The sequence below is a fragment of the Cibotium barometz genome, chromosome 54 (assembly GCF_041138505.1).
Source record: "Cibotium barometz isolate CiBa-2024 chromosome 54, ASM4113850v1, whole genome shotgun sequence".
NCBI lineage: Eukaryota > Viridiplantae > Streptophyta > Polypodiopsida > Cyatheales > Cibotiaceae > Cibotium > Cibotium barometz.
Genome location: NC_141099.1, coordinates 4,646,254 through 4,790,432, shown reverse-complemented (window position 1 = coordinate 4,790,432; position 144,179 = coordinate 4,646,254). Strand labels below are relative to the sequence as shown.

The following is a 144,179-nucleotide window of genomic DNA, read 5'->3' as shown; positions in this document are numbered from 1 at the left end:
CTTCATTACAATACATTAAAGAACTTGAATAGTATTCAAAAGCCATTCAAATTAATGCTTCTCAAGCTTGAGAGGGGTTGAGAAGAGAAACATTTTGAGATTTAAGAAAAAGAAGACAATAATCCACACTTTACCTCCTAAATTACTTGATTCTTTGATCACATTAGAGGCCCCCAATCAATCAATTGGTTTGGTATGTTGATGAAGTCTCCAAGGACGATTGAAGAGAGAGAGAGAGAGAAGCTCCAATCTCTTCAATTTGTAGAGGATAATAGAAAATATCATTATTTCAGTATAATACTAGCATGGTGTAGTTCTCATAATTTTTTCCAAAGGGCTAAGGATCTATTTATAGGTGAGGGAGGCCTCTAACCAAGTCCAACTAGTTTCTAGAATTTTCCACGTTCAGTTTGGCTGAATTTGGACAAGATTTGGACCTAGTTTGGCTCCCTTTTGATTTGGTTTGATCTAGGAGAGAGGAGAGATAAAAAATATCACAATTTTTTTGAGTTTAAAACTCCACCACACATGTGAAATAGGTGTCTCCTTGAAGAGTCTCCTTCTCCTTACCAAGGTGTCAAAATTGAATCATCATACCCAAAATATCTCATTTTTTTAAGTAATACTTATAGTTTTTTTTACTAATAAACCTTGTCCTTAGTCAACTCTTCATCTTATGTGAGCATTTACTCATTTTTGGGGGGTTTTTCTTTTATAAATTGGATTTATCTCCTCCCCACACTTGGATTGATCCTATTGGCCCATAGGAACCTTAATTGGAGCATAATTCAAAAATTTCTGAAAATCTGGACCCTTAGGCAAAGGTCCTTTTTACTTATTTTCAATTAACTCCAAATGCACATTGGAAAGTTCTTTTTGAATTTCTGTTTGAGGGGAAACCATTTTAGACACTAGGAGGATTTTTATATCCAAAAATATCTCAATTTTAGATTACCTCTCTCTAGATATTTTCTCTCTGTAGGTCAAAACAGGGTAAAACAGAATCTTTATTTTATTTCAAAGAGGGAAATAATTACAAGATTAGAAGGGGAGGTTCTTACACCTGTACACCTCAAAAGCTGGAGGGAGGAATCTTACATTCTACCCCACTTAAAAAACACGAGATGTCCTCATCTCGTAGGTGGAGTATGATCTCTTTCATCTTCTTCTTCTTCTTCAATCACTTCCAGCGTTATTGCCTTGGAAGTGGATGGCCAATTTGGGAGCATCACTCTTTGACTTCCCCTATTCTGAGGAGGCGGAGGTCTTGCAATACTTTGGATTGAAACTGCGGGTTGGTTAGAGGGGCTATTTCTGGGATTTCTCTGATTTTGGGGCGGAAAGAAACCTTTTACTCTAGAAGGAAGGAGATGGAGTTTGGAATCTTGATCCCTGATATTCCCACCCTAAAAACCTTGTTGCAAAAGGAGTTGGGCAATCCATACTATTGCGATGTCCAAATCCTTGACACTTATAGCATTTCACTCCCTTGTTCAAGGGTGGAACTTCTGAAGTTGAATTCCAAGGGATTGAGTTCCAGGAAAAGGACATTTCTTCCATTTTGGAACTCCCCATATCGTGGGCTTGACCCTCATATCTCTTAGACGGTGGAAGGTTAGAATCACCTTCTGGAGCTAAAAACCTTTTGAAAGGTGATGGTGCTAGCTTCGGCGCGGGACCTTGACATCAAAGGCCTTGGCGAAATCCTTCGCCATCCGCACTGCATCGGCCATGGAAACTGGCTTGGCATTCTTTACTAGGATATTCAAAGGTTCCTTCAGTCCCCGAATGAACCTGGCCATCAGCTGTTCTTCATCCAGCGGTGGCGAGTATTTGAGGAGGAGAGAGAATGCTTGGTGATATACTTCAATAGTTCTGCTCCCTGGGTTAACTCTAAGAATTCGTTCATCTTTGTTTCCAAAAAGCTGGGAGGGCAGAATCTCTTCCTTAGGTAAATTTTGAGATCATTCTATGATGACTGAGTGTTTCGATCCACGCGGTTTGTCTTGCAGTGGTTTCTCCATGCTACTCTGGTTGTTTCTACTATCTTCAACCTTACAAGAGCCATTTTGCTCTTCTCATTGTACCCGGTGACATCGAAGTATTCTTTCATTGCTTCGATCCACTTCTCCACAGTCTCGCCCAAGTTTTCCCCTTCACCCTTGAAAGGTCCAAGCTCTGCAATCTATGAAGAGTTTTACGGACATCCAAGTCGAGCTCTTCCTCACCGAGTTGGGGGTTATCATTCCTACCACGAGACGACCTCGATCCATGATCCTATCAATACGAAAATTCTTGTTAAGTCCTTTTATTTACAATTCAAATCCGACTTTAGATCCAACTGATTCTAGGGTTCTTTAGATTGGTCAGCTCTCCACAGAATCATGGGATAAAGATCCCTTATATAGAACTCATTATCAGATAACAATTCATTCAGAACATATCATTCATATTCTTAATGCAATAATGGTCCATCAAACCAAAAATTCCATCTGAACATTCCTCCATGGAAGTTTCAATTATGCAGGTTTTTAATTTGTCATCCCTTAACTGGATCCACTAGGTCAAGTGTTAATAGTAGCAATCTGTCAGCACAATCCACTAATAATCTCGTAGTGATTTGCTGAAGTCCTTATCGTCATTCCAGTTACAAACATCATCACAGGGACTCGTCCCATTCATCCTCATTGTGGCTTTGTTCAACTGATCGCTTTTCAACCAAAATTCAGGAATCCTCTCAATCAGAATCCAAATCAACTCATCAATTCTCAACCAAAATCTTAAAATCATATCAACCACATTCGAATTCATCATTTGGATAGCATTTTTACTTGTAATTTCAAGGTCTTAGATTTACTCGTATATACTACCAGTAAAGAGCTGAAGTTATATCCTCGCTATATACGGGTAGTCATGATCCTTGGAATTATAAGGTAAATACCATCATGCCTAGGCCTCAATCAAGTTAGGGATTTCCATACAATTGCAGAACTTTCATCTGAAGACCCAATTTCCAATTTATGAATTTCAGTCTGAATATCAATTTGTATGAATTTCATCACACAATTCGAACCTTTTACTGATACTTCATAAATTTTTGACATTTTTGGCTTCTTAGTTGATTCACTTTAGTCAATTTGCTCTGATACCAGCTGAAAGATCCCTGCCCCCTCCATGCAACGGATTCGAGGGTGCTAGCAGCGGAAGTAGCACTCCGTGCACGGGCAGGATCCCTCACTCGTCGCGGTCTCACCCACGGATATCGGGACAAGAGACTAATCCCTCGGTTCTTCAAAATCCGAACCCGAAAAAACTTCCCTTGCCTAGAAAGCATGGGAGAGTCCACCAGGATATTTGTACTTTAACGTAGTCAGGGTCATTACTGACCAAACTGATCCAACTGAACCTATGAGTAACTTGGTGAGATCAAGGAAGAAACTTGCACTTGGATCATAGAAACCAACGCTTTTTTTCCCATCGAGAGGCACAGCCGTTGATTCTTTTTCCATAGAACAATTACTATCCCGGAATTACTTCATCTATCATACCATAACAGAATTGAGTCTCTTTTACGGATCCATCAGTCCAGCCTAGCCCCATCATGGGTTAGCCAACCGCCCAACCACTGTAGTGATGGGATCCAATTAAGAATTTGGTTAGGTTTTGTCCCGGGTACCAGGGAGGAAAAGAGTTCCCAGGCCCCCTAGCCGGATATTCATGCAAATTTAATGCCAGTCACACCACTTACACACCCAATATGAAATTGCTTTTTTCACAGATTCAGCTATCTTTAAAACAATCATTTAATGAAACCATAGTGTCACTGATCATAATCCTCCAAAATATCCAGTTGAATGCTAATTTCCAATCATTCCTTCATCGGTGTACCTATGGCATCATTGGCAACCAGAACGCTCACCACCTGTCCCTCAAGGGCCTTTTCGATAGTTCCTAGCTCATAGTACCCGACAATATATTCACTTATAAAAATCAAGATGAAATCTCCGTTGAATATCAGCAAGATCAACCAACAGATCCATATAAAAGAGCCATGGACTCATCCGGTCAATCAACCAGATCCATGCCCGGTTTCAGAAAACAGCTCTTACTCCTTGTTCCAATATCTTCCCCGACGCACGTGTGGGTATCTTCAGGGACCCAGAGCCCGAGCACCGTATGGTCAGCACCCTCTAGGATCCTTCACAGGTGACCTAGCGCTTCACTCATAGGCCGCTTCCTTGGTCCCTCATCCACCTCTCTCTCTCTCTCTCTCTCTCTCTCTCTCTCTCTCTCTCTCTCTCTCTCTCTCTCTCTCTCTCTCTGCATCTTTTAAAATTTGTACAAGCAAAGTACTTCTAGGTAGCAAATTACTCACACGATACAAGACTCTAAAAGACTTAAACTACTTAACAAGAATTGAAATGAAGAAAAACCAAGAAGTACATGGAGACAGATTTAGTACTCTAATTCATATTCATCTTCATCTTCATCTACCTTTCCCTCTTCCTCTTCACAGATATCATCGTAGTATTGTTGTCCTGCTTCCTCTAGGCACTCAGCTAGGAGTGAATCTTTCTGAGTCGGTTTATTAAGCTCCTCATCCATTTCCATTTGCCAAACCTTATAAAGATTATGGTATTCTTTCTCATTATAACCAAATACATCACATACAGATTTTCCCTTCTTGAGACATAATGGCCTCTCATTTAAAGTCTTTTTCTTTGCTTTAATATCCTCTCTTAGCTAGGACAATAGGATAGGAAATCCAAAGGGAATAAAATTTACCTAAACTATTTGTGTCATTGTGTCTCAAAGCCATTCAAGGGCTTTAGGTACGGTTCGTGTGGGTGGTGACCAAATCAAAGTCACTTTGCAAATTCATTTGTGTAGCCTAAGGAGTGAGCTGCTTTGAAATTGCATTAGAGGGCGGGGTTTCATCTTAGGTGCCATTGTGCTTATGCTAATGCTACCCTCCACTAATGGTCAGACATTTGCCCCATTCTTCTTTATAGATGGGGGCTGGGATGCATGTGGCTGAGACTCTTCAGTGTATTGCAGGCCCTCTTCCATCAATCATCACAAACTCTTGGATTTTCCTCTAGAGATAAGACATGATTTGACGCTTGTCCTTTCAGATATGAATATATATATATATATATTATATTAAAAAATTACGTTTTATTTTTTAAAAAATTTTAAATTATTTGTTTATATATTTAGGTAGTTAATCATTTTGTATTTGAGTGGAGGTTTCTTTGTGTTATTCTAGCATAGATTCATCCATAAAAGTGTAAGAACTATAACTGAAGTTAGAAACACATTTATAAAATGTGTATTGTGTGAGTAGGTAGTTGATTGCCATTTGACACGAATATGTGATTCCAACTTGTAGAATCATCCTTTATCACGCCAAATGGCATGCTTTTTTGATATCTATTTGGTGGGTTTGTGCCTCCAGCCTCCATTGGAGCCTAGTGTGCTTTGAATTGGATAAGAGAATGCTATGGACCATTAATTCAATAATAGACACGCATGCAGAGATAAGAATGTAGGTATTGGTATTAAAGAACTCTGGTTTATAATAAAGGCCTCCTTCTCATTCATGAATGTTTATTTGTTCTAGGTGCATTAAGAGATTGCTTGTAGCCCTAGGAACAGTCTGCCCTATCGAAGATTTATTTGACTCAGAAATCAAGAATATCTCATTACCATAGCAGAAAGATAGTTACTCCTGTGGGTGGAGGACTCTTTTTCATGTTGAATACATTCTTGATAGCTTGTACAACTTGAACCCTAGGTTGCACAAGATAAGAAAATCACTAGCAAATAAAAATTAATATTAAGTCAATGTTCGAAAAAATTTTGAAACACTGTCTTCTTGACTGTGCAAAACTATGATAATTTATTTATAGAGAGTTATAGGGTCATCACTATCATAGAGTGTTATAGGGTCATCATTGTGCAGAACTATGGTAGTTTATTTATAGAGCGTTATAGGGTCATCACTATTAAGGTGATCCTGAAATGTGCAGAAGAGAAAATTGAACACAACCAGCTAGCATTTCCAGATGAGGTAGAGGCTCTGCTCATGAACCAAACAACTCCCGGATCATTAGGAGAGAAAGAGGAGAACGAGGAGGAAAATCACAAGGAGGAGAAGCTTTTGAATAACAAGGAGGAGAAGTCAAAAGAGGAGAAAAAAGCGGATAAGCAGGAGGAGGAGAAACAAGAGAAGAAAGAGGAGAAGAAGGATAGAGATAATTATGTGAAAAAGCAGGAGGAGAAGCATGAGAAGATGGAGGAGGAGAAGGAAGAGGAGAAGTAGGAGGAGAAAGAAGAGGAGATGCAGGAGGGAAAGAAGGATGAGGAAAAGCAAGAGGAGAAGCTAGAGGACTCAGGGGAATGAGGAAAAGAAAGATGAGGAAAATGAAGTGGAGAAGCTGGAGAAGACAAGCAAGAGGAGGACAAGCAGGAGAGGGTGTAGGAGAAAGTTGCAAAAAACATTACACATCAAATTAAACCTAAGAAAATAGATGTAAGCCTACAGTAACAAATTGTAGCATTTGTGATATATCAATATCTATAATGTTCACAGTATCTCTAAATCTTTTGAAGGGTTGTAGAGATTTTAGAAACACTAATTGAAATTTTCTTCCACTTTCAGAGATTGATCATTCTTGACCTTAGAGTCACAACCGCTCGTTTTGGCTTGGCATTCTTCACTAGGATATTCAAAGGTTCGTTCAGTCCCCAAATGAACCTAGCCATCAGCTGTTCTTCATCCAGCGGTGGCAAGTATTTGAGGAGGAGAGCGAATGCTTGGTGATATACTTTAATAGTTCTCCTCCCGTGGGTTAACTCTAAGAATTCATTCATCTTTGTTTCCAAACAGCTGAGAGGGCATAATCTCTTCCTTAGATAAATTTTGAGATCATTCTATGACTGAGTGTTTCAATCCACGCGGTTTGTCTTGCAGTGGTTTCTCCATGCTACTCTGGTTGTTTCTACTATCTTCAGCCTTGCAAGAGCCATTTTGCTCTTCTCATTGTACCCGGTGACATCGAAGTATTCTTTCATTGCTTCGATCCACTTCTCCATAGTCTCGCCCAAGTTTTCCCCTTCACCCTTGAAAGGTCCAGGCTCTGCGATCTATGAAGAGTTTTATGGACATCCAAGTCGAGCTCTTCCTCATCGAGTTGGGGGTTATCATTCCTACCACGACGACCTCGATCCATGATTCTATCAATACGAAAATTCTGTGAAGTCCTTTTATTTACAATTCAAATCCGACTTTAGATCCAACTGATTCTGGGGTTCTTTAGATTGGTTAGCTCTCCACAGAATCATGGGATAAAGATCTTATATACAACTCATTATCAGATAATAATTCATTCAGAACATATCATTCATATTCTTAACATAATAATGGTCCATCAGATCAAAAATTCCATCTGAACATTCCTCCATGGAAGTCTCAGTTATGCAGGTTTTTAATTTGTCATCCCTTAACTGGATCCACAGGTCAAGTGTTAACAGTAGCAATCTGTCAGCACAATCCACTAATCTCATAGTGATTTGCTGAAGTCCTTATCGTCATTCCAGTTACGAACATCATCATAGAGACTCGTCCCATTCATCCTCATTGTGGATTTGTTCAACTGATCGCTTTTCAACCAAAATTCAGGAATCCTCTCAATCAGAATCCAAATCAACTCATCAATTCTCAACCAGAATCTTAAAATCATATCAACCACATTCGAATTCATCATCTAGATAGCATTTTTACTTATAATTTCAAGGTCTTAGATTTACTCATATATACTACCAGTAAAGAGCTGAAGTTATATCCTCGCTATATACGGGTAGTCACGATCCTTGGAATTATAAGGTAAATACCATCATGCCTAGGCCTCAAGCACGTTAGGGATTTCCATACAATTACGGAACTTTCATCTGAAGACCCAATTACCAATTTATGAATTTCAGTCTGAATATCAATTTGTATGAATTTCATCACACAATTCGAACCTTTTACTGATACTTCATAAATTTTTGACATTTTTGGCTTCTTAGTTGATTCACTTTAGTCAATTCGCTCTGATACTAGCTGAAAGATCCCTGCCCCCTCCGCACAATGGATTCGGGGGTGCTAGCAGTAGCAAAAGTAGCACTCCGTGCGTGGGGCACGATCTCTCACTCGGGGCCTCACCCACGGATATCCGGACAAGAGACTAATCCCTCGGTTCTTCAAAAGCCGAACCCAAAAAAACTTCCCTCGTCCAAAAAGCACAGGCGAGTCCACCAGGATATTTGTACTTTAATGTAGTCAGGGTCATTATTGACCAAACTGATCCGACCGAACCTGTGAGTCACTTGGTCAGATCAAGGAAGAAACTTGCACTTAGATCATAGAAACCAACGCTTTTTTTCCCATCGAGAGGCACAGCCGTTGATTCTTTTTCCATAGAACAATTACGATCCAGGAATTACTTCATCTATCATACTATAACAGAATTGAGTCTCATTTTACGGATCCATCAGTCCAGCCTAACCCCATCATGGGTTAGCCAACTGCCCAACCACTGTAGTGATGGGATCCAATGAGGAATTTGGCTAGGTTTTGTCCTGGGTACCAGGGAGGAAAAGAGTTCCCAGGCCCCCTAGTCGGATATTCATGGAAATTTAATGCCAGTCACACCACTTACACACCCAATATGAAATTGCCTTTTCACAGATTCAACTATCTTTAAAACAATCATTTAATGAAACCATAGTGTCACTGATCATAATCCTCCAAAATATCCAGTTGAATCCTAATTTCTAATCATTCCTTCATCAGTGTACCTATGGCATCATTGGCAACCAGAACGCTCACCACCTGTCCCTCAGGGGCGATAGTTCCTAGCTCATAGTACCCGACAATATATTCACTTATAAAAATCAAGATGGAATCTCCGTTGAAGATCAGCAAGATCAACCAACAAATCCATATAAAAGAGCCATGGACTCATCCGTTGAGAACCAACAAGGTCAATCAACCAGATCCATGCCCGGTTTCAAAAAACAACTCTTACTCCTTGTTCCAATATCTTCCCCGACGCACGTGTTGGTATCTTCAGTGACCCAGAGCCCGAGCACCGTATGGTCAGCACCCTCTAGGATCCTTCGCAGGTGACCTATTCACTCATCAGAGGCCACTTCCTTGGTCCCTTTTCCTTGGTCCCTCATCCACCTCTCTCTCTCTCTCTCTCTCTCTCTCTCTCTCTCTCTCTCTCTCTCTCTCTCTCTCTCTGCATCTTTTAAAATTTGTACAAGCAAATTACTTCTAGGTAGCAAATTACTCACACGATACAAGACTCTAAAAAACTTAAACTACTTAACAAGAATTGAAATGAAGAAAAACCAAGAAGTACATGGAGATAGATTTAGTACTCTAATTCATCTTCATCTTCATCTTCATCTACCTTTCCCTCTTCCTCTTCACAGATATCATCGTAGTGATGTCCTGCTTCCTCTAGGCACTCAGCTCTAGCAGTGAATCTTTCTGAGTCGGTTTATTAAGCTCCTCGTCCATTTCCATTTTCCAAATCTTATAAAGATTATGGTATTCTTTCTCATTATAACCAAATACATCACAGACAGATTTTCCCTTCTTGAGACATAACGCCCTCTCATTTAAAGTCTTTTTCTTTGCTTTAATATCCTCTCTTAGCTACTGAAGTTAGAAACACATTTATAAAATGTGTATTGTGTGAGTAGGTAGTTGATTGCCATTTGACACGAATATGTGATTCCAACTTGTAGAATCATCCTTTATCGCGCCAAATGGCATGCTTTTTTGATATCTATTTGGTGGGTTTGTGCCTCTAGCCTCCATTGGAGCCTAGTGTGCTTTGAATTGGACAAGAGAATGGTATGGACCATTAATTCAATAACAGGCACGCATGCAGAGATAAGAATGTAGGTATTGGTATTGAAGCACTCTGGTTTATAATAAAGGCCTCTCTCTCATTCATGAATGTTTATTTGTTCTAGGTGCATTAAGAGATTGCTTGTAGCCCTAGGAACAATCTGCCCTATCGAAGATTTATTTGACTCAGAAATCAAGAATATCTCAGTACCATAGCAGAAAGATAGTTACTCCTGTGGTAGGTGGAGGACTCTTTTTCACGTTGAATACATTCTTGATAGCTTGTATAACTTGAACCCTAGGTTGCAGAAGATAAGAAAATCACCAGCAAATAAAAATTAATATTAAGTCAATGTTCGAAAAAATTCTGAAACACTGTCTTCTTGACTGTGCAAAACTATGATAGTTTATTTATAGAGAGTTATAGGATCATCACTATCATAGAGTGTTATAGGGTCATCATTGTGCAGAACTATGGTAGTTTATTTATAGAGCCTTATAGGGTCATCACTATCAAGGTGATCCTGAAATGTGCAAAAGAGAAAATTGAACACAACCAGCTAGCATTTCCAGATGAGGTAGAGGCTCTGCTTAGGAACCAAACAACTCTCGGATCGTTAGGAGAGAAAGAGGAGAAAGAGGAGGAAAATCACAAGGAGGAGAAGCTTTTGAATAACGAGGAGGAGAAGTCAGAAGAGGAGAAAAAAGAGGATAAGCAGGAGGAGGAGAAACAAGAGAAGAAAGAGGAGAAGAAGGATAGAGATAATTATGTGAAAAAGCAGGAGGAGAAGCATGAGAAGATGGAGGAGGAGAAGGAAGAGGAGAAGCAGGAGGAGAAAGAAGAGGAGATGTAGGAGGGAAAGAAGGATGAGGAAAAGCAAGAGGAGAAGCTGGAGAAGCTGGAGGACTCAGGGGAATGAGGGAAAGAAAGATGAGAAGCTGGAGAAGACAAGCAAGAGGAGGACAAGCAGGAGAGGGTGTAGGAGAAAGTTGCAAAAAACATTACACATCAAATTAAACCTAAGAAAATAGATGTAAGCCTATAGTAACAAATTGTAGCATTTGTGATATATCAATATCTATAATGTTTTCAATATCTCTAAATCTTTTGAAGAGTTGTAGAGATCTTAGAAACACTAATTGAATTTTTTTTCCACTTTCGGAGATTGATCATTCTTGACCTTAGTGGTCTTTTAGTCAAAAGACAGTCTGAGTACGTTCAAGCCTAGCAGAGTCACAACCGCTCGTTCTGGCTTTTCATATGTTAGAGTGAGACCGAGATTAGGGTTCTTCCCTTAATGATGGATTGTTGGTTGCAGGTGAGATGTTGGGTTGAGAAGATAAGGTCTCCTAAATTTGGTCCTAAAACTCAGAGGTGATATCGCATGGAAAAACAAACTAATCACACATTTGTTGCCTTTATTGAGAACTCAGTTTGGCACTAGACCCATAGTCAAAGCGAGGGGGAATGCTGGAAAAACAGTCCCCCTGTGGTTACACTACAGATGTCATGACGGAGGCTTGCCTAGTGCTGGGGTATCAGATCTCTTGGGAACAATCTTGCTTCTTGTGTGAAGATGAAAGATGGGAGTTTTTATGTAAAATCTTGAATGAGGTGAAAAAAGAGTAGATAGGGGTATTCTGGGTCAGGTTGTATGACAGCTTTGGCACAATTAATATAAATACATATTATTGGTTAAAAAACGTGTTAATATAAATAAATATTATTGGTTTTAAAAAAAACGTATTAAAGACGAAGAGTGAGAGATTGATTCAATAAACTTAAGCTGCAGGTCAAGAAATGGAGCCACATTAACACAGGGGTTGCCTCCAGAGCCTTTGTCCTCAATCACTTCATCATCCCCTCCGTCGTCTACTTCCTGGCCTGCTGGAAGCCTTCAGAGACCCAAATGCAATCCCTAAACTCCATCTTGGGTAATTATCTGTGGGGAGGTTCCCTTGACAGAAGGAGGATCAGCAAAGTTGCTTTCAAGGTTTGTTGCTTAGTTAAAGAGCAAGGGGGTCTTGGCATTATTGACGTTGGGTTGCTGGCTGAAAAGCTCGCGGCTAAGTGGGTGCAAAGGGCCATATTTTCCAATGATGTGTGGGCTGACTTGATCAAAAGAGATGTTGGAAGATTTTGGCTCAAAGGCAAGAGATCATGGAAGGGGTTCTCGATTAATGAAGTTCTGTTTTCGAAGGCCGATCTCTCCCCTATAGGTAGCAAACTTTGCTGCAGGATGTGGGAGTCTTGGATGAAATATAAAAAAATCTTTTGTTTCCAAACTTACTCTAAGAGAGGGAGGTATGCCTATGCGGCCGACTCGGTTTGGTTTGGCCATCTTATAGCTCCGATCTCCGATGATCTGGTCCAGATCAGCCTCTCTTGTTTCAAAGCTGGGATTAAGGTGTGGGGCGACTTATGTGATGCTTCCGGAATGTTAACAAGGGATCAAATCAATAACAAATTCAGCCTTCCCCGGGGTGGCATTGAGCTGGTCATGCAGAGGTGTAATTCTCTCAGTGTTTTCATTCCCCCGGGGCCTATTTGTGACTGCAAAAACTTTTCTAAAGCCATCTTGTGGGGGTGGTCCAGAAACCTCGGCAAGTTGCCTAATGGTCATACAGGCAAACTTGTTCTCAAACTTAACAATAGATGGTCATTGGGTTGGAATAAACATCAATGGACCTTCCGCTTCAAGCTTATCTGGGCCTTCGCTCAAGAAAGGAAACATGCCCTCTTGGCCTGGCTGGTCATTCATAAAGCGACCTGGACCCTTGACAAGGCTATGAAAATCGGACATGGAAATGGTCTCTGTCCCCGCTGCAAAACCAAGTTGGAAACTGTCCCCCATCTGTTCTTTTCCTGCTCCGACACGAGTCAATTCTTAAGTGTTCTTAACAAAGCTTTTATGAAAATCAGGAACACCCCTCTCAGTTGGAAAGAAGTCCTCCTCGGAGAATGTCACTCTCTTGACCCCTTTACTTGGCATTCCGTCAGATTTATTTTCTTATGGCATGTTTGGAACCAACGTAATGAAGCTCTTTTTGCTACTAAAACTAATCAACACTTTTTTCTTTTTCTTGACAGCACTCTCAAGCTTGTACAGCAGCTGCAACCTAGAGGGTCTCCTATGGAGGTCGATCGGTGGCAGGACCTACCATGGAGGAAATGGAGACAATTTCACGCTTCCTCGCATTGCAAAAGAAAGGAAATCATGCTTCAAGGGCTGGCTCATGAATGCCAAAGAAGGCTGCAACATTCCGACTCCTACATCCAGGCGTCGGAAAGTCTATGAGGAGTGTCTTATTCCCTTCAGTGCTCAGTTTGCTGTTCATTAAGTAGTTTCAGCTCCCCTCAGTGAATAAAAGTCAGTCTATCTCAGTTTTCAGGTTTTTCATATTGTCAAGCTTCTTTTACCGGTTCATCAAACACTGGTTCAAGTTATGTTTTACTTGCTCAGCTCCGTTTCCAGCTGCAAGCAGTTATGAAGTTCTTCCCTTCACCTGTAAGGTCTAACAGTCCGAGGCGTCTACCCATGGACCTTCCTCATGGGAATCTGTAACCTTTCCTTTTTATAATATATTCAGCTGTTCTAACTAAAAAAAATAAATAAATAAATATTATTGGTTTTAAAAAAAACGTATTAAAGACGAAGAGTGAGAGATTGATTCAAAGTCCATCGATTACTTACTACTACAAGCCCTTACACCTCCCAGATGGGCTACCAGTGTCATTATTATAGATTAGGCTAGAGGTAGCCACTGGTGGGGACAGGATCAGTGGATCAGTTGCAGATTGCGGACCAGGTGCCTAACCCGGAACCCACCCCGCAGACGCGTGAGTTGGCTTTGATGAGGCCCACAGAGCATTGATTCGCGTCCCGGAAGTTAAGCCATAGTAGTCCGCCGGAACCCCACACGGTGAAGTTACGGGTCGTCGTGAGATGATCGCCGCATGCGAGCACCCCATCGAAGGTGTTGCAAATGCCGACGGGCAAGTTACCGGAGGCCTCGCCGTCGAACTTGTAACCACCACCCCGATTAAGGATTTGAGTTTGAGCGGTGATGATGGCCATCGGCAGAATCTCCTTCACCTGGCCGGAGACGCTGTAGGTGTGGATTGACTGACCACCTCCATTATACGCAGCTTCGACAGCTTTCTCGACGGCGATAGCGGCGGCCTCGATCTGATCGGGCGAGAGCTTGCCCTCCACCGCCGTGCGAAAGTCACTCGCCACTACCTTCGCACTCACAGCTACAGCCTGCGCCATTGATGCAGCTTCTTTTTTTTCTATGGAAGTCTAGTGTGAATTCCATGAGATTTTATAGCTGCTGTGCGGCGTGCAGGCGGCGTGGGCATTGGAAAAAATGACAAGATGCTCATCCATGCCCATCCACTGACATCCACTTCATATTCGATTCCAACATGCTTAGCCTTAGTGCGCCATGCCCATCCACTTCATATTCGATTCCAACATGCGAATGCCCATCCAGTGTCCACACGCTACATCCACTCACACCAACAACGATTGGAGTTGAAACCAAATAGAAAACCCATACGTATAGGACCCCACTAGTCCCCCAACCTCATAGTTGGAACCAGCTTCATAGGTACAACCTCTCCTTCTCTAGCAAGCCCAACCTTGACCTCGCTTTGACCCTACCCCTTTTGTGACATATCTCATAATTAGTGCTGACCAAGAGACAAAGTTTCGCACAAGACGTTGATCAAACACTTCACATACTTTGACAAGTGCACTGCATTTGGCATACATACTCACTACTATGAAAATGTTGTTTTCAAGGAACCCCCCTTTGATCATGAAGTCTAGTGCCTATGTGCGTCTCCACTCTCATTTTCCAATAAGCCCTATTTGGCAATCTCATCATGAATTTTTTGCCCCTTGTTAGTAACTTGTCTCATCATGAATTTTGTCACCCTTGTTAGTTGCTCCTATATTGCCACATGATTTCAAGGTGTAAGCAAGGATCATTGCATCTGAATATAGAGGCCCTCATGCTGATCCGTTCAAAACTGTCCAATGTTTGCTGACTTTTGCCATGTTCCACATACCCATGCAATTAGTGTATTCCAAGAGATGACAGGCCGACATGAAGCTCTTCAAGCACTTACTGTGCTTTTGCATAAGAGAACTGCACTTGGCATACATATCCACCAGAGCATTGCCAAACATAATATTATTTCCCACCCATTAATCCATATTCAGCAATCTTATCATGAAATTTCCCCCCCTTCTCAGTTGCTTTTATGCTAACACACGCTTTCAAGATGGAAATGAAGCTCACTGCATCTGGAAATAAGCCCTTACGCTGCATCGATTCAAAATAGTTCAATGCTCGCTCATCGACATATAGGACCCCACTAGTCACCCAACCCGTCCTTCGGATGGAAGAGGAATGGATACCATAGAGTAGGCCTTACATTGATAGGCTTTTATATAGAAAGTTATAATTATAATATTATATATACATATATAATTATATAATTATATAAATATATGTCCATATATACATACGTACATACTAAAACTTACTTAGATTCAACTCTAATTTATATTTTGGGAAAAACAATTAAAGCCATAAACATTAAACATTGTCCAACTCAAACTTTTAAACCCAAACCTCATGACCCATTATAAAAAGTCTATGTTGATGCATTTCTTAGAATAGCTTAAAATGATGACCACACTGAGTATATTCTTCAACTTTTGCATCCCATAACCCTCATTGCTCTTGATTGCTTAGGCTTTGGTTTATTAGTGCACCACATCACCAGGGCTTTAATCTATTAATGCCACTGACTTGGCATTAATGAACTAAAGCCATACCCTAAGGCTAGCTACCCCGTCTCTCTTGGGCTTTAATTTATTGATGCCCATTCCTCACCCTAAGGAGCTACCCCCTTATTTCTTTTACCCCTCTCCCACAAAATGTCAATCTATGCCCTTCTCTCTCCTCTTGCCTCTCTCCTTGCTCCCCCTCCCCCTCCCCCTCTCTCTGTCTCCCCTTGCCCTCTCTCCCCTATCACCTCGATCCCTAACCCTCCCACCTTTCCCTCAACCCTACACTCCCAACCCTATACCCTCCTCACTCTTGATCTCACTCCTGCGCTTTGTTTCCCCTTGCACTCCATCTTAATAAATGGTGGCCATATTTTGATGCACAATTTTTGGAAATAGAAGGCTTGAGAAGGGAAAACGCCCTTTGCAGCCTGCAAATTTCACACTAGCATTGAGCCTTCATACACCTCTTAAATTCCACCAAGTTGCAATCACCATTGGCCCCTCTTAGATAATTTATGTAGCCTTACCCCCCAAAAATTTAGCACATACCCTTTATTTTTATTCAGATTTGTAGTAAATATACGTACCTTTATCTAAGCTTTAGCCCTTTGATTTGATTAATTCAGATATCCCAACATGCATATATGTCTATTATATCTTAATCATGTAGTTACATACCTTTGAGATTTCTAGCAATTCTTTGAGCTACGATTTAATTAAGCATCCATTTAAATTGCCAATGTCACTTTCCCTTCTAGAAGATGGTGCTCTAGATTGCTTTCCCAATGTAGCAGGCTTCACATACTTTATCAACTTTTTGCAGGGATGGTATGCCCAAAACCATACCTTTTTATTTCAGTAGACACATGCTATTGAAATTCAAGTGACCATACCTTTTATGCCATAATTTTGAAGGAGGTAAGGAGGTTGACCTATCAGCTTGCATTGCTGACATTTTTGCTAATGATCCACTCAACTTGAAGAGTTTTCCATACTTCTAACCTTTTCCAAGATGACTTTGTAGCTATGTTGAGGATCTCTAATTAGGCAGTTCTGACCTTGAAATTCTACTTTGAAGCCCTTATCCACTATGGCTCCAACTGAGAGAAGATTCCTGGTGAGTGAAGGAACCAAGAGGACATACTTCCTTTCCCCTATGTTCAACTTAAGGGAAACTTCTCCTTTACCTTTGATAGAATTAGGAGTTTTGTTTGCAATATAAATCAAATCATCAGGAGTAGAATCCAACTTAGAAAAATATTCAATATGAGAAGTCATGTGGGAAATTGGCCCACCATCAATCCATCATGGTTCTTGCTTTTGCTGCCATGGTCTATATGATTGGACTCTTTGATCTCTTCAATAGAGAGAAAAGTGTTGGCATTTGTGAAGCTTTGAGAGCTTCCATCTCCAGCATAGCTAACTAATTTCCCCTTCAGATTAGCTTGATTTTTCTTGCAATCTTTCTCAAAATGTCCATATTTTTGACAATAATAACATTGAATAGAGTTATGGGAAGTTCTACCTCTGGAGAAATAGCCACCTCTACCATTAGAAGAATAAGTACCTTTATGAGTACCTTGATCATTGTTGTTGTTGTTGGCTTGATAGTTATTATGTCTTTCTCTTTCTCTTTGATTATTTAATCTTCCTTTGCCTCTGTGTGTGAAGAGAGCATTGTCATTGTTGCTTGCTAAAGTGCTACTACTACCATGGATGTCCTTCATGGTTGCTTTTCTTTGATCCTCGTCCCTAAAGGATTTGCTCCATTTTGTCTAGTTAGGGTTTTTCTCTCAGAATGATGAGGCCTTGAATAAGACCTTCATAGCCTTCCTTCAGCCCATGGATGATGATTGTAGCAAGCTTGTTGTTGGACATCTTGTCTCCAACATCTAGTAGTTTACTAATATATAGATCTTTCACCTGCTTGTTTTGATGAAGTATGTAGCAGTGTCATTGGGCTTCCTTGTCTCATTTGTGAGTTTATCTCTCAAGGCAATTTACCTCGAAGTGATTTTAGACTCATAGACCTTCTTCAAGTTGTCCCAAGCTTCTTTGGGAGAGTCAAAACTTCCCTCAAATGGATGAGGATGTCATCCTTCACACTCAATTCTATCATGTGGACAATAAACATGGCCTTCTCTCCATAGAATCCATCTCCCAAGAGTCTTGTAAGAATAATAGAGTGACTTCATCTTCAACTTCTAGGTTCCATGGTTTGTACTATTGAGTTTTTCAGCTCTCTCCAAATGTATGCTACTACTCAGGTTGGGTGCCATCGAGTCAGTAGAACAAATTGTTGATTTCGCCTTTGGGTTCCAATAATTGGAGTTGAATTCAACAGTCCAAAAGGTGATTTTGACTTAGTAAACCTGGACAACAAAGAGTAAACATGGCCAACAACAAAGAGTAAACCTGGCCAACAAAGATTAAACTTGGCCAAACAAGTAAACCCAGTCAAATTAGTAAACCTAGAAAAATGTTGAATGCTAACTCTAGAATGCGGAAGGTTGTGTGGCAATAGGCAGTGTGATTATCAATAGAGTAGCAAGTTACTAATATTAGTTGGTAGGTTGATGGCTGTGTCAGTATAGTAGGTCAACGGCTTGTCTGTATATAGAAGTCAACTCAAATGGTTGACTCTAATAGTTAATGTAGAAGGATAATTCCGTCAGCCGAGATTTAGGAAGCTATTATAGCTGATTTAGTAGCTACCTCTCTGATAACTAATAGCTAGCTCCGATAGCTATTTTAGATAGCAAGCTTCAATAGCTCTTTCAGATAGCAAATTTAGTCAACGGTTTCAGACAGCTGACTCATATATTCGAAAGATGATGTGGCATCAATAGGTCATCGAATGATGACATGGATTTAGAATGTCAAAAGATGATATGGCATCAACAAATCAAAAGATGACATGGCTTCAACATGTCAAAAGATGATGTGACATCAGCAAATCAGAAAATGACATGGGTTCAGCACATGTTGAAAGATAACGTGACATCAACAGATCAGAAGCTGATGCAAATTCTGTAGATCTGAGTCTACATACAAATGTGGCTGATGTTGAATATTTAACCCATGTGCACAATGCAAAATTCCATAATGTAGAAGACTCACTTAGCAGTAGTGCAATGCTGATGTGGAGCAATATGGTACATATCTGAGACAATGTGTGACTTAAGTTGATGCAAATATTGGTATTCTTAATCTCAAAGGCTAGGTGGAGCCTAATCAGACTACTCTATGCAATGGAGTAAATGAGGCTTTGATAGAAACCATGTGAAAATAGAGGATAGGAGGAAATGTGACACAATGACTAGCACGAATAATTGAATGAACAAGTTAAAACCGAATCAACACTGTTATATTACTGAATCAGATGAGATATGATAATGATACATTCTAACTCTAATTTGGAAGGGATAAACCCTAAAACTCTATCCTAATGCTTAGGAGCTCAATCAGCTCAGATATTATAATCAGTACAGTGATGTGAGTTTTAGGCTTCTTGTACACTTCTTGTTTCTTGTTCACTATCAAGCCCAGTTGAGTACAAAACTGGATTTTATAATGATCCAAGATGAGCAACTCATCACCGCATCGTGCTTTATCTTTGCCAATGTAATTATGTAGATGTGACCAAGATTATGTAGCTAAATCACAGTGGTTAGGTCTCCTAATGCATAATTATCTCTTGAGAAGATGGCGACATGTAATTCTTTCCCCAAATAGTTTACCAAACACGCGGCACATTTTCAAGGTTTTACAAACCTTAGATGATGTGAACTTGCATCTTTTAACACAAAGAAGCTGGATTTGATCAGCCAACAAGTGTGATGTGCTATTTTGCAAGACATGATTAGACAAATGTCCGACCCAGTTGTGAACCATAACTTAGCAGGAAGACAAGGGGCCAGATTGATGGATATGTGGGAGCTCAACATCTGAACTAGGAGGCTAACACTGCAAGGCTGAGGGTTAATGGCACACAAAAAGAAAGATGGAATTGTTGAGCACGGAACAATGGGAGGTGGCAAGGAGGAACAAAGGGTGACGATGAGGGGTGTGTGTACATAGGCTAAAGATAGGTACATAAGCGATTCAGGCTGTGTGAAAGGGCGGATGATGAAAAGGGTGTGATGGAGTGGTCCGAGGGAAGGCCGACTAATAGAAGGGGCTGTCGGATGGAAGAGGGGTGGTCAGAAGGTGCTTTTCAGAAGGTTGGATGGAAGGAAAGTTGTGTCCAATAGACGGAAAGAAATCAAGGGGAAGCCGTGGATGAGATGGGAGGAAGACTATGTCAGGTGAAACGGAACCAAAAGACCCTATTTTTTTCCTTTCCGGTTGAGCTATGGAGAAGGGGATCTACTAGGTGGTAAGTTTTGATCCTGGAGCCATTAACTAGGGGGAAGAAGCAAGCCATCCAAGGTGCGGAGTTGTACAATGCCATGAAGAAGAATCTGGTGAGAATGAGGAATAGGAGCGCACCCAAGATGGTGGCCAAGATAGTGTCCACCACTAGGGCTTGAGTGCACATCTTCCACCAGGTGAGGCGCCTCGTGTGAGGACTCACACACCTGCATAAAACACCATCATGATCCGCCTTGTGGATTTGGCTACTAGCGATGAGTTGAAAGGGTCGGCTCTTCATGAGAAGCCAACGTTTGTCCTTTGTCTTAGTGCTGATCAGAAGCTGTCCTATAGAGACCAAAACAAGGATATCCCTAAACAAGTTTGGGGTAGCATCAACTTTGAATAGGACACTAATAAGAAAGTCATCATCAATACTTATTGCAGGCTCCCTAGTGTTGATGCGAGAAAGGTGGTTTGCCATGATGTGCTGTTTGCCTGGTCGGATTAGGATCTCAAAATCAAAATCTTGGAAAAGAAGCAACCACCACTAGTAGACACGACCAACCACCTAAGGTTTATTGAGTAGATACTTGAGAGCATGGTGGTCTAAGATGATGAGCATAGTGGGAGCCCAAGAGATAGTGTTGAAACTTTTGGCAGGCATACATGATAGCCAAACCTTCCAGCTCAGTGGTGGTGTAATTTTGTTTAGCGGGTGTAAGGAGGAGCCTGGCATAATAGATTGGTCTATCCATCTTATATTTCTCATTGGGCTAAGTCATAACCGTGCCTACTATAGTGAGGCTTACTTCAGTATAGACAAGGAAGATGATTGTCCAATCAGGGGAGATTAAAATGGGGGCTTTTGTGAGGTGATTTTTGAGGTAGGAGAAGGTAGTCAAACCATTAGAAGATGGTTGATGGTTTTACTAAGATAATCAGTGGGTGGAAGGGCCACATTGGCATACATGTTAATGAAATGATGATGATAGCCTATGTGTCTGCAAGACGAAGACTTGGGTGCCTTTGGAGCTAATTGGAGGAGGAAGGTAGAGGATGGAAATGATTTTATCTGGATTGGGAGTCAAGCCCTTGGAAGAGATAATGTGTCCAAGGAGGGTGTCCTAGAACACTAAGAAATGACACTTGAAAGGGTTGAGGCAGATCCTAGCGGATCGCCATTAATTTTGGTGAAAAACTGAGCTAATTGAGAAAGGTGTTCGGAAAAGGCCTCTAGCTTGGACACAAAATGGGTGCCTGCTATGAAATTAGAAAAATCATCTGTAAAAGTTGTTAAGGAAACCCTACCCTAAATGTGTCATGGGAAGTTTCCTATCTGTCGAGCTTGAGCATGGCTCAAGTGCTCCACCATGGCCACTCGTCAACCATCGTCACCCGCACTTGTCGTATCGTCACACCAAGGCAGTTGCTCTAATCCAACAGGTGATGAAAGATCTCTCATGAAGATCGTGGGGGATCTCTGTGGAAGAAGATTGCGCTGGTTAGCATAATCACGAGAGAGAGAGAGAGAGAGAGAGAGAGAGAGAGAGAGAGAGAGAGAGAGAGAGAGGAAGCAAGAGGGAACAAGTGATTAGCACTCCCAAACCCTAACCAAAATCACACCACACATGCTAGATTAGAGTTGCAAGAGAGAGGGAGAGAGAGAACACTCCACTTATATTGCACAAATGGGAGAATGAGTTAAAAACAAGAGAAATTGACTTTTATAGTTCCAAGCCTTTTCCCACTAGTCCCCACCCGGGAGTAAGCACCCAAAACATAGTTACAAGGCTTTTCTCTATGGTATGGCCAACTGACCAAGATCCTCTTGTATGTCCTTTTTGAAGCTCAATACTTGGGAGCGTATTTAGGGTGTTTCCCTCATCAAATGACGGGATTTACAATATAGCATGGGCACCCATTACATAAGTGTGCGGACATAGTTGTCATAAGAATGTGTTAACCAGCAAAAGTATGGTGGAAACTAAAGATGTTGGTGATAAGCCATTGGAAGGTGGCAGCAGCGTTACATAGCCCAAAAGACATCTGATTGTAGACATAGGTCCATCATTGGGGTGACGAAAGCTGTTTTGGCATGGTCAACTGAGTGGATAGCAACATGATTATATCCGCGTTGAACCCATCCATGAAACTTTACAAGGCATTCCTCGCTACATCCTCTAAAACCCGATCCATGAAGGGAAGGGGGAATCCATCCTTGATGGTTGCTTTGTCGAGAGACCTGAAACCCACACAGACGCGGATCTTGTTAGTCTTCTTCTTGGGTGGGATGACCATGGGGGAAGGCCATGTGTAGAGTGTTCCACTAGGGCGATGATTTGGGCTTCCTCCATGTTTTCTAGCTCCACCTTGACAGCTTCTGCATACTTGGGGTTGAGCTTATAAGCCCGTCCTCAAATAGGTCGGGGGTGCCCTCTTTTGGAGGGGTATGGTGTGGACACCAATGTCCATTACAACACCTTCTAAGTCCTTGTATGTCCAGACAAAGGCATCCTTGTATGACTAAAAGAATGCGACAGGTTGCTCAAGGAGGTCATGGCGGTCCCACAACCAAGAGGCTAATGGGATTGTGTGGGGCTCGTCAAACATGCCAAGATTAAATTCTTGAACATGGTCCTGGCAAGACGAAAGGTTAAGTGGTTCGTGATTTAGCTACTTGTTGGGAGAGAAGAGTGAGGTTGTGGGCCGGTTGGTGGTAGATTGGGAATGTGCCGTAATGGTCTTCCATCCAAGACTTAGAACACTCCCCCATGGAAAAAGGTGGAGTGCCCTTAGACACCTTTGGTGGGTCTCCCTACTTGCTACTCTGGAGCCAGTAGGGGTAGTAGTTGGATTGGTGTTTGGGGGCTTGTTAGCCTTGTGGGAGAGAGATTTGACCATTTTGTGCCCTCTCTGGAAACCCTTGAGACTAGTTCTCCGTGGCCTACGGCTTCATAGTTCTGGATTTGGTTGGTACCTCTGTGATTTCCACCATCTATGATATCAAGCCTTTTGGGCTGTCTAAGCCAGTTGAGAAGTTCTGATTCATTGTTATGGGGAATAATTCCTTCATCATGGTTGAGCCAGGATGTCAGAGGAGAAGGAATTGAAAAAGCTGTGGGAGCTACTCGGATGCCTTGATCCAAGCCTTCTTCTAGTTTTAGCTCCTGTGGCCCCTGCTGATGAGGAATCCATAATTGGTCAGAACCCCAATTGTGGAGAACACCCTTACTCTAAAGCCAAGGACAACCAATGAGTAAGGAATAAGCACCTCTAACTTCAGGAAGTCAAATCACCACAAAGTCTAGACAGAACGGAATCCCTTGGATAAAATGACAATGACACCTTCTACCAGGCTAATGGGGGTCACCTCCCATTAGGTAGCCATCCGGTAGCCATCCAAACACAGAAGTTAGCTCCTTGAGACCTAAGGCATGGAGTGTGAATTTAGGCATAAGGTTCACCCCAGAGCTGCTGTCAGCTATTGCCCCATAAAGTTGAGTACCATGAATTTCCACAAAAAGGTGGGGGCTCTGGTAGTTAGTAAGGGAGGGATTGGCTTGGCTGATACTTGTGTAACCAGCGAAGCCTAAAGGAAGTGGAACCCACCATACCGTCCACCACCACTAGAAGTGGTTGCATATCATGGAGCTACTCTAGTAGGGCACTGAAACCTTAGCGGCAGGACACTGGGGCTAATCCAAATAAGATCAAAGAGGTTTAGTGACATTGTGTTTTTCTTGAGGAGATCCTCTACGGAGAAAGGCAGAAGCGGTGCTCTGGAAAGCAAAAGAGAGGGGTAGGTTGTTTGTTTGGTTGTGAAGGTCCTTGAATGCTTGTAAAGAAGGATTGATTGATGACTATTTGGGGAAGTGGGAGAGTGTTATCAGCATGCTCCTCCTCTTGTTGATTTGTAGTAGGCATAGCCTTCCTTTGTGATCTAGTGACCATGACGGGCGGATGGTGGATCCTCATGAATTTTTGTTGGTGTGATGGACACACTAAGGGTGGGAGAGGAAGGTGAGAAAGTGGATGGGGAATGTATGACAAAGATGAGGTGTGCAGTTGGAAGTGGAAATGTGAAGTCGGAGGAAGTGGATGCCCGTTGGTGGGGGAAATCCTGGGTATACTGATCTTTTGAGTTAGGGCAATGCTTGTAGTAGGGAAAATCACCTTCAAGAAGGGGGTAGCAGCTTTGGTAGTGACCATATTCCCCACATCTGTAGGTAGAGGATGGTTCGATTATTATTGGCAAGCTCTTGCATTCTATGGATTTTATTGATCCCAAATGAGGGATATTTTATTGATACCTCCTGCTAGGAAGCCAATGGAATATTTGCAGATATAAGATAGGTAACACATCAAGTGAATACTAGAGTAAAATCTGAGCAAGATGCTCGTTTACAAGAAGACCTTCGAAGGCACAGGGCATGCAAATATGAGGATAAACCTCATTGGAACAAAATGCACTGAATTAAGAGTACAAAAGAAAGACAATAGTACTGGAGCTTAGAAAATTTAAGAGAGTTGCAGGATATTAAGAGACCTGTCTATGTATTTGTAGATTTAGCTAATGGAGAAAGGCAACTCTCGTTGGATATAATTGACCTGAATATAAAAAAAAAAGAGATATTCTCTAATAACGGATTTGATTATATATGTTGGGCTAAAGTATGTAACTGTTGGATTTTTACTATAGATATGTAGAATTCTTTCTTTGTACATGTTGACAACCTTCTTGTCCATGTCTGTAGTTTAATCAAAACTCAATGTCATAAGGCTCACAACATGAAATTTTTATTGTGAATTCACTGCTCTCCTCACTACTTAGAAAGAAAGGTACTCCACAAGAGTAAATAAGGAGATGGTTTACTGCTCTCCTCACTACTTAGAAAGAAAGGTACTCCACAAGAGTAAATAAGGAGATGGTTCACATTTTGTGACTTCCTACAAGTAAACATAGTACTTTTACCATATCAATCAAAGTATGTGATTACTTTCTCAGTTTTGTTTTTTACAATTATTTTTTTTTCTCAAAAAGTTAGCGATCAACAACTTGTAAGAGATGTTATTCTCTCTCTCTCTCTCTCTCTCTCTCTCTCTCTCTCTCTCTCTCTCTCTCTCTCTGTGTCTGTCTCTCTCTTTGTGCATCTTTTAAAATTTGTACAAGCAAAGTACTTCTAGCTAGCAAATTACTCATAGGATACAAGACTCTAAAAGACTCATAGGATACAAGACTCTAAAAGACTTAAACTACTTACATGGAGATAGATTGAGTACTCTTCATCTTCATCTACCTTTCCCTCTTCCTCTTTAGAGGTATCATCGTAGTACTGTCCTGCTTCCCTCTTCCTCTTTAGAGGTATCATCGTAGTACGGTCCTGCTTCCTCTAGGCACTCAACTAGTAGTGAATCTATCTAAGTCACTTTATTAAGCTCCTTGTCCATTTCCATTTTCCAAACCTTATAAATATTATGGTCTTCTTTCTCATTATAACCAAATACGTCACATATAGATTTTCGCTTCTTGAGACATACCGCCCTCTCATTTAAATTCTTTTTCTTTGCTTTAATATCCTCCCTTAGCTGCATTCATACATTTACAAAGTTATTAGCCAATATAATAGGATAGGAAATCCAAAGGGAATAAAATTTACCTGAACTATTTGTGTCATTGTGTTTGAAAGCCATTCAAGGGATTTAGGTATAGTTCGTGTGGGTGGTGAACTGAATCAAAGCCACTTTGAAAATTTATTTGTACAGCCTAAGGAGTGAGCTAATGTGAAATTGTAATAGAGGAGGGCGGGGTTTCATCTTAGGTGCCATTGTGCTTGTGCTAATGCTACCCTCCACTAATGGTCAAACATTTGCCCCATTCTGCTTTATAGATGGGCTGGGATGCATGTGGCTGAAATTTTCAGTGTGCAATGCATGCCCTCTTTCATCAATCATCACAAATTCTTGGATTTCCCTCCAGAGAATAAGACATGATTTGATAGTTTTCCTTTCAAATAGGAATATATATATATATATATATATATAATATATTATTATATTCAAAAAAATTACATTTTAGTTTGTTTTTATTCTCAAATTGTTTGTTTATATTTTTAGGTATTTAATCATTTTGTATTTGAGTAGAGGTTTCTTTGTGTTATTCCAGCATAGAATCATCCATAAAAGTGTAAGAATTATAGCTGAAGCTAGAAACACATTTATAAAATGCGTATTGTGTGAGTAGATAATTGATAGCCATTTGACACGAATATGTGATTCCAACTTGTAGAATAATCCTTTATCATGCCAAATGGCATGCTTTTTTAATATATATCTATTTGGTGGGTTTGTGTCTCCAGCCTCCATTGGAGCTTGGTGTGCTTTGAATTGGACAAGAGAATGGTATGGACCATTAATTCAATACGAGGAACACATGAAGAGATAAGAATGTAGGTATTGGTATTGAAGAACTTTGGTTTATAATAAAGGCCTCCTTCTCATTCATGAATGTTTATTTGTTTTAGGTGCATTTAGAGATTGCTTGTAGCACTGGGAATAGTCTACACTATCAAAGATTTATTTGACTTAGAAATCAAGAATATCTCAGTACCATGGTAGAAAGACAGTTACTTCTGTGGTGGAGGACTCTTTTTCATGCTGAATACATTCTTGAGAGCTTGTACAACCTAAACCCTAGGTTGCAGAAGGTAAGAAAATCTCCAGCAAATAAAAATTATTGATTAAGTCAACGTTCGAAAAAAATTTGAAACATTGTCTTCTTGACTGTACAAAACTAGGATAGTTTATTTATAGAGCGTTATAGGGTCATCACTATCATAGAGTGTTATAGGGTCATTACTGCGTAGAACTATGATAGTTTATTTATGGAGCATTATAGGGTCATCACTATCATAGAGTGTTATAGGGTCATTACTGCGTAGAACTATGATAGTTTATTTATGGAGCGTTATAGGGTCATCACTATCAGGTTGATCCTGAAATGTGCAAAAGAGAAAATTTAACACAACCAGCCAGCATTTCCAGATGAGGTAGAGGCTCTGTTCAGGAACCAAATAGATCCCGTATCATTAAGAGATAGAAAGAGGAGAAAGAGGATGAGAAGCTAGAAGAGGAGAAACAAGAGGAGAAAGAGGAGAAGAAGGATGGAAATAATTATGTGGAAAAGCAGGAGGAGAAGCATAAGAATATGGAGGAGTAGTTCGAAGAGGGGAAGCAGGAGGAGAAAGAAGAGGAGATGCAGGAGGGAAATAAGGATGAGGAAAAGCAAGAGGAGAAGTTGGAGAAGATGGAGGAGGGGAATGAGGGAAAGAAAGATGACGAAAATGAAGAGAAGAAGCTAGAGAAGATGGAGGAGGACAAGCAGAAGAGGGTGTAGGAGAAAGCTGCAGAAAACATTACAGATTAAATTAAACCTAAGAAAATAGATGTAAGCCTACAGTAACAAATTGTAGCATTTGTGATATATCAATATCTGTAATGTTTCAATATCTCTAGATCTTTTGAAGAATTGTAAAGATTTTAGAAACACCAACCAAAAATTTTTCCCACTTTCAGAGATTGATCATCCTTGACCTTAATGGTCTTTTATTCAAAAGACAGTCAACTACGTTCAAGCCTAGCAGAGTCACAACTGCTCATTTTAGCTTTGCATATGTTAGGGAGAGACCAAGATTAAAAGATTTTGTGTCATTTTTGTTACAAACTTTCAAAGTTGCCATATGGTCTTCCATGGTTGTTCACAACATTAGACGTGTGGTTGCATTTATTTGTGCAGAGTCATGTGTTGATCAAAGTCAATTTTATTTTGTTTATGATCAACGAAATTGTTTGGAGCATCCTATAGAGAGCCATCTAGATAAACCAAATGTTAAACTTTACCTCAAGCCCCTACGATCATATATCCTTACCTATAGACTGAGCAAATACCTTGTTTTGATAGATGATACACCATCGAAAGCAATGTATAATCCTAACTTCACCTCTATCTCACCTTTAACATATGAGGGAGATCCTGATGATAATTATTTGAAAGAAAGGCTGAAGCCCTATTTGCAAGGCTTGGAATATTTTGATGGCTCAGTGCAAGACTATGTATGGAGGAATCCATTACATTGTGCCATAGTATGTACAGAAGAATCCAGTAATGAAATTGAATTTAATTAACGTATATTGTGCCATAGTATGTACAATAGAATCCATTAATGAAATTGAATTTAATTAATGTATATTGTGCCACAGTATGTATGAAAATGAATTTAATTGAGAGGATGTGAGCATTAAATACTTTCTTTCATTGATAATAGTAGGAGAGAGTACATTATGGTTTTCATACAAAAAAAAACCATTGTGGTTAACTACTAAGATATGAGAGACACTTTGTTCTGTTGTTCTTGACATAAAATTGTGCTCTCTCTTCTTAACAGTTCCTTTCCTCCATTATGAGAATAAAAATTGTGATGGCAGCTGATGTTCACATTCATCTATGAAATCCACTATGTGAGAAGGGTCAAGGCTTCATCATAAACCTCAATATCTACCATTGTTTCATGCTCCAAACTTGCAGCTTCTTGATCCATTAGAACTAGTTCTCCCTTATGTAACGAGACCTCTTTTACGAGAATGACATTATAAATGTATGTGTTGCTATTATGTACTTAACTGTCTCTAATACAATCTGGCAATGAATCTTGTCATGCAACCTTCTGTCCCAACTCTCATTAAGTAATTTAGCGAAGAATGCAAATCCTAAGTTTTTGCAAGAGATCATAATCTTTGCAATTCTAACTTGACTGTCTTTAAATAGCTCCACAAAAACAATTATTGGAACATGACAATTTTAACTACATGTGTTGCTATACTTGCTCAAAGTGATCATTGCACATCTCTATATAGCTTACTCTTAATAGCTTCCATAATTGAAGAATCAGGGCTGGGCCAATCTATGTAGTTCCAATCTGCTTGAAGTGACAAGTTCTCCAAATGTCCTATGCTGTGGTGCTTATTTAAGAGATAGTAAAAGTGATCGTAAAAGAAAAGACATGCCTTTGTAAGGCTTCTTGCACTCCTACCTTCATATTGCAATTGCCCAATGTGTGCATGTACCCCATTCATGATCCCAATGATGCACTCAATTGGTTGCCACTCTATACACATCTACAAACAGAGAACCTATAAAATAAGAAATAAGCAATACTATATTAATACTGTGAGGAATAATGCATTAATATAAGGACAAGAGGGTTACAATTTATTTTGTGTGCGGGTAAGGATGAATTATTATCTCTACTAAGCACAAGCTCCTTTTTGTATGTAGACATGTTGCACAAGAACCTATTTTATGGTTATTTTGCCACTCTCTACCTTGAAGTTTTTGATTATGCCCTTCCATGCTATCATGAAAATATTCTTCATGCTTGAATACTTTTGCTTTCTGGGTTGCATAAGTACCCAAGTTCCCTTGGCAATTTGAAGTTGAATCAATTGGTTCTGTGCATTGACTGTTATCAGTGACAAATATTGAATGCACAAATGATCTTGGTCTCCTTGGCCTTTGAAATGACTCCTCCATATTTTTATATGCAAAACTCAGGGAGTGTTACCATATTATAGTAGTGATGTGTGTGAACACACTTAGGACCGCCGGGGCACTTTTTCCCTCACTAGGAGGTTTTTTCCCCCGTGCATTGTATATACGCCCATTATCTTCTAGGGCTTGTTATCTTTCATTTTTGGCACTCATAATACACTACTGTGTTGTGCTCAAGCTTCCTCATCTTCTTGAAGTTGTGTGTGCATTCCTGCAACCCTAATTCCAACAATTGGTATCAGAGCAGGCTTCCTCCTCCCGGGCAGCATCACCGGCACCTGCCGCTTCATCTCCTCCGATTGCGACGAGGTTTCACGAGCGACTGCAGGTTAGTATATGCCGTGGGAAAGCCCGTTGGGCTTGGTCATTTCAGAATTTTGATCTGAGGTCATTTCGCCCTCCGTTTTTGCATTCCAAGTACTGCGCAGGCAAAATCATCCTACTGTGCAGATTTTCTGTCAAGATTAAAATCTGCAGGACAGGTGCCCATTCGTCTGTTTTGGGCTGTGCTACATAGCACAGGTCGATTTTATACAGGTTTACCTCTTACAGACAGCATTTACATCTAGTAGTACAGTCATTGGCCATGGCTGACAACAATGATGTATTCCGCATGTTGGCTGCTGAGGATAAGTTGGATGGCACCAACTATCCATTGTGGGCATATATGATGCGACATGTATTGGTAGCAAAGGGGTTATGGAACATTGTGCAGGGTATTGATGCACGTCCTATTGTGGCTGGGAATGCTGCAAACACATCAGAAACAGGTACTGTTGATGATGGTGCAGGCACAAGTGCTGTAGCAGCTGTTCGAGAACCACCACTTTCAGCAGAGCAGATTCGTTGGGATGGTAGAGATGCGCAGGCTCATGCCTTGATTGCGCTGTCTGTCAAACGTACCATTATCCCACATATTCGCTCCTGCAGGACTTCTAAGGATGCTTGGGATGTACTTGCCACATTGTATCAGGCAAGAAATGAGGCTCGTGTTGCTTATCTCCGAAAACAGTTGGAGAGTGAGCATATGAACGAAGGTGATTCTATGGATAGCTTTTTGACAAAGATCAAGGATTTCAAAGAGCAGCTCATTTCTGCAGATGAAATCCTGTCAGACAGTTCACTTGTGCAGACTGTTTTGAATGGTCTACCAGATTCTTATCAGGGTTTTGCTTCCACTCTTCGCTTGATGATGAAAGGCAATCCCAATGCCTTATCATTTGAGGAGTTAGTTTCTGTTTTGCTGCAAGAAGACCAGTCAAGGCAAAACAGGAATATTATGCGTGTCGCAGATCAAGCTTTCGTTGCTAGTCAGAGAAGCGGGAAAGGTAAAGCTGGCTTTTCTTCTAGTAAGCAGAAATCTGCAAATGCTGCGCAACCAAAGAAGGAAGACAAAGATGAGAAGAAGGGTGACAAACAGAAGACATTTTGCAAGTACTGTAAGGGAAATGATCATGTCATCAAAGCGTGTCCTAAGCTGGCTGCGAAAGAGGCTAAGAAGAAAGAGGCTGGTATGGCTGTTGCAGATGCCTCTCCTTCTAACAATGAATCTGCTAATGTTGTGCTAGATACAGAATGGGCATTCAATGCGCAGTGCAGTTATGACCCATCTTTGCATGACACATGTATGTCCGCAGTAGATTCAGATGTATGGTACTTTGACAGTGGTGCCACTAAGCATATCACCTCGCAGCGCAGTTTATTCACTTTCCTTGAGTCTGCTCCCACAGGGAATACTGTCACTTGTGCCAATAACTCCTCTTATCCCGTTAAAGGAGTTGGACAGATTGTGCTGAATGTTGCAAATGGCAACACCTTTACACTTTTTGATGCATTGTATGTGCCAGGGATCAAAAAGAATCTGCTGTCAGTCTCCGCATTTGCCAAAACAGGTTTGGTTGTAAAATTTGTGGATGACAGATGTACTGTTCATGATCTCTCTTGTGGTGACATCATTGTAGCATCTGGTTCACTATGTCGAGGGCTGTATAAGCTCAATATGGATGGCAAATGTGTAGAGGATTCAGCATGTGCTATTATGGATACGCAGGCTATTTCAGATGCAAAACTGTGGCATGCACGTTTTGGTCATCTGAATTTTGCAAGTTTGCTGCGCCTGCAGAAATCTGAAATGGTGTCTTCTTTGCCTAAGCTTGAGGCACCTGTCAAGCATGTTTGTGAGGGCTGCATATTGGGTAAAATGCAGCGTGCTTCCTTTCCCAAAGATGGATCAGTGAGAGCTGAACGCAGATTGAAGCTTGTTCACAGTGATGTTTGTGGTCCCATGCAAACTCCATCATTTGGAAACTACCTTTACTTCGTGACTTTCATTGATGATTTTACCAGGCATGCATGGGTATATCCTTTGAAGGTAAAGTCCGAAGTGTTTTTGTGCTTCAAACAGTTTTTGGTTATGGCTGAAAATGTGTCAGAAAGTAAGATGGGCACCCTCCGTTCAGATCGAGGGGGGGAGTATATGTCTTCAGAATTTAATGCATTTCTGGCTGAGCGTGGGATAAAACACCAATGTACAGTGCCGTATACACCACAGCAAAATGGTGTGGCTGAGAGAAAAAACAGGTCTCTCATGGAAATGGCAAGATGTATGGTTAAGAGTCAAAGTCTACCACATGGTTTTTGGCTTGAGGCTGTCATGTGTGCCACTTATGTACTAAACAGGTGTCCCACCAAAGCATTACAGGTTGTCACTCCATATGAGGCTTGGCATAGCCGCAAGCCATCTGTTGGCCATTTACGTGTTTTTGGTTGCCTGGCATATGCATTAGTGCCTGTGCAACATCGCAGAAAATTGGATGACAAAGCTGTCAAATGTATTTTTGTTGGATATAGTGCTGAGAGCAAAGGCTATCGTTTGTATCATCCACAGACAAAGCGCATTTTGGTTAGCCGTGATGTTGTATTTGTGGAAGATGCTGTTCAGCCCTTGGTTTCATGTACTAAGGAGACAGATATCAGCTCACGTGATGTCTATGATACATTGTTGCCTCTTTTCAGTGGTGCACAGTCAAGTGCAATACCTCATGAGGCAGTTTTTCAGCCTATGCAGGTTTTAAATGATGGCACAGATCAGCCTATATCTGATGCAGATGTGCATGATGCACTTGAGGATGAGAGACAAGAGATTGAGGGCTCTAGGAATATGCCTAGATGGCTGGTGCAGACTTTGCGTGACAGCAAGTTGGATGCCCCTTTGTCTAGTCGCACTCGTTCTGGCTCTCATGGTGCCTCTTATGCGTCAGATTGTTATGCATTGGCTGTTTCTAGTATGTGCGATGAAAGTGAGCCTGTTTCATTTGATGAGGCACAAAGTTCAGAAAATTGGATGGCTGCTATGCAAGCAGAATACGATGCTATTATGAAGAATGGTACATGGTCTTTATGTGACTTGCCCCCTGGCAAGAAGGCCATTGGCACTAAGTGGGTATACAAATTGAAGCGTAAGCCTGATGGCACAGTGGATCGCCATAAGGCTAGGCTTGTTGCAAAAGGTTATGCTCAAGAGAAGGGCATTGATTTTGATGAGACTTTTGCTCCCACATGTCGTATGACCACTGTTCGTAGCATCTGTGCATTAGCAGCTCATAATGGTTGGAATGTACATCAGCTGGACATAAAGACTGCGTTCTTAAATGGAGATTTGCATGAGGAGGTGTATGTATCGCAGCCTCGTGGTTTTGTTCAAAGAGGGCAGGAAAACAAAGTGTGCAGGTTAAAAAAGGCTTTATATGGTTTAAAGCAAGCTCCACGAGCTTGGTATGAAAAAATACATGCATATTTGACTGCACATGGGTTTCAGAATAGTCCAACAGAAAGCACTTTGTATGCTAAACGTGTGGATGGTGTACATCTAATCATTGCTCTCTATGTCGATGACATGCTGCTCACAGGACCAAATGAGAGTCATATTGCTGATTTTAAGGCTGATTTGAATGCCTCTTTTGAGATGTCAGATTTGGGGCATTTGCATCATTATTTGGGGATACAATTTAAGCAGTGTGATGGAGGTATTGCTTTGTGTCAAACAAAGTATATTGAAACATTGTTGCGGAGATTTGGCCTTGAAGACTGCAAGCCTATTGCTACTCCAATGGAGACAGGTTTGAAGTTGAGTCTTCATGATGCTGGAGATCACTTTGATGTCACACTCTATCAGACAGCTGTTGGTTGCCTCATTTATGTATGCATTACGAGGCCAGACATTCAGTTTGCAGTCTCACAGGTGAGCAGATTTATGCATAGCCCAGGCATTAAGCATTGGCAGGCAGTGAAGCGTATCTTTCGCTATTTGAGTGGTACTCGGCATCTTGGGTTGTTTTATCCCAAGGGGGGATCATTGCCGCCAGATTTACATGCTTTTTCAGATTCTGACTGGGCTGGTTGTTATGACACACGCGTGTCCACGAGTGGTTTTTGCTTCATGCTTGGAAGCTCATGCATATCATGGTTGAGCAAGAAGCAGCCTACTGTGGCCACTTCTAGTTGTGAAGCTGAGTACAGGGCAGCTTTCACAGCTACGGTTGAGTGTGTGTGGCTCAGACGCCTTATGGCTGATTTGGGTGTTGGGCAGCCATCTGCCACCACCATCTTCACTGACAGTCAGAGCGCATTGGCAGTTGCGCGGAACCCAGTGTTCCATGCTCGTACGAAGCACATTGAGGTGCACTACCATTATGTCAGGGAGAGACTCTCTGCAGGAGAGATCAGTTTGGCTTATGTGCCAACACAGGATAACCTTGCAGACCTTTTCACAAAGGCTCTGCCTCGTGAGAAGTTCGAAGCTTTTCGCAAAGCTTTGGGCTTACTCCCTTTTGTGGATTCGTCCACATAGCTAGACACTTCCCTATACATGAGTGCTAGCTCTTGTTCACCGCATCACTCCAGGGGGGATTTGTTACCATATTATAGTAGTGATGTGTGTGAACACACTTAGGACCGCCGGGGCACTTTTTCCCTCACTAGGAGGTTTTTTCCCCCGTGCATTGTATATACGCCCATTATCTTCTAGGGCTTGTTATCTTTCATTTTTGGCACTCATAATACACTACTGTGTTGTGCTCAAGCTTCCTCATCTTCTTGAAGTTGTGTGTGCATTCCTGCAACCCTAATTCCAACAGGGAGTTAGGTCAATATGATACAAAGCACTGAGTTGTAGCCATTACGGAGAAAAGGAAGTAGGAGAGATGAAAATAGAACATAACAGAAGAGAAAAGAAGACTCTCTATGCTGGAAGAGAACAGGGCAATGAAAAGAGCGGGAAGAAAAAGAAAAAAGATGAAAAGAGAATATTTAATTTTTGCCTCCACTCATTTAAAAGAAAAGTGCACTTGTTCAGGCCTCTTTATTGGCAACGTCAGTTATATTCTAGAGAAAGACATTTTTTTTCTTGAAAACGCATGTTTTCTTTATTTGAATATGCCTTTATGAATTTCTAATATGAATATTCATATTTTCCAACGTTACGTTGATTGCTTGGTGATTGGTTGTCTTCTATTTTCTCTCTCTTGTAAAAGGCCCGCAAAATGACCTCCAAAATGTCGTAATGTCCCTCCTCTCATGATTATGTGATAATCACAGTAGTGCCTGGATGTGTGTGATTCCGAACTGAAGGTCAATTCAATAGGTTATTAGTGTATCCTTTGTGTATAATTGCCTTTCACCTCATCCCAACCTTGTAAAGCATCCTGTTAATATAAATACAAAGCTTATTAATGTATTAAATACGAAGAGTGAGAGAGAGAGAGAGAGAGAGAGAGAGAGAGAGAGAGAGAGAGAGAGAGAGAGAGAGAGAGAGAGAGAGAGAGATTGATTCAAAGTCCATCGATTACTTACTACAAGCCCTTAAACCTCCCAGATGGTCTAGAAGTAGCTACTAGTGTCATTATTATAGATTAGGATAGAGGTAGGCACTGGTGGACAGGATCAGTTTGCTGCAGACTGCAGACCAGCTGCCTGACCTGAAACCCTTCCCCACAGAAGCTTGGGTCACGAGTGAAGCTGATGAGGCCCACAAAGCATTTATTTGCACCCAGGAAGCAAAGCCAGAGTGGTGTGTCGGAATCCCACACGACAAAGACTTCTATTTTGGGGAAATTTATTTTAATAAGAAAGGATATTTTTCCATCCAAAGATATCTAAAAACTGAGTTACCTCTCTCTAGAACATTTTCTCTCTCTAGGCCAAAATAGGTAGAAACAAGATCTTTTATTATTCTGAAAAGGGGATTGATTGCAGGGGAAGAAACTGGACATCTTGAGGGGCTGGGAAGGAATCTTACATTCTCTCCCACTTGAAAAACGCGAGATGTCCTCATCTCACAAACTGGGGGTAATCCCACAACAGTTCGGCTTCTTTCTCCCAGGTGGCATCTTCAAAAGGATAGAACTTCCATTTGACTAATAATTCTCTTAGAATTCTGTTCCTGAGAACCTTTTCTCGAACATCAAGGATTTCTTCAAGTTGGAGTTCCATCAGCCCTTGGGTTGAAGGAGTTAAGATTTCATCATTAAGCACATGATTCGGGCTCAGTACATACTTTTTAAGAAGGCTGACATGAAATACATTATGTACTTTGAGATGAGAAGGCAGAAGAAGTTCATAGGCTAAGTCACCTACTTTCTTTGTAATTAGATATGGCCCACAATATCTGGGGGATAATTTCTTGTACTTCTCAAGAGACAGAGAACTTCTTTTGGGGCGTACTCGAATGAAGACCATATCTGCTTCTTCGAACTTTCTGTGTGACCTCTTCTGTGTGACCTCTTCTTATCTGCATATTGCTTCTGTCTATCCTGGGCAGCTCCTAAATCTTTGCGGATTGACTGCATTTGCTGCTCCATGTCGTCAAGCACCTGTCTGGACATCTGGACCCTAATCAATGGGTCGGACCAAGTTAATGGTGTTAGGCAGTCTTGTCCATACAGAGCTTTGAAAGGGCTCATCCCGGTGCTTCGGTGATAAGAGGCATTGTAGGCAAACTCGACTAGGTGAAGATAGCTTAGCCACTTCTTGGGTTCCCTGCCAAAGCATGACCGAAGTATATCTTCGATTACTTGGTTCACCCTTTCTGTTTGACCATCGGTCTCAGGGTGGTAAGCTGTGCTGAGATCCAAGAAAGTTCCTACTGCTTCAAAAAATGCAGTCCAGAATCTTGACGTGAACTTGGGATCTCGATCACTTACTATTCTCCTGGGTAGGCCATGCAATCTGAAGATTTCCTTTAGGAACACTCTGGCCACATCCATTGCAGTGTAGGTTTCTTTTACTCGAATCAGATGGGCAACTTTGGTTAGTCTATCAACTACCACGAAGATGGAGTTGTAACCTGATTGCAGTCCAGTAATAAAATCCATATTGATACATTCCCACTTCATCTAGGGGATGTCTAATAGATGTAACTTCCCAGGCATTTTTACTCTCTATGCTTTGACTTTCTGACAAATCAAGCATTGACGTACATGATTAAGTACATCCTTTTTTAGTCCAGGCCAAAAGAGGCTTTTCTTTACAGACATGTAGGTTTTGATGAAACCTGGATGTCGTGCAATAAGGCTGTCATGGGCTTCATTCAGAATTTGATCCAAGTTAGTTCCCTCATCATTAGGAATGCATAGCCTGCTATAATAATACATAATTCCATCATCCAGGCTATACCCTTGAACTCGGTTCAACTCCTGAGGAGTTTTGCTTTCCTGCATAAGTAGGGTAGCAAAGAATCTATCCTACATGATCTTCTCTCTTGCTTCATTAATCTCAATGGATTTGACACCACTATGATTGCAAGCAAGGAGGCTTTTCTGCTGAGGGCATCTGCTACCACATTTTCTTTGCCTGGGCAGTACTTGATTTCAAAATCAAGTTCCTACAGGGTCTGCATCCACCTTCTTTAACGCATGTTGAGATTCTTCTGAGTGAAGATCCACTTTAAACTCTCATGATCTGTCTCATCAAAGTGAATCTTTGACCTAGTAGGCAATGTCTCCACAACTTCAGGGCATATACTACTGAAAGTAACTCTAGTGGATAGCATAATTTCTCTCATGCAATTTGAGTTTTCGGGATTCATAGGCCACTGCATGACCTTCTTGCATGAGTGCACCTCCCAGGGCAAAACCAATGGCATCAGTTACTACCTCAAAGGGTAGAGAGAAATCTAATTTCAGAATGGGATTGGTTACCAAGGCAGCTTAGCAAAAGCGCTCTGACACCTGGCAGACCATTGGAACGGGATATTCTTCTTAAGAAAATTAGTCAGGGGGGAAGCTATGAGAGCATACTTAGGTATAAAAATTCTATACCAACCAATTAATCCCAAGAATCCTCTGACTTCTTTCACTGTCTTTGGTTCAGGCCAATCTATGAGTGCTTGGACTTTTGCGGAATCTAGAGAAATTCTGTCTTTGGATACCAAGAAGCCCAAGTATTCAACATGGTCGGCATAGAGAAAGTGCATTTGTTCTTTTTTGCAAAGATTTGGTGCTTCCTTAGAATCTCAAGAACTTTTTGGACGTGAGCTTCATGGTCAGCTGCATTCCTTGAGTAAATCAGAATATCATAAAAGAAAACAAGAACAAAATCGTCCAAGTATTCTCTGAGAATGTATTCAAGAAGGAAATCTTCTACGCTGCATCTTGAAGACATAAAGGGCCATCCTCTTCCATCTCTTGTCCAGAGCCCATGTTTCACAAATAAATCTGATCAAACTTTGAAATGGAGCTTTGGGGGTACATAGTTCTGTACACTCTTGTGATTTTCTGATCTCCCCCTTAAAACAGTCACCTTTTGTAAAAATCTTCTCCTCCTTACCTGCTTTAAGATATGCATCGGTTTCCCTTTACGAGACTTATTTTCGCATGCCTTTACGGCTACGGAAGGACTTTTCCCCTGCATTTTAGCCGTCTTCTTGGTTCAGGCCATTCTATATCACCAAGATAAAATTGTAAGTATGTCAGCAACATTGTTGTTTCAAGAAAAACTTTGCAATGATATCAAGTATAGCCATTTGGAACTCATGAGATGCAATGAATAGAATAATAGGGTTCATTCTTGCCAAACAAATATGAATTTATGTGAACATTTTTGTAAGGCATAGACTACCATTCCTAAGGAGATTGAATAGTAAAGGCTAAATCATATTTGTAATTGACAATGATGAAATAAAACTATTCTATATATATAGCCATTGGGTGCACAGGAGACACAATAGAGAGAACAAGAGTGTTCCCTCGCGCCAATTGACTACTATGACTTCATTTGGCATATTCCTTATTTGTAAAAACCCCATTTCCAAAAAGCTTTTATTGTGAATGCTAGTTCGATGTGTAATGGACAACTTTGAAAGCCCTATAAAAGATATAATATAGACTAAACTTTTCTATTGGTGAAATAACCTTATGCTAAGAAGGTATTTTGATATATAGCCATTAGGCGTAAATAAGAACTGATATTGAAAGCAAGAGGTTACCTACGTGCTAATCGGCTATTAGTTTATAAGAGAAAATTTTTAAAGCGTGACTTTGACATTTAAAAGAAGGTTTCGTATACTCAATGACGATTGTTTTATATGTCATTAAAAAATTTAAAAAACAGTTCAAGGATGTTTGAGAAAGTTAAATCACCTCTATCTCAAGGCCACAACATTATGAAAGAACGAATATTGTAAATTTTCATGATTTCCATTTGACTCGAATGGAGAAATTAAAAAAAGAGATTTTTGACACACATAATAGGCATTACCTCAAATATCAAAACACTAGCACGCCAAACGGCTTTTCTCTTACCATTTTGTTTAAAAAGAGCTGCCCGGTGTTGAAATTACAAGCTTGATGATATCTAGAGCCCGGCATGATATGTGCTGGCATGGTAGATAGCAGTATGTGTGTGGCAATAAATGGCCGCATCCAGCTGGCCACAGTGTGTGGACATTAGACAGGGTTATTTGGTGTGTGAACACATCACATTTAGTGTGGTGTGTAGTTCTCTTCTATTATGCATTGTGTGAGGGTGGATATGGCTTCCCTCTTTGGTTAGGGTTACACTAATGGATTAAGGTTTACTCTCTTATGTGTGTGCTCTCTCTTTATCAGTCTTTTATCATGGTATTAGAGCCTGGTTCTCTCTATTAGGGTTTTGTGAGTGAGTAAAGAAGAGGGAAAAATTATGTTTTGGAGCTATCCATTGGAGCTTGGAGATTGGAGCAAAGGGAAGCTGGGAGAACACCCCTACTCAATAGATATGAAAGCTAAGGAACACGGGTAAGCAAAGCTAAACACCCTTGAGCAGATTGCAAGTGATTTGACACAAGAAAAGCAGGATTTGAGTTGCCCAAAGCAAGTGAAAATTCTAGTTTTTTGCAAGATTTAATGGAAAGCTTGAGAGCTTGATTGGAAGAGGAAAATGCATGTATTAGTTGATGGGCACATGTAGCATTGATGAATGGAATAGCAATGCATATGCAATCCCTTGCTTGATTTAGAGCAAATCTATGTGATATTAAAGAGGTCAAATTCTAGTTTTTGAGCAACACAAGAACATAGGATGTATGCAAGAAATTGGAGTCATTGGAGGGTCAACCTATACACATTGGTGTGATTAGGGCATAGCGCAAGGTCCCACATCTCATTCCATATGTTTGCCACACTAAACCATGTCATTGTGGAGTAATTAAACCATCAACAAAGGGGCCATAAATCAGCAGAAATCCATTGTGGAGAAGAAAAATTGAAGCAAGCCCAAATGGATGCATATCATGCATAATGAGCTTTAGCAATCTGACCCTACATATGTATGTATCTTTTGATAGAACCCACAAGCACTAATTTGAGTGCAATGATGCAAAAAAAGATGGGTTAAATAGGTTTAGTAGAGTTGTTAATTGAGATTAGTGAATGAAGTTTCACTAAATTAGCAATTACTCTCTCCTCTTTCAAAATTGGACTAATTCCTCTCATACATTGATACAAAGCCAATGAATGCCTAAGCCTAATATTCGGATGCATATCAAGTGAATTGGAAGTGGATTAGTGCTGGTAATTAACAATTTATGGGTTCTCAACCATAACAAAGAGCTATTTTTGGTATGTACTTGGCACTTTGTGAGCTCGAATGATGTTTATATGCTACATGGAGGATGTATGGATGTCAATGCATATCGTCCACACTTGATTTGATCATTTCCCAATGTTTTGAAAGATTGGAAGGTCCGAAAAAACCCATCAAGGTTTTTGAAAAGTGGAGGACTATTTTGGACACATTTCTCAAAATTTGTAAGCAGTGCCAGGTTATTTTCAGCATTTGTAAATAGTGTATTTGAGTCCAAGAAGTTATCGCCATAAAACTTGTGGGTTGTGTGGATAGCATTGGTCCCGAGGTTTATGTGTGTATGTGCATGTCTGAGTTGATTATTGGAAATCCTCAGTGAACATTGTGGTAAACAAAATGAGTGATAGTTATGATAAAATTGTTGGTGAGAAGCTTGACAGGCACAACTTTTGCATTTAGAAGTATCGTATGACAACTTTTCTCAAAGGAGGCAAAGGCCTATGGAACTTGGTGACAGGCGATGAGGCGGAGCCAAGGGTTCCCCAAATGAATACAACACCTTTCCAGCTTACATCACATCAAAATTGGATAGAGAGAGCCTTCAAAGCATTGCATTACTTCTTGATATGTGTTACAAACACCATTTTATGCCATATACATGACACACAAAATCCCAAGGATGCATGGGATACTTTGGTAAAGTTGTATGATACGACTATAGCACCAAAGAAGATGTAATTGAAGTAGAAGATTCATGGTGCAACTCGAAGCAATAGAAGATTCATGGTGCAACTCGAAGCAATAGAAGTGTAAATGATTATGTGTAAGAGATCAAAGAATGTGCTGATGCACTAGCATCTATTGGTGCTCCTATGGATGATGATGACTTGGTAGCCATTACATTGAATGGCTTGGGTAAAGAGTACAAGGCATTTGAAACCTCTATCAGGGTTAAAGGTGAGGACTCCCTAGAATTTGATGAGCTGATTTCATTGCTTATTGTGGAAGAGATGAAACTTGGAATAGGTGCCTCATCTAGCATAAATGAAAGTACAAGGGATCAAGAATTTTACACTTATTATGGTGCTAGAGGTAGGGGGAGATTCAGCCCAAGAGGACGTGCAGATGGCTGTGGTTGGCAGGATTGGTCACCCACAGTCTCAATAGAATTTTCAGCCATCATTCGGTGCTAGAGGTGGTCATGGTTATACCCCTCAAAGAGGTCATGGGTGGTAATGCTCATGGAAGAGGACGTTGGCAAGGCCAGTAATCATCTATGCAGCATGTGGATTGTCACAATTGTGGAAAGTTTGGTCACATGGCATATGATTGTTATCACAAACCGTATGATTTGGGAGGGGGTAGAGCACATGGTGGTAATTTTGCATCCAACATTCATGATGGTAGTGCAAATCCTTTGTTTGCAATAAATCATGTACTGGGTTCCATGATGACACATGGAGACAGTGATGAATTCAGGAGTATCAAATCACATGACTTGCCATGGTGAATGGTTTGAGCATATGAAACCAATGGATGAAAAAGGATATGCGGAGACAGGTGATGACACTTAGCATGCTATCACTTATGTTGGGACTGTGCCATTGGTGATGCATAATGGCAAGGTGAAATCTATGTCAGATGTTTTGTATGTGCCTTCTATTACAAAGAGTTTGACTTCTGTTGGTCAAATGGTTGAGCAAGGATTATAGGTACGCTTCAATGAGCATGGATGCTTCAGTTTAAAGACTTTAAGAATGGTTGTAGAGTTATTGCCAAGGGCAAGAAGGAAGGTAGGTTATTCAAATTGGATGCAGGTATTCCAGAGTTGAAATCGACTATGTTTTCAAAAATCCGTAATGTGGTACATGATATTGAGATGTGGCACAAATGTATTGGGCATGTGAACACACAAAAGTTGAAGAATATGCAATCAAGAGGCATAGTTGGTGGGCTACCCAAATTCAAATATGATGGGAGTATGCATGTATGTGATGCTTGCCCGTTTGGAAAGCAAGCAAGGTTGCCATTTCCTAGAGAAGGCAACATGAGTAGGAGGCCACTTGAGATTGTTCAGAATGATGTATGGGGGCCTGCACTAAAAGATTCCTACCCCCTCCGTGCAATGAATTCTAGGGTGCTAGCAGCGGAAGTAGCACTTCTTATGCAAGGAAGAACCTCTCGGGGCCTCGCCCATAGATATCTGGACAAGAGACTAATCCCTCGGTTCTTCCAAGCCGAACCCGAAAAAACTTCCCTCGCCTAGCAGACACAGGCAATTCCTCCACGATATTTTTATTCTAACATAGTCAAGAGCCTTAACTAACCAAACTGATCCGGCTGAACCCGTAAGTCACATGGTCAGATCAAGGAAGAGACTTGCACTTGGATCATAGAGACCAACGTTTTTTTCCTCATCAAGAGGCACATCCGTTGATTTTTTTCCATAGAACAAAGACTATCCGGGATTTACTTCATCTATCTCATAACATAAAAGAATTGAGTCTCATTTTAGGGATCCATCAGTCCAGCCTATTCCATGGGTTAGCCAACCGCCCAACCACTGTAGTGATAGGATCCATTTAGAAATTTGGTTATGTTTTACCTCGGGTACCAAGGAAAAGAGTTCCCAGGCCCCCTAGCCGGCGCTTCAAGCAAACTTCAAGATAGTCACACCACTTACACACCCAATATGAAATTGCCTGTTCCACAGATTCAGCTACCATAGTATCACTGATCATAATCCTCCAAAATATCCAGTTTGAATTCTTATTTCCAATCATTTCTTCACCGGTGTACCTATGGCATCATTGGCAACCAGAACGCTCACCACATGTTCACTCGGGGACCTTTCAAATAGCTCCTAGCTCATAGTACCCAGCAATATAATCACATAAGAAAATCCAGATGGACTCTCCATTGAAGATCAGCAAGATCAACCAACAGATCCATATAAAAGAGCCATGGACTCATCCGTTAAGGACCAGCAAGGCCAGTCAACCAAATCCATGCCCGAGTTTAGAAAACAACTCTAACTTCTTGTTCCAGTTTTCTTCCTCGACGCACGCGTGGGTATCTTCGGGGACCCAAAGCCCGAGCACCGTATGGTCAGCACCCTCTAGGCTCCTTCACAGGTCACCTAGCGCTTCACTCATAGGCCGGTTCCTTGGTCCCTCATCCACTGTACCAGAAGCTCACCATTTAAATCGAACCGAGGCTGGTCAAGACTCAATTTATGAATCTTCATTTTGAATATCAATTTAATTACAATCTTTTACTGGTACTTCATAAATTTTTGACATTTTTGGCTTCTCGGTTGTTCCACTTTAGCCAATTCGCTTTGATACCAGCTGAAAGATCCCTGCCCACTCTGCGCAATGAATTCCGGGGTGCTAGTAGCGAAAGTAGCACTTCTTGCGCAGGGATGAACCTCTCACTCGGGGCCTCGCCCACCCCACAGATATCCGGACAAGAGACTAATCCCTCGGTTCTCCCAAAATTGAACCCAGAAAAACTTCCCTCGCCCAACAGACATAGGCGATTCCTCCAAGATATTTTTATTCTAACGTAGTCAAGAGCCTTAACTAACCAAACTGATCTTACCAAACCTGTAAGTCACATGGTCAGATCAAGGAAGAGACTTGCACTTAGATCATAGAGGCCAACATTTTTTTCCTCATCAAGAGGCACAGCCATTGATTCTTTTCCATAGAACAAAGACTATCCGAGATTTACTTCATCTATCGTAACATAACAGAATTGAGTCTCATTTTAGGGATCCATTAGTCCAGCCTATCCTATCCAATCCCATGGGTTAGCCAACCGCCCAACCACTGTAGTGATGGGATCCATTTAAAAATTTGGTTATGTTTTGCCCCAAGTACGAGGGAGGAAAAGAGTTCTTAGGCCCCCTAGTCGGCCCTTCAAGCAAACTTCAAGATAGTCACAACACTTACACACCCAATATGAAATTGCCTGTTTCACAGATTCAGCTGTAAAACAATCTTTTAATGAAACCATAGTACCACTCATCATAATCCTCTAAAATATCCAGCTTGAATTCTAATTTCCAATCATTTCTTCATCGGTGTACCTCTGGCATCATTGGCAACCAGAACATTCACCACCTGTTCACTCAGGGCCTTTTCAATAGTTCCTAGCTCATAGTACCCGGCAATATAATCACATAAGAAAATCCAGATGGATTCTTCGTTGAAGATCAGCAAGATCAACCAACAGATCCATATAAAAGAGCCATGAACTTATCCGTTGAGAACCAGCAAGGCCAGTCAACAAGATCCATGCCCAAGTTCAAAAAAAACATCACTCCTTGTTCTAGTTTTCTTCCCCGACGCACGCGTGGGTATCTTCGATGACCTAAAGCCCGAGCACCATAAGGTCAACACCCTCTAGGCTCCTTCACAGGTCACCTAGTGCTTCACTCATAGGCCGCTTCCTTGGTCCCTCATCCACCGTACCGGAAGCTCACTATTTAAATCGACCGAGGCTGGTCAAGACCTCAGCCGGCCTTGTTACGCAAGATGTCCTCCATTGACTCTCCGTCAGCTATTGCAACTTTATCACTTAGGTCTCCACGACCTCATTCACAAGATGGTCAAAATGCTTCCCCAGCATTCTTGACATAAAACAGTCATTTAAAACAGGTTTCATAAATATAGTTTCTAACGAACTCTCATCTTTCCACACTGTTCCACATCATTTCTCGTTATTCCACATTCTTCTACATCAATTCACATTGCTTATTCCACATCCAGTCATATGTATTCCCATCGTCTTCATCCATTCTCATCCAATCACATCATATTACATCTGATCACATCTATCCTCATCACATCTCATCCATTCACATCTACCCATATCCACATCTATCCTCATCACATCTCATCCATTCACATCTACCCATATCCACATCACATCATATCACATCCATTCACATCTACCCCGGTTCACATCACATCTCATCACATCCGTTCACATCATACCTCATCCATTCACGTCTCATCACATCATATTCACATCCATTTACATCTCATCATATCATATTTACATCACATCACATCCATTCAGATATCATCACATCACATTCACATCACATTCACATCCATTCATATCTCATCGCATCCATTCAGATATCATCACATCACATTCACATCCATTCACATCTCATCGTATCCATTCACATCTCATCACATCCACTCACATTTCATCACATCCATTCCTATCTCATCACATCCACTCACATCTCATCACATCCATTCTTATCTCATCACACCCATTCACAACTCATCACACCCATTCACATCCATCACACCCATTCACATCCATCACATTCATTGCATCCACATCACATCACATACATTCCATCCACATCTATACTTATCACATCACATTCATTCCATCCATATCACATCACATTCATTCCATCCACATTATATCACGTCCACATCTTTCCGCATCACATCTCATTCATTCCATCCACATCTATCCATATCTCATCACATCCATTCACATCTCATCACATCCATTCATATCTCATCACACCCATTCACATATCATCACACCCATTCACATCCAACCATCACACCCATTCACATCCATCACATTCATTGCATCCACATCACATCACATACATTCCATCCACATCTATCCTTATCACATCACATTCATTCCATCCATATCACATCACATTCATTCCATCCACATTACATCACGTCCACATCTTTCCACATAACATCTCATTCATTCCATCCACATTACATCACATCTACATCTATCCATATCTCATCACATCCATTCACATCTCATCACAGTCATCCACATCCATCCATCCATTCACATTAACATATATCCACATCCATTCATTCATTCACATTCACATCGATCCACATCCATCCATTCATTCACATGCATATCTATCACATCGCATCTCATTCTCATCCATTTACATCACATCACATCACATCCTTTCACATATCATCACATCTCATTCACATCCACATCTATTTACATCACATCACATCTCATCCACATCTTATCACATTCACATCCACATCCATTTACATCACATCACATCTCATCACATTCACATCCACATCCATTTACATCACATCACATCCCATCCACATATCTTCACATCCACCTACACATCCATTTACATCACATCACATCTCATCACATTCACATCCACATCCATTTACATCTCATCACATCCACATCCACATCCACATCCATTTACATCACATAACATCTCATCCACATCTTATCACATTCACATCCACATCCATTTACATTACATCACATCTCATCACATTCACATCCACATCCATTTACATCACATCACATCTCATCCACATCTTTTTACATCCACTCACATCGCATTCACATCTTATTCACATCTCATTGACATTTAGTACCGTTTTCTACTTTTGATACCGATGGGACTTTTCTAAGTTTCTGTCAATTGCTTGGCCTAGTTTCTCGATGGATATTTTCATATTCTTTCTCAAATTTCTCAAGTGAAATATATTCAATATTCTTCTTTTTGAGTAAAAGATTCATGGGATTTACAAAAATCAATTCTACCCATATTTTCCAATAAAATTAATAATGCTCAAAATTCCACTTTTGATAAATACTCATAATTTGAATTATGCCAAAATTTCCTCTTTTACCATTTAATTTCTTGGATCTCAAATATTATGGGAATTCCTCTTTTTGTATAAAAATAAATTTACCAAAATTTACTCTTTTTTCATAATCAATTAATTATGCATAATTATAAAAAAAATATTTCTCATGAATATGATGAATGTAAGATTCCTCCTCAGCCTGAATAATGAATAAACTTTTACCTCAATCCCCTGTAATCATTTCCTATTTTTGAATATAAGAAAATATTTTTTTTTAATTTTTACCTAGAGAGAAGAAAAATTCTAGAGAGAGATAATTCAATATTGAGATATTTTTAGATATAAAAATTCTTCTAATATCTAAAATATATTTCCCTGAAATAGAAGTTCAAAATAAATTCTCCAAGGTGCATTAGGAATCAATTAAAAATGATATAAGGGACCTTAGCCTAAGGGTCTAGATTTTCAAAAATTTCTAGATTATGGTCCAATTAAGGTTCCTATGGGGGGCCAATAGGATTAATCCAAGTGTTGGGATGAGATAAATCCAAAGAATAAAATAAAATATCCAAAAATGAGTAAATGCTCATAGACGGTTTTTAATTCAAAAACATTGTGATATTTTTATCTCACCTCTCTCCTGGATCAAACTGGATCAAAAGGGGAGCTAAACTAGTCCAAATCTTGTCCAAATTCAGTCAAACTGAAGCTGGAAAACTCTAAAACCCTATTGGACTTAGTTAAGGCCTCCCTCACCTATAAATAGACCCTCATTCTTTTGTATTCTCATCTGTGAGCTATACCATGCTAGTATTACATTAAAATAATCATATTTTCTATTATCCCTTAAATTTCCTCTACTTTTGGGGAGCTTAGAGCTTCTCTCTTTCTTCAACAACTGTTGGAGATCTCTTCTCCACTTGCTAAACCAATTGATTGGTTGGGGGCTTCACTTCTAGAAAAAGAAGCAAGCTAATCCTTGAGGTAAGAATGAATTTTATGGTTTTTTGTTAATTTTCTAAAATGACTTCTCTTCTCAACCCCTCTCAAGTTTGAGAAGTTTTCTAATTAGTTGTTTTAAATTCAAATCAAGCTTTCCCTAAGAATCTTAATGTGTAATCAAGAAAAAGTTAATCTTTATGCTTATTTAGAATGCTTTCTTATGTATATCTCTCTCTAAAAAAGAATAGTCATTTCTATGACTAATTCTTTAGAAAAAGAATGCTTCTCTTTGATAATTTCTTATTCCAAAACCAAACTCTAGGCTTGTTAAGCTAGAGAATAAGAAAATGATATTTTTATGATTTTGTGTTAACAAAATAATGGTTATATTCATGGGAAATCAATTTTTAGTATTTATGCATAAATATTTAATTAAAAAGATAAGAGAAATTTTTGATAAATTTATTTTTATGCAAAAAGAGGAATTTTCATGATAATTTAGATCCAAGTAATTAAATGGTAAAAGATGAATTTTTGGCATATTTAAAATAATGAATATTTTTATTTAATTTAAAAAGAGTAATTTTATATAAATTTATTTTATGTATAAGAATTTTTAAATGATAAAAGAGAAATTCCCATGACATTTGGAATTCAATCATTTAAATACAAAAAGAGGAATTTTAAGCATGTTCAAAAATGGATATTTTTATTTAATTAAAAGAAGAATTTTTATGGTATTTTAAGTAGAGAAAGATTTAAATTAAATTTTGGTTTGACAAAAGAGGAATTTTCACCATAAATCCACCGAAAAAATTAGGGTTGCTAATAAAATTGATAGAAAGAATATTCTTAGATATTTTATGTGGATAAATCACCAAATTGATATTTACCCAAAATTAGATTAATGGAAGAAGAGTATTTTTATAAAAATCCGATATTCTCATATAGAACCATTTCTTAATCTATTATGGTTAGGAAGGAATGAAATTCATAAAGTTGGAATTTTCCTTAGAGTTAGAAGTTCAGTAGATTTCTATCTGAAGAAAATCCTTAGGAATCAAAGTCAGAAGTAAACTGAATAATTTTGGTTAGACCACGACTGTGAGAGGGGCGGCCAGTAAACTACTTGCCCATCTCTTGAATCTGAATTAAGCAAAAACCTCGTGACCAATTCCAATTCTTGACACAAAGAATAGACTACTGTTGAATTGGCATAGGTTTCCCTTAACCGAAATCATCAAGAATCTAGTTGGAAGCTCAGTCAAATGATGGGTAGATTACCCTTATGAGAGATCAATGATTCTCATTAAGCACATATGGATTCATGGAAAAGGGTTTTGTGGAACCAATCTCGAACTGGGAATTCTACTTACATAGAACCTTTGTTTTCTTTTAAAGGACTGTTTTACGCCTAAGAAGAGACTCGTTTTACAACAGCTGGTGGCGGGTAGTCATTGAGGGACGTCGCTCGTCGTAGCAAAGAGCCTACCGAGGTCTTGACCAGCCTTGATATAGTTAAAATGGTGGGCTTCCGGTTATGATGGGCAAGGACCGACGAAGCGGTCCTTGAGTGAAGTGCTAGGACACCTAAGTAGGATCTTAGAGGGTTTTGACCAGGTGATGCATGGTCTCGCGGTGCTAGGACACCCATGCGTACGTTGAGGAAGATACGGATGAACCGAAAGAATGACTTTTGTGAATGGAATTTTGATATTGGATCTCGTTGGTCAGTTGGTCTTCAACGGAGAGTCCAGATGATATATTTTGTAAAACAATGGAAAGATAGTTTAGGAAGAACCTTTCCAGACCCAAACTCTGATTCAGACTATTGACCAAGACCTAATTCCTTCGTCAAATTCAATCAATGACGATGTGCCCAGTTCAGGAAAATGTACTCAAATCTCCCACCGAATCTGAAACTAAGTTAAGACTTTTGATTTTGATTTGAGGATCAAGTTAACAGAATTCGAGGAATTCTATTTGGAATTCAGACCTGGATCTAGAAGTATTGGGATACGGATTTAAGATTATTCATGGTTTTCAAACAAAATCAAAACTGAAAACTTGCATAGAAACCCTGTTTTCTTAAAGGACTGTCTTACGCCAGAATGCTAGAGGGAGCATTTGGCATATATGTTTATCTAAGGGAAGTTCGGTTGCAACAGCTGGCAGGGAAACCTGCCCAGGTCTTGACCAGCCTGAGTATGGTGAAAAATGGTGTGCTTCCGGTACGATGGGCGAGGGCCGACAAAGCGGTCCCTTAGTGAAGTGCCAGGACACCTAAGGAGGATCTTGGAGGGTTCTGACCAGGCGATGCACGGGCTCGCGGTGCTTAGGACACCCATTCGAGAAAATTCAAAAAGGTGGAATCGTCCCCGCTTTTCGGGCATGGAAAATTTTCCCGGTTTTGGTTTTCGGAGTGACCACCAGCCTAGTCTCATGCCCAGACATTCGTGGGCGAGGCCCCAAGTGAGAAACCCTGCTCCGCGCATGAGGGGACTGCTTCCGCTGAGAGTCTGGTGCTCGGAGGGGGCAGAGGGATCCCACAATGGATGGATGTGATGTGAATAGAGGTGATGAGATGTGAGGTGAATAGATGTGATGAGATGTGATGTGAATCAGATAGATGTGAATGGATGGATGGATGTGATCTGAATAGAGGTGATGAGATGTGAGGTGAATAGATGTAACTAGATGTGATGAGAATCAAATAAGTGTGAATGAATGGATGGGTGGTTGTGATGTGAATAGAGGTGATGAGATGTGAGGTGAGTAGATGTGATAAGATGTGATGTGTAGCAAATAGATGTGAATTAATGGATGAGATGTGATGTCATGTGAATCAGGATGTAAATGAATGATATGGGATATGAGTGGATGATATGTGATGAAAATGGATGTAAATGTATAAGTGAAGAATGGATGTGAATTTATATGTGAAAGAATTTATGTGAATAAGTATGTGAAAGAATGGATATAGATGTGTATGTGAAAGAATGAATGTGATGGAAAGAGATGTGATGTGTCGTAAATATGTGGATGTGAATGTGATGGATATGAATGAATGTGAATGCGATGGATATGAATGAATGTGAATATGATGGATATGAATGAATGTGATGTGATGGGATCTGAATCGGGATAGATGTGAATGAATGAGATGTGAGGTAAAATAAATGAGATGTGATATGAGTGAATGTGATGTGGTCTGAATGGATGAGATGTGCATGAATGTGATGTGATGAGATGTGGATATGGGTAGATGCAAGTGGATGAGATCTAATGCGGATAAATGAGAAAAGATCTGATGAAATGGAAAATGATGTGATGAGAATGGGAATACACATGAAATAAATGGGAATTGATGTGGAACAATGTGGAAAGACGAGAGTCCATTATAGAAACTGTATTTATGACCTGTTTTTAAATGGCTATTTTATGTCAAGAATGCTGGGGAAGCATTTTGACCGTCTTGTGAATGAGGTTAGAGACCTAGTCTGATAAGTTGCAATAGCTGATAGAGAGTCAATGGAGGACCTCTCGCGTAGCAAGGTCGGCCGAGGTCTTGACCAGCCTCGTTTGATTAAAATGGTGAGCTTCCAGTACGGTGGATGAGGGACCAAGGAAGCGACCTATGAGTGAAGCGCTAGGTCACCTGCGAGGGATCCTAGAGGGTGCTAACCATACGATGCTTGGGCTCTGTGTTGCCGACGATACCCACACGTGCATTGAGGAAGATATTGGAACAAGGAGTAAGAGTTGTTTTCTGAATTTGGGCGTGGATCTGGTTGATTGACCTTGCTGGTGTCCTCAACGGATGAGTCCATGGCTCTTTTATATGGATCTGTTGGTTGACCTTGCTGATCTTCAACGGAGATTCCATTTTGATATGTGAATATATTGCCGGTTACTATGAGCTAGGAACTATCAAAAAGGTCCCCTGAGTGGACAGGTGGTGAGCATTCTGGTTGCCATTGATGCCATAGGTATACCGATGAAGGAATGATTGGAATTAAGGATTCAACCGAAGATTTTGAGGATTATGATCAGCAGACTAAAATTCATAAATTAGTAATTGAGTCTTCAAATGGAAGTACCACAATTGCATGGAATCCATGACTTGCTTGAGACCTAGATATGATGGTATTTACCTTATAGTTCTAAGGACCATGACTACCCATATATACCAAGGGTATAACTGCAGCTCTTTACTGGCAATATATACGAGTAAATCTAAGACTTGAAATTATGAGCATAAATGATGCTATCCAGATGATGAATTTGAATGTGGTTGATATGATTTTTAAATTCTGGTTGAGAACTGATGAGTTGATTTGGATTCTGATTGAAAAATGATTGATTCTTGAATTTTGGTTGAAATGTAATAAGCTGAGCAAAACCACAATGAGGATGAATGGGACGAGTCCCTGTGATGATGTTCATAACTAGAATGACACTAATGACTTCAGCAAATACTATGAGATTAGTGGATTGTGCTGACAGATTGCTGCTGTTAACACTTGACCCAGTGGATCAAGCTAAGGGATGTCAAATTAAAAATCTGTATAATTGAAAATTCCCATGGAGGTCTGTTCAGATAGAAATTTTGATCTAATGGACCATTATTGTGATAAGGATTTAAATGTTATGATCTGAGTGAATTGTTATCTGATGATGAGTTCTATATAAGAGATCTTATCCCAGGGTTCTGTTGGGTTCACCAAACTTTAAGGAACCCCAGAATCAGTTGGATCTTAAGGGAAAGAGTTCTCCTCTAATTTTGCGAGATGAGGACATCTCGCATTTTTTAAGTGGGGTAGGATGTAAGATTCCTCCCTCCGGCTTTTAAGGTGTGCAGGTGTAAGAACCTCCCCTTCTGATCTTATAAATATTCCCCTCTGAAATAAAAGAAAGATCCTGTTTTACCCTATTTTGGCCTAGAGAGAGAAAATGTCTAGAGGAAGGTAATTCAAAATTGAGATATTTTTGGATATAAAAATCCTCCTAGTGTCTAAAATGGTTTCCACTGAAACAGAAATTCAAAATTCCAATGTGCAATTGGAATTAATTGAAAATAGGTAAAAAGGACCTTAGCCTAAGGGTCCAGATTTTCAGAAATTTTTGAATTATGTTCCAATTAGGGTTCCTATATGGACCAATAAGTTTAATTCAAATGTAGGGAGGAGATAAATTGAAGAATAAAAGAAAATCTCCCAAAAATGAGTAAATTCTCACATAAGATGAAGAGTTGACTAAGAACAAGGTTTATTAGTTAAAAAAGAAGAGATATTTAGAGGAAATGATGCATTTTTGACACCTCGGTGTGGGGATCTCCCCTCATGAAGGAGGCACCTATTTCACATGTGTGGAGGAGTTTTAAACTCATAAATAATGAGATATTTTCATCTCTCCTCTCTTGTGTTTCAACTAGATCCAAAAAGTAAGCTAAACTGACCCAAAACAAAAATTGACAAAACTGATCTGGAAAATTCTAGAATCAATTTACTTGGTTAGAGGCTCATTTTTTCCTATAAATAGAAGCCTCCCCCCTTTATAAAAGGTTAATAGTGTTTATGCACTGCTACTCTACTCTCCTACCTAGAGCCAATTACATTGAATTCACTTGATAATTCAATTGTTTTTGACTAAATCCTCTCCAAAGAAATTGGTGGCCACTCTTGATCCAAACAAGAGTAGAACCCTCAATCCCTCAAGCCAAAGGATAGCTTACAAAACTTTATGTAAGCTAAAATTTCTACTTTTTAATTTCAAATCTATGGTTTTCTGATTTCCTTGTTTTTTTTATAGTTGATTAAAGTAAATCCTGATGTTATGCCTTGATGAAAAGGCTACCCACTTCTCTTCCTGAAGAATTCTGCCTTTCTTTATCCTAAAATGAGTAACAAATAAATTGATTAAACTTTTTTTATTGTCTACTCACTAAAAAGTGAAAATTGAGTAGATTAGAGTACTTTACTTCAAATTGGGGTTAATTTTAAATTGAAAATAGAATGTTAAAAATTGAGAAATGGTCAGCCATACAAAGGAGGTTATGGTAAAATTTTCTTAAATTTTGTGGAAAATAAAGTTTATTTTTATGTTATTCTAAAATAGTAATTCCCACCGTTTGTGCATTCTAAAAGAAATATTTTTATTTACTCCATGTATATATTCACCTATGAATTTGCATGGATATCATTGATATTAATTATTGAAATTATGTTCTATGCATAGAAAGATGCATATTAGAAATTTTTATTAAAAAAGTCTTATTTTCATTGAATTTAATTTCTATGTATAGAAAGATGCATAATGGAAATTTTTATTATAAAAGTATTGTTTTCATTAAAATTGATTTTATGCATAGAAAGATGCATGAAAAATTTATTTTTATTTCAAAAGTATTATTCTCATTAAAATTAATTTTATGCCTAGAAAGTTGTATAAAGGATTTACTTTTCTTTCAAAAGTGTTATTTTCATTAAAATTGATTTTATGCATAGAAAGATGCATAAAAGATTTATTTTTATTTTAACAGTATTGTTTTCAATAAAATTGATATTATGCATAGAAAGATGCATAAAAGATTTATTTTTATTTCAAAAGTGTTATTCTCATTAAAATTGATATTATGCATAGAAGATTTATTTTTATTTCAAAAGTTCTGTTTTCATTAAAACTGATTTTATGCATAGAAAAATGCATAAAAGATTTTTTTTTTCAAAAGTGTTATTCTCATTAAAATTGATTTTATGCATAGAAAGAGGCATAAAAGATATGTGGAAGAATGGATGTGGAGATGTATGTGGAAAAATGGATGTGGATGTGTATGTGGAAGAATGAATGCGGATGTGTATGTGGAAGAATGGATGTGGTTGTGTATGTGGAAGAATGGATGTGGATATGTACGTGAAAGGATGTGATATCGATGTGAGTGAATAAATGAAATGTGATGTGTTAAGTAGCGATAGTTGAAGTAAATTCCAGATAACCCTTGCTCTATGGAAAAGAATCAACGGTTGTGCCTCTTGAGATGAGGAAAAAAGCGTTGGTCTCTATGATCCAAGTGCAAGTCTCTTCCACTTGATCGGACCATGTGACCTATGGGTTTGGTCGGATCAGTTTCGTTAGTTAAGACCTTGACTGTGTTAGAATAGAATTTTCCTGATGGAATCGCCTATGTCTGCTGGGCGAGGGAAGTTTTAGTGAATTTGGTTTTGGAAGAACCGAGGGATTAGTATCTTGTCCGGATATTCGTGGGCGAGGCCTTGCATGGGAGACTCTGCCCTACGCAAGAAGTGCTACTTTCGCTGCTAGCACCCCAGAATTCATTGCATAGAGGGGGCAGGGATCTTTCAGATGGGACTTCTCTAAGTTTCTGCCAATTGCTTGGCCTAGTTAAAGGTACTTTTTCTCGATGGATTTTTCATATTCTTTCTCAAATTTCACAAGTGAAATATATTCAATATTCTTCTGTTTGAGTAAAAGATTCATGGGATTTACAAAAATCAATTCTACCCATTTTTCCCAATAAAATTAATAATGCTCAAAATTCCACTTTTGATAAATACTCATAATTTGAATTATGCCAAAAATTTCTCTTTTACCATTTAATTACTTGGATTTCAAATATCATGGGAATTCCTCTTTTTGTATAAAAATAAATTTACCAAATATTTCTCTTTTACCATTTAATTACTTGGATCTCAATATTGTATCATGGGAATTCCTCTTTTTGCATAAAAATAAATTTACCAAAAATTCATCTTTTACCATTTAATTACTTGGATCTCAAATATCATGGGAATTCCTCTTTTTGTATAAAAATAAATTTACCAAAATTTACTCTTTTCTCATAATCAATTAATTATGCATAATTACAAAAAAAATATATCTCATGAATATGATGAAAATCATTCTTTTTTCATAGGATGTCCAATCCTAGAATATGGTAGGAAGTCCTCTTTTAGCATTGTGCATAAAAATAAGATATGTATTATTTTCTAAAAATTTTGCCATAGCTTCGCTGCTATTACTGATAATTCTTAATTTTTTTTCTAAAGAATAAAAGCTTGTAATGAAAATATGATAGCAGTTCCTCTTTTATGCTTAAAATCAAAGTATGAATTTAAATCATAATTTTAACCATAAAATTAAACATAACTATGATTATTCCACTAGATTAAACTAATTCCAACATTTCTCTTTTCCCAAATTGTTAGGATAATCCATTTCTTATTTAGAATGAATTAGAGTAGTTTTCAACTACTCATAAACAATCTAAAAGAATTTAGATTGTTTATGAGTAGAATTTAGATGTCCAATCCTAGAATATGGTAGGAAGTCCTCTTTTAGCATTGTGCATAAAAATAAGATATGTATTATTTTCTAAAAATTTTGCCATAGCTTCGCTGCTATTACTGATAATTCTTATTTTTTTTCTAAAGAATAAAAGCTTGTAATGAAAATATGATAGCAGTTCCTCTTTTATGCTTAAAATCAAAGTATGAATTTAAATCATAATTTTGACCATAAAATTAAACATAACTATGATTATCCCACTAGATTAAACTAATTCCAACATTTCTCTTTTCCCAAATTGTTAGGATAATCCATTTCTTATTTAGAATGAATTAGAGTAGTTTTCAACTACTCATAAACAATCTAAAAGAATTTACCATTATTTTAATAATACAAAATCATGAAAATACCATTTTCTTAATCTCTAGCTTATCAAGCCTAGAGTTTAGCTTTGAATTAAGAGACTATCATTGAGAAGCATCCTTTTCCAAGGGATTTAGCCATAAAGATGGCTATTCTTTTAGAGAGAGAGATTTACTTAAAGAAATTATTACAATTTAAGCATAAAGGTTAACTTAATGCTAATTAAATATTAAAAACTTAGAAAAATCTTGATTTGAATTAAAACAATCGTTTTGAAAGCTTCTCAAGCTTGAGAGGGGTTGAGAAGAAGAAAGTTATTGAGAAAAATTAGAAAAAATCATAAAATTTGATTTTACCTCCAAGTTTGGCTTGATTCTCTAATTGCACAATGAAGCCTCCGACCAATCAATTGGTCCACCAAGAGGATAAGAGAAACTCCAAGAGTTGTTGTAGAGAGAGAGAGCTCCAAACTCCCAAGAGAGAGAAAAATTTAAGGGATAATAGAAAATATGATTATTTTAATATAATACTGGCATGGTATAGCTCCAATATTCAATTACAATTCAATTACAAATGACTGAGGGTCTATTTATAGGTGAGGGAGACCACTAACCAAGTGCAACTGGGTTCTAGAATTTTCCAGGTTCAGTTTGACTCAATTTGGATAAGATTTGGACTAGTTTGGCTCCCTTTTTTATTTGGTTTGATCTAGGAGAGAGGAGAGATAAAAATATCACAAATTTTTTGAATTAAAAACCCTTCCACGCATGTGAAAGAGGTGCCTACCTCAAGAGTCCCCCTTTCCTTACCAACGTGTCAAAAATGCATCATTATTCTAAAATATCTCATTTTTTAGTAATATCTCATAATTTTTAACTAATAAACCTTGTACTCAGTCAACTCTTCATCTTATGTGAGCATTTACTCATTTTTGGGTATTTTCTTTTATTCTTTTGGATTTATCTCATCCCAACACTTGGATTAATACAATTAGCCCATTGGAACCTTAATTGGACCATAATCCAAAAATTTCTGGAAATGTAGACCCTTAGGCTAAGGTCCCTTATACACATTTTCAATTAATTCCTAATGCACATTGGAAAGTTTATTTTGAACTTCTGTTTCAGGGGAATCCATTTTAGGCACCAGGAGGATTTCTATATCCAAAGATATCTCAATTTTAGATTATCTCTCTCTAGATATTTTCTCTCTCTAGGCCAAAATAGGATAAAACAAGATCTTTCTTCTATTTCAGAGAGGGAAATAATTACAAGAACAGAAGGGGAGGTTTTTACACCTTTACACCTCAAAAGCTAGAGGGAGGAATCTTAGATGGGAGGCCTCTCTCCCAATGTAGTGAGCTTCATTTTGCATCTTGAAACCCTATGGTAGCTTAGGAGTAGTTGTCAAGTGAGAAAAATTCCATGATGAGCTTGCTAAGCACGACTTGTTGGGAAATGGTATTGTGCTTTGGTAATTCTTTGGTGGATATGTATGCCAAATGTGGTGATATTGCAAAAGCACAATGAGCACTTAAGGAGCTTCTTGTCTGGAATGTTATCCCTTAGAATGCACTTATCGTATAGGATATATTGAACATGATGAAGGTGCGCAACATTGAACTATTTTGCATAGATGCAACGTGAGGGATTATTTCTAGGTGCAATGACACTCATTTCCATCTTGAAAGTGTGTGCTAGCATAAAAGGAGATGAGAAAGGGAAAAAATTATATGATGAGATTGCTAAATAGGGGTTGATGGGAAATAATATTCTATTTGGCAATGCTTTGGTGGATATGTCTAGTGCGGTGCTCTTGCAAAAGCATAGCAAGTGCTTGAGGAGGTTCATGTCTATTATCCCTTGGAATACACTAATTGCAAGGTATGTGGAACATTAAAAAATTTAGTAAGCATTGGATAGTTTTGAACGGATCAGTATGAGGGCCTCGATTCCAATGCAATTCCCTTTGCTTACACCTTGAAAGCCTATGGCGATATCATGGGAGAAACTCAAAAGGGTAACAAAATTCATGATGAGATAGCTAACAAGGGGCAAAAAATTCTTGATGAGATTGCCAAGTAGGGCTTATTGGAAAATGAGAGTGGAGATGGACATATGCACTAGACTACATGATTAAAAGGGGGTTCCTTGAAAACAATATTTTCATAGGGAACACATTAGTCAGTATGTATGCCAAATGCGATGCACTTGTCAAAGCACGTGAAGCGTTTGACCAGCGTCCTCTACAAGACTTTGTCTCTTGGTCAGCAGCACTAATTACAAGATATGTCACAAAAGGGGTAGGGTCAAGGCGAGGTCGCTTGCCTACAAAAGGAGAGGTTATACCTATGAACCCAGTTTATCTCAAAGCTTTGACTCTGACTCCAGTTGTGAGTATTACAATGTTCTTTAAAAACAATTTAATGTAAGAAATCTACCATACACTCCTTCACCTCTTGACTTGATAAGTATTGTGTATGCAGGGTTTTGTGATGTCATTAAGGCAAGATTTGATATGAGAGTCTCTCCTCTTGCTGAGTCTTAAGAATTCGATGACCAGCTTATAAAAGAATTGGCACTTGCATCTACAAAACATGGCATACCATGTATTCTTACTTCTTGACAACTCTTTTCAACCGAGACTTTCTTAGGTTCCCTTTTGTATCGATATTTATTGTTATCAAACATCAAGAGAGTTTACACTTTGAATTACAAGAATAAAGAACTTACATTTCCAATTACAATAATAAAGAAGTGGCTCCTTTATTTCATTAGCGTGCCAATAATTATTGAATAACTTATCACTCTCTGATTGCAAGGACCATTTGTTTTATAGCCACCATGCAAGTGGTTTAGACTATTTACGACTCTAGTAACCCTGCACCAATATAGTTTATAGGAGTCTGAACATCGTACAACAGTAAACATGCATATGCCAAGACTAAAAAAGCAACATTTAAAAAAAAACTTGTTTTAAAATAGCTTGATCTTTTCCAATTTGAAATGTACAGGAGGGCAAAAAATGCAAACTTTTCAAATTTTAGACTTACGGAAGGGATATATTTTTGACGAGAAAATTCATCGAAGGTATGCATAAAATAGGGCAAAAAGGGGTTACATGGGGGTATTTAATATGCCTTTGAACACATGTTTTACACATGGTTTTCACAAGGTGCACCCCTCGAGGGCACCTGACACCCCAGTAATAATGAAAGAAAGCACACCAAGCAACAGACAGAAAGAAGACGGCACCTGACAGTACCCCAAAAAGCAACACAACCGATAGAGACATGCACACCCAAACCAAGAATCACAACAGACACAAAGTACAGACAAACAACGAGGTGAGACCCAAGGTTATAAAGGTGCCCACCTACACAACGAGAACGGTACTATAGAGACAAACCTACTATGAATGCTAACTGGAGAGGAAAAAATTGTATGTTACCTTCATGCAGCCCGACCGCAGACCACAAGTAGCAGTATGTAACCTGACCAAACACTAGAGGAGACTCCGTATGCAGAGAGAACCATATAGAGGCCCAGAGAGCACGAGCATGAGCATGAGCACAATGTAGGTCGAGCGAACCATAGACACCCATGAGATGTGGGGCGATGCCTTGAAAAGAGGAGCCCACTACCCCTCCTTTATAGCCCACTCCCCCTCCATCCCAAGCATGCAACTAGCTATTACATCACCACTCCCCCTCCATCACCAGCATGTAACCCAGCTATTACATGCAACTAGCTTTCTGCAGCACAAGGACATAAAGAAGAGAACCACAGATGTTGTGCAGCAAACGACAAGCCGACCCCACAATTGATCCTGATCCGAGACCGCATGATCTAGTATGCAACCCTGCTCCCCTCATAACAAGAACATATAGAACAATGGAAGAAGATAGAGAAGATACAACAACGTGAGAGGAAGAAATCGCATATTACCTTTATACAACGTGATCGAAGACCACGAGCAGCAGTATGTAACCCAATCGAACACCAATACGCCCTATACGTATGTAAACTCGTTATCACATGGAAAGGATATTTATTCGAAGGAAAGATGTTACATGGAGTTAAAGGAATTTTCGATGGAAATTAAAACGAAAAAGGGAATTTGCGGTCCTATACGTGTTTCAACTCCAATCGTCATTTTGTGGAATGAATGTGGAATCGAATATGAAGTGGATGTGGGCACTGGATGGGCATGAATCGAATCTGGATGGGCAAGGATGGAATATGGAATCGAATATGAAGTGGATGGAGCGTGTGCGACATTGGATGGGCATGCGCAAGCACCACGCGCAACAGCTTTAAAACATCACACACTAGAGTTTCATAGAGAAAAAGAGCTGCATCAATGGCGAAGGCTGTGAGTCCGAAGGTAGTGGCGCGTGACTTTCGCACGGCGGGGGAGCAATGCTTAAATTTGAAGCCCGTTTTGGGCTTCAATGGCTGTGCAGGGCTTCAAATTCATGCAAGGCTTCAAATTGAAGCCCTCCTAAATCACCAAGGCTTCAAAAAAATATAGTATATAAATTATAATATATATACTATATAGTATATATATATAATACAGTGCAAATATATATCTTTACATATACTGTGTGTGTGTGTGTGAGAGAGAGAGAGAGAGAGAGAGAGAGAGAGAGAGATTTTACATATCTTTCTAGCATGTTTAGTGTAAGAGTACATGTATGCATCTGTTGTGTGTGTGTGTGTATGTGTGTGTGAGAGAGAGAGAGATTATGAATCCCAAAATTTTGTATAAGGTTGCAATTTGAAGCCCATTTGTGGACTCCAAAGCTTCATTTTTTTTTCCATGAAGCCTTACATTAGGCATCAAATTTAAGGCCTGCGGGGGAGGGCACAAGCGATCAGATCGAGAGGCCGCCGCAATCGTCGTCGAGAAAGCTGTCGAAGCTGTGTCTAATGGAGGTGGTCAGTCAATCCACATCTCCGGCCAGCTGGTGAAGGAGCTTCTGCCGAGCAAGTGCCTGCTGGCCATCACCGCTCATTAAACTCAAATCCTTAATTGGGGTGGTGGTTACAAGTTCGACGGCGAGGCCTCCGGTAGCTTCCTCGGTCGATGGGGTGCTCGCATGCGGCGATCATCTCACGACGACCCGTAACTTTGGGCACCACTATGGCTTTGCTTCCTGGACGCGTTCATCGCCGCCACCCGGGTCCGTAATCTGATCCGACTGCCCCGGACCCCACCAGTGGCTACCTCTATAATAATGACACTGCTGGCTATCTATAATGAATGATGATAGTAGACCTCTGGGAGGTGTAAGGGCTTTTAGTAAGCAATCGATGGACTTTGAATCGATCTCATCATCTCTCTCTCTCTCTCTCTCTCTCTCTTTCGTATTTAATACGTTAATAAGCTAAGCTTTGTATTGATATTAACACGATGCTCTACCAGGTGAAAGGCAATTGTACACAAAAGATGACACTTATAACGTGTTGAACTGACCTTGAGTTTCAGAATCACACACAGAATGATGTCACAGAATCATGAGAGGGAACTCCATCTGAGCAACGGAGGATTGGACTCTTACGATACCCAGTTTCGGGCCCAGACCTCAATATTTTCCTGACCTAGGAAGGGGCAGAGGATGAGGAAGAGGAGTATTAACCCCGTTAAGGCCTAGTCAAAGACCAAATATAGGTGGTCTTCCAGGAAAAACTCCACAATTGACCTAACAATCCAACTGAAGTTTTGAGGATGGCTGCTGAAATAGGAAAAAGACATCCCTTACAAAAAGACAATCACAAGATAGGAGCCACATCACATTGTTGCATCGATGCAAAGATTTATGGGTGATGGGACACCCAATGCAACACATAGAAACCTTTAAGGTGACGTGTGTGAAACATGTGGGTCCATGTGAATACAATCTTTTTTCCTAACATTAGATGGGGACAATCATTAATGGTATAGAGAATGCTGAAGCCTGAGGACAAAATCGATTTCACTTGGCTTAAAAAATGTGTTCATCCCAAGTTTTACATGACGTGCTTACAAATGGAGCCCAATGGCACAACAACTCAAAGTAGATGATACAAAGTCTCCATCATTCGCTATACCATCTCATGGCCTCAAGTCATCATGACTCTAGAGTTCGAGAAAAGCAAGAAGGCAACATGACCCCATCAAAACATGGCCATATTAGACAAGTTAAAGAAGTAAGAAAACTACTACGAGCAATACACATCTCTACCCATAAAGAGATCTGCTCTCGTGTTCAACATGTAGATGAAATCACACAAGAACTAAGTGCCCACATCTCTGACCCAGACAATCACATTACTGTGCTCATTGTGTGTAGGTAGGGAATCATGATACTACCATTTGTATGTTCCCTCAACCCCAACCACTAGCTTAATTCCTAAGTCAAGGCCACCTTTAGCTTTACTAGCACCACCAATTCATACCAATGTGGCTATTGGTCATCATGTATAGAGTAAAATATGTAAAAGTACTCAAGGGATACGTATAGGCTACCTGACATACCTATACCACCGCCACCTAAGTTAACACTAGTCAAGGAGTCTGTATGGACTGCTGCAAATAGGGATGCATTTACTCTTTCGAAAGTTTTATATGTGCCAGGCATTAAGAAGAACTTGCCTAAGTTAACACTAGTCAAGGAGTCTGTATAGGCTGCTGCAAATAGGGGTGCATTTACTCTTTCGAAAGTTTTGTATGTGCCAGGCATTAAGAAGAACTTGCCTGTCAGATTCAGCCTCCTTAACCTTGTCAGGCTTGACATATAAATTTGTGGATGGCAGATGTATAGTTTAGGATAGAAATGATGGTTATTCTATCATTGCCTCAGGTACCTTGTTTCATGGCCTATACAAGATGGATGTATTTGAGAAGTTGCAGCATGATGCTTGCATAGTCTCTATGACTCGTGCTATGAGTGATGCAAAATTATGGCATGCACGATTTGGCCATCTAAATTATGGGAGTTTGTTACGCCTTCAAAGGCAGGATATGGTGTCTGAGTTGCCAACTCTTGAGACCCCTACTAGACATGTATGTGAGGGGTGTATTCTTGGTATTAAAATGCATCGGGCATCATTTCCAAAGGATGGATCTATGAGAGCTGTTAAGAAATTACAACTTATACATATAGTGATGTATATGGTTCTATGAGGACACCATCTATTGGGGGATATCTCTACTTCATCACTTTTATTGATCATTACTCCAGATATAGCTAGGTGTATCCATTAAAGCAGAAGTCAGAGGTTTTTATGTGCTGGCGCTATAGTGTTCTCTATAGTGTGAACCCAACTAAATAAACTGGCGCTATAACTATGCCAGTCTCTAGAATGGCTGTCACATAGCCTGTCATCCCACTGGCTGCATATCACCCATGATCTCACCAACCATGCCAGTGGTGTAAGTGTGGGGCCTATCCCCCAGCAGGCGGGTCATCAGTGTCCACCGCCTCACTAGATGAGCTCGATATCTCAACACTCCCCCTCGAGCTCAACTCCATCTCATGTACACGAAGCGAAGCCCTGAATCTGCGGAGCTTCTCTGTACCCAATGCTTTGGTGAAGATGTCAGCGACCTGATCCTGTGTGAAGACATAAACAAGGTCAACGTCTCTTGCCAAAACCTTCTCTCTGACAAAATGGTAGTGTACCTCTATATGCTTCATGCGAGCATGAAAAACTGGGTTCTTGGCCAACTATATATTGCTAATGTTGTCACAGAAAATGGCAACTTGTCTATCCACTGATAGTCTACCCAAATCTGCAAGTAGCTTCCGTAACCAAGCTACCTCACATGCTGCCATAGCAGCACCTTTGGCCTCTATAAAAGTACTGGATAGAGCAACCGTAGGCTGCTTCTTGCTGCTCCAAGTTACAACAGCACTCCCTAAAGAAAACATGAAGCCACTAGTAGATCTTCTATCTTACTACCAGTTCAAACAGCATTTGTGTACCCTTGTATACATATCTCTGTCCCAGTTTCATAAAATAGTCCACAATGCAAAGTAGACCTCACATACCTCAGTATCTCACATACCTCAGTATGCATCTCAATGCATCCAAATGCGGCTTCTAAGAAACTTGCATAAACTGACTCACTAGCATTACGCTCATGAATGAGGCCATGATCTATGCATGGGAAAAGACTACCAAACCAAGTTTTAGTGTGAAATCTGAGAAAGAGGTCTGGTGGCTTGGTGCATTCGAGGTACCGAAGGAGACACATGAGGTATTGACATGGATGTTTGAAAGGACTCCTTGGATAACAGATGTAATCAAAAAGCAAATTGATGGTCAACTTTTAGATGTAGAAAACATAGGAAAGTTCAAGGTGGATTGGCATCTTGGGGGAGATTTGAAGACAATTAAATGCATGATGGGTTGTGATCAAGGCGCAACATCGAGATGACCTTATCCATACTGCAATGCTCAGACTGATATTCCTAGGCAAAAAAAGACAAATGGAAAAGGTATACAGAAGGTTGGTTCTGTTGGGAAGGATGCCTCCAAAGGTCCCAACAAAAAAGGGAAGAAGCAACAAGAAGATGCAGTAGATCCAACCCGAGTCAACTGATTGATGAAGATGAGGAACCACCAAATGCATGGGTGGAAGATGTCATGTCTCGTAATATGCTAACATGAATTCAAATTGGAGCCCCATCATTAATTTTCCACTAAAGAATATCCACTTTTGCACACTTCATGCATTCATGAGAATCTTTGATCGATTGCTTAAGTACCATATCGCTCACAATGCCTACACAAGAGAGGAAAGTTACAGCCCTTGGTAAATTAGAGCATCTTTTGAATTCTGTGGGCTGCCATGGCGGAAACGTGAAAATTGAAGTGAATAAGCAGGCCTCTGGTATGTCATATGAGGTTGCTCAAACGGTCTCCATGACTGGATCAAAGGCAAGGAGATGTTTGGAGAAGCAAGCAAACATAGAGAATTCAAAGAAGACTTGGGGACTCTGGAGAGACCTGTGTGCAATCACCACAAATGTAGATTGTCCAATGCCAGCTCTTGTAAATATGCGCAAACAGCTTTGGATAAATTTCAATAACATGGTTTGCATTATGAATCAAAGTAGCATAACTGCCCAAGAACGAGCATCATTCCAACAACATATCATAGAATTCACCAAAAGTGTGCTAGAGGTGCTTGGGGGAGATAGTAAAGTAACACGCTATATGGTAAGTTGTACAGTAAAAAAACAAACTGGTGTTTTAACCTTGACTTTTTCTAATTAAATTCTATTGTCATGTGTACAGCACATAGTTTATGTGTATGGTGCGTATTTCATGAACAAGTATGGATCGCTCGACATGTGGAGTACCCAAGGGATGAAGAAATCACATTATAAAGCAAGAGGGGTTTATTTCAAAAATACAAGACATGGAGGTGGAGCTTCTGTAGGAGGAACACATACAAACTATCTAGAAGAGATGTTCAATTGGTTTTATCGCACAACCTTTGGAAGGGTATTGGTTAGGGACCGGGCCCAACAATCTAAGCTTGCGCAAGAGGCACGCAAGGCTGCAAAAAGTCATGCTCGGCTTGAATGGTTGCAGACCAATGCTCCCCATAGGCATGGTGCTTGTGTGCACAAATGAGGAGACAAGGGAGGCATTGGGTTGTGCACGCACTAGCATAAATCTAGATGTAATAAGGCTAAGAAAATCAGTTTAGTTAGGTTTTCTTTTTTTCCCTTAAAAAAAACTATTAATAGTTTCTTCTCTCACTTCATTTTCATTTCACCTTTTTAGAGGGCTTGAGCTCAAGTCCTATGTAGACACCCACATAAGGACGCCAGCACATCACCACGTTAGCATAGTCATACATGGACATGGCACGCACCAAGAACATCGCACGTGTTACCATGCCTTCACAAAACACAGTGCAAGGCACCCAACCACCACATACTGGTGACACCACAGAAGAGAGTGACCCCTTGGATTCTAGGACATGCCCAATGGGATCACCAGAGTCCAACCCTCCTCCCACAGTAACACCAGAGCACACACATGCAGGCCCTTCTAGTGGGAGCAAGCGTATGAAGAAGACCCCACAATGCAGCCACCCCCCAGACATCAAGATAGAGAGGTCGATGATGAGCAGTTTGACTGGGTTGGTGAAAACATTGCTACATTGCGCAGCACCATAGGTGGCAAGACCCTACTACCAGGACAGGGTCCCCTACCTACCCGGGAGGAACTTGATACACAAGTACCACAGCAACAAGAGGAGGAGGATTCAGACTATGAGAGAGACCAAGAGGAGGTTCTTGCAAATTCAAAGATAAACCAAAGCTTGAATGTACAGTGTGTGGGAAACTCAGACACACAGAAAGCAACTGCTGGTCAAAGATTCAACCTCAACAAGTGATTGTGATGGAGGCCTCCTTTCCAAAGGAGGATATTGAAGTACCTTTTGAAGCTATGGAGTTTTCACCTACCCCTTGTATCTTGTTGTATTGTTTCTACCCACTGGCACTAATTATGTAGCCATGGTAGAATGATGTAAAGGCCAAGATGCCTAGTTCATGTGTAAGGCCAAGACGCCTAGTTGTATGTTAAGTCAAGATGCCTATGATGTGTACCTCACACCTAGATGTGTCCTAGATGGCACCAAGGGGAGGTGTTGAAAATGTGGTGCCTAGATGCAGGAGTATGGATCAAGAGGGGTGTGTGAATGCGTGCCTGTGGTGAAATCAAGAAGTTTCAAGAGACTAGGGTAAAAGTAATAATGGCCTTGAGCCGATCAAAACTATTTTGATGGATTGGCAGCCACACTATTTTGCAATCCTTCTTAAGAAGATTCATAAGGGTGTAGCTACCAGGGCATAATCTTTGATGAAAATCCTGTACCATCTTGTGATTCCCAAAAACCCACGAACTTCATGAATTAATTTAGGGGGTGGCCACTCCATTATATCTTTGACCTTAGTGGGATCTATTGAGATACCATCTTCGGAGATGATGAATCTAAGATTCTCAATTTGATGAGTAAAGAAGGTACATTTTATCAGGGTGTAGCTACTAGGGCATAATCTTTGATGAAAATCCTGTACCATCCTGTGATTCCCAAAAACCCACGAACTTCATGAATTAATTTAGGGGGTGGCCACTCCATTATATCTTTGACCTTGGTAGGATCTATTGAGATACCATCTTCGGAGATGATGAATCTAAGATTCTCAATTTGATGAGTAAAGAAGGTACATTTTATCTTCTTAGCATAGAGTTTATGTCTACGCAGCAATTGCAGAATCTTACGCACATGTTCCTCATGCTCTTCCATTGACTTGGAGTAGACTAAGATGTCATCAAAAAAGACAAGCACAAATTCATCCAAGTAAGGACGGAATAAATCTTGCATTAGGTGGTTGAAGGTTTCAGGAGCATTGGTTAACCCGAATCACATTATAGTAAACTCATAGTGGGGCCATAACAAGAATTGAAGGCTGTCTTGGGTATATCTACTTCCTTGACTCTGATCTGATAGTAACCAGACCTCAAATCTATTTTTGAGAAAACTTTGGCCCCATGAAGCCTATCAAAAGCTCGTCAATATGCGAGGGATAGGATACTTATTGTTGACAGTGACTTGATTTAGCCCTCGATAATCTATGGAGAGGCGAAGAGAGATGTCCTTAATAGGTGCTCCCTAAGGAGAGCTACTGGGGCGTACAAATCCTTGCTTAATGAGTTGGGAAAGTTTCTCCTTAAGCTCAATGGCTTCAGGGAGGGACATTTTATAGGGCATTTTTGAGATGGGTTGAGCTCCAGGGATCACCTCGATTTCATGATCGGCTTCTCAAGGAGGTGGTAGCCCTGTAAGCTCGTCCTCATCAAAGATGTCAGAGAATTCTTGGAGCCAAGAGGGTTCTGTCTCCTTACTAGGTTCAACAGCTTTGTTGAGCTTGACTAGGAAAACTTGATATCCCTTACGTGCTATGCTCCCTTGAGAAGACGTTTTGCCTTGACTACCCTAGATTTAGTTTTACATCTCTTCCCCTGAAATGGATACTACTTGGCCATGCTCATTTTCAAAAGTGATACTCCCCTGGCTACAATGAATACTAGTTTTTTTTGCAATTAGCCAATCCATCCCAAGGATTCCATCATAAATTCCTAATGGCAAGACTCTAAAGTGGCCATGAGTTTTCTCATTAGCCAGCTCAAAATCAAGGTTTCCTACAGAGTGGAAAGATACTACTTCTTTTCCACTAGCTAACTCTATGATCATTCTTCTAGCTGTTTTTGACCCAAGTTTAATTTTTTCAAACACCTAGGAGAAAGAAATAAATGGATACTACCACAATCAATCAAAAGCTAGAATGGCTTACCACGATGAGTGGCTGGGGTTTGGATTACACCAAATTGTTGATTTGGACCTTGATGTTCTACCGTTGCATATGGATGGTGGCGCACTCTTTTTCAGCCATTTCCATCGGTAATTATTCACTTATAGTATAGGCGGTTCTAGCAACTTCTCCTCTGCGGTCTTTGCCACATCCACCGCCTCTTGCACCTTGGTGGGTAGGGGTTCCACGGCCTTGATTTGCTCTGCCACCTTGGGGAAAAGATGTTGCTAACTTGGGACAGTTGGCCCTAAAGTATCCCAGCTCATTGCATTCAAAACACAGAGGGCCTTCTCTGGAAGAAGCAATACAAGAGCGAGGAACAAAAGAGTTCCTTTGCTTTCCTCAGTTGTAGTGAGGGAAATTTTGTTAGGGTTTTGTGTATAGGGATGATCTTTAGGCTTAGCTTTGTCGGTCCTTAATTCTTTCACAAGAGGCTTTTCTCATATATGAGAGCATCCTATAATGAACTTGGCTCATTGCTTCAAGATGGGCATCTAAGGGTTCATTTAAACCTTAGTAGAAACGAGCCACTTGCTAGGAAGTAGTTATAGCTGGGGCAGACTGATAAATTTGCAATAGTAGTCTTTGAGAGTTAAGCAGCAGCACTGCCTAAGACTAAAAAACTCGTTCATCTTTATGGATTCATGGGATGGGGGAAGATATCTTTCCTTCACGGCTTGCTTGATGTCTTCCCATGTTTGAGAATGCTTGGCGACTCCCTTGTTGGCACCATTGTTTCCACCAGAGTTTAGCATCTTCGGTGAGGCAGAACCGCGCAAGCATAGACTAATTTGTTGCTCTAGTACACCGGCAACAAAGACATACTCGTCCATCACTTCAATCCAGACTTCAGCATCCTTCTCAGCCTTTGAACCTTCTCCCTTAAAGGAGGGAGGTTGCATTTACTTGAGCCGGATCTTCTTTTTCTTGGATATTGGTGTATAGCGCATTAGAAAGTGGAGGTTGATTGTCATGGCCATCATTGTAAGATTAAGTTTTTAAGATTACAAGATTCATACTTTGCACAACGCTTAAGCTTTTGTTTTTTAAAGTAAAACATTGAAATCATTTTATTTCTCAAATATTTACAAGGACAAGTTTTATTACAAAGATTTGAGACTAGTATAATTAGTCTTATTCGTCTTCATAAAGGGAAATTCCTAAGCTCAACTATGACATAAGGGTAGAGCAGTCCACCTAGCTAAAATATGGGGATTCTGCTATAGTTTCTAAGACTCTAAAAACTGATGTAAGGGTGGTAGACTCTAGATTGGGCTAGGTCCCAACACGGCTACCCTATTGGTGGGGGTAAGACCTGCATCACTCGGTCATACACCCAGCGGTCCTGTAGTATGCAAATCTCATCTATAGTCACAGAGGTGTCGGGCCTAGGAGTACCCACAAACCAAAATAAACGGACCATCTTCAACTTTTCAATCCAACAAAACCGCTTTAGGTTGTTTGTAAGATTCCCAACTTGATCTGCTCGGATGAAGAAATTTCTCGGTCCATGACTCTAGAAATCTTTACCCCATCCTCTTTTGATACAAGATGAATGAGGGAGGGACATCTTCTCTAGTATCTGCACCATGGTGTCACAAAACTGGAAATTTGGGGAGAGACAAGCGGTCTAGAAGATGCACTCGAAAAGTAGAAATATCGAGTAGGCATCTTCTTCTTCCTACAATCATTCAAACATCAATTCAAAATTGTTCTTAGAAATTAGCATTGTGTTAGGTAAAACATACATTGCAAAACAGTCCTTAAATGGCAAGTCCTAAGAGCTAAGATCGGCTTTGATACCAATTGTAAGGTTCCTCCCTTCCAAAATAGGCAAAACACTTAAGATAGTCTACTATGGCTTAACTTGGAGGAAATTTCCTACACCTTGATCGTACAAAGATTCAAGGATACGATTTGTAGGTAAGACCTAGTCCTATCCCACAGAGGGAGAGCGTGGTCTTCTAAAAATTAAATCACCCATAGGGTAATTGATCATAATTTGGGCAACTACTAATCTTGATTCCTAGAGACAATGCGTTTTTCCTCATCCATGCAAGGCACAGCCGTCGTCGCCAGCCTAGTCTTCTGGAATAGAGTTGCCCCGAGAACCTATTTATCTAGCATAGGGCTTTCACTTAATCTGTTGGAAAGCTACTCGACTAATCGGTCCACCTGTCCATAGGATGGTTCCGTCGGGGCATTCCATCCTCCCACTTTCCACCCTCCTACTCACGCGTCACTATTTAACACAAATAAACATGTTCCTTAATTAATGCCCTTTCACAAGGTTTGTTAAAACGGCCTCTTTCCATAGTATAATAATGCTAAATACAAGATATATATGAAAAAGAAAGTTTACACACGAATCAATTCCATATGTCAAGCCAAACCAACTCTCTTATTCTTTTCCTTTATACTGCCAATTATCTGGAATTCGGCCTTCCAATCTCTATGAAAGATCCCTGCCCCCTCCACGCAACGGATTCGGGGGTGCTAGCAGTGGAAGTAGCACTCCGTGCGTGGGACAGGATCCCTCACTCGTCTCGCAGCCCCGCCCACGGATATCGGGACAAGAGACTATTCCCTCGGTTCTTCAAAAGTCGAACCCGAAAAAACTTCCCTCGCCCAGAAAGCATGGGCGAGTCCACCAGGATATTTGTACTTTAACGTAGTCAGGGTCATTACAGACCAAACTGATCTGACCGAACCTATGAGTCACTTGGTCAGATCAAGGAAGAAACTTACACTTGGATCATAGAAGCCAATGCTTTTTTCCCCATCGAGAGGCACAGCCGTTGATTCTTTTTCCATAGAACAATTACTATCCAGGATTTACTTCATCTATCGTACTATAATAGAATTGAGTCTCATTTTACGGATCCATCAGTCCAGCCTAACTCCATCATGGGTTAGCCAACAGCCCAACCACTATACTGATGGGATCCAATTAGGAATTTGGTTAGGTTTTGTCCCGGGTACCAGGGAAAAGAGTTTGTAGGTCCCCTAGCCGGATATTCATGCAAATTTAACGCCAGTCATACCACTTACACACCCAATATGAAATTGCCTTTTTCACATATTCAGCTATCTTTAAAACAATCATTTAATGAAACCATAGTGTCACTGATCATAATCCTCCAAAATATCTGGTTGAATCCTAATTTCCAATCATTCCTTCATCGGTGTACCTATAGCATCATTGACAACTAGAACGCTCACCACCTGTTCCTAAGGGGCCTTTCCGATAGTTCCTAGCTCATAGTACCTGAGAATATATCCATTTATAAAAAATCAAGATGGAATCTCCATTGAAGATCAGCAAGATCAACCAAAAGATCCATATAAAAGAGCCATGGATTCATCCGTTGTTGTTGAGGACCAACAAGGTCAATCAACCAGATCCATGCCCGGTTTCAGAAAACAACTCTTACTCCTTGTTCCAATATCTTCCCCGATGCACGTGTGGGTATCTTCAGCGATCCAGAGCCCGAGCACCGTATGGTCAGCACCCTCTAGGATCCTTCTCGCAGCTCACCTAGCGCTTCACTCATAGGCCGCTTCCTTGGTCCCTCATCCACCATACCAGAAGCTCACCATTTAAATCCAACTGAGGCTAGTCAAGACCTCGGCTGACCTTGCTATGCAAGACATCCTCCATTGACTCTCTGTCTGCTGTTGCAACTTTATCAGTTAGGTTACCACGACCTCATTCAAAAGACGGTCAAAAATCCTTCCCCAACATTTTTGACATAAAACAGTCATTTAAAAACATGTCATAAATACAGTTCCTATAATGAACTCTCGTCTTTCACATTGTTCTACATCCGTCCACATTACTTAATCCATATCCAATTCATAAAACAGTCATTTAAAAACATGTCATAAATACAGTTCCTATAATGAACTCTCGTCTTTCACATTGTTCCACATCCGTCCACATTACTTAATCCATATCCAATTCATATGTATACACATTCTCATCCAACATTTTTGACATAAAATAGTCATTTAAAAACATGTCATAAATACAGTTCCTATAATGAACTCTCGTCTTTCACATTGTTCCACATCCGTCCACATTACTTAATCCATATCCAATTCATATGTATACCCATTCTCATCCAATCACATCATTTTCCATCTCATCACATCTTTCCTCATTTATTCTCATCACATCTCATCCACTCGCATCAACCCATATTCACATCCCATCACACCTCATTCATTTCACATCTATCTCAATTTACATCACATCTCATCTCATTCATTTCACATCTATCTTAATTTACATCACATCTCATCTCATTTATTTCACATCTCATCTCATTCATTCTTATCCCCATTCACATCACATTTCATTCATTCACTCACATCAATATCACATCCTTTCACATACATATCCACATCCATTCTTCCACATACACAACCACATCCATTCTTCCACATACACATCCACATCCATTTTTCCACATACACATCCACATTCATTCTTCTACATACACATCCACATTCATTCTCATCCTATCGCATCCCGTTTACATCTTATCACATCCTATCACATCCCATACACATCTTATCGCATCCTATTTTCACCATATCTCATCCATTCACATGCTATTCCCATTTAATAGCTTTTTCTAGGTTGATCCCGAGAATGGGACTTCTTCTAAATTTCTGCCAATTACTTGGTCTAATTAAAGGTTCTTTTCTCGACGACTATTTCCATATTCATTCTCAATTTCTCAAATGAATTTTATTCAATATTCCGCTTTTGAATAAAATAATTCATGGGATTTACAGACATCAATTCTACCCATATTTTCACTTTTGATAATTAATCATAAATTGAATCATACTAAAAACTCCTCTTCTTCTCATTTAATTTCTTGGATCTCAATTACCATGGGAATTACTCTTTTTTCATTTAATTATTTGCATTCCAATGTCATGGGTATTCCTCTTTTATCATCAAATATTTCTCATAAAGTAATTTCATCTAAAATAAAATACCCATTAATTCAATATGCTAGGAATTTCTCTTTTTCCATCTAAATGATGGAATTCCAAATGTCATAGGAATTCCTCTTTTAACATTTAAATATTTCTCATAGATAATATAAATTTATCTAAATTCCATCTTTGAATTTAATTAAAATACTCATTAATTCCAATATGCTAGGAATTTCTCTTTTCCTATCTAAATGATGGAATTCCAAATGTCATAGGAATTCCTCTTTTAAAATTTAAATTTATCTATGCAAAAAGATAAATTTAACTAAAATTTTTCTTTAATTTTTAAATAAAAATATACATTATTTTAGCATCCCAAGTTTTCTCTTACTTCATTGGAATACATGGATTTCCATTGTCGTGGTGGGGATTACTCTTTTAACATAAAAATGGATTACTAGAAATTCCTCTTTTTCCTTATTAACTATTTATGCATAAACATAAAAATCAAATTTTCCATGATTATAATGAGAATTATTCAATTAATCTAGGATGATTAATCCTAGAATATGGTAGGAAGTCCTCTTTTCATATTATGAATGAAAATGATTTATGTGTATATTTTTCAGAAATTTTGCCATAGCTCCACTGCTATTACTGATAAATCTCAATAAATTTGAAAGAATAAAGTTTGGTATTATTCATGTGATTAGAATAACCACTGATTAGATCATTATCCAATTATGGATTGATTCTTAATTTTACCATAAATTAAATAGCATATAAGTATTAATAAAAAGCCATTATTTTGGCCTCCAATTAAACAAGCATAGAAATTACTTTTAGATTAGAGAAATGCTTCATGAGAAGCCTCATTCAAATTGAGAATAGGTCATAGGAATGGCCATTCTTTGGGGGAGAGAGAGAGAGAGAGAGAGAGAGAGAGAGAGAGAGAAATGCTTAAAAACCATTATAAATTAAGCATAAATGGAAATTTATGTGTTTCTTCATTACAATACATTAAAGAACTTCAATAGTATTCAAAAGCCATTCAAATTAATGCTTCTCAAGCTTGAGAGGGGTTGAGAAGAGAAACATTTGGAGATTTAAGAAAAAGAAGACAATAATCCACACTTTATCTCCTAAATTACTTGATTCTTTAATCACAGTAGAGGCCCCCAATCAATCAATTGGTTTGGTAAGTTGATGAAATTCCTACCACGATGACCTCGATCCATGATCCTATCAATACGAAAATTCTTGTTAAGTCCATTTATTTACAATTCAAATCCGACTTTAGATCCAACTGATTCTAGGGTTCTTTAGATTGGTCAGCTCTCCACAGAATCATGGGATAAAGATCCCTTATATAGAACTCATTATCAGATAACAATTCATTCAGAACATATCATTCATATTCTTAATACAATAATGGTCCATCAGACCAAAAATTCCATCTGAACATTCCTCCATGGAAGTTTCAGTTATGCAGGTTTTTAATTGGTCATCCCTTAACTGGATCCACTAGGTCAAGTGTTAACAGTAGCAATCTGTCACAGCACAATCCACTAATCTCGTAGTGATTTGCTGAAGTCCTTATCGTCATTCCAGTTACGAACATCATCATAGGGACTCGTCCCATTCATCCTCATTGTGGCTTTGTTCAAATGATCACTTTTCAACCAAAATTCAGGAATCCTCTCAATCAGAATCCAAATCAACTCATCAATTCTCAACCAGAATCTTAAAATCATATCAACCACATTCGAATTCATCATTTGGATAGCATTTTTACTTGTAATTTCAAGGTCTTAGATTTACTCGTATATACTGCCAGTAAAGAGCTGAAGTTATACCCTCGCTATATACGGGTAGTCACGATCCTTAGAATTATAAGGTAAATACTATCATGCCTAGGCCTCAAGCAGGTAAGGGATTTCCATACAATTGCGGAACTTTCATCTGGAGACCCAATTACCAATTTATGAATTTCAGTCTGAATATCAATTTGTATGAATTTCATCACACAATTCGAGCCTTTTACTGATACTTCATAAATTTTTGACATTTTTGGCTTCTTAGTTGATTCACTTTAGTCAGTTCGCTCTGATACCAGCGCTGAAAGATCCCTGCCCCCTCCACGCAACAGATTCGGGGGTGCTAGCAGCGGAAGTAGCACTCCGTGCATGGGGCAAGATACCTCACTCGTCTCGCGGCCTCGCCCACGGATATCAGGACAAGAGACGGATATCAGGACAAGAGTCAAAAGCCGAACCCGAAAAAATTTCCCTCGCCCAAAAAGCATGGGCGAGTCCACCAGGATATTTGTACTTTAACGTAGTCAGGGTCATTACTGACCAAACTGATCCGACCAAACCTGTGAGTCACTTGGTCAGCCTCAGGAATATTTGACACCCCTTTTTTCAAAGGGGATCAATGGCAAACATTGTTGCTCAAGAATCGAGGATCGTCGGATTTTGGTAATCCATGTGAAATCCAAGTGTGAACCCTGTGTGATCCCATCTTGTGATCCCTGTGTAAAGGGTGCCAAATGTCAAGATGGGATCACACAGGGTTCACACTTGGATTTCATAAGGATTACACATGGATCACAAAAATCCGCACAGGGATCACAAGATGGGATCATACAGGGTTCACACTTGGATTTCACAAGGATTACACATGGATCACAAAAATCCGACGGCCCACCCGATCCTCGATTCTTGAGCGACAATGTTCGCCATTGATCCCCTTTGAAAAAAGGGGTGTCAAATAGTCCAGCGAGGCTTGGTTAGATCAAGGAAGAAACTTGCACTTGGATCATAGAAACCAACGCTTTTTTTCCCATCGAGAGACATAGCCGTTGATTCTTTTTCCATAGAACAATTACTATCCGGGAATTACTTCATCTATCATACTATAACAGAATTGAGTCTCATTTTACGGATCCATCAGTCCACCCTAACCCCATCATGGGTTAGCCAACCGCCCAACCACTGTAGTGATGGGATCCAATTAAGAATTTGGTTAGGTTTTGTCCTGGGTACCAGGGAAAAGAGTTCCCAGGCCCCCTAGCCGGATATTCATGCAAATTTAATGCCAGTCACACCACTTACACACCCAATATGAAATTGTCTTTTTCACAGATTCAGCTATCTTTAAAACAATCATTTAATGAAACCATAGTGTCACTGATCATAATCCTCCAAAATATCTGGTTGAATCCTAATTTTCAATCATTCCTTCATCGGTGTACCTATGGCATCATTGGCAACCAAAACGCTCACCACCTGTCCCTCAGGGGCCTTTTCGATAGTTCCTAGCTCATAGTGCCCAACAATATATTCACTTATAAAAATCAAGATGGAATCTCCGTTGAAGATCAGCAAGATCAACCAACAGATCCATATAAAAGAGCCATGGACTCATCCGTTGTTGAGGACTAGCAAGGTCAATCAACCAAATCCATGCCCGGTTTCAGAAAACAACTCTTACTCCTTGTTTCAATATTCCTTCATCATGGTTGAGCCAGGATGTCAGAGGAGAAGGAATTGCAAAAGCTGTGGGAGCTACTATGGCACCCCAGATGCCTTAATCCAAGCCTTCTTCTAGTTTTAGCTCCTGTGGCCCCTGCTGTTGAGGAATCCATAATTGGTCAGAACCCCAATCCTGCAGAACACCCTTACTCTAAAGCCAAGGACAACCAATGAGTAAGGAATAAGCACCTCTAACTTCAGGAAGTCAAATAACCACAAAGTCTAGACAGAACGGAATCCCTTGGATAAAATGACAATGACACCTTCTACTAGGCTGATGGGGGTCACCTCCCATTGGGTAGCCTCCAAACACAGAAGTAAGCTCCTTGAGACCTAAGGCATGGAGTGTGAATTTAGGCATAAGGTTCACCCCAGAGCTGCTGTCAGCTATTGCCCTAGAAAGTTGAGTACCATGAATTTCCACAAAAGGTGGGGGCTTTGGTAGTTAGTAAGGGAGGGATTGGCTTGACTGATACTTGTGTAACCAGCAAAGCTTAACGGAAGTGGAACCCACCATACCGTCCACCACCACTAGAAGTGGTTGGCATATCATGGAGCTACTCGAGAAGGGCACTGAAACCTTGGCGGAAACTGGGGCTAATCCAAATAAGATCGAAGAGGTTTAGTGACATTGTGTTTTTCTTGAGGAGATCCTCTACGGAGAAAGGTAGAAGCGGTGCTCTGGAAAGCAAAAGAGAGGGGTAGGTTGTTTGTCTAACATAGAGGGTAGGTTGTGGAGGTCCTTGAATGCTTGTAAAGAAGGATTGATTGATGACTATTTGGGGAAGCGCGAGAGTGTTATCAGCATGCTCCTTCTCTTGTTGATTCGTAGTAGGCATAGCCTTCCTTTGTGACCTAGTGACCATGACGGGTGGATGGTGGATCCTCATGAATTTTTGTTGGTGTGACGGACACACTAAGGGTGGGAGAGGAAGGTGAGAAAGCGGATGGGGAATGTATGACAAAGATGAGGTGTGCGGTTGGAAGTGGAAATGTGAAGTCGGAGGAAGTGGATGCCCGTTGGTGGGGGAAATCCTGGGTATACTGATCTTTTGAGTTAGGGCAATGCTTGTAGGGAAAATCACCTTCAAGAAGGGGGTAGCAGCTTTGGTAGTGACCATATTACCCACATTTGTAGGTAGAGGATGGTTTGATTATTATGGGGTTGGGGAGGGTGAGGAGGATGGTTCATGGGGGTTGCTCCATGGTGGCTATGGTGTGCAGGAGGATTGGATATGAGTGGGGGAAGGTAGGTCACTTGAGGAGTGGGTTAGCAAGGAAGCAATGTAGCAAAAGGGGAAGGTGTGTGGAATAGCCAGGGTAGCTGTGGTATAATGAGCAAAGTTGGAGGCTATTGAGGTGTATTGAGAAGTTTGCTACTACCTAATGAAGCTAATTGAACCCCTTGAGGTAGTAGCAATCCCTTTCATCATGTATGCCTTTTTCACAAAAGTTGTAAAACCTCCTCTTTGGGCTTTCTCGAATGGTATGTCTAAGTGACTGAAATATAGCACACCACAGGTTCTTTTTTGCTTCTTACACTGAGTCTTCAGTTCTTTAATCTCCCTTTTGAGTTGGAGAAAGGTACTTTCCTCACTCGGAGGTTTCTACCTCACTTTGAGTTCCTCTAGCTCACTTCAGCTCTAGAGCCAGGGGGTCATCCAATTATGTCATTATTGGACTTACAGAACCCACAACATTCTCAAAGATTAGTCGTGCATTCTCAAGTTGGGAGGCTAGTTTGTGAAATTATAACAATGTGGTTGGTGTGGGCTTACTCTCTTGGATCTTCTATTGGGTTGACCTATGTAAGACATATGTCACCTGCTCACACATCATGAAGTCAGAAGGTGGGCCACCAGCGCTGTGTCTGTGTTATGAGCTCCAACACCCTCTTCCTTGGTAGTAGTTGTAGCTTTCCTAGCTCTTGGATAATGAGGTCCTCATAGCTACTAGGTTGGAAGGTGCAAAGGAAGGTGTCCTTCAGAGTGGTCTAGTCTGCAAAGTGGTCAGCTAGAAATTGATTGAATCACTTAGTCAACAACAGAGCCTTATAGAGTGGATAGAAAGAGGATCAAGAAGCCATCCTCCCGCTTAAGGCTACGGCTCTTGCTGCATGGAGATAAACCATCGGATGTGATCATCAATGTCCTCAATAGATGATTATTTGAATGTTGGGGTAGCTTGAGGTTGACTCAACCTAGCACTATGGAAAGGGGTCTTGCACTAGGAGGATTGATTAGACCAAGAGGGTTGGCTTATCCTGCAGCATTATTGCCTAGAGTGGGGCTACAAACCACTAGCTCCACCTACCACCACAAGACAATGTGCCACACAAGAAAGGAGAGCTAAAGAGGTGCAAAAATGGCCTGTAGTACGAGGCCCCCGTACACAACATTTTTGCACCCCTCTGGCCATCATGACTTTCCTACTCTTAACCCAATATGAGCCACCCCAAGCCCTTCACGATGTGAGTTTATCCAGAATTGACACATCTTACTAGAAAAACCATGTGGGCCAGAAGGGTGCAAAATGGCCATTGCACACGGCTCGGAGGGGCCTTTTTCGCACCCTTCTTGCTCTTTATTGAAACACGATTGAAAGCACATACACGCTTAAATCAAATAGACAATAGCAAGATACAATGCACATTGACAATTCCAAGACGTACACACGTGGGCCATTAGGGTGAAAAAATGGCCATTCACACGGCTCGGAGGGGCCTTTTTTGCACCCTTTTGGCCCTTTATTGAAACGTGATTGAAAGCACATACACGCTTAAATCAAATAGACAATAGCAAGATACAGTGCACATTGAAAATTCCAAGATGTACACATCGACAATTGGAAGATATGTTACACATCAAAAATTCATTAATATCAAAAATTGAGATACATCATTGAACATGAGGCACCCCAAACAACGAGCAAGAGTGAGCGAGCCAGAGGAAGACCGAGCAAGTGGGAAGGCTGGAGGCCATCATGACAATGCTATACAATGACAAAACAAATGCTCCTCTCTCTCTCTCTCTCTCTCTCTCTCTCACACACACACACACACACACACACACACACACACCCCATGTACACACACACAAGATTCAAGTCGTGTCCTTGCACATACTTAAGTATGTCTATTGCCTCTTCGAACACTCATACTACACACAATAGATAATTATGATGCGCTATGTTATTGATCTAATTGGAACACAATGACAAAAAAAATTCTACTTTCTCTCTCTCTCTCTCTCTCTCATACACACACACATAAGATCCAAGTCATGCCATTGTGCGTACTCAAGTATGTCTATTGTCACTTTGAACACTCATACACACAATAGATAATTATGATCCACTATGACATTGGTCTTTATGCTATACAATGATGAAACAAATGCTCCTCTCTCTCTATCTCTCTCGCTCTCTCTCTCTCTCTCTCTCTCTCTCACACACACACACGCACACATGCACACACACACACACACACACACATACATAAACACACACCCCATGTGCACACAAGATCCAAGCCGTAATACACACAATAGATAATTACAATGCACTCTGACATTGGTCTATTCACAAAAAAATTACAAAGGTTGTAATGAGGTTCAACTGGTGGCACATCTATATGTGAATTTGACAAAACTTTCATCATCCAAAAATAATCATCGTCAGTGATTCTCTCATGTGACCTTGTCATATCGACGATCCTAAGCCATCTCCAAAGCAATCGCCTCAGCATAATCTTGCAAGACACTTAACATGGACAAAGAACTTGCTCAACCAATAAAGACCTTGTAATGGCATTATAAAAATATAAACAAAATAGTCACAACTAAATAACAATCTCAGACATAATCGTACTCAATTTGCATCCGTCACATGTGCACACACACCACATATGGGTTCATGCATATAACATCACCAATCAAAGATCTAAAGATGTGAATCTCATCCAATATAGCATCAACAATTGTTTTGATTACATAACTAAAACATAGTGATTAGCAAAACCATAACAAAAGGTAGCAAGCCACAAACAAAATGTTATCTTAGACGCATGAAACCCAATGTCATAGTGCAATTGAAATATGGTGCAACAAAATGAAAAGGCGAGCTACTCACTAGTCGTATAGAGAGACCCTTGCCAAAACATCCACCTCATCTTCAGCAGTCTCTAATGTGCTTGCCCCAACACCTAGTTGCCTTTTCTTCTCAAGAAGCAGGGACTACATGTGATGCGATGAGGTCATCATCAATGTCAATGGCCACACATAATCGATTAGAGTTCATGCACACCCAAAGGAGGGGAGCAGTGCCACAACAACCCAACTCAAGCACTATCCCATCATAACAACGATAGAGGAGCTCCAAATAACATGCCACAAACGTGTGGCTCCTCTCCATGCCCCTCTCTCTCCAATCGCGTCCATTAGAGGCCCTATCCCTGCTATTAGAAGGTAGATGATGGTAGACAATGGTGTCCATAGGGCTCAGTCGCCCCGCAAAGCCTCAAACAGAGGCCAGCCAGAATCGAGGTAAATAAGAGGATCACAACCGCGTCTATGAGAACCAAGAAGAGCATAGAAGAGCTGAACACTGCAACAAACACCAAAAATAAAAAAAATTAGCGATTGGAATTTGGGACAAGTACAATTATCTAACCGAACATCATAGTTATTGATTTTCTCGTTTGTACCATAGACGAAGAGCCCATAAGGTCTATAGAACCATAAGGTGTCACTACAAGGGATCGGGCTCATACCCGCGCTCCTAGCCGCTAAAAATGACTTGTGAAAAAAAGTAGCGGGCCCGTGTATCAGCGCGTGTATCGTCGCGGCCACAGACATGCGTGTAAAAGCGCGTTGTCGTGAAGTGTGCGGTACAGCGAGGAAAGTACGAGACTTCTAGCTGTGAGAGTGAATGTCAAATCTAACAAGGAAACTCACACACAAAATTTCCCAAGGAGTATTGAACATCACTATTTCCAATGACAAATACATGTGTCGATTCACCTCAGTACATCCTTGAATTCATCCTGATGATTGCACAAAATTGCATACCAAGTGTTTGTTCCTTTACTCACTGACTTCTCTCTCGAAATCCTTTGAACCATTCACATGTAGGCATAACAAGGCCTTCCAATTTTTCCAATATACATGTGACCAGTTACATCCTTTACATCCAGTGCCATCAAAACCATTATTTCGAGATGCTCTTTATCACCTGAAAACCTGCCTTAATATTCTAACATCTCACAAGCAAAATAGCATAGCATTTGAACCACATAATCTTGTAATTTTTGAAAGTTCCCTATCTTGCATTCTAAGCCCGGCTAAATAGAATTTGAAATCCAAGCTTTAAGGTTCTCCAAAGTAATTAAAAAAAAAAACTTATACAAGACCTCATTCCAAAGCTTTTTGGAGGGAAACCTTTTAAAAAAAACATTCGCTTATCTCTTTTAAAGAAAAGAAACGAATTTCAGATTTCGCTTCTTTTTCTTTATTCGCCACCTCGTTGTAGGCGTGAGGACAATGTAACATGAAGCATGAAGGGTTTTCTGAGAATCGTATCTCCTTATCACTCTTCAATTCCTCTTTAGTTTGAGACCCAGGACATCATGTACAGTCGCCGCCGTCAAGAAATTGGGAGCACTGGTCATCTTTCCCTCTGGTTATGATTTCTGCAGACTGGTTTTCTTTCGCCCCCACGAACTGGTTATATCCCTCTGATTCCCGCAAGAGATGCGGCGTTCATCGCCTTTTGCAGCTTAATAGTCGGCCTTGCCCATTTCCAAAAGACTGCGCATGCCTTTTTTTTAATATCCAGAAAATTCTAATTAAAAGAAAATCACTCACTCTTCCACGTATGCTGCCCCTTATCCCTTTAATGTAATATTCTTAACCTTAACATTAAGGTAAGGTCCTCAATGCAAAGTAGTTCACCTAATTTAATTCCCCCACATTCAATAAACTCTTCGGCACTGTGATGTCCATTAAATCTCCATTGGCACTGTGATGTCCATTAAATCTCCATTGGCACTGTGATGTCCATTAAATCTCCATTTCTCTTGACGCCTTCATAGTTTATAAATCATCATATCGGCCCATGTGATTTATATAATCCCCAATTGTTCATTCAAGTATTTCTCCATGTCTTCATAAATGCATTCCTTTGTGCATTTGGTATGCCCTCATGCCATCATATATAACTGGATGCTTCTAACTTGCCCATGAGCTCTGAGTAACAGCAAAAACATCATCCTCCATACTCATATACAAAAACTCCTAGATCTGGCTCAGCCTCAGCTCGTCTTATTGAACCTCATTTACAATATGAACATATGTACATGGCATCATATAATGACTCGTCATGGCACTTAACCCCATGCATCTGGATGTGTATTTGATGGCCTCACATGCACGGTTTCACATCATAGACGTGCCATGGCACGACATCCACCCCCTCTAAACCTGCACATCCTCTGGTATGTGCCAAATCATCATCAAGGTCCACATATAACTGGATGTCGTCTTCATCTTCTGCAGTTCCAGGAAGATCATCCTCTTCCTCTTCAACCATATCCATACTACCACTGTCAAGCTTCTCATCCTGAATCTCTTGTGAATCAAAAGGATCACTATCATGCCTTCTTTTAAATATCTTGATTCTTTTGCCAGCCCACAAGATTCTTTACTTCTGTTCCATCAAGCTCACACAGAGTATACGTGGCATTTCCATGCACATGCTTGACAATGTAAGGGCCAAACCATCTTTTTGCAAATTTTCTTTGAACAGTGAATTGGTTGTCAAGGCTACTGTCATACATTAGAACCCAATCACCTTCTTCAATAGGTTTTGGCCGGAGTCTGTGTCTACTATCAAATCTTTCTTTATTTTTCAACCTTGCATCTTTCAAGCGAGCTTTAGCAAGCTCTATATCTCCAGGCCTCCTCTCCAACTGTCTTATTCGCAATGCAAGGAGGTCATCTCTGCTCAATCCTTCCACCCAGGGCAATACATTCCAAGTTAGAACTACTTCTTCAACTGGCATCACTGGCTTCTGACCATACATTAATTCTGCAGGCATGTATCCTGTCACTGAGCTATGAGTTGTACGGTCAGCCCACAAGGCATATGGTAATAGCTTTGGCCACTCTCGCATTCTTTCTCTGCATGCCTTAGCCAAAGCTTTAATGATTGGAGGATGTCCTCGCTCACTTTTCCCATTGCCCTCAGGATTGTAAGCACATGTTAGGGACAGTTTGATACCAATTCTTGAGAAGAATTCCCTTGCTTCTTCAACATCTAGCTCACCCCTATCAGCTGTTATTTTCCCAACACAACCATACCGGCAGATCACATCTTCCAAGAGAAATTTGCATACTGTTTCCGTACTCTTTGTTCTAAGAGCACGCCCTTCTACCTGATTTGTCAAATCTTCTCTTGCAAGTGCTATATACCGCATCTGCCAAATTCCCAAAGGCATTGTGACTAGATCCACTACCCATTTGTAGTGCATGGCAGGTGGGTAGGTTGGTTGCAAGCCATCACGATGCCGCACATTTGAGTACATTTGGCATACCATGCATGTTTCCACATATTGGGAAATATCCTTGTACATTCCTTTCCACCAATATTTTTCCTTTATTTTGGTAAAGGTGGCCCACACACTTCTATGTCCAGCCCAGAGACTCTCATGGAATTCTTTCACAAGCTTTCCTTGAGTCTCTTTATCACATATGACTCTCTGTGGCATAGCATTCCTCTGCTTAGGATGCTTCCAGAGGAAATAACCATATGCTTTTCTGCGGATCCTCTTAAATTCTGAGTCAGACCAATTTTCTTGCCTTGTCAGAGTACTCAAATATTGACCAATAAGCAACCAATCTCCTTCATATATTTCCTTAATAAAAGACTCAAGTGCATTTGATAGGCAAATATGATCCCCTTTTGCATATGCTGTAGTATAGAACTTTGTACCCACATCATCAATGTCACTAATCATCTCTTTCTCATCTTCATACCTGGCTCTTGATAGCATATCTGCAACAACTGGATTATCTTTTCCCGCAATATGCTCAAACTCAGGATTTAGTGACTTGATATAAGCAATCCACCTAAGCATAGCAATATCTGGAGTGGTACAACTTGCTATCATCCCAAGAAGTGGCAAGCAATCAGTTTCCACAAGTACAGATGCCCCAATAAGATATTCTTTTTCACATTTTAGAGCAGTGACTATCCCCCATAACTCTCTCTTGATCTGTGGATACTTCCGTTGGCGAAAGCTTAATACCTTTGCTCCAAATCTAATTACATACCTATGATCATTCTCATCATCTTGCCCTACTGCCCATCCTATCCCAGTAGGACTAGTATCAACTGTAACAATCACAGGTCTGCCACACTCATAATCTGCCTTTCTCAAAGTGGGTGATGATTGGAGCAAATATTTCAGCTTCTGCATAGCTTTAATATGTACTGCACTCCACAGAAATTTTTGATTTTTCCTCAAAAGTTGATAAAGAGGATCTGCTACATGTGCATAATGTGGGATCCAAATAACATAAAAAACACATGCTCCAAGAAATCTCCTCAGCTCTGTAACATTAATGCATGTTTCCTTCATTCTTTGTATTGCATCTATCTTGGCTGGACAAGGTCGGCGTCCACTAGTATTACAAAGATGTCCCACTATTAGCACTTCACCAACTCCAAACACTGATTTCAGCCCAGACAAAGTAAGATTCACTTCTTCAAGCCTGGATAGAATCATGTCACAATCCTTTATATGATTTGCCACAAACTTGCGGCACCCCTTTGAATCCAAATCCCCATCTTTGTCTTTCTCATCACAGCCCTTTATTGGCACATCATCCAAAAATGGCATAGTTTTTTGTGGTATGAAGTCTCGTAAGACTTTGTTCATTCCATTCATCATATGTGCCACTGAGTTAGTGGCTCCCTGTGGTAAGGTACACATCCTTACTAATCCCAAAGCAGTTCTCATTGTGGTCAAGTCCCTGCTTTGTATATCCAGCTGGAATTGATCATATCCCGAATACAGATCACCCATAGAGTATATAGCTTTCCCTGCAAATGCTTCTGCAAACTCATCCACAATTGGACGTGCTCCCACATTCCTGATTGTGACTTTGTTTACAGGTTGCATATCTTGAATAAAGCGCAACGTCCCATTTTTCTTTGGTACAGTAAACCATCTGTTGGAATATGGGGCACATGAAGGCTCCAAGATTCCCATCCTGATCTTTTCCTTTAGTAATTCCATCAACTTTGGCAAGAGAGCCTTTGGTACTGGAATTGGCCGCCGCAGGTTCCAGGGCACATGCGGAACAGTAAAGATCACCATTGGTGCTGTTACACTTGGATCAACACAGCCTATCTCATGCGGCTGAAAAGCAAAGGCTTTCCCATGTTTTACAAGCATCTCCTCAAAGCATTCCCTTTCGACTGGCAACAGAAAATCCTTCTCACCAATCTTCAGCTCTTTTAGAGTTTCTTGAGTAAATTTATGCCCAATTTTCTTCGGATCTCTAAGATTTGGTTGCATAGAAGCTTCATCTATCTTCTCCTTGCTTCCTGGTGGCAAGGGCAAGGCAACTGGTTTCACCTTCTTTGCAACCGTTTTGTACTTTGTATCAACATGAGCATCCATCTCGCAATTCATGTTTTTACATTCCACCCCCTCAAATTCCTGGATTATATCATACATCTCCACAGATAACACCTCTATCATTTCATTTCCACCCTGTAAGCATGCTCTTCCCATATCAAAAAGCACATCCATAGTATCTACAAATGACACCTCATCAAGCACCCCTGAAATAAACTCATTCTTCTCCAAAAGACCACACTGCTCAAAACTTTTTTGTTCATTTTGTATATGTTTTTGCATGCCACGCTTCAAATCCTTGCTTTTTACAAAAACCAGTGACCCATAGCTGGAGAATCCCTGAAAATTTGCTGAAAAGCTATTTACATTGATTGAGTCCTGCGAGAACTCATTTCCCCTTGTACCATTGGAATCCCGCTTTACAATGGCACCTGGCCAAAATCCCTCATCTCCCTGTAATTCATGAACTCTCTGTTTATCTTTGGGAGTGACTGTGCCCGAAGAGACTCACGATTCCTTTCATGATTAATGCAAGCTGTCAAAAACTGAACAGCTTTTTTGCCATCTTTACTCCTTATTCTTGCATATGCTGAACCATCATCCAAAACCTTTGTTTCCATCCTTACAGCTGTAATGTAGGGTTGCCCAAGGATAAGGGGATACGATGACATCTCCTGAACAAAGAAATTCTGATCATCCTTCACATCCCCTATAGTTACCCTTACATTTGGACATGCTGCATAAAGCTCTCCAGATGAGTTATTAGCTGCTTTAATCATCCACCCATGATCCACATCCATTGGCCACTTACATTTGTTGTAGAGATTTTTAGCCATAAGATTTATTTCAGACCCATGATCAATTAGAGCGACATATGGCTCTTCCAAATCACCTATCTTGACAAGGGTTTCAGTGGTTGCTCTTGCCCAATGGCTCCTGGAGTAATGACTCTTTGTAAGAACTTCTTTTTCATCATCCTCTTCCATAAAGCGCACTTGTCGTGCCCCATCAGCAGAGTGATTACATTCCACCACATTTTCTCTCTCTTCCTTTTTCTGTACCTGTACTCCATGAGTCTTGGAAGTGCTTGCCTCCCCTTGTGATGGAATAGATTCAATTATGGACTGCCTTTTTCTTCGTATAATATCAATTATCTCATCATGAAATTCTTTCTTTGCAATCCCCAAGACTTCCCCTAGTGTGAATTCCACCCTACTGTTTAGAATCCTTTCTTCAAGTACCTTTTTGAGATCTGTTGCAACTTCAATATCAGATTGAAGCTTGTAGAGCGGACTTTTCCCTTTACCCTTCTCCTTCATTTTTGCTGGCACTTCTTCCATTGAAACATCCTGTGGAGGTCTGCTATGCTGTGGAGGCATATGTGATGGCCCAGGATCCTTCTTTTCACTTCCACGTGTAACTCTTTTTGATGGCCCTCCTTCCTCATTTTCCCTTTTACGCTTCTCCTCTACCTGTGCCTCATTATTTTGGCATTTGGCAATATAGGCATGAATGGATAAAGAATCCACAGGCTCCTCCCAGCCAGTCTCAAGACGTATACAATCACCTGCCTCATGCAAAGCTTGCTTTGACACTTTCTTTGACGCAATTAATTCCATTGTTGATGGCCAAAAATCCTCATTCTCATAATCCTCATCATTCTCAAATCCCTGCTTTAGTTGACCAACCTTTAATCCATAGGTTGCTGCCTCAACCATAGAAATGGCATGACTAGCAGCCATATCCTCTACCAGCTTTTTCATCCCTCCTTTCCCAAAGTTTGTACTCAATGGAAGACCAGTCTCTGTAAGATGGATTTTCCCATCTTTGAAAAACACGAGTTGATTTTTAAGAGCTTCTTTATAGCTAGCACAATCCTTCTTTGCATGCTCTGGGTCATCACACCATATGCATCTATATGTAAACCCTTCTTTGCTTTGAGGCCTCTGCATAGAAGCCTGCCCCAATGGTAGACCTTTTTCTTCAATCCTGGACATCTTCAATTTTAAGTCACGCATACCCTTGATAAGCTCATCCATCGGCCCATCTATCTTTGGAATTGTAGCAGCTGGTTTGGATAGATTCTCAGGGGTGACAGCAGTTATGGGGGTTGCAGAGCCCATCACCATTTTATCCCTCCTCCGCTGCCGCTTTGCTAACATAGTGACTGCATCCTCAACATCATTCCAATCACTCTTTAATCCCTGCTCTGTATCCTTATCCTCAAGGAGGATTTCCAATTTCTCCTGGAGATCTTTCCCAGCTGCTTATAAGAAGAGCTCTGTTTTTTCTCTGTCCAAAGTTGCACGCTCTATCCTTGACAGCTGGGCATAGCGCTTCTCAAACTCTCTTAGCAATTCTGTGGCAGAAATTCCCATTTTAGGTTTTGTGACCCATTCCAAGAAAGTTCGTTTGGTCACTCGCTCAGAATCCTCCATGAAGTATTCATCCTTTAAAGCAAGCTTGAACTCCTCCCAATTTCTGCCACCATGTGCTGTCTGCAATCCTCTTATGCGCTCTCTTATTTCAGGAACACATACCAGCTCGAAACTTCGAACCATATCCTCCTCAGTCACCCTGTTTAGCTCCATCTCCTTTATATAATTGCGCAGGTACTTTGTAATGTCCTTCCCATCAAATTGATCCACCTTTTTCACAATTGATTGTAATGCCTTGGTCGTGGAAATTTGTCCCCTCTCAGCAGCTTGTTGCTGTTGCATGTACATGGTAAACATCTGAAACATCTGCATAACTCCGGGGTCAAAATGAACCCCCTGACCCTCAGAATTCTCAGCCATAGCTTCCCTGTATATTTCACCACACTCTCACCCCAGCAGTTTCACGTCGGGTTCACCAAAGATGTCGTGAAGTGTGCGGTACAGCCAGGAAAGTACGAGACTTCTAGCTGTGAGAGTGAATGTCAAATCTAACAAGGAAACTCGCACACAAAATTTCCCAAGGAGTATTGAACATCACTATTTCCAATGACAAATACATGTGTCGATTCACCTCAGTACATCCTTGAATTCATCCTGATGATTGCACAAAATTGCATACCAAGTGTTTGTTCCTTTACTCACTGACTTCTCTCTCGAAATCCTTTGAACCATTCACATGTAGGCATAACAAGGCCTTCCAATTTTTCCAATATACATGTGACCAGTTACATCCTTTACATCCAGTGCCATCAAAACCATTATTTCGAGATGCTCTTTATCACCTAAAAACCTGCCTTAATATTCTAACATCTCACAAGCAAAATAGCATAGCATTTGAACCACATAATCTTGTAATTTTTGAAAGTTCCCTATCTTGCATTCTAAGCCCGGCTAAATAGAATTTGAAATCCAAGCTTTAAGGTTCTCCAAAGTAATTAAAAAAAAAAACTTATACAAGACCTCATTCCAAAGCTTTTTGGAGGGAAACCTTTTAAAAAAAACATTCGCTTATCTCTTTTAAAGAAAAGAAACGAATTTCAGATTTCGCTTCTTTTTCTTTATTCGCCACCTCGTTGTAGGCGTGAGGACAATGTAACATGAAGCATGAAGGGTTTTCTGAGAATCGTATCTCCTTATCACTCTTCAATTCCTCTTTAGTTTGAGATCCAGGACATCATGTACAGTCGCCGCCGTCAAGAAATTGGGAGCACTGGTCATCTTTCCCTCTGGTTATGATTTCTGCAGACTGGTTTTCTTTCGCCCCCACGAACTGGTTATATCCCTCTGATTCCCGCAAGAGATGCGGCGTTCATCGCCTTTTGCAGCTTAATAGTCGGCCTTGCCCATTTCCAAAAGACTGCGCATGCCTTTTTTTTAATATCCAGAAAATTCTAATTAAAAGAAAATCACTCACTCTTCCACGTATGCTGCCCCTTATCCCTTTAATGTAATATTCTTAACCTTAACATTAAGGTAAGGTCCTCAATGCAAAGTAGTTCACCTAATTTAATTCCCCCACATTCAATAAACTCTTCGGCATTGTGATGTCCATTAAATCTCCATTGGCACTGTGATGTCCATTAAATCTCCATTGGCACTGTGATGTCCATTAAATCTCCATTTCTCTTGACGCCTTCATAGTTTATAAATCATCATATCGGCCCATGTGATTTATAGAATCCCCAATTGTTCATTCAAGTATTTCTCCATGTCTTCATAAATGCATTCCTTTGTGCATTGGTATGCCCTCATGCCATCATATATAACTGGATGCTTCTAACTTGCCCATGAGCTCTGAGTAACAGCAAAAACATCATCCTCCATACTCATATACAAAAACTCCTAGATCTGGCTCAGCCTCAGCTCGTCTTATTGAACCTCATTTACAATATGAACATATGTACATGGCATCATATAATGACTCGTCATGGCACTTAACCCCATGCATCTGGATGTGTATTTGATGGCCTCACATGCACGGTTTCACATCATAGACGTGCCATGGCACGACATCCACCCCCTCTAAACCTGCACATCCTCTGGTATGTGCCAAATCATCATCAAGGTCCACATATAACTGGATGTCGTCTTCATCTTCTGCAGTTCCAGGAAGATCATCCTCTTCCTCTTCAACCATATCCATACTACCACTGTCAAGCTTCTCATCCTGAATCTCTTGTGAATCAAAAGGATCACTATCATGCCTTCTTTTAAATATCTTGATTCTTTTGCCAGCCCACAAGATTCTTTACTTCTATTCCATCAAGCTCACACAGAGTATACGTGGCATTTCCATGCACATGCTTGACAATGTAAGGGCCAAACCATCTTTTTGCAAATTTTCTTTGAACAGTGAATTGGTTGTCAAGGCTACTGTCATACATTAGAACCCAATCACCTTCTTCAATAGGTTTTGGCCGGAGTCTGTGTCTACTATCAAATCTTTCTTTATTTTTCAACCTTGCATCTTTCAAGCGAGCTTTAGCAAGCTCTATATCTCCAGGCCTCCTCTCCAACTGTCTTATTCGCAATGCAAGGAGGTCATCTCTGCTCAATCCTTCCACCCAGGGCAATACATTCCAAGTTAGAACTACTTCTTCAACTGGCATCACTGGCTTCTGACCATACATTAATTCTGCAGGCATGTATCCTGTCACTGAGCTATGAGTTGTACGGTCAGCCCACAAGGCATATGGTAATAGCTTTGGCCACTCTCGCATTCTTTCTCTGCATGCCTTAGCCAAAGCTTTAATGATTGGAGGATGTCCTCGCTCACTTTTCCCATTGCCCTCAGGATTGTAAGCACATGTTAGGGACAGTTTGATACCAATTCTTGAGAAGAATTCCCTTGCTTCTTCAACATCTAGCTCACCCCTATCAGCTGTTATTTTCCCAACACAACCATACCGGCAGATCACATCTTCCAAGAGAAATTTGCATACTGTTTCCGTACTCTTTGTTCTAAGAGCACGCCCTTCTACCTGATTTGTCAAATCTTCTCTTGCAAGTGCTATATACCGCATCTGCCAAATTCCCAAAGGCATTGTGACTAGATCCACTACCCATTTGTAGTGCATGGCAGGTGGGTAGGTTGGTTGCAAGCCATCACGATGCCGCACATTTGAGTACATTTGGCATACCATGCATGTTTCCACATATTGGGAAATATCCTTGTACATTCCTTTCCACCAATATTTTTCCTTTATTTTGGTAAAGGTGGCCCACACACTTCTATGTCCAGCCCAGAGACTCTCATGGAATTCTTTCACAAGCTTTCCTTGAGTCTCTTTATCACATATGACTCTCTGTGGCATAGCATTCCTCTGCTTAGGATGCTTCCAGAGGAAATAACCATATGCTTTTCTGCGGATCCTCTTAAATTCTGAGTCAGACCAATTTTCTTGCCTTGTCAGAGTACTCAAATATTGACCAATAAGCAACCAATCTCCTTCATATATTTCCTTAATAAAAGACTCAAGTGCATTTGATAGGCAAATATGATCCCCTTTTGCATATGCTGTAGTATAGAACTTTGTACCCACATCATCAATGTCACTAATCATCTCTTTCTCATCTTCATACCTGGCTCTTGATAGCATATCTGCAACAACTGGATTATCTTTTCCCGCAATATGCTCAAACTCAGGATTTAGTGACTTGATATAAGCAATCCACCTAAGCATAGCAATATCTGGAGTGGTACAACTTGCTATCATCCCAAGAAGTGGCAAGCAATCAGTTTCCACAAGTACAGATGCCCCAATAAGGTATTCTTTTTCACATTTTAGAGCAGTGACTATCCCCCATAACTCTCTCTTGATCTGTGGATACTTCCGTTGGCGAAAGCTTAATACCTTTGCTCCAAATCTAATTACATACCTATGATCATTCTCATCATCTTGCCCTACTGCCCATCCTATCCCAGTAGGACTAGTATCAACTGTAACAATCACAGGTCTGCCACACTCATAATCTGCCTTTCTCAAAGTGGGTGATGATTGGAGCAAATATTTCAGCTTCTGCATAGCTTTAATATGTACTGCACTCCACAGAAATTTTTGATTTTTCCTCAAAAGTTGATAAAGAGGATCTGCTACATGTGCATAATGTGGGATCCAAATAACATAAAAAACACATGCTCCAAGAAATCTCCTCAGCTCTGTAACATTAATGCATGTTTCCTTCATTCTTTGTATTGCATCTATCTTGGCTGGACAAGGTCGGCGTCCACTAGTATTACAAAGATGTCCCACTATTAGCACTTCACCAACTCCAAACACTGATTTCAGCCCAGACAAAGTAAGATTCACTTCTTCAAGCCTGGATAGAATCATGTCACAATCCTTTATATGATTTGCCACAAACTTGCGGCACCCCTTTGAATCCAAATCCCCATCTTTGTCTTTCTCATCACAGCCCTTTATTGGCACATCATCCAAAAATGGCATAGTTTTTTGTGGTATGAAGTCTCGTAAGACTTTGTTCATTCCATTCATCATATGTGCCACTGAGTTAGTGGCTCCCTGTGGTAAGGTACACATCCTTACTAATCCCAAAGGAGTTCTCATTGTGGTCAAGTCCCTACTTTGTATATCCAGCTGGAATTGATCATATCCCGAATACAGATCACCCATAGAGTATATAGCTTTCCCTGCAAATGCTTCTGCAAACTCATCCACAATTGGACGTGCTCCCACATTCCTGATTGTGACTTTGTTTACAGGTTGCATATCTTGAATAAAGCGCAATGTCCCATTTTTCTTTGGTACAGTAAACCATCTGTTGGAATATGGGGCACATGAAGGCTCCAAGATTCCCATCCTGATCTTTTCCTTTAGTAATTCCATCAACTTTGGCAAGAGAGCCTTTGGTACTGGAATTGGCCGCCGCAGGTTCCAGGGCACATGCGGAACAGTAAAGATCACCATTGGTGCTGTTACACTTGGATCAACACAGCCTATCTCATGCGGCTGAAAAGCAAAGGCTTTCCCATGTTTTACAAGCATCTCCTCAAAGCATTCCCTTTCGACTGGCAACAGAAAATCCTTCTCACCAATCTTCAGCTCTTTTAGAGTTTCTTGAGTAAATTTATGCCCAATTTTCTTCGGATCTCTAAGATTTGGTTGCATAGAAGCTTCATCTATCTTCTCCTTGCTTCCTGGTGGCAAGGGCAAGGCAACTGGTTTCACCTTCTTTGCAACCGTTTTGTACTTTGTATCAACATGAGCATCCATCTCGCAATTCATGTTTTTACATTCCACCCCCTCAAATTCCTGGATTATATCATACATCTCCACAGATAACACCTCTATCATTTCATTTCCACCCTGTAAGCATGCTCTTCCCATATCAAAAAGCACATCCATAGTATCTACAAATGACACCTCATCAAGCACCCCTGAAATAAACTCATTCTTCTCCAAAAGACCACACTGCTCAAAACTTTTTTGTTCATTTTGTATATGTTTTTGCATGCCACGCTTCAAATCCTTGCTTTTTACAAAAACCAGTGACCCATAGCTGGAGAATCCCTGAAAATTTGCTGAAAAGCTATTTACATTGATTGAGTCCTGCGAGAACTCATTTCCCCTTGTACCATTGGAATCCCGCTTTACAATGGCACCTGGCCAAAATCCCTCATCTCCCTGTAATTCATGAACTCTCTGTTTATCTTTGGGAGTGACTGTGCCCGAAGAGACTCACGATTCCTTTCATGATTAATGCAAGCTGTCAAAAACTGAACAGCTTTTTTGCCATCTTTACTCCTTATTCTTGCATATGCTGAACCATCATCCAAAACCTTTGTTTCCATCCTTACAGCTGTAATGTAGGGTTGCCCAAGGATAAGGGGATACGATGACATCTCCTGAACAAAGAAATTCTGATCATCCTTCACATCCCCTATAGTTACCCTTACATTTGGACATGCTGCATAAAGCTCTCCAGATGAGTTATTAGCTGCTTTAATCATCCACCCATGATCCACATCCATTGGCCACTTACATTTGTTGTAGAGATTTTTAGCCATAAGATTTATTTCAGACCCATGATCAATTAGAGCGACATATGGCTCTTCCAAATCACCTATCTTGACAAGGGTTTCAGTGGTTGCTCTTGCCCAATGGCTCCTGGAGTAATGACTCTTTGTAAGAACTTCTTTTTCATCATCCTCTTCCATAAAGCGCACTTGTCGTGCCCCATCAGCAGAGTGATTACATTCCACCACATTTTCTCTCTCTTCCTTTTTCTGTACCTGTACTCCATGAGTCTTGGAAGTGCTTGCCTCCCCTTGTGATGGAATAGATTCAATTATGGACTGCCTTTTTCTTCGTATAATATCAATTATCTCATCATGAAATTCTTTCTTTGCAATCCCCAAGACTTCCCCTAGTGTGAATTCCACCCTACTGTTTAGAATCCTTTCTTCAAGTACCTTTTTGAGATCTGTTGCAACTTCAATATCAGATTGAAGCTTGTAGAGCGGACTTTTCCCTTTACCCTTCTCCTTCATTTTTGCTGGCACTTCTTCCATTGAAACATCCTGTGGAGGTCTGCTATGCTGTGGAGGCATATGTGATGGCCCAGGATCCTTCTTTTCACTTCCACGTGTAACTCTTTTTGATGGCCCTCCTTCCTCATTTTCCCTTTTACGCTTCTCCTCTACCTGTGCCTCATTATTTTGGCATTTGGAAATATAGGCATGAATGGATAAAGAATCCACAGGCTCCTCCCAGCCAGTCTCAAGACGTATACAATCACCTGCCTCATGCAAAGCTTGCTTTGACACTTTCTTTGACGCAATTAATTCCATTGTTGATGGCCAAAAATCCTCATTCTCATAATCCTCATCATTCTCAAATCCCTGCTTTAGTTGACCAACCTTTAATCCATAGGTTGCTGCCTCAACCATAGAAATGGCATGACTAGCAGCCATATCCTCTACCAGCTTTTTCATCCCTCCTTTCCCAAAGTTTGTACTCAATGGAAGACCAGTCTCTGTAAGATGGATTTTCCCATCTTTGAAAAACACGAGTTGATTTTTAAGAGCTTCTTTATAGCTAGCACAATCCTTCTTTGCATGCTCTGGGTCATCACACCATATGCATCTATATGTAAACCCTTCTTTGCTTTGAGGCCTTTGCATAGAAGCCTGCCCCAATGGTAGACCTTTTTCTTCAATCCTGGACATCTTCAATTTTAAGTCACGCATACCCTTGATAAGCTCATCCATCGGCCCATCTATCTTTGGAATTGTAGCAGCTGGTTTAGATAGATTCTCAGGGGTGACAGCAGTTATGGGGGTTGCAGAGCCCATCACCATTTTATCCCTCCTCCGCTGCCGCTTTGCTAACATAGTGACTGCATCCTCAACATCATTCCAATCACTCTTTAATCCCTGCTCTGTATCCTTATCCTCAAGGAGGATTTCCAATTTCTCCTGGAGATCTTTCCCAGCTGCTTATAAGAAGAGCTCTGTTTTTTCTCTGTCCAAAGTTGCACGCTCTATCCTTGACAGCTGGGCATAGCGCTTCTCAAACTCTCTTAGCAATTCTGTGGTGGCAGAAATTCCCATTTTAGGTTTTGTGACCCATTCCAAGAAAGTTCGTTTGGTCACTCGCTCAGAATCCTCCATGAAGTATTCATCCTTTAAAGCAAGCTTGAACTCCTCCCAATTTCTGCCACCATGTGCTGTCTGCAATCCTCTTATGCGCTCTCTTATTTCAGGAACACATACCAGCTCGAAACTTCGAACCATATCCTCCTCAGTCACCCTGTTTAGCTCCATCTCCTTTATATAATTGCGCAAGTACTTTGTAATGTCCTTCCCATCAAATTGATCCACCTTTTTCACAATTGATTGTAATGCCTTGGTCGTGGAAATTTGTCCCCTCTCAGCAGCTTGTTGCTGTTGCATGTACATGGTAAACATCTGAAACATCTGCATAACTCCGGGGTCAAAATGAACCCCCTGACCCTCAGAATTCTCAGCCATAGCTTCCCTGTATATTTCACCACACTCTCACCCCAGCAGTTTCACGTCGGGTTCACCAAAGATGTCGTGAAGTGTGCGGTACAGCCAGGAAAGTACGAGACTTCTAGCTGTGAGAGTGAATGTCAAATCTAACAAGGAAACTCACACACAAAATTTCCCAAGGAGTATTGAACATCACTATTTCCAATGACAAATACATGTGTCGATTCACCTCAGTACATCCTTGAATTCATCCTGATGATTGCACAAAATTGCATACCAAGTGTTTGTTCCTTTACTCACTGACTTCTCTCTCGAAATCCTTTGAACCATTCACATGTAGGCATAACAAGGCCTTCCAATTTTTCCAATATACATGTGACCAGTTACATCCTTTACATCCAGTGCCATCAAAACCATTATTTCGAGATGCTCTTTATCACCTAAAAACCTGCCTTAATATTCTAACATCTCACAAGCAAAATAGCATAGCATTTGAACCACATAATCTTGTAATTTTTGAAAGTTCCCTATCTTGCATTCTAAGCCCGGCTAAATAGAATTTGAAATCCAAGCTTTAAGGTTCTCCAAAGTAATTAAAAAAAAAAACTTATACAAGACCTCATTCCAAAGCTTTTTGGAGGGAAACCTTTTAAAAAAAACATTCGCTTATCTCTTTTAAAGAAAAGAAACGAATTTTAGATTTCGCTTCTTTTTCTTTATTCGCCACCTCGTTGTAGGCGTGAGGACAATGTAACATGAAGCATGAAGGGTTTTCTGAGAATCGTATCTCCTTATCACTCTTCAATTCCTCTTTAGTTTGAGACCCAGGACATCATGTACAGTCGCCGCCGTCAAGAAATTGGGAGCACTGGTCATCTTTCCCTCTGGTTATGATTTCTGCAGACTGGTTTTCTTTCGCCCCCACGAACTGGTTATATCCCTCTGATTCCCGCAAGAGATGCGGCGTTCATCGCCTTTTGCAGCTTAATAGTCGGCCTTGCCCATTTCCAAAAGACTGCGCATGCCTTTTTTTTAATATCCAGAAAATTCTAATTAAAAGAAAATCACTCACTCTTCCACGTATGCTGCCCCTTATCCCTTTAATGTAATATTCTTAACCTTAACATTAAGGTAAGGTCCTCAATGCAAAGTAGTTCACCTAATTTAATTCCCCCACATTCAACTTCGGCACTGTGATGTCCATTAAATCTCCATTGGCACTGTGATGTCCATTAAATCTCCATTGGCACTGTGATGTCCATTAAATCTCCATTTCTCTTGACGCCTTCATAGTTTATAAATCATCATATCGGCCCATGTGATTTATAGAATCCCCAATTGTTCATTCAAGTATTTCTCCATGTCTTCATAAATGCATTCCTTTGTGCATTGGTATGCCCTCATGCCATCATATATAACTGGATGCTTCTAACTTGCCCATGAGCTCTGAGTAACAGCAAAAACATCATCCTCCATACTCATATACAAAAACTCCTAGATCTGGCTCAGCCTCAGCTCGTCTTATTGAACCTCATTTACAATATGAACATATGTACATGGCATCATATAATGACTCGTCATGGCACTTAACCCCATGCATCTGGATGTGTATTTGATGGCCTCACATGCACGGTTTCACATCATAGACGTGCCATGGCACGACAGCGTGTATAGGACCTCCCAGACGCGCTTATACACGGGTGTATAGCCGCGTTCTGTTCAGTTCAGATGTACTCAGACGCGTTGATACATGCGTCTATACACGCGTTTCTTTAATTTAGATGCGCTTATACACGCGTAACTGTCAGTTTTAACGCGTTAATACACGCGTATTTTACAGATTATCTGCGTATATACACGCGATAATTACCAGTTCTGACGCGTTTATACACGCGAACAGAGAGCAAAAAAAAAATCCAGAGAGTGCTATTTGGTGCCTGAATACTGTTCCAGCATTCCAGCACCCAATAACACTCTCTGGATTTTCTTTTTTGTGCATTAGACCATCCACGAAGAACATATGCACGAGGGAGATTAAGACAAGAACGACATGAATGCATACATTGTCAATACACGATTCAAGACAGACATGAATGTAATACTATCGATTCACGATTCAATATTACTATCAAAATTTCATACATGTATACAAGGGAGTCCATATCTCGAAGTAGCCCATGGCTTCAGTTTACAAAAAAATATATACAACCACATCCTCAATATGGAATGTGATACTATAAGTCTGAGTACTACTCAGACCCAGATGATGACTCGGTGCTCCCTCCATGCTCAAATGAGCTCACATCGGTCGGAATGTCCGATGAGTAGTGCTCACGTCCACCCTCTGCAGTGTGGCGGCGGGTGGATCATCAGCAGCTTGTGCCTGTTCAAGTAATATATAGTATATAAGTATATATATATGTAATTCAATAAACCAAAATCATTCGTTTAGAATTTTCAAGTACCTGTCGACCGTATGGTCTCATGGCCATCTCAAACTGCGCGTCCGTAATACGTCCCTCGGCTCTGAAGATGGCCCACGTGTCACGTCTGCTATGCCGGCGAGCATACGCAGTATCGTGGGTTGTGGGCTTCCTCCCCGTAACCCGTCGCTGTATCATAATCAACACAATTTGTAAGATTAAAACAATCATAGAATCAATGAATTAAGTAAACAATCAAATAAAGTGGCAAGATACTTACGAACTCTGCCTCCCATGACTCGATGCCGCCAGATCCGAAATGCGAGATCCAATGGTCTCCATCTGGATCCGTCGTGCCTCCACATGCTGCCTGCTCTTCACGCCACCCTCTGCTCGTTTCTTTGCCTCCTTCCACTCACGTTTGTGCGCAGTGGGGCAGGTTTCTCGGCAAGATAGCCACCCGCCGCAGCTACATTTAGCCGGTCATCGTACGCGAGTTTTTTAAGGTGAGATCTTTTATTACTTAAGATCTGCCTTATTCGCGTCCTTCCCCATACATCCGAGAATGTAGCATGTGGGGGATTGGGCGACTATGTACAGCCTCTATCACCTCCCCAACTAATCGGCTATTTTGATCTTTAAATTTAAAAAAATAATTTCTATATGAGTTTGATACTACCCCACACATGTACTCCATTACCTCCCTCCCCCTCGCATCCATCACTATCCCGCCCCTATCCATCACATCATAGCAGATCACTCTCTCCACCTCTCTCATCTCCTCCTCTTTCGAACTGTCTCCTCTAACTCTTCTCCCTCTATCTCCTCTCTCACCGCGTGCCCTACTACCTCCCCCACCTCCCCCACCTCCCCCACCAAAGCACCTGCCGCATCCTCCACTCCCACTCTTCCTACTGCTGCGGGTGGAGTCACGACTGGGGGATTGTCTACGTGACGGTGGCTGTGAGCCCTGACGTGACGGTGGCTCTGAGGGAGCACGTGATGGTGGCTGTGAGGGTGTGCATGAGTGTGTCTGGGACGAGGTATGTCTCCTCGGTGGACATGGAAGAGGAGAAGCTGCATGCCGTCTCGTCGGACTCGTAGGAATAGACGGCACTGGAGTGCCCTGGTGGATACTCGCGGTAGGGGTATAGACACCAGGCAGGGAAGGAGGGGGATGGGCATACATATACTCTGTAAGCTCAACTGGACCAGGATGGCGCCCAAAATGATTCAGCATCTCCATCAGCCAATTGCTGTACGCAAATGGATCGGATGAAGAACTTGGAATATCCATAAAGAACCTGCAAAAATAATCCTCATGTACATCATGGGCTGTCTCTTGACTCACACAAATATCATCATTCAAGTCAGTTGTGTTGCCTGCAAACCATAGAAACAGGAAACGCAGTCTCGTGTATACACCCGTGCAGAAACGCGTGTATGCACCCGTCAAAAAATGCGTGTATACACCCGTCCAGAAACGCGTGTATATCCGCGTGAACAGACTTTGCAGACAGGATACACGTGCTTTTACACGCGTTTCTACACGCGACCTGCGCAAAAAAATTTTTCAAAGGGACCGACCTCCGACAAAGTGTCCTTATAAAAGGTCCACTGTCGCCCCTGTCAGAATCATTCACCCAATCGTGTGCACAGAAGCAAAAGGACAGAGACAAACCCAAAAAGCAAAGAGAAAATAGCATAAACAAATCTGAGGAAGGAGACAAGGCAAAGGACAAATTGACTCACCTCTGAAAAAGTGAGTCTTCTTTCTTGCTCGGTTTCCTCCCGTGTGTGCTCCTTCTCTGCTCCCTCCTTGCACTTAGGTTTCGTTTCTGTTGGAAGAGGCGAAAACGAAAGCAGTGTTGATATGTTAGTTCAAAATCTATATTTGGGGAAGGCGGGCTATTTTTAGTTTAAACAGACCGTCGCGTTTATAAACGCGTGTATGTTCGCGTGTATGGTAATTTAGCTACGTTTATACACGCGTTTTGCAGGAATTACCCGCGTTAATACACGCAATTTTTAGGAAATAGCCGCGTTAATACACGCAATTTTTAGGAAATAGCCACGTCAATACACGCGATTTTTATACTTTCATTAAAAACATATTATGATTTTGTGTTTTCTGGTTTGTACATAGGATGTCATCAACCTCTTCAAGCAGTTCTGGGGAAGATGAGACAATGCGTCATCGTAATCGCGATGTGTGGTTGGGACAACGGATCAAATGTATGTGTAATCGATATCAAGGATGCATTGTACGAGCACGTCGAATTACCTTGAATCACATCTCCATGTATGGAGAATGGAATCAAACAGGTTTAGAGGTGAGTAGATGTAAATTGATGGTATTCAAATGACTCATGGTATCCAAATTAAATTAATAGAGTTATAATATATAAATTCTAATTGAAGCAGGATGCAGTACCACACCCTAACATGGTACCCTACGCACGACGAGAGCACGCAAAGCATCGACGAGATGATGCTGGAGCTTCGGGATCTATTGTCAGAGATGAGTGGGAAAGGGATGACAATAGCCCTGCACCCCACGAAGTTGTGGAAGAGGAGGTGCTTGATGATATGGTGCGGAATCTTTTTAAGGATGATCCCAAAGGTATGGACGACGACGATATGGAACAAGAGCATCTTTACAAGGCTTCATCGACACCGGTGTTTGAAGGGTGCACATTCTCTGTTTTACGTGCTTCACTTGAACTACTCAATATACAAACAGTTTATGGATGGAGCAATGCAAGTCTTGACGCATTATTGAAGTAAGCATTCTAACTTACAAATTTGAATTAGTGGTTTAAGGTTTAGGATTTAAGACTAATTATAATTGATGATATTGGATGCAGGCTATTATCAAACATGCTTCCAAAGGGAAATAGACTACCCACCTCAAGAGACATAGCGAGGCGCTATGTGACATATCTTGGAGGATTGGATTATGATCGCATACATGCATGCGTCAATGATTGCATTCTCTTTCGTGGGACGCATAAGGAGGCTCGACATTATCCCACTTGTGGTGAAGCAAGGTATAGAACAGATATGAAGAGTTTTGATGTACCTCGTAAAGTCTTGTGACACTTTCCTATAATTCCTCGCATCAAACACATGTTCAAGTGCAAATCCATAGCAGAGCTCATGTCATGGCATTCCTCACATCGATCGGATGATGGCATGTGGAGAATTCCCGCAGACACTCCTGCTTGGAAGCATATTGAAGATGAGTGGCCCAGCTTTAAAACACAGCCCAAAAACTTGAGACTTGGCCTAGGTATGGATGGAGTGAATCCATTTGGTTTCAAAAGCACCGCATACAGCGTGTGGCCAGTTGTGTTGGTGAATTACAACCTTCCACCATCAATGGCGATCAAGAAGGGACATCTTATGTTATCCCTTCTAATTCCAGGGAAACATAAAGTCAAGCATATGGATGTTTATCTTGAACCATTGATTAATGAGTTGGAGGAACTATGGAGAGGTGTTGCGGTGGTGGACATTAGTAGGCCTCCCTCCTCTCGACACTTCGACTTAAAAGCAGTGTTGATGTGGACAATGCATGACTTTCCAGGATACATCGATTGTTCTGGTAAGAATTCTAATTACCTCCCTACTCTAATACTATTGGCTATATATATTAATTATACATATTGACTTTATTATTCTAACTTTTATTCATATTTTAACAGGTTTAAAAACATCGGGTAAACATGCATGTCCTGTTTGTGGCCCTTCGTTTTTAGTACATGAGTATGCTGACGGTTTATGTAAGACCATATTCGATAATCATCATCGATTTCTCCCCTCAGATCATCCTAAATATGTTGCTAGTAAGAGTAACATTCCTCCACAAATACTTCGTGCAAAAGATTGGAAGCGTATTTGGGAGTCTACAACTATTCTTCCTCCAGATGGCATGAACAGGTATAGTAATGTTTTTTCAATCTTGTTTTGTGTAGTCTCTAATTGGATTAAAGGTGATTTAGAGCAATCCCTTGTGTAGGTACTCCATTTGGCAAGGATGGATCTTATTGAAGATGAGATCGAACCCTAACCAATCCGTCACTGTACGTTCTAAATTGATGACATTTCTATCATCTCATATGCATGATTTATTTTTGAATATATTTCATTGTTGTAAATGCATGTAGTGGGATTATGTAATGATGTATACTGTAATGTACTATGAGATGGTTTAAAGAAAATAGTTTTTAATTTTGTAAAGGAATTCAATTTTTCTTCAGTTTTTCTTTACCATGCGTGTATTAATCCGTGTATAGTGGCGTGTATTAATCCGTGTATGGTAGTGTGTATTAATCCGTGTATAGTAGCGTTTATAGATGCGTGTATTACTGCATGTATATAAACGCGCGTTGATAAATGCAAATATACACGCGAACTTAAATGATAAAATACACGCGCCCGATTCTATTCAAATACAGGCGCGACCATACACGCGCTCGTAATTTATCGCGTGTATGAAACGCGTGTATGGCAGCATTGTCTTGTAGTGTGTGTGATGCATGACCACCATACGATGCCAAATATCCAAGCCACTCACCCTAACATGTCTCTCAATCCAACTAGTGGCCCTGTGGACAAAACAAATGAGGCATCACCATCCAACCGTCGACACTCTAGATGACCTATGAAACTCTACTAAGTCCAAGAAAACAATATCGGCCGCCCAACTTACCGGTCTCCATTGTGGACATACTCTCTACCCTTAGGACAAAATATCCTGAAGTGATCATGTACCTGAGTGTACATGGAGTTTTTTTGTCCATAAGCAAAGTCTCTACCTATGGCCACATAGTCCCCCACAATGGCCAGATGCACTAGATGCAACAAAGCTTTGTTTGTGTGCGCCAACAAAAATGAATGTGCATGTCCTCTTGGGGCGACACGAGTGCTGCTATCACACCCTATAACGAGAGAGAGAGAGAGAATGGAGAGAGAAGGGTGTAATATAGTAATGTGTGTAAGGGAAAGAGAGATATTACGGTCATGGTAAGAAGACAAAATAGAGAGAGAGAGAGGCATGGAAGAAGAGATCATGGATGCATGAAGAGAGAAAACTGATGTTTGAGTTGTGTGAATGATTGTGAAAGGAGCGGAGTTGGGCATACGGAGAGAGAGTGAGAGAGAGCATGGAGAGCGAGCATGGTGAGGATCATTACCTAATAAGGAGCCATCATCCTCATCATCAAGCAGGGAAGTCTCCTTTTCACTCATCTTTTGTCTTTTTGCTCTTTGATGATTACCCTCCCAAACATAAAACATATGATTGGACAAATGTTTCAAGCAAGGATGCAGGCTCAACTCATCTTCAAACTCCCTGTTCACATCTAGCCAAATGGGATCCCAAGTAGCCATAATCTTGGCAATCACCAAACTAACCTCACCCTAGTTAGCAAATGGAAACTATGAAAACCCCCTTCTTAGGCACATATCCCTCCTTACCAAATGCAATCTTTAACCCAGATAGATCATCCCTAAGTCCTCTCACCTTTGCATAAGGAAGCATGCGACACAATGGAATGGGTGACACTCAAAGCAACTGAGCACCTTAGTTTTTTTAAGAATATCCTCCCCCTCAACCACAGACATACCACTCTCATCATTCACATAAAAGCATTAAAAAGCCATTATTTTGGCCTCCAATTAGACAAGCATAAAAATTACTTCTATCACTCAAAGCTTCTTGTCGCAAAACATATGGGATGATCTAGAGTTGAGCTTCATACTCATCAACAATCTGGCCATCCTCACCATCTCAACCCAACCCATCATTACCCTCATGCACCTTAATAGTAGGCTCATCCCGTGGATCTTCCACCATCATCTCAAGTGTTGATCTCCCACCTCTTCTTTGTCTTTGGGAGCTAGTCCCAAGGCTTGATGTTGCACTAAAACAACATTAGAGACAAGCACGCAAGAAAAATGCCAAAGGTCACTTCACATTGTATAAGCATGTCATGAAAGTCATGCAAAAACATTGTTAAAGAGGTTTCCCCTCTTTCGGGGGGTTCGAGGCATTTTGCAAAACAAGAATCTCCATTGTAAAAACCACAAAAACAAATGTTCATCATACAATCCCCAAAACATTCTCTCTCTCACTCTGTCCCTCTCTCTATCTCTCTCTAACACTCTACATCTCTCTCTCACCTAGCATCCAATCTTTCTCTCTATCTCTCTCACACATGCTCTTTCTCTCCCTCTTTCTCAATATCTCTCTCCCTCTCAATATCTCTCTCCCTCTCACTCTCTCTGCCTGTTTGGCGAGAGAGAGAGAGAGAGAGATTGATCACACTATGTAAAGGGTTGAAATCAATTATATTAACATTTGAACCATGTATCAGAACCACACATATAAATTATAAGGAAATAAACAAGAGGGTGAGGAAGAGCATATATAGTTTTTTGTAGACAATGATTTTTGTTGCAAGCCTTGTGGGAAACCAGTCTATATTGAACACATTTGACCACATGAAAACAATATTCAATGACAAACATAGGCATTTGAATACATCTGTAGGCATGCAAATCTCTCTCTCTCTCCCTCTCTCTCTCTCTCTCTCTCTCTCTACCTACTCAAAACATCCCACATCGACGTGGGCTATTCGAGCAAGAAGAGAGAGAGAGAGAGAGAGAGAGAGAGGGAGAGAGGGAGAGAGAGAGATTGAGAGAGAGGGAGAGAGAAAGAGAGAGATTGAGAGGTTTTCTCTTTTACAGAGATCTTGGCACAACATCAATGGTACATGGGGATAAAATATACTAGGGATGCCATTCAGGGCTGCTTCAGGGCTGCTTTGACAGCCTTTGTGTACCGCAAGGTGCTCCGCCTTTAAAGTCAAGCCCAAAAACGCAACATTGGCGGGATGATCATCAATTACATGTATGTGGATGTGCAGAGAATTGGGGACTTTTCCTAGTATTTACATGATAGTTGGGTTTTGCCCTTGCAAATTGTATTGGATTCTGTATAGAAGTGTCGGGGTGGCCTTCATTGCAACTATAGCCCACGCGCGTCAATGCGGGATGTTTCGACCAGGCAGCAGAGAGAGAGAGGGACAGACAGAGAGATTGAGAGCTTTTCTCTTCTTGGGCTCTAAGTTTACAGAGAGCTTGGCACAGTGTGAGATCCCTGTCCTCTCTGCGCATCAAAATTTGGAGAGCTAGCAGCAGAAGTAGCAACCTTGTGTGTAGGGCAAAGCTTCCCACTCGGGGCCTCACCCACGAATGTCCGGACAAGAGACTAATCCCTCGATTCTTCCAAAACTGAGCCCGGAAAAAACTTCCCTCACCTAGAAAGCATAGGCGATTCCTCCAAGAAAATCTTCTAACGTAGTCAAGAGCCTTAACTATCCTTTGTATTCCGATCGAACCCGCACATCACATGGCCGGATCAAAGGAGGAACTTGCACTTGGTTCATAGAGACCAACACTTGGTTCATAGAGACCAACACTTTTTTCCCCATCAAAAAGAGGCACAGCCGTTGATTCTTTTCCATAGAACAAGGATTATCCTGTGACTTACTTCAACTATCATAGCTTGAACAGAATTGAATTTTATTATAGGAATCCATCATTCCAACTAACCCAATCCAATCCCATGGGTTAGCCAACCATCCAACCAATGTATTGATGGGATCCATTATAAAAATTTGGTTATGTTTTGTCGCCCCCACGGGTACCAAGGAAAAGAGTTCCCAAGGCCCCTAGCCGGCACTCATGCAAAAATTAAATAGACTCACCACTTACACACCCAATATGAAATTGCCTTTTTCTTAGATTCAACTATTTCCAAAGAGAATTGCAATAAAACCCCACAGTGTTTCCATCATAATCCTCAGTATTCCATTTCCAGGGTCCAAATTCCAACTTTTCCTTTTTCCAACCATAAAATCCAAATTCTGGTCATTCCTTCCTCAACGTACCTATGGCATCATCGGCAACCAGAATGCTCACCACCTAGTCAGTCCCTCTAGGCTCACCTAGTATTTCACTCAGGGGCCTTTTCAATAGTTCCTAGCCCATAGTACCCAAGAGTATAATCTCATAAAATCCATATGGATTCTCCGTTGGAAGATCAGCTAGATACCCCAACAAGATCCAGTTACCAAAAAAGCCATGGACTCATCCGTTGAAGACCAGCAAGGTCAACCAACCAGATCCATGCCCGTGTTAAGAAAACAACTCCAACTCAATGTTTCATTTCTTCCTCGATGCATGTGTGGGTATCCTGGGTGACCCAGAGCCCGAGCACTGTATGGTCACCACCATCTAGGCTCCTTCGTAATAAGTGACCTAGCGCTTCACTCATAGGCCTCTTCCTTGGCCCCTCATCCACCGTACCAGAAGCTCACCATTTTAACTAAACCGAGGCTGGTCAAGACCTTGGCCGACCTTGCCACGTGAGACGTCCTTCTTTGACTCTCCATCAGCTATACGCAACATTTTCTAGTTAGGTTCCCACGACCTCATTCCATAAGATAGTCAAAATGCTTCCCCCAGCATTCTTGACATAAAATAATCTTTAAAAAACACGTTTTAAATACAGTTTCCAAGCAAAATTCCCATCTTTCCACATCATTCCTCATCATTCCTCATCATTTCATATCATTCCTCACATCATTTCACATAATTCATCATCATTTCTCATCATTCCACATCATTTCTCATCATTCCACATCATTTCTCATCATTCCATATCATTCCACATCATTCCACGTCATTTCACATAATTCAGCATCATTTCTCATCATTCCACATCATTTCTCATCATTCCACATCATTCCACATCATTCCATATCATTTCACATCATTTCTCATCATTCCACATCATTCCATATCATTTCTCATTATTCCACACTTTTCCACATCAATTCAAATCATCCCACATCATTTCCGCGTTCATTCACATCATTCCACATTCATTCACATCATTCCACATCACCCCACATCATTCCACATTCATTCACATCATCTCACATCATTCCACATTCATTCACATCATCCCACATTCATTCACATCATCCCATATCATTCCACATTCATTCACATCATCTCACATCATTCCACATTTATTCACATCATTCCACATTCATTTACATCATCCCACATCATTTCCACATTCATTCACATCATCCCACATCATTTCCACATTCATTCCCATCATTCCAATCTCTACAAACAAGATGGTCTCTTTTTGCTTTGAGCAAATCACGTGTGATTATCAACTTTCCTTGATTTAGCTATCAGAATTTTTGTTCCACAATCAACGAGGTTAAGAGTACATTTATTTTACTTTTTATACCGACGAAACTTTCTAAGTCTCAGCCATTACTTGGCTTAGTTAAAGACAACTTTTTCTCAACTCAATTCAATTAAGTCTAAATTCCCATTCACCTTCCGATCCTCGATCCTTTTAAGAATTCTAGAATCCTTTTCGAGGGAGTCTAGGAATAAGTCAGTCAACAAGTATTTACATTCATCCAACTAAGCATGTTTCTGGTCTTTTTTTGGGAAATCCTTTTCTCGTTCAAAATGTATTTAAGATTCTATTTCTTGATAATCTAGATGTATACTTCATAATTCCAAAAGTTAATTATGTTCGTGATTCCTCTTTTTGATTAAAATTTTATCCATGTTTTCTCGATACACCCCTATGAATATTTTCACATTCTTTTCTCTATTTTCCAAAATAAAATATCACGAAAATCCCTCTTTTAGCATAAAATATTTATGCACACATTCTAATTCATTTTTATCTAAATGAATTATATTCATAATCCCATTTAAAAATTAGAGAAGAATTGTACATAACGTTCTCGTAATTTCTAAAATGAATAATGCTCAAAACTCCACTTTTGGCATAAAATTTATTATGCATAAATTTAAATTTATTTTCTAATGATAAATTTTTCGCCATAGTTTCCCCGCATTTTCTATGAAATGAGAATTCTCAAAATTCCACTTTTAGCATAAAATTTATTTTATGCATAAATATAAGCATAATTGCATCTAAGCATCTTGTTATTTGAAAATTTTTAAATTATAATTTCCAAATGCAAATAAATATATGAATGTTATTATAAGCTCTCTTTCATCATAAAATGAATAAATATAAGATTTCTTATCATAAAAACAAGCTTAAATAAATTAATCTCATTCTAAGTAGGTTAATAATCATAAAAATATTTAATCTTCATCTCTAGCTTGTTAGGTTTAGAGTTTTGGTAAGAAAATGAGATTAGAACTAAGATTTATCCTTCCAAGAAGGATTTAACCATAAAAATGAGTATTCTTTCAAAAAGAGAGATTACAAATAAAAAACAATACATTTAGATTACCTTTACTTCATTTAAACAACATAAATAAATAAGGGCATGGTTCTAAGAAGAAACCATGAATTAGAATGCTTCCCAAGCATGTAGTGAGGTTGGGAAGAAGATTACCATCCAAAGAAGAGAGTAAACATCATTGTTTAGGCTTACCCTTGGTTTTTCGCTTGATTCTTTAAAGAGATGTGTAGCCCTCAAAGAAGAGGCTTGGCCACCAAGAGAAGAAGAGGTTGAATGAAGCACCAAAGCTTCACAATGGAGAGGCAAGGTAGAGGGATAATGGAATTACACTAAAATGAAAATTACACTACCATGTAAATACACTAAGATGAAAATATAAAGGAATGGGGATCTATTTATAGGTGAGGGAGGCCATCAATCAAGTCGAACTGGGATCTAGAGGCTTCTAGCTTAAGTTTGATCCAATTTGGACAAGTTTTAGACTAATTATGCCCACTTTTTGATCTAGTTTGACAGAGAAGAGATGAGAGATGAAATATCTAGCCACTTTATGATTTTTTTTGAATACAAAATGGCCTCCTTGATTTGATTTATAGGCGCGTCCTTGATGAGGGGTTCTCTCCTGAGGTGTCAAAATTTACATTTTTATACTACTTAAGTACTAGTACTAGTCAACTCTTCATCTTATGTGAGAATTTATTCATTTTTGGTGAATTTTCTTTTCTTCTTGCATTTTTATTATTCAAACACTTAGATTAATCCTATAGGCCCATTAGAACACTCTTTGGACCTTAATCCATAATTTTTTGAAAATAGGTACCCCTAGGCTAAGGTGTCCAGTGCACATATTCAATTAATTTCTAATGCACATTGGAAAACTCTTTTTAAACTTTTCCACTTTCCAACCATAAAATCTGAATTTCGATCATTCCTTCCTTAGCATACCTATGGCATCATGGGCAACAACCAGAATGCTCACCACCTGGTCAGTCCCTCTAGGCTCACCTAGTACTTCACTCAGGGGCCTTTTCAATAGTTCCTAGCTCATAGTATCCATGAGTATAATCTCATAAAATCCATATGGACTCTCCGTTGAAGATCAGCTAGATCAACCAATGAGATCCAGTTACCAAGGACTCATCTGTTAAGACTAGCAAGGTCAACCAACCAGATCCATGCCTGTGTTTAGAAAACAACTCCAACTCAATGTTCCATTTCTTCCTCGATGCACGTGTGGGTATCCTGGGTGACCCAGAGCTCGAGCACCTTATGGTCACCACCCTCTAGGCTCCTTCGTAATAAGCAGGTGACCTACCACTCCTTCGCAGGTGACCTACCACTCCACTCATAGGCCGCTTCCTTGGCCCCTCATCCACTGTACCGAAAGCTCATCATTTTAACCGAACCGAGGCTAGTCATCAAGACCTTAGCCGACCTTGCCACGTGAGACGTCCTTCTTTGACTCTCCATCAGATATTTGCAACATTTTCCACTTAGGTTCCCATGACCTTATTCCATAAGATAGTCAAAATGCTTTCCCCAACATTCTTGACGTAAAACAATCTTTAAAAAAAACAGGTTTCACATGCAAATACAGCTTCCAAGTAAAATTCCCATCTTTCCACATTATTCCACATCATTCCTCATCATTTCACATCATTCCTCATCATTTCACATCATTCATTATCATTCTCATCATTCCACATCATTTTTTATCATTTCACATCATTTCTCATTATTACACACTTTTCCACATCAATTCACAACATCCCATGTCATTTCCACGTTCATTCACATCATCTCACAATATTCCACATTCATTCACATCATTCCACATTCATTCACATCATCTCACATCATTCCACATTCATTCACATCATCCCACATTCATTCACATCATCCCACATTATTTCCACATTCATTCACATTATCCCACATCATTCACATAATCTCACATCATTTCCACATTCATTGACATCATTCCAATCTTAACAAAAAAGATGGTCTCTTTTCGCTTTGAGCGAATCAGGTTTGATTATCAACTTTCCTTGATCTAGTTATCAGAATTAGGTTCCATAATCAACCAGGTTAAGAGTACATTTATTCTACTTTACATATCGATAAAACTTTCTAAGTCTCGGCCATTACTTGGCTTAGTTAAAGATAACTTTTTCTTGACTCAATTCAATTAAGTCTAAATTCCCATTCACCTTCGAATCCTCAATCCTTTCAAGAATTCGAGAATCCTTTTCCAGGGACTCTACAAATAAGTCAGTCACATAAGTATTTACGTTCATCCAACTAAGGATGTTTCTGGTCTTTTTTTCTGGGAAATCCTTTTCCTGTAGAATGTATTTAAGATTCTATTTCTTGAGAATCTAGACGTATACTTCATAATTCCAAAAGTTAATTATGTCTGTGAGTCCTCTTTCTGATTAAAATTTTATCCATGTTTTCTCGATGCACCCCTATGAATATTTTCACATTCTTTTCTCTATTTTCTAAAATAAAATATCATGAAAATATCTCTTTTAGCATAAAATACTTATGCACACATTCTAATTCATTTTTATTTAAGTGAATTATATTCATAATCCCATTTGAAAATGAGAGAAGAACTTAGATTTCTAAAATGAATAATGCTCAAAACTCCACTTTTGGCATAACATTTATTATGCATAAATTCAAATTCATTTTCTAATGATAAAATTTTTGTCATAGTTTTCCCGCATTTTCTATGAAATAAGAATGCTCAAAATTCCACTTTTAACATAAAATTTATTTTATGCATAAATATAAGCATAATTGCATCTAAGCATCTTGTTATTTAAAAAAATATCCAATTATAATTTCCAAATGAAAATAAATATATGAATGTTATCATAAGCTCTCTTTCATCATAAAATGAATAAATATAAGATTTCTTATCATAAAAACAAGCTTCAATGAATTAACCTCATTCTAAGTAGACTAATAATCATATAAATGTTTAATCTTCATCTCAGCTTGTTAGCTTTAGAGTTTTGGTAAGAAAATGAGATAAGAACTAAGATTTATCTTTCCAAGAATGATTTAACCCGTAGAAGTGAGTATTCTTTCAAAAAGAGAGATTACAGATAAAAAACAATACATTTAAGCAGCATAGGAGATTAACATTACTTCATTTAAACAACATAAATCAATAAAGCCATGGTTCTAAGAAGAAACCATGAAATAGAAAGCTTCCCAAGCATGTAGAGAGATTGGGAAGAATATTACCATCCAAAGAAGAGAGTAAACATCATTGTTTAGGCTTACCCTTGGTTTTTGGCTTGATTCTTTAAGGAGATGTGTAGCCCTCAAAGAAGAGGCTTGGCCACCAAGAGAAGAGGGCAATCTCCAAGAGAAGACGAGGTTTAGTGAAGCACCAAAGCTTCACAATGGAGAGGCAAGGTAGAGGGATGATGGAATTACACTAAAATCAAAATTACACTAGCATGTAAATACACTAGGATGAAAATACAAAGGAGTGGGGCTCTTTTTATAAGTGATGGAGTCACCAACCAAGTCCAACTGGGATCCAGAGGGTTCTAGCTTCAATTTGATCCAATTTGGACAAGTTTTAGACTAATTTGCCCACTTTTTGATCTAGTTTGAAAGAGAAGAGATGAGAGATAAATATCTAGCCACTTTATGATTTTTTTGAATAAAAAATGACCTCCTTGATGTTATTTCTAGGTGCCTTTTTGTTGAGGGGTTCTCTCTGTCATCCTGAGGTGTCAAAATTCACATTTTTATACTACTTAAGTACCAGTACTAGTCAACTCTTCATCTTATGTGAAAATTTATTCATTTTTGGTGGATTTTCTTTTTTTTCTGGCATTTTTATTATTCAAACACTTGGATTAATCCTATAGGCCCATTAGAACACTCTTTGGACCTTAACCATAATTTTTTAAAAATAGGTACCCCTAGGCTAAGGTGTCCAGTACTGCACATATTCAATTAATATCTAATGCACATTGGAAAACTCTTTTTAAACTTTTGTTTTTAGGGGAATTCATCTTAAAATAAAAGGGTAACTTTGTATCCAAAAATATCTCAAAATTGTTCTCTAGAATATTTTCTCCCTCTCTAGACCAAAACAAGGTCAACCAAGGTCTTTTTCCATTCTGAAGGGGAGGGGATGATTACAATAGACTAAAGGGGAGGTTCTTACATCATCAAAAGTTGGAGGGAGGAATCTTACACACATCGTTAGTGGTACATGGGGATTAATTTACTAGGGATGCATTTTCGGGTTGCTTTGACAGCCTTTGTGTACCACAAGGGGCTCCGCCTTTTAAGTCAAGCCCCGAAAAGCCTCAGTGGTGGCAGGGAGATCATGAATTACATGTCTGTGGATGTGCAGAGAATTGGGGACTTTTCTTAGTATTTGCATGATAGTTGGGTTTTGCCTTTGCAGATTATGTTGGCACTTGGGATTTTGTACAGAAGTGTCGGGGTGGCCTTCATTGCAACTCTGGCTACAAAAATGATCTCTATTATCGGCAACATTCCCTTGGCCAAGCTACAGGAGAATTATTAGGATCACTTTATGACAATGAAAAAGATAAGCGCATGATGCGGACCACTTCAAGAAATTGCAAGCATGGGAGGATACTGGGCTAAGCTGCTAGAAAGTTTGATAGAAGAAGAATACGGATGGTTGCAGAAAGATCTCTTTGCACAGGCAGTAGTCACGTTCATATTCTAATAGGGGGTGCCAATTTTTGTGTCTGTGATTGCCTTTGGCATAGCCACATTTTGCATTCTGAAAGAGTCTTTGTTGCGGAACTTTCTTGATCTCGTGGCTATGATTGCCCAAATGAAAGTCTCCTTGGGACCGAGTCTCAAGTTTCCTGGAAGAGGAGGAGCTGCCAAAGGATGCAGATCTTCTTAAGGTTCACAAGGGTGCCTCAAACATGGCAGTTGAAATCAAAGATGGTGTGCTCAACTGGGACCTATCTTTTGAAATGCCCACTCTCTCAAAAATCAATGTGAGAGTGAGCAAGGGGGATGCAGGTGGCCGTGTGCGAGAAGGTTGGGTCCTGGAAAGATGAGTCTTCTTGCATGCATTCTTGGGGAAATGTCAAAGCTCTGTGGCATGGTAAGATACCTAAACATTCACTAGATCTTAACAAATACTAAATCGGGTGACAATATAGAGTATTAATTCTATTCATCAAGGTTCCTCTCTATATGAGAGGGCTAGGTAGGTTTATAAAGTCCATATCTCTTTCCCTTTGGCTTGTTCCATGCAAATCCCTCTCAGAACTTTCCCGTGTGAATTGGGTCATATGGTGAGGCTACTACCCCACTGGGCACATCCTATTGAGGTTGGGTCTTGTCTGAAACTTGTCTTAGTGTAGTGCGTTGTGGTGATGTCTATTGGGTTCTCTAATCCTATGTCTGCTTGCTGTGTGGTTGGGTTTTAGAGGAAGTGACTTTATTTACCTCAATTCTGAAGATAAACCATGGTTGAAAATCATACTTGAATTGAGATAAACCATGATTCCAATCATGCTCGTATGATTGTCATCCAAACATCAAACAATTGAAAAAAATGCATACGATACTCGTGTATGTTATGTGTTCTTTTATAGGGCTTTTGAAGTAGCTGAAAGAAACATTTCTACAGCCTTGACCATATGCAATGAAGAGTTATGAAGTATAAAGCATTGAAGTCCTCTGAAGCCTTTACTGTGCATGTCATGCCTATTGGTCACTAGGAGCCTTTTTCTATAACATTTCTTGTTGCAGCTTGCTACAAGTTAACCTGTCAATCTTCTACTCCCCAAGAATCCAATGTCCTACTTTTTTGTAAGAAAATGGATCCAAAGGCATTAGAATGAAGCACATATAATACAAGTATGATTGGTGGAGGCTTAACGTTTGAAATATTATAAGTATGATTACAATATTATAAGTATGATTGCAAGATTGCAAGATGAGGTGCTAAACATGGGTCTGATATTCTACTTAGGTCATATTGGTTTAGCATATAAAGTGACTTTTATGACTCAACTCTTCAAGTGAACGTTTGTGGACAAAAAGCCTATGTCTCGCAGTTAGCATGGATCGAGACTCGCAACATAGAAGAAAACATTTTGTTTGGGAGTCCCATGGACAAAAAAAAGTATAAGATCATACTCCAAGTATGTGCACTAAAGAAGGACTTGACCGTGTTTTCCCATGGAGATTAGACAATCATTGGTGAAAGGAGTATTAACCTTAGTGGTGGTCCGAAACAATGGAGTAAACTTGCACGGGCTCTATACAAAGATGCAAATATCTATCTTCTTGAGGACCCATTTAGTGCAGTTGATGCTTACACTGGAAGTGAACAATTGAGCTATTTGCCTGCATACATGAGTATATATACTCTCCTCCTCCTTACCAAAAAGAAAAAGAAAAAAAGAAACTGCTACACGCATGTGCGCATTTACCAAGTTGTGTGTGTGTGTGTGTGTGTGTGTGTGTGTACACACACACACACACACATGTACACACAACTTGGTAAACGCGCACACACATGTAGCATATATTTTGGTTGGTATTGTTTGCTATCTAGGGTTGCGACTTTATCGTATGTAAAGCAGAATGGCTGCTTCTTTTTGTAGGTAAAAATATAATTATGAAATTTTGGTAAACATGCTACGACATAATACCTCCTGTGTTCTTTCTTTGGTGGATTCTTTCCTGGGGAGGCAAGTGTCTTTTTCTTTACTTAGGGCACATAGACAATCTAACAATGCTCATGTGTGAGAAGATTGGGACGGAAAAGACCGCAAAGATAAAATCTGCTTTAAAGAGTTTGAAATCTTTCTTTTGGAATTTGGTTCAAACTTCACTTGTCTAGCACTTTAACATGTGGGAATGTCTCTTTTAATGCTTCTTTGACTATCTAATAATACAGAAGAGTGAAGAACAATAATGCGGTGACATGCATAGTTTTCCTTTGGCACTTGCTCAAGGTAGGGCTTGGCTCGTTCGTAGTTGCTCGTAAAATGGGCATCCTCTTATAGATAGGACTTAGTGTTTGGACTTGGTTGGTATCAAAAGGTGAATGGATCCCGAATGTTTACATATGATGTGACCGACTTGAATATGGTGGAGATTGAGAGTGTTATTGCATTAGCACACTTGACATATAATGTAACAACTGTTACCAACTAGATGAGAATGACTACAAGGTTTTCATTGAATTTATAAAAAGTGTTGAGTAGACTATCATCTATTTTCATGTAAGTTGGTACCTTAAAAGAAGTTGGTACATGATGATATTATGAGAAGGTGGTTGCTAGAAACGTTAAGAGACCCTTTAGCATCACGCGTGCAAAATGTGGAGTGCCCTAAAAAGAGAGAATTTTTTGACATGCATAAGAGATGTGAAAGTCCAATAGCCTTTAGAAATAAAACGGGAAGTCAAAAAAGTTCCCCTTAACAAGGTGAGTCTGTGTTGATGCATTTCGTAGAATAACTTAAAATGATGACCACACTGAGTATATTCTTCAACCTTTGCATCCCATAGCCCTCATTGCTCTTGGTTGCTTAGGCTTTGGTTTATTAGTGCACCACATCACCAGGGCTTTAATCTGTTAAGTCCACTGACGTGGCATTAATGAACTAAAGCCATACCCTAAGGCTAGCTACCCCGTCTCTCTTGGGCTTTAATTTGTTGATGCCCATTTCTCACCCTAAGGAGCTACCCCCTTCTTTCTCTTGCCCCTCTCCCTCAAAATGTCAATCTATGCCTTTCTCTCTCCTCTTACCTCTCTCCTTGCTCCCTCTCTCTCTCTCTCTCTCTCTCTCTCTCTCTCTCTCTCTCTCTCTCTCTCTCTCTCTCTCTCTCTCTCTCTCTCTCTCTCTCTCCCCTATCACCCCGATCCCTAATCCTCCCACCCTTCCCTCAACCCTACACTCCCAATCCTCTACCCTCCTCACTCTTGCTCTCACTCCCACTCTTTGTTTCCCCTTACACTCCATCTTAAATGGTGGCCATATTTTGATGCGCAATTTTTGGAAAGGCCTTTTAGAGAAGGCTTGAGAAGGGAAAATGCCCTCTGCTGCTGCCTTCAAATTTTAGGCTAGCATTACACCTCTTAAACTCTAGCACCAGGCTGCAATCACCATTGGCCCCTCTTAGATAATTCATGTCCAAACTTGATGTTACATGTAGATAGCTAAAGAGATTAGAAAGAGTTGAAAACAAATAGAAAACCCATACGTATAGGACCCCAATTTTTTTTTGTTTAATTTCCATTGAAAATTCCTTTAATTCCATGTAACATCTTTCCTTAGAATAGATATCCTTCCCATGTGATAACGAGCGGGAGTGGGCTATAAACGAGGGGGGAGTGGGCTCCTCTTTTTGATGCACCACCCTGCATGTCATGGGTATCTATGGTTCTCTCGGAATTTAAGAACCTCTCATTGGCACAAGCATCAAGTGCACTAGCAAAGGTTACCTTGTTTGACCCTATTCCCTCTACATTCATCTGGTTAAAAAGTTGCAGGGTCTCTTTACCATGATCGTGTTGAGTGAACACTACAATCATGGCATTCCATGTCACCACATTACAAGCATGCATTTGATTGAAACAATGTCGTGCACACTTTAAACTACTGCATTTTGCCATGCATGTTGGCAAGTGCGATGGCCACGATAACATTCTTCTCTAAGTCCTTAGACTGTAAGGAAACATGGATTTGTTTGCCATAGATAAGCATATTGCAGGGCTTGAAAAACCACTAAGTAGATGCATAAAAGTCACCCTTTCAGGAAAAAAATCTTCTTGATGGAGTTGTTCAAATGTGTGAAAAGCTTCCTTAGCTACCTTGCTATGTGTAGGTTCCCATCAAAGCATTCCTCACATGAAACAAGATCTCACTCAAGCAAGCTTGCAAAAGTGCTCCATGTAAGCTCAATGTCATCACACTTTCTGTACATATTTATAAGTGCAGTTGTCATAATGAAGTTTGAATGAAGTCCCATAGATATGATACAAACATGTAGCTGTTTTCCTTCAGTACATACACACTGCATTATTGTTAGCATATGTAGACAAAACATACACAAAATCTACCTTGTCAAGAATGATATTCTCCACTTGCATTTGTTCGAAGAGAAACACAACCAAATCCATCATAAGCTCCTATTAAAAAGTTCCATATAAAGACATTCCTATCTTACATTTTATCAAAGCAAAAATGGGCATTCAAGATTTGTGCACTGCACATACATATATACAAGCAAGTTGCCCAAGTGTGTTCCTCATGACCATGTGCCAATTTACAAGGTGCTGGTGTAGTTGCTTGCCCTCAAAAGGAGACCTTGAAATCCCCAAAGACCACAAGAGAGGAGAAAAGGTATCTGGACATTTGATATTCTTTTGCTTTTGTAAATGCACCTCATTTTGCATATATTGTGATTAAAGTGTCGGAGCACACCATATCTACTATAACACTCCATACCTAAAATGTACTCCTCTACATATCTACTTTTGAAGGGGGATGTGCTTTGGCAAGCACACCGCATTTGGCATACACACTGACTAACATGCTTCCTATGTAAGTGATGTTTTTAGGTAACCCTCTTTTGAGAATATCATCATATATTCTACTCCCTCCTTCTTCTTAGCACATGCTTTCACTCAGGCCATCAAAGAAAGCCCCATTTCTTTCCAATCCTTACAATTCTCTTCCTTCCCCACACAACTACTCATGTGTAGTTGACATCATCATTCCTCTTCTCCTCAACTCTTCACAAACCCAAGAGGGATTGAACCTGCCATGAATCCACAACGATTTGTTGGTGAGTTTGTGTATGGAGTCTAGGGATTTTGAGATGCTCCATGGAAACAATATTTGGCATATATATCAACCAAAGAAGTGCCATGCACACATCTTTTCCCAATAGCCATGAATTTGTATGCCCTTATTGCCTTCAAGACGTAAGCATAGGTGATTGCATCTGGAGATAGGCCCTTTCCAGTGAAATCAGTTCATCAAGTTTCCTTGTCACCCATCCCTATTGGGTATGCCATGCAATTACTTACTCCAAGAGACTACATTTCTAACAGGGTTGGTTGCGTGTAGTACTGGCACACTAAATGTCAGTATAGCTGACTAATTTTGCCTTCAGATTAGCTTGATTTTTCTTGTAATATTTCTTAAAATGTCCATATTTTTTACAATAATAACATTGAATGGAGTTATGGGAAGTTCTACCTCTAGAGAAATAGCCAACTCTACCCCATTAGAAGAAAAGGTACCTTCATCATTGTTGTTGTTGTTGGCTTGATAGTTGTTATGTCTTCCTCTTCCTCTTTGATTATTTGTTCTTCCTCTACCTCTATGTGTGAAGAGAGAGTTGTCATTGTTGCTTACTAAAGTGCTAATGCTACCAAGGATGTCCTTCATGGCTACTTTTCTTTGATCCTCATCCCTAAGGATCTGCTCCCTTTTGTCTAGTGAGGGTTTCTCTCTTAGAATGATGAGGCCTTGAATAAGACCTTCATAGCATTTCTTCAGCCCATAGATGATGATTGTAGCTCGTTGTCAAACATCTTGTCTCCAACATCTATTAGTTTATTGATATATAGATCTTTCACCTACTTGTTGACAAAGTCTGTAGCAGTTTCATTAGACTTCCTTATCTCATTTGTGAGTTTATCTCTTAAGGAAATTTGCCTTAAAGTGCTTTTAGACTCACACACCTTCTTCAAGCTGTCCCAGGTTTCTTTTCGGACAGTTAGAACTTCCCTCAAATGGCTGAGGACGTCATCCTTCACACTCAACTTTATCATGTGGACAATAAACACGGCCTTCTTGTCCCATTTTTCTAGAGCTTCAATAGTCGAATCAGTTGGTCTCTCCATAGAGGCCATCTCCCAATAGTCTTGGAAGAATAATAGAGCGACTTCATCTTCAGCTTCTTCCAGGTTACATAGTTTGTACTATTGAGTTTTTCAACTCCCTCCAAATGTATGTTACTCAGGTTGGGTGCCATCGAGTCAGTAGAACAAATTGTTGATTTTGTCTTTGGGTTTTGACGATTGGAGTTGACTCCGACAGTTGACTCCGGAAGGTGATTTTGCCTGTAGAGTAAACCTGGACAACACAAAGAGTAAACCTAGCCAACAAAGAGTATACTTGGCCAACAACAAAGAGTAAACCCTGCCAAATAGGTAAACCTAGGCAAGTACTGAATGCTGACTCCAGAATGTGGAAGTCTATGTTGGCAATAGGCACTATAACTATCAGTAGAGCAGCAAGTCACTAATGTCAATAGGCAGGTCGACGGCTGTGTCAGTAGTAGGTATTGGCTGGTTTAGTAGAGCAGGTCAATAGCTTGTCATCAGTAGTAGTCAACTCAGATGGTTGACTTTAATAGTTAATGTAAATGGCTAATTATGTCAACCGATTTAGGAAGATATTCTGGTAGCAAACTGACTTAGCAGTAGTGCAGTGTTGACGTGGAGCACTATGGTACGAATCTTGAAAAGATGCAGGGGAGAAGAGAGCTTGAGATCTTGCAAGCACACACACACTCACAAAACCCTAAAAGAGAACACACAAGGTGAGAGGCTGAAAATCTTCTTCTTCTTCACATAACACTCAACACACCATATACAAAGATAAGAGTACACACAATATGAAAAGGTACTCAAACCAAATACATACTAGGGTTCTCTATAGTAGTGTGAACCCAACTAAAGCTGGCGCTATAACTATGCCAGTCTCTAGAATGGCTGTCACACAGCCTGTCATCCCACTGGCCGCATATCACCTATGATCTCACCAACCATGCCAGTGGTATAAGTGTGGGCGGCCTATCCCCCAAGCGGGTCATGAGTGTCCACCGCCTCACTAGATGAGCTCGATATCTCAACACTCCCCCCTCGAGCTCAACTCCATCTCATGTACACCAAGCAAAGCCCTGAATCTGCGGAGCTTCTCTGTTCCCAATGCTTTTGGGAAGATGTCAGCAACCTGATCCTGTGTGGTGCTGACATAAACAAGGTCAACGTCTCCTACCAAAACCTTCTCTCTGACAAAATGGTAGTGGACCTCTATATGCTTCGTGCGAGCATGAAAAATTGGGTTCCTGGCCAACTGTATACTGCTAATGTTGTCACAAAAAATGACAACTTGTCTATCCATTGATAGACCCAAATCTGCAAGTAGCTTTCTCAACTAAGCTACCTCACATGCTGCCATAGCAGCACCTCTATACTCGGCCTCTGTGTACTAGTGGGGATAGAGCAACCGTAGGCTACTTCTTGCTGCTCCAAGTCATAGCAGCACTCCCTAAAGAAAACATGAAGCCACTAGTAGATCTTCTAACTGAGATACTACCAACCCAATCAACATCTGCGTACCCATGTATACATATCTCTGTCCCAGTTTCATAAAATAGTCCACAATGCAAAGTAGACCTCACATACCTCAGTATGCATCTCAATGCATCCAAATGCGACTTTCGATGAGGAACCTACAAAAACTGACTCACCAACCCAACAACATAGCTTAAATCTGGCCTGGTGATCATCATGTAGATCAAGCTTCCTACTATGCGCATATACATATAGTAGGATCCTCCAAAATCTCTCCTGAATCTGCACTCAACTTGCCATTTTGATCCAATGGCACTGAGATAGGCTTACAACCTATCATATCATACTTGCACAACATGTCTAAGCCATATTGTCTTTGCAGTAAACCAATATCCTGAACTTGTGTAGAAGGCCTGTTGCTCTGAACTGTTTTGTTTTGTGAAGACTGTTGGTCTTCACCCAAGCTCTTCTCTTCTATAATCAACATAGACACCAAATTTGTGAAATTGGGAATGTTTTCTCGAGTCTGAATAGACATCTTCAATGCCTTGTATTGTGGCCTGAGACCACGTAGACAGAATTCCACCGTATTATCACTCATCATCTACTAAAACACCAATAGATGCAAGGGATTCCACAATACCCTTGATCTTCAATGCATAGTCATTCATAAACATACTCTTTTTCTCCACAGTATGAAGTTCATTCTTCAATTGTATCTTTCGTGCCACCTTGGTATTCATTTCATAGAGTTTTACCAAGGTGTCCCATGCCTCCTTGGGGGACTTGGCATCCTGTATGTGCCCAATCATGGTGTCTTGTATACTAATAGAGAGCCAATACATAACTTTTCTGGCTCCTTCGTTCCAATCCTTGAACTCATTCACATCTGCAAGCAGTCGGATTGATCTCTGGTATCTCTGGTGCCTCTTCATGCTCACCTTCTATGTAGTCCCAGTAACCCTTTCCCATTAGGAAATTTGTCAACTTGAACCTCCAAGCATGGAAGTTGTTCTTGTCAAGCTTCTCAGCAACAATCAGGTTTATGCCATCATTTGACATCTTGCCAGACACACAAATTTACCAGAAACAACACTCTAGTTTGTGCTGCACAAACTACTATATTTTCTTGAGCGTGGTACTGTACTACACTCAAATGTCACAACCAGTGACCTCAATGTGCATACATACACCCAATGGCAACTATTTGACCTCCTTGCAGCACACACAATGTCTACACAACCAATCTGTCTTCCTGCAGTTCTTAAAACAGAGTTTTGAATAGAATGGATGACTTACCCAGTGCTCGAAATCGCCTGCTTTCCGAAAAATGGAGGTCCTAACGCGCCTGAAACGCATTTTGGGCCCGCGAAGAAAGCTCCTCAATTAGAGATCGTTTGTCGGTGCCTCCTTAGAGCTCCCGACAAGGGTGTAGTCACCAACACAAATAGGGAAGAGTAGATGAAGCTCTTACCCTCGTATCGCTTCCTGTGCTTCTCTTGCTTGCAGCATAGCCCTTAGCATGAACCAGGCTCTGATACCATGAAAAGATGCAGGGGAGAAGAGAGCTTGAGCTCTTGCAAGCACACACACTCACAAAACCCTAAAAGAGAACACACAAGGTGAGAGGCTGAAAATCTTCTTCTTCTTCAAACACAACACTCAACAAGCCATATACAAAGATAACACACAATATGAAAAGGTACTCAACCAGGGTTCTCTATAGTGTGAACCCAACTAAATGAGCTGGCGCTATAACTATACCAGTCTCTAGAATGGCTGTCACACAGCATGTCATCCCACTGGCCGCATATCACCCATGATCTCACCAACCATGCCAGTGGTGTAAGTGTGGGACCTATCCCCCAGGCGGGTCATCAGTGTCCACCGCCTCACTAGATGAGCTCCATATCTCAACAAATCTGAGGCAACATGTGATTGAAGCTGATGCAGATACTGGTGTTCTTAATCTCAAAGGCTAGGTGGAGCCTAAGCTGACTCTTACACAATGGAGTAAACAAGGCTTTGATAGATACCATGTGAAAATAATGAGGGAGGACAGGAGGAAATGTGACACAATGACTAGCACGAATAATTGAATGAACAAGTTAAAACCGAATCAGCACTGTTTATATTACTAAATCAGAGGAGATATAATAATGATAAATTATGACTCTGATTTGGAAGGACTAAACCCTAAAACTCTATCCTAATGCTAAGGAGCTCAATCAGCTTAGATATTTTAATCAGTATATATTGCTGTGAGTGTTAGGCTAAACTACTCACCCAATAGGCTTCTTGTACACTTCTCGTTTCTTATTCACTATCAGGCCTTGTTGAGTACAAAACTGGATTTTATAATGATCCAAGATGAGAAGCTCATCATCGCATATCGTGCTTCATCTCTGCCAATGTAATTACGTAGATTTGACCAAGATTCTATAGCTAAATCATAGTGGTTAGGTCTCCTAATGCAGAATTATCTCCTGAGAAGGCCATGACCTATAATTCTTTCCCTAAATAGTTTACCAAACATGCAGCACATTTTCAAGGTTTTGCAAACCTTGGATGATGTGAACTTGCATCTTTTAACACGGAGAAGCTGGATTTGATCAACCAACAAGTGTGATGTGCATTTTTGCAAGACATGATAGACACCTGTCCGACCTGGCTGAACCATAAATTAGTAGGAAGACAAGGGGTCAGATTGATAGATATGTGGGAGCACAGCATTTGATCTAGGAGGTTAACACTGCAACACTAATGGTTATGGCACACAGAAAGAAAGATGGCATTGTCGAGTGGAACAACAAGAGGTGGCAAGGAGGAACATAGAGTTAGGATGAGGGGGTGTGTGTACATAGGCTAAAGATGGGTACAGAAGCAGTTCAGGCTATGTGAAAGGGGGGCAGATGACAGAAAGGGGGTGACAAAGGGGTCAGAGGGAAGGGCGGCTGACAAAAGAGGCTATTGGATGGAAGAGGGGTGGAAAAAAGGTGCTTGTCTCAAAAGGTTGGATGGAAGAAAGTTGTGTCTGATAGACGGAAGGAAATCAAGGGGAAGCCGTGGATGAGATGGGAGGTAGACTATGTCAAGTGAAACAAAACGAGAAGACCCTATTTTTTTCTTTCTAGTTGAGCTATGGAGAAGGGGAGCTCCTCGGTGGTAAGTTTTGATCTTGGAGCCATTAACCAAGGGGAAGAAGCAGGCTATCCTCCAAGGTGTGGAGTTGTATAGTGCCATGAAGAAGAATCTGGCGAGAATGAGGAATAGGAGAGTACACCCAAGATGTGGCCAAGTGTGAGATCCATGTTCCCACTGAGCAACAGATTCGGGGTACTAGCAGCAGCGGAAGTAGCACTTCTCGCGTGGGACAGGGGTCCCACATTCGGGGCCTCGCCCACGGATATCCGGACAAGAGACTAATCCGTCTCGGTTTCTCCAAAACCAAACCCAGAAAAACTTCCTTTACCCGGAAAGCACGGGCAATTCCACCAGGATAACTCGTAGTCAAGACCATCCCCATCAAGAGGCACAGCCGTTGATTCCTATCCATAGAACAATTACTATCCGGGATTTACTTCATCTATCGTAATAACAGAAATTGAGTCTCGATTTACGGATCCATCAGTCCAGCCTAACCCCATCCAGTCCCATGGGTTAGCCAACCACCCAACCACAATCAACCAGATCCATGCCCGATTTCAGAAAACAACTTTTATTCCTTATTCCAATATCTTCCACGACGCACGTGTGGGTATCTTCGGCGACCCCGAGCCCAAGCACCGTATGGTCAGCACCCTCTAGGATCCTTCGCGCAGGTGACCGAGCGCTTCACTCATAGGCCGCTTCCTTGGTCCCTCATCCACCGTACCGGAAGCTCACCATTTAAATCGAACCGAGGCTGGTCAAGACCTCGGTCGACCTTGCTACGCGAGACGTCCTCCATTGACTCTCCGTCTCAGTAGTTGCAACTTTATCAGTTAGGTCTCCATGACCTTAATCCACAAGACGGTCAAAATGCTTCCCCAGCATTCTTGACATAAAACAGTCATTTACAAACAGTCACAAAATACAGTTTCTATATCGAACTCTCGTCTTTCCACATTATCCCTCCTCTCAATCCACATTACTTAATCCACATTCCATTCAATGTGTATTCATTTTCATCCATTTACTCATATCGACGACACATTATTTTCCATACCTATTCACGTTCATTATTCTACATACACATCCATGCATACATCCCTTTTCACATCCTCATTCATACATCCACATCCACATACATAACCATACATCCACATCTCCATGCATACATCCACATTCATAATCACATTCACATCCATACATCTACATCTACATGCGTAAATCCACATCTCCATGCATACATCAACATCTCCATACATATATCCACATCCATAATCACATTCACATCCATACGTCTACATCTTCATGTATACATCCACATCTCCATGCATACATCAACATCTCCATGCATATATCCACATCCATAATCACATTCACATCCATACATCTACATCTACATACATATATCCACATCTCCAAGCATACATCAACATCTCCATGCATACATCCACATCCACATTCTCATTCACATCCATACATCTACATCTACATGTATACATCCGTTTTCACATTCATACATCCACAGCCATTTCCACATCCATACATCCACATACATACATCCATTTCCACATTCCCATTCATATAGCCCCATACGCCTTCACATCTATTCTTTTACATCACATCCATTCTCGCCCTATCACAACCCATATACATCTTATCTCATCACATACACTTCTTATCTCATCCCATACACATCTTATCACATCTTAACTCATCTTATCACATCCTAACTCATCCCATATGTATCTTATCACATCTTAACTCATCTTATCACATCCTAACTCATCCCATAAGTATCTTATCACATCTCATCACATCTCATACACCTCTTATCACATCCTAACTCATCCCATAAGTATCTTATCACATCTCATCACATCTCATACACCTCTTATCACATCCTAACTCTTCTCATATACATCTTATCACATCCTAACTCATCTTGTCACATCCTAACTCTTCTCATATACATCTTATCACATCTTATCGCATCTCATACATCTCTTATCACATCCTAACTCTTCTCATATACATCTTATCACATCCTAACTCATCTTGTCACATCCTAACTCATCTCATATACATCTTATCACATCTTATCACATCTCATGCATCTCTTATCGCATCCTAACTCATCTTATCACATCCTAACTCTTCTCATATACATCTTATCACATCTTATCACATCTCTTATCACATCCTATCCCTTCCCATATCTATTTATAGAATACAAGGGAATTCTTATATTTGATATAAGATTTCTTTACGCATCTAATTATGCATAAATTTCATTTAAGGAGACTAATACTTTCGAAATAAAAACTAATCTTTTATGCATCTTCCTATGCATAAATTCATTTTAAATGAGAATGACACTTTGAATTAAAATTCAATCTTTTATGCATCTTCCTATGCATAAATTCAATTTAGATGAGAATGACACTTTTGAATTAAAATCAATCTTTTATGCATCTTCTTATGCATAAATTCAATTTAGATGAGAATAACACTTTTGAATTAAAATCAATCTTTTATGCATCTTCCTATGCATAAATTCACTGTAGATAAGAATGACACTTTTAAATTAAAATCAATCTTTTATGCATCTTCTTATGCATAAATTCAATTTAGATGAGAATGACACTTTTGAATTAAAATCAATCTTTTATGCATCTTCTTATGCATAAAATTCAAATGTGATAAAAGTAACACTTTTACAATAAAATAATCATTTTTTTCTGTAATATTTTTATAATAAAATAATAATTTATTTATTTTTTCACCTCTATGCACGAAATTCAATATGATAAAAGTAACATTTTTATAATAAAATAATCATTTTTTTCTTTACAATTTTACAATAAAATAATCATTTTTTTCCATACCTCTATGCATGAAATTCAATATGCTAAAAGTAACACTTTTATAATAAAATATTCATCTTTTATGCATACCTCTATGCATGAAATTCAATTATGCTAAAAGTAACACTTTTATAATAAAATATTCATCTTTTATGCATACCTCTATGCATGAAATTCAATTATGCTAAAAGTAACACTTTTATAATAAAATATTCATCTTTTATGCATACCTCTATGCATGAAATTCAATTATGCTAAAAGTAACACTTTTATAATAAAATATTCATCTTTTATGCATACCTCTATGCTTGAAATTCAATTATGCTAAAAGTAACACTTTTATAATAAAATATTCATTATAAAAAATTGATATTAATCAATTAACCATTCACCTAGGATAGAGAATGGTTGGTTTTGTTAGAAAAAAGAGGAAAATACCTTTTTGTAATGAGGTATAACATTTTTAGAGAAGACATAAAACATAAGAACCATTAAAGCCATAAAAATCATAAAATAAGTGAAAAGAAGAATCACCAACTTACTAATGACTTTGAAAGCTTTCCTTTGGCTTGATGGTTTGAGGGTTCAACTCTTGTTTGGACAAGAGTGGCCAACTAATATTTGGAAGAGGAAAATGTCAAAAACTAATGAATTATTAACAATTCATAGTTCTTGGCTTGGGTGAAATAGAGTAACAGTGTCAAAAATGGAATCATTATACTCAAAATATCTCATATTTTAATATTACTCATAGTTTTTTACTAATAAACCTTATACATTTTCAACTCTTCATCTTATGTGAGAATTGAAGGGACTCCCCTTCCTTACATATGTGTCAAAATGGAATCATTATACCCAAAATATCTCATATTTTTAATATCACTCATAGTTTCTTACTAATAAACCTTGTACATATTCAACTCTTCACCTTATGTGAGCATTTACTCATTTTTGGGTATCTTCTTTTACAAAATTGGATTTATCTCCTCCCCACACATGGATTGATCTTATTGGTCCAAAGGAAACTTAATTGAACCATAATCCAAATTTTTTTGAAAATCTAGACCCTTAGGCTAAGGTCCTTTATACCCATTTCCAATTGCACATTGGAAAGTTCTTTCTGAATTTCTGTTTCAGGAGAATTCATTTTAATAAGATGAGATATTTTTCTATCCAAAAATATTCAAAATCTGAATATTCTCTCTCTAGAATATTTTCTCTCTCTATGCTAAAAAAACAGGCAGAGACAAGATCTCTTATAATTCTGAAGAGGGAATTGATTACAGGGGAATATGCTCGACATTTTGAGAGGCTGGGGAGGAATCTTACACCAAGATAGTGTCCACCAGAGCTTGAGTGTGAACCTTCCACACCAAGTGAGGCACCTCATGTGAGGACTGACACACTTGCATAAAACATCATCATGATGTGCCTTGTGAAGTTGGCTAGCGATGAGTTGGAAGGGTCGGATCTTCACTAGAAGCCAACGTTTGTCCTTGGTCTTAGTGTCGATCAGAAGTTGTCCTATAGAGAGCAAAGCAAGGACATCCCCATACCAGTCTAGAGTAGCATCAACTTTGAACAAGACACTAATAAGAAATTCATCATCAATACCTATTGTTGCAGGCTCCCTAGTGTCGATGCGAGAAAGGTGGTTTTCCATGATGTGTTGTTTGCCTGGTTGGATTACGATCTCAAAATCAAATTCTTGGAAAAGCAGTAACCCCACCACCAGACAAAACCAACCACCTAAGGTTTATTGAGCAGATACTTGAGAGCATGGTGGTCTAAGATGACGAACAACGTGGGAGCCTAAGAGATAGTGTTGGACCTTTTGGTAGTCATACACGATAGCCAAACCTTCCCGCTCTCAGTGGTGGAGTAATTAGATTGGTCTGTCCATCCTGTATTTCTCACCGGGCTAAGTTAGAACCGTGCCTACTCTAGTGAGGCTTACGTCAGTATGGACATGGAAGATGATTGTCCAATCAGGGGGGAATTAAAATGGGGGCATTTGTAAGGTTCTTTTTAAGGTAGGAGAAGGCAACTAAGGCTGGGTCAAACAATTGGAATATGGTTGATGGCTTTACTAAGACGGTCAATGGGCGGAAGGGCCACATTGGCATACATGTCAATGAAACGACGATGATAGGGTGTGTGTTCACAACTAAGACTTGGGTGCCTTTGGAGCTGATTGGAGGAGGAAGGTGGAGGATGGAAATATTTTTATCCTGATTGGGAGTCAAGCCCTTGGAAGAGATAATGTGTCCAAGGAGGGTGTCCTACACCACTAAGAAATGACACTTGAAAGGGTTGAGGAAGATCCTAGAGGATCCGCATTTGGTGAAAATAAGAGCTTACTGAGAAAGGTGTTCGAAAAAGGCCTCTAGCTTGGACACAAGATGGGTGCCCATGAAATACCAAAAGGCTAATAGGATTGTGCAGGGCTCATCGGACATGCCAAGATTAAATTCTTGAATATGGTCCTAGAAAGATGGAAGGTTAAGTGGTTCGTCTTTATTTAGCTACTTGGGAGATGAGAGTGAGGTTGTGGGCCGGTTGGTGGTAGATTGGGAATGTGCCTAATGGTCTTCCGACTAGGACTTAGAACACTCCCCCATGGGGAAAGGTGGTGTGCCCTTAGACACCTTTGGTGGGGCTCCCTGCTTTGCTATTACTAAGTCAGCAAGGTAGTAGTCGGATTGGTGGTTGGGGGCTTGTCAGCCTTGTGGGAGAGAGATTTTACTATTTTTTGCCCTCTGTGGGGGCGACCCTTGATTGGTTCTCCGAGGCCTATGACTTCATAGTTCTGGATTTGGTTGGTACCTCTATGATGTCCACCATGTATAATGTCAGGCCTTCTAGGCTTCTTAAAGCCAGTTGAGAAGTTCCAATTCATCATTATGGGGAATAACGCCTTCATCATGGTTGAGCCAGGATGCTAGAGGAGAAGGAATTGCAAGAGATGTGGGAGCTACTATGGCAACCCGGATGCCTTGATCCAAGCCTTGTTCTAGTTTTAGCTCCTGTGGCCCCTACTGTTAAGGAATCCATAATTGGTAAACCCCATTTGTGGAGAACACCCATACTCTAAAACCAAGGACGACCAATGAGTAAGGAATAATCACCTCTAACTTCAGGAAGTCAGATAACCACAAATTCTAGATGGAACGGAATCCCTTGGATAAAACAATAATGACACCTTCTACCAGGTTGATGGGGGTCACCTCCTGTAGCCATCCAAACACACAAGTTGGCTTCTTAAGACCTGAGGCATGCAGTGTGAATTCAAGCATGAGGTTCACTACAGAGCCAGCGTTGGCTATTGCCCAAGAAAGTTGAGTACCATGAATTTCAACAGAAAGGTGGGGGCTCCGGTAGTCAGTATGGGAGGGCTGGCTCATCTGATACTCATGCAACCAGCAAAGCCTGAAGGAAGTGAACCCCACCAAACTATCCACCACCACCACACTAGAAGTGGTTGTTGGCATATCATGGAGATGCTCTAGTAGGGCACTGAGACCTTGGTGGACACTGGGGCTAATCCAAAGAAGATCTAAGAGGTTTACTGACATTGTGTTTTTCTTGAGGAGATCCTCTACAGAGAAAGGCAAAAGTGGTGCTCTCGAAGGAAGAAGAGAGGGGTAGGTTTTTTGTTTGATATAGAGGAGGGTAGGTTGTGGAGGTCCTTGAATGCTTGTAAAGATAAGGACTGATTGATGACTGTTCGGGGAAGTGGGAGAGTGTTATCAACATTCTCCTAGGCTCTTGTTGATTTGTGGTAGGCATAGCCGTCCTTTGTGATCCGGTGACCATGATGGGTGGATGGTGGATCTTCAGGATATTTTATTGGTGTGACGAACACACTAAGGGTGGGAGAGGAAGGTGAGAAAAAATATGAGGAATATCTGACAAAGATGAGGTGTGCGGCGGTTGGAGGTGGAAATGTGAATTCAGAGGAAGTGGATGCCCGTTGGTGGTGGGGGAAATCCTGGCCAGGGTATAATGATCTTTTGAGTTGGGGCAATGCTTGTAGGGCAAAGCACCTTCAAGAAGGGGGTATCAGCTTTGGTAGTGACCATATTCCCTACATCTGTATAGGCAGAGAATGGTTTGATTATTATGGGGTTGGTGAGGGTGAGGAGGATGGTTCATGGGGGTTGCTACCATGGTGGCTCTGGTGTGCAGGAGGATTGGAGATGAGTGGGGGAAGTTAGGTCACTTGAGGAGTGGGTTGGCAAGGAGGTGGTGTAGCAAATGGGGAAGGTGTGTGGAACAACTAGGGCAGTCGTGGTATAATGAGCAAAGTTGGAGGCTATCGAGGCGGATTGAGAAGTTTGCTACTCATCAAGCTAATTGAACCCCTTGAGGTAGTAGCAATCATTGTCATCATGTTTGCCTTTTTCACAAAAGTTACAGAACCTCCTCTAAAGTTGTGCTTTCTCGGATGGTATGTCTAGTGACTGACATATAGCACACCACAGGTCCTTTTTGGCTTCTTGCCGAGTCTTCAGTTCTTTAATCTCCATTTTGAGTTGGAGCAAGGTTGTAAGATTCCTCCCTCCATATTTTGAGGTGTAAAGGTGTAAGAACCTCCCCTTCTATTCTTGTAATTATTCCCCTCTCTGAAATAAAAGAAAGGTCTTGTTTTGCCCTGTTTTGGCCTAGAGAGAGAAAATATCTAGAGAGAGATAATCCAAAATTGAGATATTTTTTGATATAAAAATCCTCCTAGTGTCTCAAATGGTTTCCTCTGAAACAAAAATTCAAAAAGAACTTTTCAATGTGCATTTGGAATTAATTGAAAATGTGTATAAAGGACCTTAGCCTAAGGGTCAAGATTTTTAGAAATTTCTGGATTATGGTCCAATTAAGGTTCCTATGGAGCAATAAGATTAATCCAATTGTTGGGATGAGATAAATCCAAAGAATAAAAGAAAATATCCAAAAATGAGTAAATTCTCACATAAGATGAAGAGTTGACTGAGTACAAGGTTTATTAGTTAAAAACTGTGAGATATTACTAAAAAAAATGAGATATTTTGGAATAATGATACATTTTTGACACCTTGGTGAGGGGGAGACTTTAAGGTAGATGCCTATTTCACACATGTGGATGAGTTTTTAAATAAAAAAATTTGTGATATATTTCTCTCTCCTCTCTCCTGGATCAAACTAAATCAAAAGGGAGCCCAACTAGTCCAAATCTTGTCCAAATTTGGCCAAATTGAAGCTCGAAAATTCTAGAACTTAGTTGGACTTAGTTATTGGCCTCCCTCACCTATAAATAGACCCTCATTATTTTGTATTATCATCTTTAAGCTATACCATGCTAATATTACATTAAAATACTCATATTTTCTATTATCCCTTAAAAATCCTCTACTTTTTGAGAGAGGGGAGCTTCTCTCTCTCTTCAACCATCCTTGGAGCTTTCCTCTCAACACACTAACCAATTGATTGGTTGGGGGCTTCTTCTAAGATAGAGAAGCAAGCAAAATTAAGAGGTAAGGTGTAATTTCATGGTTTTTCTCTACTATTCTCAATGTTTTCACTTCTCAACCCCTCTCAAGCTTGAGAAGTTTCTAAATTAAGTGTTTATAATGCAAATCAAGCTTTTCTTAAGAGTTGTAATGAATAATTAAGAAAAGTTTACATTTATACTTAATTAGGATGCTTTTTATGTTTATCTCTCTCTCCCCAAAAGAATGGTCATTCCTATGACCAAATCTCTATTCAAATGATGCTTCTCATTGATAAATTCTCAATTCACAAATGAAACTCTAGGCTTGTAAAGCTAGAGGTAAAGAAAGTGGCTTTTTATACTTTTATGCTTCTAAAATTATGATAATCTTATGATTTAAATCCATAAATTAGATTTAAGTTTAGAAGATAGTTATACTATCATAATTGTATTACTAAGTTTATTCTTTTCAAAAATATTAAAAATTCAGTAATAGTAACGAAGCTATGGCTAAATTTTTAAGAAATTGATACATAAGTCATTCTTATGCATAACATGAAAAGAGAACTTCCTACCATATTCTAGGATTGGTCATCCTATTCTAAAAGAATCATTTTCATCACATTCAATGGAAAACTAATTTTTAAGGTTTATGCATAATTAAATAATTAAGAAAATAGAAAATTATGATAATTTTATTTAAATGATAAAAGAGAAATTCCTATGACATTTGGAATTCAATCATTTAAATGGAAAAAGTGGAATTCTTCGCATATTGAATTAATGGATATTTTTTATTAAAATTCAAAGAGGAATTTTAGATAAATTTATTTTATGCATGAAAAATATTTAAATGATAAAAGAGAAATTCCCATGACATTTGGAATTCAATCATTTAAATGGGAAAAGTAGAATTCTTAGCATATTGAATTAATGGATATTTTTTATTAAAATTCAAAGAGGAATTTTAGATAAATTTATTTTATGCATGAGAAATATTTAAATGATAAAAGAGGAATTCCCATGACATTTGGAATTTAATCATTCAAATGGAAAAAGTGGAATTCTTAGCATGTTGAATTAATGGATATTTTTATTTAAATTCAAAAAGGAATTTTAGATAAATTTATTTTATGCATGAGAAATATTTAAATGATAAAAGAGGAATTCCCATGACATTTGGAATTCAATAATTTAAATGGGAAAAGTGGAATTCTTAGCATATTGAATTAATGGATATTTTTATTAAAGAAAAGAGAAATTTTAGATAAATTTATTTGATGATAAAAGAGGAATTCCCATGATATTTGAGATCCAAGAAATTAAATGGAAAAAAGAGGAATTTTTAGCATAATTCAAATTATGAGTATTTATCAAAAGTGGAATTTTGAGCATTATTGGAAAATATGGGTAGAATTGATTTTTGCAAATCCCATGAATCTTTTACTCAAAAAGAAGAATATTGAATATATTTCACAACAAGCCCCATGAGCATCGTACCAGAGGATGATGCTTACTTTGTGAGTATTTATCTCTTTAGATGAAAATTTGTATAGCTTTTGTGAGAAAGGTAAGTATATGGTCATTGTTCTCTATGTAGATGACCTCATCTTAACGGGGAATCACCATAAAAAGTTATCACAAAGATAATAGATGCTCAATGCAAAGTTTGAGATGTGATAGATCTTAGGCTCATGCATTATTATTTGGGGATTGAGGTCTAGCAAAATCTAGATAACATTCTCATCTCTCAGCAAAAATATGCAAGTGAGATACTCAAGGTATTTGGTATGACTGAATGTAAGGTAGTTGGTAACCCAATGGAGATTGATCTAAAGTAATCCTTTGAAGACACCTAGGACCTTGTGGATGAGACCTTATATAGGAAATTGGTTGGTAGTCTTGGTTATTAGTAGTATTATCTTCTTGTGTAATACTAGACCAAACATTAGTTTCATTGTTGGTGTTTTGATCAGGGTCTCCAACAGAGAGAATCATTAAAAGTAGGTATACAGGTGTTGGGAAGGTCCTCCAACAGAGAGAATCATTGAAAGTAGCTATGCATATGTTTCAATACATCCAAAATATTGAGGAGTATGGCATAAACTACACTGTGGGTAAGACTCTCAATGTCTTTTGTGACGACTCAGATTGGATAGGTGATTTAGACATCAGGTGCTCACAACAATAACAAGGTATTGTTTTCTCTTAGTTCAAGATGCATTTCTTGAATCAAAAAGATACATCCCACTATTTCACGTCCCTCAACAAGGGCTAAGTACAAAGCTACTAATCAGGTGCTCACAATAACAAGGTATTGTTTTTCTCTAGGTTCAAGATGCATTTCTTGGATCAAGAAGATACAGCCCACTATTGAACTCCCCTCAACAAAGGCCGAGTACAAAGCTACATTCTTTGCATCATGAAAGGCATTGTGGCTAAGGAGGATTCTATAGGTGTTAACCACTCTGGTTAATATTACCTTTCAAGCGTGGTTACGCTCATTGTAACTCATAATTTGTAACCGACAAAAAATCACTTAATGTAAAAGAGACATGGGATGACCAAGCTTACGGCTTATGTAATGCTGTTCATAGGAAAGAGTTGTATATAGAGATAGGAAGACTAGTTTTGGGTCCCCAATTGTAAATGGGTGGCCGACCATTGTAAACTATAAGCTCTTGTATAGAAGACATTTTATGAAATATGAAAAGGGACAATCTTATTAGTCTCATTTGAGTTTTGCCTCTCTCTCTCTCTCACTCTCATGAGCTTGTGGATGTATGCTTGCTTGTTATGCTTGCGTGCTTGATTGTTGGTGTGTGCTTGTAGGAATGGTGATGCTCTAGCTTCTCTCCTTCTCTCCCCTCTCTTTTCTCTCTACTAAGTCCCTCTTGCATGCATGTGGCATGGAGTGAAGTTTGAGCTTTCCATAGCTCCCTCCTTCTTGCTCTCTACCTAGCTATTAAATCTCTACTTGGCTAACACAAGTAGAGGTGGAGTGAGTCCCCTAGTGGCTTCACATCAAGGAGTTAACCCTCATTGGGGTTGTCTAAGTGCACCTCTCCGAACTCGACCCTTGCATGTTGTTTCTCTTCTTCTCTCGACCCTTGCATGTTGTTTCTCTTCTTCTCTCCATCTCTCGTGTGCAAGGTAGTATGTTAGGATCAACATCTTTGGTGCCGCTCCTCCACATAGTTCATTTGCTAGAGTCCTTATTTGGCCCGGTTGGAGTGCAAATCCACTTGTTTTTTTTTAAATTGATGGTGATTCCATTGAGCAATGGAGGTCAATCAGAGCATTGGAGCATTGAGGTCTTCACCGAGCATGGGAGAAGTAAGTAAGTGTTCAAACTTTTCCCTTGACATTCATGTGAATCTCTAATTTTTTATACTTCTTTCATCAAGTGTGCACCATATCTTAATTAACAAATTAATCTTAATCAGTTAGGTTTCTTTAAGCATTGTAGCCATAAATAGATAGCTTGAGACTATCCCTAGCTCTCTATTAAATCAAAAACCTAAAAAATTAGTGGAAGATGCGTGAAATTGCAAGAATCTAAGGGGAAAACAAGGTAAAAATCAAATCGCTTATCTCTTTCCCATTTAGAATCAATTAAAGTAGTTTTTAACTACTTATAAATAATCTAAAAGAATTAACCATTATTTTGTTAACACAAAATCATAAAAATACCATTGTCTTATTCTCTAGCTTAACAAGCCTGGAGTTTGGCTTTGGAATAAGAAATTATCAAAGAGAAGCATTCTTTTTCTAAAGAATTAGTGATAGAAATGACTATTCTTTTTTAAAGAGAGATATACATAAGAAAGCATTCCAAATAAGCATAAAGATTAACTTTTTCTTGATTACACATTAAGATTCTTAGGGAAAGCTTGATTTGAATTTAAAACAACTAATTAGAAAACTTCTCAAGCTTGAGAGGGGTTGAGAAGAGAAGTCATTTGAGAAAATTAACAAAAAACCATAAAATTCATTCTTACCTCAAGGATTAATTTGCTTCTTTTTCTAGAAGTGAAGACCCCAACCAATCAATTGGTTTAGCAAGTGGAGAAGAGAGCTCCAAGAGTTTTTGAAGAGAGAGAGAAGCTCCAAGCTCCCCAAAAGTAGAGAAAATTTAAGGGATAATAGAAAATATGATTATTTTAATGTAATACTGGCATGGTATAACTCACAGATGAGAATACAAAAGAATGAGGGTCTATTTATAGGTGAGGAAGGCCACTAATTGAGTCCAACTAGGTTCTAGAATTTTCTAGCTTTAGTTTGACTGAATTTGGACAAGATTTGGACGAATTTGGCTCCCATTTTGATCCAATTTGATCTAGGAAGAGGAGAGATAAAAATATCACAATTTTTTTGAATTAAAAACCCTCCCACACATGTGAAGGAGGTGACCTCAAAGGTCCCCCTCTCCTTACCAAGGTGTCAAAAATTCATCATTTTTTTTAAAATATCTCATTTTTTTATAATATCTCTTAATTTTTAACTAATAAACCTTGTACTCAGTCAACTCTTCATCTTATGTAAGAATTTACTAATTTTTGGATATTTTCTTTTATTCATTAGATTTATCTCATCCCAACACTTGGATGAATCCTATTGGTCCATAGGAACCTTAATTGGACCATAATCTAGAAATTTCTGAAAATCTAGACCCTTAGGCTAAGGTCCCTTATATCATTTTTAATTGATTCCTAATGCACCTTGGAGAATTTATTTTGAACTTCTATTTCAGGGAAATATATTTTAGATATTAGGAGAATTTTTATATCTAGAAATATCTCAATATTGAATTATATCTCTCTAGAATTTTTCTTCTCTCTAGGCAAAAACAAGGAAAAATAATATTTTCTTGTATTCAAAAATAGGGAATGATTACAGGGGATTGAGGTAAGAGCTTATTCATTATTCAAGCTGAGGAGGAATCTTACATCTTCTCCCACTTGAAAAACACGAGATGTCCTCATCTCGCAAAGTGGGGGTAATCTTTTGCCAACTCTTCTTCTTTCTCCCAGCTGGCGTTTTCTAGAGGGAAGAAATTCCACTTGACTAAAAACTCTCTGAGGACTCTGCTCCTCTTGTTGAGAACCTTCTCTTGAACGTCAAGGATTTCTTCAGGTTGGTGGAGTACCATCTGACACATTGAGTCGGAGAAATCAATTGTTCATCATCAAGCACGTGACTCGGGCTGGGTATATATTTCTTAAGCAAACTGACATGGAATACATTATGTACCCCGAGATAGGGAGGCAGAAGAAGTTTATAAGCTAGATCGCCTACTTTCTTTATAACAGCATATGGTCCACAGTTTATGGGAGAGAGCTTCTTGTGCTTCCCTAAAGATAAGGAACTTCTTTTTGGTCATACTCGAATGAAGACCATATCTGATTCTTCAAACTCTCTCTCTAATCTCTTTTTTTCTGCATACTGCTTTTTCCTATCTTGGGCTGCCTTAATATCTTTACGGACCATGTCATCGAGCATTTGTCTAGACATCTTGACTGTGATCAATGGGTCGGACCAAGTCAATGGTGTAAGGCAATCTTGTCCATACAGAGCTTTGAAAGGGCTCATCCCAATGCTTCGATGATAAGAAGCATTATAAGGAAATTCAACCAGGTGTAAATGGCTTAACCACTTCTTGGGTTCCTTGCCACCACAGCATGATCAAAGGATATCTTCTATTACCTGATTCACTCTTTCAGTCTGGCCATCTGTTTTGGGATGATAGGCTGTACTGAGATCTAAGAAAGTTCCTACTGCTTTGAAGAATGCAGTCCAGAATTTCGACGTGAACTTGGGATCTCTGTCACTTGCTACCCTCCTGGGGGTAAGCCATGTAATCTGAAGATATCTTTAAGGAAAACTCTGGCAACATCCACTATAGTGTATGTTTCTTTCACTGGAATCAGATGGGAAACTTTGGTTAGTCTATCAACTACCACAAAAATGGAGTTGTAACCTGATTGTACTGAAGGTAATCTAGTGACAAAGTCCATACTGATACATTCCCACTTCATCTATGGAATGTCTAGAGGTTGCATTTTTCCTGGCATCTTGACTCTCTCTGCATTGACTCTCTAACACATTAAGCATTTCCGCACATGATCAAGTACATTCTTTTTTAGTCCTGGCTAGAAGAAGCTTTTCTTCACAGACATATAGGTTAAACCTTGGATGTCCAGCTATCAGGCTATCATGGGCTTCTCTCAGAATCCTTCCCTTTATTCCCTCATCCTTGGGAATGCATAGCCGATTATTATAATACATGCATCCTTCATCCAATTTGTACCCAAGAAGAGTCTTGCTTTCCTGCATTAGAAGGGTAGCAATAGGGGCAAAGAATTTGTCCTGCATGATTCTCTCCCTTGCTTCAGTGATCAATGGATTTGACACCACTGTAATTGCAAGCAAGGAGGCTTTTCTGATGAGCACATCTACCACCACATTTTCTTTCCTTGGCCGATACTTGATTTCAAAATTGCATTCTTGCAGGGTCTACATCCATCTCTGTTGGCGCATGTTGAGATCCCTTTGGGTAAAGACCCACTTCAAACTTTGATGATCTGTCATCAAGGTGAACCTTTGTCCCAAAAGATAATGTCTCCACAACTTCAGAGTATACACTACTGAGAGTAACTCTAAGTCATGGACGGCATAATTTCTCTCATGTGTTCTGAGTTTTCTGGATTCATAGGCCATTGCATGACCTTCCTGCGTAAGAGCACCGCCTAAGGCAAACCCACTCGCATCAGTAACTACCTCAAAAGGTTTGGTAAAATCTGGCAATTTAAGAACATGGTTGGTTACTAAGGCTCTCTTCAGCTTATCAAAGGCACTCTGACACATTGCAGTCCGCTGAAATAGGGTACTCTTCTTGAGAAGGTTATTAAAGGGGATGCTATCTGAGAAATCCTGGGTATAAAGATCCTAAACCATATGATTAATCCTAGGAATCCTCTGACTTCCTTTACCGTCTTGGGTTCTAGCCAATCTACGATTGCTTGGATCTTTGCGGGGTCAGGAGAAATCCCATCTTTAGACACTATGAATCCCAAGTATTCCACCTGGTCAACAGAGAAAGAACACTTGATCTTTTTTACAAAGAGTCAGTGCTTCCTTAGGATTTCTAGGACCTTACGCACATGATCTTCATGATCTGCAACATTCTTTGAGTATACCAAGATGTCATCAAAGAAGACAAGAACAAAATCATCTAAGTATTCTCTGAGAATATCCTGCCCAAGATGATTAAACATCATCGGGGCATTAGTCAATCCAAATGGCATGGCTGTGAACTCATAATGTCCATAGCAAGTATTGAATGCTTTCTTCAAGATGTCATGTTCCTTGATTCGTATCTGGTAGTACCTGGATTTGAGATCTATCTTTGTGAACATTTGGGTCCCACTTAACCAATCCAGAAGTTCATCAATCCTTGGGATAGGATACTTATTTTTAATTGTTAATTGATTCAATCCTCTGTAGTCAATACAGAGTCTTAACGTTCCATCTTTCTTCTTTTGAAAGAGAATGGGCACACCCCAAGGTGAGACACTGGGTCTGACAAATCCCTGCTCTAACAATTGTCTTAACTACTCCTTAAGTTCTATGGCTTCAGGGACTGGCATTTTGTATGCACGCTGGGCTACTGGCTGAGCTCCGAGGGTTAACTTGATCTCATGATCTACTTTGCGAGACAGAGGCATCTCAGTCAGCTCTTTTGGGAACACATCTATATACTCACTTAACCACTCTGGCTCTTCAGCCTTGCATTTTATATCTATCGAATTCATCTTAACGACATAAACAGCTTGCCTGAGTGCTTTTAACAATTTAGAAGCCTTGACTAATTGTAGCACTGGGGATCCGAAAATTCGAGTTCCTTGAACTTTATTCCCGTGAAGGTTAAGGAAAGAGATGGTTCCATTGTGACAATGAATGTCAACCCTGATTCTTATGGAGCCAATCCATTCCAAGGATTCCATCATAGATTACCAAGGTTTGGACTCTGAATTGGCAATCTGTTACATTCCCATCTAGACTAAACTGAATAAGGTATGTCTCAAGGTGTGTGAAAAGAATCTTTCCACTGGTGGCCAATTCCACTTGCATAGGTTTCCCTAATTTTTGATTTAGGACTAACTTACACAAACATCTTGGGGAAATAAAAGAATGAAAACTGCCTGAATCAATCAAAAGCTTGAATTTCTTACCCTGGTTCTCTGTTGGAGTTTGGAGGACTGAAAATTGACGATTCTTCCCCTGTGCTCAATTGCGGCATAGATCTGTCCTTTTTCTTCCTCCACTTCTTGAGCTATAGTGATGGCTCTAGCTGCTGCAGTTTGAAGTGGAACTCTCTCTCTCTTTGGCTACCCCAATTCTGGGAGGGCGTTCGGAGATTGCTTTGCATGGAGGTTGCAGGGGCTGAGCTGGCACTCTTCTGGGGTTGGCTTGATTTTGGCTCGGGGGACTCTGCTTGGACTGATACGAAGGAGTCTATCTCTGAATTCTAGGACCCTGGCTCCCTTGGCCCATAGAAGGAGATGGGCAATCCTTGAGCTGGTGACCAAACCCTTGACATCCAAAGCACGTTCTCACTTCGAAGCTCTTCCCTCTACATTCTTGAAAGAGCTGGAGTTCTTGAGAAAGAGCTTTGAGGAAAAGGTCTTCCTTCATTCCTGAGACTTCCAATCTCCATATTCTTGTTGGGACCTTGATGTCTCTTTAGAGGCGGAAGGTTGGAAGAACTTCTCGGTGTTTGGAATCTCTTGAAGGATGTGGGAGTGGGACTTTAATGATGAAGGCTTTGGCAAAGTCCTTTGCCATTATTACAGCTTCATCCATGGAAACTGGTTTGGCATTCTTGACTAGGGTGTCTAAAGGTTCGTTCATTCCCCGAATGAACCTCGCCATAAGTTGCTCTTCGTCTAGTGGTGGTGAGTACTTGAGGAGAAGAGCGAATGCCTGATGATATTCTTCAATAGTTTTGCTCCCCTAGTTTAGCTCTAAGAATTCATTCATCTTGGTTTCTAAAAATCCGGGGACAAAATCTCTTCCTTAGATAAGCCTTGAGATCATTCCGTGTGACTGGATAATCCTATCCAAATGGTTAGTGTCGCAATGGTTTCTCCATGCCACCCTGGCTGTTTCCACAATCTTTAGCCTAGCGAGAGCCGTTTTGCTCCTCTCGTCCCCAGTGACATCAAAATATTCCTCCATGGCTTCAACCCACTTCTCCACAGCCTCGCCCAAGTTCTCCCCTTCACCTTTGAAGGGTCCTCGCTGAGTTCTGTGAAAAGCCTTGCAAACATCGAGGTCAAGCTCTTCCTCATCAGTGAGGATCTCGCTATCAGGCCATGGTTCGCGGGCCACGGTTCATCGCTCACCTCATGATTCTGCCAAAAATGATATATTATTAAATTTTTATTTTAATTTCATCAACAAGATCCTAAGACTTAAGAGGTTCGAAAAATAATTGCTTAAACAAGATAAACAATCTTATTGGAGATCTATGACATATGTCCGAGTAACAGATCTTGCTTCTTCAATTCATCAAATAATAAACAATCACTTATATATATATATATATATATATATAATAGAAAATTTTCCACAAAACATTTCTTTATTCATATAAAGGTTGCAATAT

General features: G+C 39.9%; 1 pseudogene; it reads left to right on the top strand.

Annotated features, from left to right (window-relative positions):
• The first annotated feature begins 61,356 nt into the window (after positions 1-61,356).
• On the top strand, positions 61,357-117,557 carry LOC147607794 (ABC transporter C family member 5-like; annotated as a pseudogene).
• The last annotated feature ends 26,622 nt before the right edge of the window (positions 117,558-144,179 follow it).